A 144179-nucleotide genomic window follows, 5' to 3' on the forward strand; every position below is an offset into this window, starting at 1 on the left:
ATGCAGCAACCTATTAACTAACGACAAATATTTAAATAGAACTCCGATCTGTGACGGATTAATCATTAATTTTACTTTTGTCACATATTTTGCTTTTTTTTGGTGTACAAATGCAAAGAAAGGAAAAAGAGAATGTTACATATTTTGCTTTTGCTCTCTACAAGTTAATCTAGTATTTTTTTTAAACCAAACCTAATACCATTAAATAAAGAACGTGAATGTCTAAATTAAAGTACAAAATTATAAGTTTCTATCAAGTGTTCAAGTAGTTTTATCCGTTGTAAATTTGAGTTTCATTTGAAGTCTTGTTATTGGTCAATGGATTGTTGCATGCACAAGACAGAATTCAAACTCCCTACTACTTACTTAAGTAGATGAGTGAGCTGACTATTCGACCGACTCAAATTAATTAATAGTTTCATTTTTCATTTCTTAATATCGCCAAACGCCGCACGGTACCAATGAATGATCTGCAAAATATAATCATTAGAAAAATAATGTCACTCTTTGGGATACCTTTTCATAAAATAATAATGTTCCTGAGCTTCTTTTTATATATGTAACATATAAAATAAGCACATACTGCCATGGAACATGTCCAGCAAGCAACCAATCTCCTTGTTCATTCTGAAAGGTGAGTTTATAACTTGCTCCATCTTCCTCAAAATCTTGGTCTGCCCACATAACATGTGTAAAAAAACCGAATTAAAAAAAAAAGTAAATCCACTATATACACATCATATATAACAAACCCACAAAATAAATTAAGAAAAAACAAATGAGTTTAATATGTATGTATTTTGGGGACAAATATTTGTTCACTTATATTTAATCAGTAAATGAGATACTACTATTTAAATTTTAAAATAAAAATATTTAACTTTGACATCTACCAATTTACACTGTTTTCTATTTTTGATGTAACTTTTAAAATAAATTTAAACATATAATTTAGTGTATACAAATGTAGAGTTTTTTTTTTCAGTTTAAGTTAAAAACCAGAAAACAATATTAAGTTAGATGTCAGTAAAAAAAAAAAGTATTTTACATTATTAGTACTTAGATTATCACTTAATAATAAAGTATAGTAAAGTAAAGTGAAAAAAAAAATTAAAGTAGTAATAATAATTAGTAGTACTTAGCTTATGACTTACATTTAGCAAACATAGTAATCAAAGTGTGTGTAAGAGTCTGGTAAGAATTGTAAAGCATCAAATCAATCTTCCTTCCTACTGTTTACCCCTTCCATATTAACCTTAACATAAAAAGAGTTTGTCTCTTCTCTTCTATTTTGATTCTCATGATTTGTTGCTTGCATCATCCTATTATGGTTCCTTATTATTGTAGGATATTGATGATGATGATTTAGTTCTTTCTTCCTCCATGACTTAATTGGTGGCCACCCCACCAAATGATTTTCCTCCCCTTCATTCCTGCATGCACATATAAATAATGTTATTCCATTAGTTATTAATTTTCTTTTTAGACTTTAAGTAATTAGTTGATGTACAACTTAGTCATCCAATAAAAGAATATACTTCATCAGAACAGTTGAGTTCATCACAAAAGAGAGTATATAATTTAAATTCAAACAAAAGAGACTATGTAACAAATATAATTTAAATGAATACCCAATAACTACCAATGTATATTAATTGATTTAATTTTTTTATTAATGTTGAATAATGAAACAAAACTATATATCAACACCTTCAAATTAATTGATTTTTTTATTAATGTTGAATAATGAAACACAAGCAAATTTTGGAAGGGCTGCTAAATAAATAGACAATTATACGTGTATATAAAAAATTAATTATTAATCAATTATTATATAAAATATATATTAAAATATAAAATAAATACATATTAAAAATGTGTTATATGGTAATTAATTTAGTAGTTAAATGTAATATTTTTGTCAAACCGGAGGAGGTGAGGCTGGGAGAGTTGGATTAAAGTAGAGATATATAGAAGTTATTAAAGAGAAAGTTTCACGGATCAATATTTTTTAGTAAAATTTAGTCAGCATTTAATCATTAAAAAAAGAGTATATAATTTTATATTATTAGATATAATTTTATATTATTAATTAAAAATATTAATAATAACTAATTGATGATTATAAATAATAAAATGTACTGACGGTCTAGCACTACTAGTTATTAAAATTAAACAGGAAAGAAATTATTAAACCTTACTTGTTTGATAAGTGAATATTCCTTCTATGAATGTTTCCATTATTAGAGTCATCTTCTTCTTCCTCATTTGGGTGTCCACTCCATACTAGCAAAGGCAAAGTAGTCTTGTTCAAAGAACATTGTCCAAAGGCATAATCTTCAAAGCTACGCTTCTTTCTTACATGCTTTTTGTTACTTTCACTACTACTAAAACCAATTCCTCTACTCCACAATTCACAACACTCTATACTATCATGATGATTATGATGATCATCATGAATAGTTGGAAGATCCAAACCTAATTGAAGCTCCATGTGGAATATAAATAACAATAAGGAGATAAAACAAAAATCTAATTAATTGATTAGCATACACAATACAATAGAATGGAGAGAATCAAAGAGAGGGAAAGAGAGGTGGAAAAGTTTTGAAAGTTTGTTTGGTATGGCTGTATTGATCTATATATGTTATTAATTGGGGTTACATATATATAGATGGTGATGGTGGATGTGTGTGAATTGGGAGGGGAATGAAAATGACTAATGTCTTGTGGGAATAGAGATTGGTAGAGACAGCATGAAAGTTGGGTAGGGTAAAAGAGGAACAACATAATAAGCTAGTTGAGGAATCAAAAGGACCAAGGTGCCACAAACCCACTTTACCCGCTTTTGTCTAATTGGTCTCTCAATTCTCCTATCACCATGTCCCCATTATTTGTTAACTTATATGAAAGATTTTAATTAACTAAATATTCGCTTGAAAATATTTTTTATATAAAAATATTTTATTAAATAATAATTATTATTATTTAATTAATTGGTGTTTAATTTTCTTTTTATCCATATATATATATATATATATATATATATATTAACTCAACATCTTTAATAATATTAGAGATATAATCATTTACATACTTCTTTCTATCAGTTTAAACTTTTAAAAGAATAATATCATATCATGGTATTAAAATTTTTTTAATTGAAAAGATCATTGTTATACCCCAAAAAGAGAAAAAAAATAATATAAAACAAATAAGAAAAGAAAGAAAATTAAAAAAAAAAACTTATATAAAATTTAAAGCAAACTTAAAAAGAAAAATTTGTATGTTTGAGGGAACATATTAAAAATATAATCATTCATGTGTTTTTTTATCAGTTTAAATTTAAAAAAAAATATATTTATATTATTTTTAGACACAATAAAAAATTATTTTAAAACGGCTTAATAATAAAAGCGAGCTATTCTCACTAATTTTACACTGTATGCATCATATTAATTTTTATATAGGACAATTTACTTAAATAAAACAATTATTAGAACTTATATTTATGCAAATGCAATCATTTCAAATTAATCTCTACCACATTTTATGAAGACGCATCAGTTACACATAAATTTAAAATTTTTTACTACGGTTTATGAAGAATTAAATAATTCACATATAAAAGAAGGTTTTGGGTTACCTGCATAATATTCGTAGGTATTTTCTTCTTTTTCAATTTTTTTATTCTCTCTCAAACATTTTTTTATCTGTGAATTGTTTAATTTATGTACAAACTTAACTCTTCATAAACTGTGGTAAAAGATTTATAATTTATGTATAACTAATGCCTCTTTGTATATCGTGGTAGGAGTTCAACGGTTTATGTGTAAATATATTTATTCGTAAATCGTGATAGATTCCACAATTTATGTGTAAATGTGCAAACTGTTAAAAAGGTTTCGCAATTTATATAGAATCGAAATAGGACATACATATATTAGTTAGAAATAGTTGCATTTACATAAATATAAATTTTAATTATTTTATTTAAATAAATTGTGCTTTTATATGAATATGTCTAAAAATAATATATTAAATTTTTATGTATTATTCAAGAGAAAGTCTCAGATAATTAAGGATAAAATTTTAGTAATATATTAACATTGTATAAGTTAGACAAAATTGTTCCTACATAATTAAGATTGTATAATTTATTCTTTTTGTTTTTTGTGCCTAATGTGAAGTTTGATTGACATTTTTATTCTAGCTAATTTCTTGAGTTTATGATATATATACTTAGATTAATGTTCAAGGAAATGTCACATTCATTATCCCCATAATTTAATTTGGTGGAGGGAGATCATTCTGAAATGACATTGGAGATTGATTAGTTCACTACTAAAACTGTATTAATTGGAAAGGGAATCTAATCTCTTAGAAACCAATATTTTATTTCCATATGTAAAGATAAAGTAGTAGTAAACAGATAAATTAATATGTGTATATCCATAATAATTAACTATAATTATTATTATTATCAAACTGAATAACTATGTATACAATGTATATGACAAGATTGATGATAATCTACGTTTCCATTTTTAAATGGAATCCCTTTTTCTTGATTGACACTACTAGACGTTAAAACTTTAATTTGTGTGACGTGTCATCAACATGGTAGATTTTTTTATTTAAAAAAATAAATTAAATATTCACTCAAATAAATCAAAATACACAATTTTACTGTTTTAAACATTTTGTTATATTTTCGCTCGACACAACAAATAAAAACATAAGCTATAAAGACTATAGGGTCGCATATGATCTGATTCGATATGAAGATTCGTTCCGAATCTAAATATTTTATGACTAATTTGGTATAATTTTATATAGATAAAAATTTTAAAAATAGATTCAATCATTATTTAAAATCAAGTCTGAATCAATACGAATTCAATTTCATTCAATTTATGTGCATTTTAAAAAAATCGCTAGTAAATCTGACGCTGATATTTGATGCTAAATTCGATGGTATTTAACGTTTTTTTGTAGTGGAAGTAAAGTAGAAGAGAGAGAAGAATAGTAAAAGAAAATGTCTCACATTGATAACATTAATGGACTGAATGATGACAGATATATTGTCCGCCATCTAAATGAGTTAGTTAGTATTGTGTAATTTTTTTAAAATTTTGTATAGTTATGAAAATTAAATTTTTGTTATTTATTTTTGTTTAAATTAGTAAAAATATAAATTTGTTAACGTATGTTAATATTAATTTTTAGTTGTTAAAATGATAAAGATTAAAATTTAAAATTTATTTATTTATATAAGCGAATAGGTTTGTTTAATTTAATAGAAACATAAACTTGTTAATGTATGTTAGTATTAACTTTTAGTTGTTAATATGATGTAAATTGAAATTTAAAATTTATTTATTTTTTTAGATGGACAGATAAGTTTGTTTAAATTAGTAGAAATATAAACTTTTTAAGGTATGTTAGTATTAATTTTTAATAGATTCTGCTAGGTAAATAATAATTTTTGTGAAAAATGTGAATAATAAACTTTAAAATGAGCTCAATAAAGTAAAACTATAACTGAGGTTTAGTTTAGATGGTAAATTATGTGCTTTTTTTAATACGCTGCATCTGGGTTCGAACCTTGGTGTATGCTGCAAGTTGAAAAAGGAACCCTTTAGCATTTTCATTGTTTACCTATATTTTTTCATATTTAAAATATTAAAATTATGTATTTTGACTTATTTAAGTAAATAATTAAATTATTTTATTTAAATAATAAAAAACCCCACCATGGTAAGCTTGTGTATTAAACTTACACAGTTAATTAAGTTACTGGTTTAATTAATTATTATAATAATAGAGCTTCTAAAATAAAAATTTAATTAAATAATAGAAGACATTAAACTATAGTTGTTCATGCACCTGTTACTGTATTGTCCAATGTGTCGGTAGATGTCCGTGAAATGCATCATGATTTTTTTTGTTGAGAGAACTCGCATAATTAACTTCCATTATCCCATGAATCCACTCATGCACTTAGCAAGAAAATATTCTCTTCATTATTATTATTGTAGTGATGAAATTTAATGATACTCAAATTAATTCCTTCTTGCTAGCTAGCTAAAATGTCCCTATTATATATGAACTGTTCTACTTTAACATCAAGCAACAACTGATCGGATAGCGATGATTCTTTCTGTGTTTGCCGTGGTTTTAATTATTTATTCTACTGCTATATATATTGACGCTTGTTTGCATGAGAGAGCGAGAGGAAATAAGAATTAATTTATCATATTTAGTTAATAAAAATATTTTTATACTAAATTTTAAATTTAAATACTAAAATATAAAATAAATAATATTAAAAAATTAATATTTTTCGGTTATCATCAGTTAATTTTTTTAAATTATTTTATTTATTTAAATTTTGAATCTTAAATCATAAATTTAAACACTAAAATTAATTAATATTAATTAATTAAAATTAAAAATATTTCTCTATTTTTTTTTTAAAAATAAAATATTGACTAAAGAAAAAGTATTAACTGCTACGTTTCTCTATTATTAAAAATTCGATTAATTAATTTCCTTCGATTCTTAAAAATATGAAGGAAATTTTTTTTTTCAATGACTTTCTTTAAATATCATTTTTATTTGAAAAATCACCAAAAAAAAATTTTAATATTCGAATTTGAGGCATACCTCGCACTTGATTAATAAAATACAAAATATTGTCATTTTGACCAATACCCTTGATCCCTCTTTGTATATGTAATGTCCAATAATAATGCAACATGTTATAGGAAGATGTTCTGGTATTTCGTTGTATTTGAGCGGAATTTGATATTCCGTTAGTCTCCACCATTCAGATATAATATAAATAATGTAAATGGTTAAGATCTTAAAAGTTGTGCTTGAGTGAACATGATAAAAAAGACCTCATGGGGGTGCGAGACCTCATGTGTAGTTGAGAAGTTTTGATGCTCATGATTTGTCTCCACTAACCATGTACACTGATAGATAGGTGTGCAGAGATTAGTCTTCAGTCAAGTCGTGGTGCTACTTTCAACTGAGTTGGGAAGTTTTTAAGCTTGGTCTCCTCTGACCATTTTCAATTCGATTCTTTCTTTCTTTTCCTTGCAGCCATGTGACCTTCCTCTTCGGCTCTTCCTATACCTTTCACATATTTTTGTTAAAAAAATATTTGTATGTGTATAAGATGAATGGTAAAAAATTGTAAAAATAAATATTTTAAAATTAATATTTTTTTAAGAAATAACCACTACTAAAATCTTAATTTATATGTTTTTATTTAATATAAGAATAAGAATTTAATTACAAATTTTAAAATTATAAATTTTTTATTAAAAAATAAAAACTTATAAAAATTAATAAAATAATTAATAATTTACTTGCTTATGTGCTTTAAATCCATTTTTTTAAAGTTTTTTCTCTCTAATATCTAAATAGTTCTAGTTTTTCTAAAGTTAAATAATTTTAAATTTTCAATTTTAAACTAAGGCGCTATTTGATTAATATGATTCTATTTATTATTAGGTTTCTTTCATTTGAAATTTGAACTCCTCATTTTTTTCTTAATCTATTTTTGAAGTTGTTTATTATTTAAAATTAAAATTAAAATTTTGATAAGGGTAACAGATGTTACAATCAACTTAATAAATATTAATATAATGTGTCTGTTAATATATTTATTTATAATTAAATATTATATATAATAATAATTACTGGATTAATTAATATGATAAATATTTTATATTTTAATTGAAAATTTTAAATTCAAATTTTATAAACATTTTTTATAAATTATATATAATGAAACATCATTTTTAAAAAATAAAATTATATATAAAATATTTTTCCAATCTTGATTATATATAATAGATTAGTATGCTAACATGTTTATTAATTTATTTTTTAAAATTAATGATGCTATGTATAATACTAATAAATATCAAATTTATCAAAATATATTTTTTATTTTTTAATGGTGGATATCGGTACCAAAATTTTATTTTCATCGCCTTTGGTAATTGGTAATTGGTTATTCCCTCTCCTACCTCTTCTGTGTCTCCATCCCAATTTAAAGAATTAATTGGGGTTGAGTGCATAATGAAAATTGTTAGTGTTACTCGGTTAAGTTTGAGAGAAAAAATAAATATAAAAAACAGATATGAATATGTACTTGGAGGTGCATTTTATACACAAAGTCACAAACCATGGGTATGATGAATGCTGCAAAAATTCCGATATCTTACAGCTGAATTCTTCGCTGCTTCACTGTTAAGTTAGGAGTTTACAAATTATTGTTTACTTCAGCGAGTATTTACGTCAAAATACTCGTATAATAAGGGACATTTTCGTCATTTTATGACTCATTACACGACAAAAAAAGTCTAAACAACCTCATCGTACCATGAATATGATGTTCCATTTTTTGTCAGGAAACACCTGATCATTTTCCCATGTTATAATAACTGTATAAAGTTAAGCATTACATTCTCGACAAAGTCACCAACAAGAAATCGTATATTTAGGTATATGCCTGAAAATACTATATAGCGTACAAAAATAGCAATATATATATATATATATAGCGCTCTGGTCCGAAGGGTATTTTTACAAACCCTTGTGAATGCCACGTGATGATGGCAAAAGAAAATATTTATTATTCGATCCCTTAGCCAGTTAGCCCCCTGCCATGCATGCAATGGGAATACGGTTATTTTGCAAATTCAAATTGTAGGGACACCCTCTAATAAAGTTTGATGAGTCCAATTCTTTGCTTCCACAAATTTCTTTTGCATAGGTTTCGAATACGTTTTTCTTTTTATATATTTCTATATTTTGTTTTAGATTTTGGATTATTTTTTTAATTATTTTAGATATTTTTTTTAGTTTTTAAATGTTCTTTTTTAATATTTTTTGATGCGTTATTTTGTTAGGTTTTGAATTTTTTACAAATAATTTTAAATTTTTTTATTAGATTTTAAATATTTTTTATTATATTTTGAATATTTTTTTATTTGTTTTTGATATTTGTTTTACAATAATTTTAAATTTGTTTTTATTTAGTTGTAGATATATTTTAGATTTTAGATATTTTTTATTTAATTTAAATATTTTGTATTATAATTTGAATTCATATTCTTTTCAAAAAATAAAAAAGTTGTCCAACTTTGTTGTTATTATTATTATTTTTTCGTTAATGAACTTTTTTGTTACTAGTTGATTGCAGTTTATTACCTAACAGGATTATAAAAAATAATATTTCTTCCCAAACATTTAAAAAACACCCAAATATGATTACGTGTGTCTAATTTTATTCTCGGCGTAGTGACTTGTCTCTTTTAACATATCCATAAAGTTGTTGCATATATACATCTTCTCTCAACTTTCCATGCAAAATAGCATTTGTCCACATCTATCTGCTTTATAATCCAAGAGTGACAAATTTTTTTGTGCGACTACTTTAGTATTGAATATGTCTAATTCTTTTAAGATAAATTTATAATATTTTAAAATTATTTATTTTTATATTATTTAAATTAATATTAAACTTTGACTTTTTTTTAGTAAATTAGATATTAAAATTTAGACACTATAATCATGATCTCCAATAATTAGCAAGTGTCAAAGATAGAATGACCTGAATTATTGAGGTTGGATTTGAGATTTGGATTCTCTAAATTTTGAAATTTACTTTAGAGGACAAAATATGATCTATCACCATTTATTTCATAGGTGAGACAAAAAAAAAACATAAAAAAAAAATATTTAATGGTGAGAGATTTAACTTTATTTTCTAAAGTGAAAATCTAAAATTTAGAGGATCTAACTCTCAAGCTTTAAGCAATTAAGCCACAAGCCTTCTTGTACTTTTGCAAGAAACCGTGAGAATTATAATTTGCATGAAATACCCATTTACTTCCTATTACCTCTCTTCCTTATTGCAGAATCATCAATTTTCAAGTGTTATTCTTTATCAGTGTTTCATACCATACTCAACATCTATAGCCTCCTTCTACTTTGGATGACTCATAGCTTCCTTCACAGTTCTTCGTTCAAGCTTAGCCCTGAAATGCTTTAGTTTTCTTATGTCTGTCTTTGATTTGGTTATCATTGGATAAGAGTCTGAATTCTTCTAAACAATAGGAATAGAAGGTATTTCTACTACAGTTAAGGATGGTAAATGCGTCAAAATTTGTCGGATCAGCTTGTATAATTCGTAAAAAATGTTAGGTTGAATTAGAATTTGAGATCGTTATAATAAAAAAAATCCGACTAATTAGACAGATTTGTCCGACCACTTTTTGGATTTATAATGATAATTGAATTTGGACCATTATTTTTGTGCTTGTATTTAGAATGTTTGTTCGTTTTACTTCAAATTATAATATGGACAATGTTGATTGATTGAAAATTTGGATAATGTTTAATTATATATTTTAAACAATATTTTGTTTTAAACAATATTAATTTCATTATTTATTTTAAAAAATTTAGTTGATAATTATATTTATTAGATATTTAAAATTATATTTTTTATATTTTTAGAAATTATAAATTTATTAAAATATTTATAAAATTATATATTTTTTAATATTTAATAATTTAATAATAAAAAATTAGCAGGATAAATTGCTAATTTATCGTTAAATGAAACAAAATATATAGAACAGAACTAGACCTATCAAATAACTAATTTTTGATAGGACGGATGAGATGAGATGGACCTGTTCGCCTGCCACTCCTAATTGGAATAGCTTCTGATTTTGGAACTGAAGTGAGACATCTTGAAAAATAAAAAATTTATTTTTAAAGAAAAAATGTATTTTCTAAAAACACAAGTCAAACATATTCTTGAAATAAAAACTAACTATAGTTTTCCAAAATTGAAATAATTGCTTTTTATGAGTACTGATCCGTATCCACAAAATTAGACCGCCGTTATATTTTGGAAAGACTACGTCTAACAGAATAATAGGTTAAACTCTAAGACGTTTATATTCAGAATAAAAATCCATCACTAAATTCGGCTCTCAGAACTACTAGCGTACCCTTTCATCTTAAATAGCATTACACAGATAACTACAAGACATTTAAAACTCATTACGCACAATAATAAACATCGTTTAAAATATATTTTCTACACAGAAACTAACTTAAATATTGGAATCCTTTTTACAAGTATTCCTCATTGTTCGAAGGATGCTCGTATTGATGGCACTCTACTTGACAAAAAGAGTGGTGCAGGCACCCCTAAATCCGCCACCAACCCCTGACCCCTGGGCATAAACAAGTACGAAATTACAAATAAAATATGAAATGTCTAGTCCTATAAATTTATAATATGATACAGAATAATTTTTTTTTAATAGAAAATCTAAGAATCCCTTTTTATGTTAACAAATCTAAGAATTTATCAGACAAGGCATGGCTTGGTCCCCTTTCTGAAAGTTTGATGGAGGGCCCACTTGCAAGCAAGTGATGTGCATCAAAGCACTATGGTTTGTTACTTTGTTTGATCTCCCAAGGCTATGCTTTTTGCCTTTGGACGATAGGATAAGAAAACTGGCCCATTTATGTTCCAAGTGCTTCTTTAATTTAGTTTTAATTAATCTATCCTTATCAATAATCTTCTTTTTTTACCATATCTACTCGTATGTCGTTTGTGGAAGCCAAAAACATCTTGAGATAAGAATAATTTGTTTTTAATAAAAATTAAAAGTGTGTCTCCAATTAAACAAGTATCAACTTAATCGGGCTAAACTTCATTAAGATATAAAAAAATTGGTTTAATTAATAATCTATTATGCTCATTGATTTTATATTGCTATTTGGTTTTTATTTTATTTTTGTAAATTAAACAAACGAAAAATAATTTTTTATATAATAATCAAAATATGATAAAATTTTAAAATATACTTATTATTTTTTGAAATTGTATTTTGTATTAAAATTAATATAAAAAACTATTGTTTTATTAAAATAAAATTATAATCTTTTAAAACATACTCATCACTCTTTTAAAATTATATTTTGTATTAAACTTTACAAAAAAAATAATTATTTTGTCAAAGCACAAAAATTATAAATTTTTAAAATATTCTCATCACTCCTCTAAAATTATACTTTGAGACAAATTCTAAAAAAATGTCAAATTAAAATATCATAAATTTTAAAAATATACTAATTATTCTTCTAAAATTATATTTTGTATTAAATAAATTTCAAAAAATACCTATCATTCTCTTAAGATTATATATTGCTTAAAATTTACAGAAAACAATTTTTGTCAAAGTAAAAAGTTATACATTTCTAAGTTTTATAAGGGATTATTCAATGTGAGACTTCTATATTTACTCGTAAATAAATTATATCCACACGTTTTACCTTTTTTTTTCAATATTTAGAACTTTTATAAAAAAATAGTAACACAAAACTCATTTTGTTTATTTTTAAGTAATTGTTCGCATTTTAAACTTTCATCAAAATAATAATTTACTCTTTTATTGTATATTAACAAGGATATTTTATTGTTTAGTTTATGACTATTACTAAAATATATAAGAAGAAATACTTGACTTTACAGCTAATCTTCTATCTCTTTGATTTTTGTCTGTGTATTTTCTATATTCTTTATTTGTTATTTTTTTTTTATACTTGATACAATAAAAAATAAAAAGTTTATTATTTCATGCTCGCACGTCACTCATTTATCTCGTTCATATAATAATTGTACTGTAAAACTATTGTCTATATATTATCACTCATATTCTTTGACTATTCATTATCTCTCTTCTCTCGAGACATTATTTTCAAATGAAAATTGTTTTTGTTAGAAGAGGCGGCGACAAAAAATAATCTAGACCCTAAATCCTAAAATAGCCTCGAGAGAAAAGAAAGAAGGTGGCTACTCCAATGAAGATTTTATGATTGTCATCATATGAAGATATTTCATTTTGACCATTAGATGATAGATTGTAGGGTTTGATTTTATTTAAAGTAAAAGTGTTATCTTTATTTAAAGTGTTGCTAAACAAATAAGTTACACTTTTTAAACAAAGATCATCATAAAAAGATGTTTTTGGCATCTTCATAGGAGTAGTTGCCAAGAAAGAATGAATATCCAAAAAGTATGAATGGCAAAAAAGTATGAATAACAATATATAGATAATAGCCTTATAGTACAATAATCATTACATGAGAGAAAGATAGAAGAGTGATGCACGCGAGCATAAAATAACAAACTTTTACTTTTTTATTGTATCAAGTATAAGAAGATATGGCAAGGGAACCTGGTGTAAGCGAGGTGAGAAATGTTTATTTATGTATTTGAAGTAAATAATTTTGTCAAATCTTTTGGGATGTTACTTAACAAACTGTATATGTTCTCTTGAGATGTGTCAGGTTGGTTGGATTGCAGTAGCAGGGCAAGGATCAGCATGAGGCCAGGATCCTGCATCGGAGGGTTTCGATCGACCATTTACGGTTCGATGAGGTTAGTCGTAAAATACTTATGTTTTTATTTTCGATAATTAGATAGATATCATATGGTTTAGTTTGTTTGTTATCTGGATATTTTGTAAAATAATCTTCTTCCGAATCCTTCTCACCTTCCTCTGCCTCATGCTCTGGAATGGCGATATGAATGGGCGGTGGTGCGAGAGGTTGGTCGTCCTGCACATAGGTATCGTGTACGGAACCACCACTAGTCCACTACCACCATGATCCACTTCAGCGGATAGCTCCATTACCTGTTCTACCATGATTATCTCATGGATGTCAAATATCAGTCGCACATGCTCGTTCCCTTGAAGTTGGAATAGTCGAAACCGAAAACTCCGTTTCCCATGGATGCCAGCAACCTATACCCCACCCTTCCTATCTCCCTCGCTTCTGTACGACCCATCTTGATCAATATTCAATATCAAAGTCTTCAAATCTGACAACGTCTCCACGCATCGAGTGCGAAATAATATCTATCGGATTCTCACACTCAAATGTCACCCCGTTCTCGCCATTTCTCATATGACAATTGGGATAAACAAGCACAACTATGAATGCACTGCTATTGGCCATTAAGCTTTGTTTTTATGAAAAAAACGAGATAGAGAAAGAATATGAAATGTGCGTAGAGAATACCAAGGATTATACATCCTAGGAGCTAAATTTTTGTCTTTTTATATCTCGTTTACAGTGTAAACGACATGACAATGCATGTATCTCGTTTACACTGTAAACAAGATATGACAAGAAAATTTAAATCGATAAATACTCTTAAAATGATTTATTTTGATAAATATTACATTTATTTTATTTATTAAAATAAAAAATCCGGATCTATTGTTGTGTTTTCAAAATAAATAGCAAATTAGTGTCCATATATGAATGTGGGAACACAATAAGCCTAAGCTGGAACTGAAAGTTGTCAAGTTGTCCTCAAACATTGACTGAGGTAAAGTATGATTAAATTCTCCTTTTGCAAGTGTTATTATGAGCAAAGCATGATTAGTTTGGTTTAATTTCTCATAATAAGGCAGCACGACTTTATGTGTAAAGGGGACAAAGGAAAGACTATCTTTTATCTTTGTTTTACGTGATGTCCAACCAAATTGGTGCAAAATTTGGCATCATTAAATTAAATTTCTTACTTGGTATCATTGCTGGTGAAACTCTGTTTTCACTGCTTTTCCTAATCTGAATGGGAGGAAGGCATTGCTTTGAAAGGTGACAATTACAATGCTTCTAGTTTAAGTCACTAGACAGTCCAAATTCCATGTCCATATCAACGATAAACTTTCAAGACAGGAGCGGAATTAGACTAAATTTTAGAGAGAATTTTGTAATATAGAAAAATTAAATTAAATATTTTAAAGGAGCTAAATTAAAAATTTTATGTAAATAAAAAGGATTTATTCTATCTTATGAGTAAATAAATACAAGGATCAAGAGGTCGAAATTAACTCATCTAAAAGAATTATACAATAAAATAAAAAAAAATAAAGTCTCATAGTAGAAGAGTAAAATTGATAAAATCGAAAAAGGTGATTAGATTCGACGTAGAGAAAGAAAAAAATTTATTTAAAAAGTAGAAAAATAAAATTGAAAGTCTACAAGAATACACTTAGCCAAACTATATGAGAGAGCGAATTGAGAAGATGAATTGAGATTAGAGAAAAACGTGCTTAAATCTAAAACTTAAGTATATAGAAAGTAAAAAATAGTGAAACGGATAACTGAGTTGAAGAGAGGCATTTAAGAAAATAAAAATATTTTTTGTTGCGATAATTAATAAATGTTAAATAAAATAAATTTTGATTTTTTTTTATCTTTCTAATATTATCGTAAAAAAAATTATTTTTCACAAAACCATGGGTAGAAATACTTAACCTCCAAATAAAACAACGTTTTAAGCAAAGATGTTCATCTATAAATAGAAGATTTGAAAATAAAAAAAGGAAATTCCATTCTGCAACTCACACATGCATATGAAGAATTCGTAAGTCACATTGACAAGATTGAGAATGATTTGAATGCAGATACATGTAAACATTGGCAAGCCATTTTTTCTCTCTCTCTCTCTCTTTTTTAATTTTTTTAGATGATGTTCTTCATTTTATTTCTTGCTTTCTTTTTGTTATTTCTTTCTAATTTTCAAGCATTCAAATTTTGTGTCATCTTGAATTGCTTTAGATTTTTTTTTTTTTTTGCAAATTTGTTGTAGTAATGCATCCATTGTAAATTTTTCACATTAATAAAGAATTTATGAGATCATTTTTTTTACATCAATACAAAATTTCTAGCTAATTTTTTTGAAAAAAATCATATCTAATCCTTAATTGAAATTATGATACAAGTTTGGTTGACAATTCTTATAGAGTTAAAAACTAAAATCTAAGTAAAATAACAATAATAATACCTACTATTTTTAAGCTGAAATTATTATATTATTCTACAATGAGTTGTATTCTGACGCTAAAATTGCTGGTATGACGTATTCTAGTGTTATTATACATATTTTTTTAAATTATTTTAGGAAAATATCTCTTTTATAATTATATAAAAATCAGCATTTAATGAATATTATACTAATTGTTAATCATTCTAATTAAATAATTATATTAACAAAAATATTATTTATACACTAAAATTAGTTACTAAAACCAGTTATCAATGTATTTGTGTATAAATACATGTGTAATTTAATTTATTTTTGATATGTATTTATATTTTATTCTAGTAACTGATTTTAGTGGCTACTTTTAGTATACAAGTAATATAAATCTTATATTAATGGTCAATCATCAATCATTATAATATAATTGTGAATAATACATAATTAGCATTTATATGATATTTATATTAACGCCAAACACACTTATGTGTGGCACATTCTTATGTTATACATATTTTTCTTTTTTCAAATTATTTTAAAAAAGTATATTCTTTAGAATTATATAAAAATCAGTATTTAATAAATAATTATATTAATTATCAATTAATATAATATAATTATTAATTATACATAATTAATATTTATATGATATTTAGGTATAAAAAGGCATTTTTTATGACAATTTGCCCAAAATATTTGACCCATGTACAAAAACACTTAGAAAAAGGCAATGCCAAAAAGGCAAAGTAAAATAAATGATAGAATTAATTAAATTAGATTGATTTAATAGTTAATTTATTAATTTATTTAAGTAAGTATAGAATTTTGAATTTCACATTACACATACAATAATTTATTAACCAATAGAGAGTACAGCAAAAAAATAAATAAATGACAGAACTTATACCAAAATAAATAAATAAAAAGATTTAATGAAGGCCGTATAGACAGTTAGCGGCGCGCGTAAACGGTTACTACAGTCTACAGGAGAGAAAGTAGACACGTCAGCGTAACTGTCATCGCCGTCTTCATAACCTTCTCAGCTTTTTCTCCCCGGGTCATGAAAAAGCACTCTAACAAGTAACAACCTCTCTGCCCCACTCTCACTTGAATTGAACTGAACTCCATGACGTAACAAACTCTCTCCTCGCTCTCCCTCTCTCTCTCTCGCTCTCTCTCTCTCAACAATGGGAGATGATAGCAGGTTGATCATGGAGGAAGACAAAGATTTCCACTCTCTTAATAATCCTTCGTCATCACTAATACCGTCTCTGACGATGCACTTCTCTTCGCTGATGATCGACGTTGAAGACCGCAGCAGTATCGTTGCCACAAAAACCTTTTCCTATAACAAGCTTCCTTCTGAACCATTCACCCTCTCCATTCTCAAATTGGACGGATCTTGCTTCCGTAATTCGTTTCCCTTCAACTTCTTGCTTACATTTTTCTTAATTGTGTGTGTTTGTGTGTGTGTGTGTGTGTGTGTGAGAGAGAGAGAGAGAGAGAGAGAGAGAGAGAGAGAGGGAGAGAGGGAGAGGAGAGATGCATCTTTCTTATTTTCCTTTCTGTGATGAAGTATAAATAATGAAATGTTACTTTATCTTAGATAGTGTACTGGATCAAATGTTGAATTGACGTGAGATTTTGGTTGAATCAGATGTTGAAGTTGCGAAAACGGCAACTGTTGCGGAACTCAATCGTGCGGTGGAGGCGGTTTTTAGTCACACGCCTCAGAAATGGCCAGAGGAAATACCGTGGTGAGTTTGTTATGTTGTTGTTGTCATTGATGTAGATGAGTTTTAATAAAATAACTTACAATTTGCACGATGATATGTAATTTCACTAATTTGATTGGTTTTGAGGATATCTTTAGTCTCGTGTTACAATTTTTAAATCTGTTGATACTTGAGAGTTGATATATTATTCTGATGTGAAGTATTGTGTGATTTATGATGAATTCTGATTTGACGATGATCATGATACTGGAATATTGCTGGAACAACTCACTCTCTGATCTTCAATTATTCAATTAAACTAGATGTCAAGTGTAATTTCCAATATAATATCTTCTTCGAGCAGAAGGTGTAGTTAATTTACCAGATTGTCAGAATCTGTTAGCTGATTTATTATATTTCCATTGATTTTTGAATTGTAGGGCTCATGTTTGGGGGCAATTTTGCTTATGTTATGAAGGACGTAAGCTTGTCATTGAAACAACTTATCTTAGAGATTATGGCATTAAGGATGGTGACCAGGTTAGTGAATTTTAAGGCTTACAATTTGAGTGAGGGGAGCTGGAATGCTGGATTGATAGAAACATGAACGGTTAATTTATAATCTATGTTATTGAAAAGAAGTTTGATTAAAGTTATACGTTAATATCTCCATGATTTTATTTAATTCTGATACATTGTTATCCTGCTATTAATCCATTCATCTCAATGTCTGTTGTACTTACTCCATTCCTCTTGACTCCTGATATCTATATATTTTGGTCTGTACAGCTTCGTTTCATACGTCATGTACCTAATACTTGTTTACAAAGAAAGAGGCTAAAGAAAAGAGTTGTCAATTTGAAAATAAAAAGGAGGTACGAAAGTTTTCAATCTATGCAAAGCATGATTCAGGACCAACAGAACTCTGTTTGCCACATTACACCTGTTTATATAGTCTTGGTCTTCACATTTGCCTATGTAAAAGTCTTTGATGGACACAGGGCTAACAATTAATAGTGAGGCGCACTCACAAAGAAGTTGGTCTTAATTGGTTGGACTCAAATAGATAAATCTATCTAAAATAAAGTTAATGAATCTGCTTTTGAGTAGGCGTAGAGATGAGAATTGTTTAACTTGTCATTGTCTATAGAATATTAATTTATCTACTATCTTAATAAACTTTATAAATTGGAAGGTATAGGTCATCCTCCAAAGCGAATAGATATCAACAGAAACTAGGATGTGGAGGTGACGACGACATTGGTTTCGATGAAGAATATCTTGTTGGCAAGGAGAGATTAACGGGCTTTTTGGGAGGTTTGTTCTCATACAACCGGATGGCAGTTGCGGAAAGAGCAAGAACTGAAAGCAGGGTTTGCCCCTCATCCATTGCTGAAGGTATACTTGGCAGTTTTAGGAAGATTAGAAGGATGTTTAGCTTTTGTAGGAGGCAGCACTACTATCGTAGGCATACCTGATTAGTATAGTGTGTATAGAGAATGATTTTTACTCGCTTGTCTATGAACTACTACTAGTGTAAACATTTTCTTTGATTTTGTTTATGTGACAGTCAGTGGTTGAGAGATGAGACTTCGACGGAGAAATTACCTTGGCTTATTCTTGGCTCTGAATATCATATATGCTCATGTCATTATGCAACATCTTAGCATGATGAATTGTATTGCAGTGAATTTCAAGCTTCTGTGCATAGTGATGTATATGAATGGAGTTAGGGCTCTCAGCCTCTCAAAGAAAGAAACTGCATATATGGTACGCACATTTCTACTCTCCTTGGGTACAATATAGAGGAGTCTTACAATTAAGGAAGAAAATGGATTCATGATGAGATTTCTCGTATATTGCATGAGAAGAAGAAATTCATGCGATGTTTGGAGTTTGATTATTTTTTAGTAAATATTATTTTGCTTAATGATGGTTATCACAACATGTCCATGAGCGAATAAATAAAGCTTCCAAAATCAACTACCAGTATAAAATATATGTTGAAATATAAATATACATTGAAAATAAATTAAACTATATATGTAGTTATACACAAATATATTAGTAACTTATTTTAGTGGCTGATTTTGGTGTAAAAATAACATTTTTGTATTAGTTGTTAATTATAGATAATAAGTACTTACTAGTTAGTTGCTTCTGTTAGTCAGATAACACGTTTGTTAACCGCTAACAACTTTTAGCGCCTTTTCTATTGTATATACTGTCTATAATATTTCATTGATTGATTGATTATGTCATCTTTTTTCCCTGTATTACATTATTATACTGATACCAATGTTAAATGGATTGATCCATCATAAATCTTTTTCTTTCTTTGTAGCAGTAGTGCAACAGCAATCTATTTAATTTAACTATTTAAGCAGTCCACAGCCTACACACCTACATTCCAATTTTATTTTTCATCTCTTAAATGGGTTAACCCGAGCTAACGCTGAAATTAGTATCCACAAAGTCGTAAAATTGGTAATTAGTTGATTTTTATCGATACGAAAGAACTCGATCATCATCTGTGGTGAAAGATATCTAGACCCTAATACCCCAAAAAGGAAAGAGGAAAAAAAAAGAGAGGAGCTAAAACTGGTTGGATTTAAACCTCCCCAAGTCCCACTAACTTTTCATGTGTGCCGTGTGCAATTAGAATTGTATGCAATAATAATTTTCTATCCACAAAATCAAAAATGTAATTCAAGACCCTCAATCTATGATGAGATAATCCACAAGGGACTTCAGTTCTTACTCTCAAACTGAACAGATAAACCAATCTTTTTTTGACATATTATTACATATATAAATCTCTCACAGAAAAAAGTTACAATATTTTCAACTCTTTTCTCGTGAGTACATTGAATCAAAAGAGAAGGCTTAATCAAACAGTGGGAAGAACCTTCTTAACAATTTCTTGGCTAAGAGCAGTTATCTGAGAATCAAGAGATTTGATGGTTTCTTCCTTCTGCTGCTCCAAACTGGCCAGAGCCTCTTGAAGCTCAACCTCCACCTTCTTCCTCCCTTCTGCAATCTTCTGCTCCACCTCGGCTTGCGTCTCCTTCTTCATCTGATTCAACGCCGCCGATATCTCCGCCCTCGCTGCCTTCATCACGGCCACGGCCTGCTCCTCCAGTTGTTTCACCTCCTCTGACGTGTCCTTCACGCCGCTCAGCTTCTCCCTAATGGCGGCATCCCTCTCGTCCATGAATTTCCCCAGAGGAGTGAAGTACACCTTGTCTAGCGCCACCATGAGGAGCAAGAACTCAACCATGATGATTGGAAGGGTCAGGTTGAAGTCAAAGAGCGCCGCCTTCTCGATCTCCGCCGCGAGCGACGGAGGCGCGAGCGCTAGAGATGTGGCTGCCAGTACGGAGAGGGATTTTAGGGTTTGATTAGTGTTTGGGATTGGGATTTGGAGGGAGAGGTTCTTGAGGAGGGGTAATTGGACTCTTGGGAGAGTAATGTGATTGCTAATGGGGAGCTTTTGTGATGGTGCCGGGGAAGGGGAAGTGGTGGAGGTTCTGATCAAGGATCTTGAGGAAGCCATAATCATGTTTGCCATGGCGGAATTGAATTGAGTTTACAGTTGAAATGAATTGAATTGAAATTTTAGGAGTGGGAAGTGGTTGTGTGTGAGTGTGGACTGAGTGATGGAGAGGAGAGAAAAGGAGGATAGGGCAGAAGAGTGTACGTGGAATATTTGCCACACAAATTGATGAGGTTTGTGTGATTGTGGCTCTCCAATGGCTGATGATGGAAATCTGGATATTGGACACCGAGTCACTGACGTACTGGTTTGAAAGGTTTGTATAGTTTTGGTCTGTGCTTGGTACATAGTAACTTGGCCTAGTCTATCTATCTAGGCCCAAATATTCTTAATCCCATTGTATGTTCAAAACAAACATGTACAAAACCACAAAAACTGACTACCAGAAACCGATAGTCTATTTTTTTTTGTAATATACCTATAGTCTATTTAAACAAGAACAACCTAAAAGGAAAAATAAAAATCCTTCTCGGTGATTAGCCCATCAACCATTTATATGTGCCTTCTACGTTTTACACAATTGTGAACCGCGCTTCGCCACCTTTCACGTATTTTCGTTCGTTTGGTTTTGTTTTATCTCATACCATGAAAATTGGTAAAATATAAGTTTAGACCAAGTCAAGACCAAAAAACAAAAAATTCAGACCAAGTCCAAAAATAAAAAATTGAAATTTCCCCAAAAAAAAAAAAGTCAATTACACAAAAATAAAAAATACAAAAGAATAACCAAGTTGGGTTGGTCTAGTGGTTAGCTCACTAGTCCGCTTAAGCAAGTGTCGGGGGTTCGAATCCCGCCTTGTGCATACAGCAATCTATTGGCCAGCGACAAACCCTTAAATGGAGCTCAGTACCGCGGCGGATTAGTCCTTGGCCTGTTGGGCTGAGGGATACCGTAGAAAACCAAAAAAAAAAATACAAAAGAATAAAAGTACATTATTTTTTTAAATAACCTGATACAATTAAAATAAAAAAAGTTAATGGAGACTAATTAACATTTTACAATATTAATTTTTTTAAAAAAATTATAAATAAAATAATTAGAAGACAAATATAATTAATTCGTAATTTTTTACGGATTAATTTTATTAAAAAAATATTTTAAAAATAAATATAAAAAATATGTTATCTACCAGAGATTAATTTGATTAACTTATATTTTTTTCTAATTTTTATGAAGACTGATGGTTGCCTTTGTTGGCTCCTAGGTCAATAAGGGCTGCTGAATTATGTAGTTCTTTTTATTGATTATTGAATTGACAAAAAATATGGAAAAAGAAGCGTAAACGTGTTCTGAGTGACTTCTACTTATGCTGTCTAAGTGAGCAAGTAGCACAAAAGAGTTAGAGCTTGGAATTCAATGGATATTCTTAACTCAATGATTATCGTTGCTTACTTATTACTTGTTTCCTCTGTCACAGTTTCCTCTGCCAAAGTTTCCTCTGTCACAGTTTCCATGGCAGTCAATGATTCAATAGGTATGTCCAAGTCTATCAGTGATGATGGCAATGACAAAACCATAGTATCCAAAGATGGAGTATTTGAGCTTGGCTTCTTCAGCCCCGGCAGTTCAATGAAGCGTTACCTGGGGATTTGGTATAAGAAAAGTTCCATGTATACTGTTGTTTGGGTTGCCAACAGGGACAAACCCATCGATTTTGTCTCAGCTGGAATATTAACATTGGACATCACTGGGAATCTTATCCTTACCCAAAATGATTCTGTTGTTTGGAGCACAAACTCTCAAAGACAAGCACAGAATCCAGTGGCACAGCTCATGGACAGCGGCAATCTTGTGGTATGGAATGATGGGGGTCCAAACTCAGAAGACATTTTGTGGCAAAGCTTTGACTATCCGTCGGATACGATATTGCCGGGAATGAAGGTGGGATGGGACCTCAAACGAGGTCTCGAATGGCGAATAACATCTTGGAAGAGTCCAAATGATCCAGCTCCTGGAGATTTCTCATGGGGTTTAGTGCTCAACGAATATCCTGACTTTTATATGAAAGGACGAACAAGGCTCAACCGGTTTGGACCATGGAATGGCCTTTATTTCAGTGGCTTCCGAGATCAAAATCCAAGCTCTGTTTATGAATTCACATATGTCACTAGCTATGATGCCAAGTTTCCCTCCAATAAGGATGAGATTTACTACACGTATACTTTAAAGAATACTTCTATCTTGTCGAGAGTCCACCTAGACCAAACTGGTGGCTTTCATTTCTATATTTGGGCAGAAGAAGATCAGCAAAATTGGGAGCTCTATGAGATGTACTCATCCAGAGACCAGTGTGATAATTATGGCGTTTGCGGGTCAAACTCAAAATGCTTAATTGATGAATCACCAATGTGCCAATGTTTAGAAGGTTTCAGTCCCAAGTCACCACAAGAATGGGATATGAGGAATTGGACAAAAGGATGTGTCCGGACTAAACCCTTAACCTGCAATGACATTTCCATCAATGACATTTTTGTCAAATTTGTAGCCTTGAAGGTTCCAGATACTACACATACATGGTTGGATGAGAATATAGGTCTAGATGAATGCAGAGCAAGGTGCTTGAATAACTGCTCTTGTATGGCCTTTAGTAACTCTGATATAAGAGGATCAGGTAGTGGTTGTGTTTTATGGTTTGGTGATCTTATTGACATGAGACAGTTCAATACTAAACAAACTCGTGAGCAAGATCTATATATTCGTATGGCTAATGCTGAGTCTCAAAGTGAGAGCAAGATGAACATAAGAACTATAGTTGCTATAACTATTCCAACATTATGTGGGGTGCTTTTACTCTCTGTTTATGTTGTCTACAGAATCCGAAGGAACCTTGTTGGTAAATCATTCTCTCTCTTTCCCACCTACACCATGACATTAATTTCTATATTTTTCTAAAAAAGGCTACTTTTTTTTTCCCTTATAATATTACTTTTACACTTTCAGAGAAGTCAATGGTCAGAGATAACATTGAAAAACATGTAGAGGATCTCCCGTTGTTTGCTCTGCCGACAATTAGTATGGCCACTAGCAACTTCTGGATAGAGAATAAGATTGGACAAGGCGGTTTTGGACCTGTATATAAGGTATGTCAACATTTTAGTGTTATAACCATAGTATAATCCAGTAACGAGTACTAATGTTATGAGCAACATCTCATGTTTCTACTAAAATGAATGCGAGTGTTTAGGGAAAATTATCAGATGGGCGACAAATTGCTGTAAAGAGACTTTCAAGGAGCTCTGGACAAGGAGTGACCGAGTTCATAAATGAAGTAAAACTGATTGCTAAACTTCAGCATAGAAATCTTGTAAGGCTTCTTGGTTGTTGCATTCAAGGACAAGAGAAGCTACTAATTTATGAATACATGGCTAATGGTAGCTTAGACTCCTTTATTTTTGGTATGATATATCAAGACTATGGTTAGAATAACAATGCTTCATGAGTTCGACCATATAGTCAGTAGCTTATTAAACTTAATATTCAATTATCAATAGATCACACCAAAGGGAAATTGCTGAGTTGGCCTCATCGCTTCCACATTATACTTGGAATTGCTAGGGGGCTTCTATATCTTCATCAAGATTCCCGATTAAGGATAATTCATAGAGATCTCAAAGCAAGTAATGTTTTACTTGATGATAAGCTGAATTCAAAAATATCTGATTTTGGAATGGCTAAAGCTTTTGGAGGTGATCAAACAGAAGGAAACACAGATAGAGTAGTTGGAACTTAGTAAGTGTCTCAATTCGTAACATTATTTATTTTCTAATATACTGTGTGTGGGGATTAATTTTTACAATAATAATTTCTTACAGCGGATATATGGCACCGGAATATGCGGTGGATGGATTATTTTCTGTAAAATCCGACGTCTTTAGCTTTGGCATTTTATTGTTAGAGATTATATGTGGAAGCAAGAACAGAGCTCTTTCTTATGCAAATAACACATACAACCTCGTTGGTTATGTAAGGACTTAATATTGTCTTGTTTATCTATCTTAAATCAAGTTGAATGTTTGTTCACTTTCTGTTCTTCTTTCATGATTCAGGCATGGACACTTTGGAAGGAGGGCAATGCGTTGCAATTAATTGACTCCAACATTAAGGATTCATGCATTGACTCAGAAGTATTGCGTTGCATCCAAGTTAGTCTAGTTTGTATGCAACATTACCCAGAGGATAGGCCTACCATGACATCAGTGATTCGAATGTTGGATAGTGAGATGGAATTGGTTGATCCTAAAGAGCCTGGTTTCTTTCCAAGGAAGGTTTCCAATGAAGCCACAAATCAAAATGAAATAAGCTTAAACAATGAGATAAGTGTGACCTCTTTAGATGGACGTTGAAAACCATATACCATTCATTGAGTCAATGCATTTACTACACTGCTGCAGTGTTAGTTCATTCACTGCTACAACAGGATTGTGATCTGAGACTAAAAATAACTGTTACATACTTTGGCAATATATATAAATATATATATTTAGGGGAATCCCAATCGGATGATCTCTGTAATTCAGTTTCTAATGGTCTTTAAATGTTCTAATGTTCTATTATTATGCAGGGTGCAGGCTATCTTGGAATAGTATTTTTGTTTTATTTTACATGATAGTGATAACCAACTTACTCTCACGATATCACAAAATTTGCTAAGTGATAATATTTTTTTTTTATAGTTAAAAGTTTAAACCTCCCCATAAGCCAGCAACTTTGGGGAGAGGTGTAAGATACATGAAAAAACTAACAATAAGGTTCAAAGATAACAACTAATACATGATAGACTATCATAACAATAAAACTATCAAATCATGAAAAAAACCATGGATCAAAACAAACTACTACCGACGCTACGATCCTTTTCCACCTGTATATTAATCTCAAAAGGAATGTTACATAGTTAACAAATATTATTATTTTTAGTCGGCAATAATTTACATCTATATTTATTAGGGTTTTTCACAAAAAAAAAAAAATTACACCTATATTTACTAGGAAAAGTATAGGACAAATCACTTAATTAAGTCAAGGGAAGCAAAAAATTATAACTCTCACAGATTATATAATAACAAAAAAGAACATACAGATAAGGAAGTTCCAATTGTTGCAATCACATAAAATTTTCTCTCATTTTATTTATTTGAATAATTACACCTATATTTACTAGAAAAAGTATAGGGCAAATCACTTAATTAAGTCAAGGGAAGCAAAAAACTATAGCTCTCACAGATTACATAATAACAAAAAAGAACATACAGGAAGTTTCAATTGTTGCAATCACATAAAATTTTCTCTCATTTTATTTAATTGAGTACATTGCCCTATTTTATATATTGCTTTATTTGTGGTGATATGCAATTCTCTAACTGGATGATGAATGTGTTTATGCTGAATGGGCTTTTAGGGCTTGTTGGGAAAGCTTCAAAAATAATTTTTTTAAATTTTTGACTCATGAAAAGTAGTGGTAATATTAATGTATAGTGCAATTTTTAAAATTAAAACACAACTTTCTAAATAGCTATTTAGAAACTTATAGAGAAGTTAAAAAAATGATTTTTCGCATAATACTATTATTTTTTATCACATTTCTATACAATAAGTACTTTTAGAACTAAAAATCTAAATACAAAATAACTTATTTATAAGCTACTTTTAATATAGTCATTTATTGTTTAAACTGCTTTCTTAAAAGTAACTTAATTAAGCTGTTCATCCAAACTGGACTTTAATGTTCCTTAACAATAAAAGTTTAATTGTAGACTAAATACCCATTTTGATCCTTGAGATTCACACGATTGTCTATTTTGGTCCCTAAAATTTAAAATTACCTATATTAGTCCTCCAGATTTAAGTTTAGGCACCAATATAGTCTTTCGACTCTTTCCGCTAATGACTAGGCAAACGGAATGCTCAGATGACACCCATTCAATAACCATGGAAGTATACTCATAGGACTTCTCCTTATTGTTTTTTCCTATAAAAAAACGTAACAAATTTCACAATATTTCATAAAAGAAAAATTGAAGTAACAAAATATTTCTAACTAAAAACTTTATAAAAATATAAAATCATTTACAAATTTTAGAACATAGAAATTTATTTTCAGGTTTAATAAAATTTTAGGAACTTCAAGACTAAATCGATTAGTATTTTGTATCTCTAAAAATCTCTCATGAGTAATTTGTCTATTTACTCATGATGATTTGTGTAAATTAAAATTATAATTTATATTTATAAATATTTAATAAATTACAAATTACAAATCAAATAAATTATAATTTATACTTATAAATATTTAAAATACTAATAAATTTATCTATAAAAAAATAAATTTAATGTGATACTATTCTAATAATAATAAAATTATTCAAAATTTTTTAATTACTTTTCTTATCCTAACTCTAATATAAAAATGTACAAGTCTTAATTAAATGTCAAAAAACTATAAAAAAAGAGTTTAGAATAGACATTATAAGTTTTATAAGTTATCATCTAGAATAAACTAAATTGTGTAAAGGAAGTTATTACGAAAATAATAATAGGAGAAAGAACTGGAAGAATGAATTGTGTGAAGGGAGAAGAGGTAGACTCTACGAATAATGTAAAGAATAATGTAAAGGTGAAATAGGTCGTCGAACTAAACAATGAGAAGGTTGGGTTTTAATTGGATCAATAGATAATGAATCAAAGCCATAAGGAAGAGAAATATTATGGAGGTTAAGGTTAGTGATTGGGCTTCATATGATATGTGAGTTAAAATTTGTCGTGAAGGGGAAGGACATTTTATTGAAGGCAATATTTTTGGAAATTGAAAATTCTTTTTGCAGCAAAAAAATTATTTGATAAAAATAAATAAATAATGTATAGATAGATATTATCATTGATTTTGATAATAAATAAAAATATATATATATATATATATATATATATATATATATATATAATAAGAGCAATAACCAATTTTAAAATTCAATACAAAAGGATGGATATATATTAAGTATAATAAAATGAAAAAAAAATGATAACATATGAAGAATACATAAAGAGTACATAGAGTACAAAAGAAAAATTAAAAACTCGTATTTTACAATTTTTTTTGTTTTTATTTCACTATTCTTAACTTTTTTATTAATCAGTGTTTCGCTGCGATTATGTGTCTCTTCCTACTATTTATAAGTGAAGTTATTTAAGTGTCAAACAAATAAAATCTGTTATTTCAATTTAAATTTATGTAATTAATTAGACAATTAACTGTTGTTATCGTATGACTGTGGAGGAGATTTTGATAAGATGTCAAGTGATTCAAGTAATCAAGTTTTGGGATTTGGTAAGAATATTGTCCTCAGCAACGATCACTTCTGAATGATTCTTTTACAAAAGAAAAAAGAGGGACAAAGAGTTCTATTGAAAATTCCCTCCCAACGAAGAGGATGAGGAGTAAGACGAGAAAAAAAGATTAAGATCAAGAGAGATGGAAAGAGTTAAATCAAGACAAACAAAAAAATAGGAATAATTAATGTCTGATTCCTTCTTTCTAGTTTTAGCCAAGACGTATTAATAGTTTTTTTATTGATTCTGATTTTATATCGTTTTACTTCTAGATTGGTAAGTATATTATTTTATTTTTGAAGAGTATCTCCATTTTTTCTGATTATAACATTCTACTTAGAAAAACTAAGAATTTATAAATGTTCCATATATTGGACTTAAGATAGTGATTTTTCAGCTTTTAAGAAATTCATTGTGTATTTTTGGATTAACGTTTGTAAATAGAGATTTGTATAAAATTAATTTTATAAAATTAATTTTATTTAAGAGTAAATTAGTACCAATGTAATTTATATTTAGTAATTTTTATTAAAAATAAATTATAATAAATTAAATATTATTTGGAGTACATTATTTAAAATTATTTTTAGATTAAAAATTATAAAAAAATATAAATATTTAAATAAATTTTAATATTCTTTAAGTACTTCTAGTACTCTTTAGTATTTTAATAGTATTAATATAAACATAATATAAAACAAAAAAATATTCCATACAAAAAAATAGCAATAACAATAAAAAAAATTCATATAAAAAAATTTATAAAAAATAATAATATATATAAGAGAGTATTAAAAAAAAAATATTATAAAAAAACAACAAATATATGAATAGTGAAGGACATCATCATAAAAAATAATTTTAATCCAACTTAAAAAAATAAATATAAAAATTAGAATTTATAATTTTTGATAAACATAAATTTTAAAAAATAAAAAGAATTACTAAACATCAAAATAAAACATTCCATAAACTCAAATATATATATTATTTACGATACAAAATCAAGCACACCCTACAGGTTTGTTGTTTCGTGCACGTCCTTTTAAGTGAATTACACTGTGTTGCATCTATTGACTATTCTGATTCCACTGCAGCTCATATGGCCAAATTTGCGGCAGCAAAGATTGAGGTTAGGGGTGTTGATGATCCGATCCGATTTCGAAGGCTCGGTCTATTTTCGAATTTTTTAAGAACTAATTTAGTATAATTTTATTGGGTCTAGGGTTGGGTAAGAGTCTCAAAAATAAATTTATTATTATTTCAGGTCGGGTTCGAGTTATAGTTTGGGTCACCTAAATTCGATTTGGTGATCCGGTTATCATACACAATTAATATTTTGTGTTATTAGTAATGTATAATATCTATTTTATGTGGAATTTAAATATTGTAAACATTAATATTTTGTGTTATTAGTCATTATAAGACTATAAATTAATGTTTTATATTTAAAATGCATAAAACTTTAGACTAATGCATAATATTGTGTTATTTGTACTGATTTAAATATTTGGTGTTATTAGATAATATTAGTATTGATTGTGGTTATGCTTTAATTTTAGGAAAGGGTTGGTTCTTGTTATATTTTTTTAAGTGAATTTTATCATGTCAAATAATGGTTGGAGTTTTGAAAATTTGGATATTTTCACATGCTAGTTTATAAGAAAGTAATATTAACGGCCCGATTTCACCCCGGTATAATTGTGACTCAAAAATATGTAAATTTTATCGGGTTTAAGGTCGAATTCAGATCTAGCAAATAGATTCTATATATTTCGAGTCGAGTTTGAATTACATTAAATCCAGTTTCATCCTGTCCATCAACATCCCTAATTGAGGCTGCAAATACTGATTGACTCGTTTTTTGTTCTGTATCTCATTAAAAGTTTAATACCAAAGCTAATGATTGTCTATTTGCCTAAGTACGATACATAATCTTCTTTTATATGTATTATTTAGTATTAGTTTGTATTAATTTTTTGAGTAAAAAGGTTTTTTTTAATAAAATAATTTTAATCTCTATTTCGTTCGACACGCGTGTATATTATATCTAACCGTGTCTTAATAAAAAATAAAATTTTTTTTTGATATACTTAAACACACATAAATATCATCACGTGTCAGCATGTTCAGTCTTATTTTTAACATATATTCTTGAAATAAATTTAGATATAATATATTATTATTTATTAAAACAAAAAATATTTTAAATACTTAATATAATTAAAATAAGACATTAAAAATAATAAAAAAAATTTATATTTTAATATCAATAAAATATCAAAATATTAATTTATCTTTTAATTTATACTTTATATTTTATATGTATGCTTATCCCGTATCTTATAAGATTTTAATATTCGCCATGTCTCGTATCCTTGTCAATGTCCGTACATTATAGATATTTAAATTTTTTTTTAAAAAGTCTATCTAAATATATAATAATTTTGTCTAATAAAAATTTTTTTTTTAAAAGATAAAAAATAAGTATTTTTTCAAAAGTCAATTCAAATTGACTTCGTACTAATTTGAATTTCCTTTTTTGAATAACAAAAAAAAATTATTTTAAAGGGTAAAGTATTAAATTGGTTCTCTCTCCGTGTAGACATAATTCTGTTTTGGTCTTTAAGGTTTAAAGTGTCCTATTTAAATTTAAAAAAATTTCATTTAACTTCAATGTAATCTTACCATAAAATTAAAGTTAAATAATTAATGAAATGTCTTATATAAGAACAATACAAAAATAAGGTCGATAATATAAAAAACAAATACCAACTCTAAAAACATAAAATTAACCAAAAAATATTAATATATTTATTTATCATTCAACTTAGTTCTATAAAAAAAAAAAAAAACTCATTCATAAAAAATGCAGAACAAAAATAATTTTAACAGAAAGTGGGGACAGAAAAGCTTGCGTAGAAATTTCAGCAGGAACCGAAAGTCAAACAGTTGTGGCCAAATGTGTTCAATTTGGGAGTTGGAAGTTGGACTTTGTATCAAGTTTGGTGTATGCTTGGGTGTCTATAGAAAGTTGTCTAATTTATTAAAAAAAATAAATATTAATATTTAATTTAAAAAATATAAAAATAAATAATTTTTAAATATTTAAAACTTACCTTAAAAGGTAATTTCGGCAAATTTGGCACCACATTTATAGACATGGAGAATTGGCCATTAAGTTTATTTGGGTGTTTCATCATGTTGATATAGAGTTAAACTCCAAAATAGTCTTTGAGATTGACTTTTTACACTAAAATTGTTCTTGAAATTTCAATTGCACTAATTACGTTTCTAAAATTGAAAAAAATGTACTATATTAATCCCTAACCTATTTTTCATTAACGACGTGATGACATGGCATGATGACGTGGACTGTAAGTGACACGTGTCACTTCATGATTTGGCCACGTGTAATGATATGATGATGTAGTGACCAGTGACACGTGGCATGTTAACGTAGATGGTTGTGCCACGTGTCCGGTTGTGCCACGTGTCACAACAGTATCCGTCCACGTGTCATCCATTATGTTATCGTTGTATATGCACCAAATTAGTCCCTTACTTTGCATTAAGTGACTCATTTTAGTCCTTGAAATTGAATGTCGTGTACCAAACTAGTCCCTTCACCAATTTTTTCTCATTTTTTTCGATAAATTCAAAATTCTCAATATTTTTTAATGCATTAATTTCAATTCTATTTTTTCACATGTTCTTAAAATAAAAGTGTTTTTATAAAATATTTTTTCTCTTGCGAATACCCTAATCATCGACTTGGAGTTGACGTGAAGGCTTTTCAAACACCTTCACTACCATCTCTGACCTCTTTCAGTACTTTTATAAAATATTTTTTTCTTGCGGATATCTCTAATAGCCGCCGTCTTGGAGTTGACGTGAAGGCATTTCAAGCTTCCCTCATTATCATCTCCGATCTCTTTCGTCTAGACTGGAGAGGTCAAAGGTGGTAGTGAGGATGCTTGAAGTTCCTTCAATCTAGTTCATTTATACATAACGAAAACGTGTATTTCATAAAAAAAGAGTTTATTTTAATTATTAATTTCTTGTTAAAAACACATATTTTTTATGAAAAAATTGTGTCTAATCAATCATATAATTATTTTTTTATAATAACATACTTATATATTACAAAATTTATCAATATTAAATTATTAAAAAATTATATAATTAAAACTAAAATCTTAAAAATTTTTATAAAAGCACTTGTATTTAAACAATATATGAAAAAATAGAATTGAAATTAGTATATCCAAGATATTAAAATTTTAAATTTAAAAAAATGAGAAAAAATTGGTGAAGGGACTAGTTTGGTGCACGACATTCAATTTCAAGGACTAAAATGAGTCACTTAATGTAAAGTGAGGGACTAATTTGGTGCATATACAATGATGGCATAATAGATGACACGTGGATGAATACTGATGCGACACATGGCACAACCAGACACGTAGCCAAATAACATTGTGACACGTGGCACAACCATCTACGTCAGCATACCGCGTGTCACTGGTCACCACATCATCATATCATTACACGTGGCCAAACCATGAAGTGACACATGTCACTTACAGTCTACGTCATCATGTCATGTCATCATTTCGTTAATGAAAAATAGGTTAGGGACTAATATGGTGCATTTTTTTCAATCTCAGAAACGTAATTGGTGCAATTGAAATCTCAAAAACGATTTTAGTGCAAAATGCCAATCTCAGAGACCATTTCGAAGTTTAACTCTGTTGATACATTTAGCTACATTGTATATTATCTTTATTCGAATATCAAACTACCACAAAAGCTGTTGTTCCACGGATATTTTTTCTTTTACAATCGTTTTTGCTTACATACCTATCTTCTTCCTCTCTTGTAGCACTTAATGCCATATGATCTTCTAACACTAACCTAATTAGTAAATAAAAAAAATATGTGTTTGAATTTTTAGTTTTTAAAAATGATGAAGTATTTTAAAAACACCTATATATTCTTTTAAAAGATAATTAAGATTTTTTAAAATTAAAAAATTTAATATAATTTTTTATATTAATAAATATTTAAAATTTATTTATTCTATTATATTTATTATTTATTTATTAATAATATATTAAAATAAAATACAAGGTAGTCTCTAGATGTATTGTTAATTTCTTTATTTTCTATCATAATGTTATGTAGGATTTAGTAGCTCTAAATTCGTTTTTAAGCTTTTATTTTCCTTTCTTCAACTATAATAAAAAACAAAAAGAAATTATAAAAATCATCATGAAACCTTTCATTAAAATTATGAAACTGTTACAAAGAATAAAATTCAATGTAAATCAATGTAATAATTTCATCTTAATCTCCCATTAAATTTTTGAAATGTTACATCTTAAAATAATTCACTGTATAATTACTATATCCTACATTGATCTTAAGAAAACAAAATTTTTAACATGCCACTAAAATTATCAAATATTACAAGAAATTAAAATTAAATGTACAAATTCTTTTAAGATTTCACAAAAGTTAGAAAGTTAAAATAATCAATCTACTTTAAATATAATTAAAAATAACATAATTATATATTATATAATAAGATATTACAACGACAACTATAACGGTCATAAATAACAAAAAACAATATAAATGTATGTACATTTAAATACATATTTTTATTTTTATAATCTTATTGTGTTTTATTCTTCTTTTTTTTTTAAAAAAAATATGAAAGGAAGCTTTCAAATTCATTCTTAACTTCTTAGATTTCTAGCATGACGTCAGTTTGAGTGGCTCCAAATTTATTCTTAAATTCCTAAGCTTTTATCTTTTATCTTCTATTTTTGTATTATATAAAGAATTCTTATTATAGAATTCTTTTTAACCTTAACTTTTCATGTTCTCTTATACTTTATTTTTATGTAGGTTATATATTGCTTTTAATATTAATGTTAACTTTTTTTTAATAGGTATAAATTTGATTAAAATCTAATTTCTTTTCTTCTTCTTTCATATTCATCCCTCATTCTTATATTTACTATATAAATCAATATTCATTTCACACATTTTCTTTATCTTCTCACATAAACTCACACCTCTTTTTCTTCTTTCTTCTTTCTTCTTTCTTTTCATTTATACTAATTTTTTGCACAACTGAAATTTGGTTGATAAACATAGTTTTTATTTTTATTTTTTAAACTTACTAAACATATGTATTAGGTCATTGTGCGATTGTATTCATTAGCTTTTCTACTTCTTTGTGTAATGATATTTATAATAAGTTATATAATGTATTTGTCGCTTATATATTACTTAATTTTTTTCAACAATTTATATTTTCTTTAAATATTTTAATTATAATAATATTGTTAAAAATACATATTGTTATGATTCATGAAAATTAAAATTAAAAAATTGAATGTCCTTTTTAATTATTAAAATATTAATAATATTTATATTTATGTTTTATCTAATAGTTTTATTATTGTATTATAGTATTTAATAATATTATTAATAATATTAATATTAATAATAGCATTTTAATAGTATTCAATTAATAGAAATGAAGGTACAAGAAAGATGTCTAAAGAATGAAAGTTTTTAGATATATCACTCATGACTTGACTTCTAACTTTTATGAATACCAACTCAAAAATAAAGTAGCCAAATATAATCTATCTATTTATTAGTAATATATTAAAACAGAATCTAAAGTAGTCTCTACATATATGTTAATCTTCTAACTTTAATTTTACTATTATGCTAGTCAGTTTTAAGTGACTAATTAGTACATATTATTTAATTAAATTACTTTTTAATCCTTCTATTTTCTATTTGAAATACTTTTAAATTTTTTTACAAAAACTCGCAACCTCTTAATTGAGTATGGAGAGACTATGCCATTTGAGCTATTACTCATTGGCAACAAAAGACCCTGTTATTCTATATCATCCATTGCAATAACATAGAAAATTTATATTACCATAAAGAATAATATCTATATAATCAATCTAGTATGATCTTATAATTTCACACACTAATTGAGCTAATTCTACAAAAAAAAAATTATAATATAAAAAATATTTATATTAATGATCTAAATTCTAATATTGCATATTTTATTTAAAAAAATTATTTTATGAATTTTTTATTTATCTAATCTGTCTATCTATCTATCAATTTATTTATAATGTATAGAAAATAGATATTAAATAATAACACAATAAACACTTGAGATATTAGATAACTTCTAATATTTTCACATAAATATTTTAGTCCAAACATTTAAGTGGAGAAAAACAAAACAAGCATTACCAACAGGTAGTAACACAACAAAAAGGAAAACACCAAAAGAAAAAAAAAATTAACTAGAAAACTATAATACTGAGCAACTTTTTTTAAGTTACTACTTAATATATTTCAACCTTTAATAATTTTAAATATATTCATACATGATTAAATAAAAAATACACTATTATATTATCTATTACAATTATTCGATTAAATTCTTCATATGAATATATACTATTTTAAAAATATAATAAAAAAAACATTAAGTAAAAAACTAAAAATTATAATTCAAATTCTCCGCGCGAGTCAACATTTAGTATCTATTAAAGTCTTCTAAATTTTCAGAGTAATTTCACCATATACTACCATTGTACCCTATGCATATGAAATCTACTTCTATTTTGTAAAGTTTAGGAAACGAAACTGTTACAAATTTTGTAAACTCATTTTTTTAAAAAGGGTTTAATTACTTTGTTGGTTTCTATAATCTCGCAAAATTTTCAATTATACATCTATACTTTTTTTTTTTTTAATTGGGTCTCTGCACCAATTTTTTTTAATTAGATCCCTCTTGACAGTAATTAGTTTAATTGTGTAGAGATCCAATTAAAAAAAAAATTGATGCAGAAATCTAAATAATAGAAAAAAAAGTGTAGAGACCCAATTAAAAAAATTTAATGCAAGGACTTAATTTAAAAAAAAATATAAAGACTTAATTAAAAATTTGGCGGACCAGTAATAAACCTAAAAAATTGAAGAAAGAAAGATAAAGAACTTAAAAAATACAAACTTCATCAAACCCACGTTAGCAGGCAAAATTATGAAGGTTGATGGTTGGTTCCTAAGTCAACAAAGACTTTGAATTATGGAGTTCTTGTAGATTGGCAATTTGGCATTGGTCTACTAGATCATTCATTGTCAATTGAATGCCAGAATGTGGGACAGCTTAAACGTGTTTGATTTTGGGAAGTTGGAAAACTATCTTAAGGGACATACATAGATTGATGTCCAAAATAAACAGAGCTTGGAATTCAATGGGTGTTCTTCTTCCCATGGTTATGGCTGCTTATATACTTGTTTCCTCTGTCACAGCTTCTATGGCAGTTAATGATTCCATTGGTCTTTCCCAGTACATGAGTGATGGTGAGACCTTAGTGTCCAAAAATGGATTATTTGAGCTTGGATTCTTCAGACCCGGTAACTCGACCAAGTGTTACTTGGGGATCTGGTACAAGAAAATGGCCATGCATGCTGTTGTTTGGGTTGCTAACAGGGTTAACCCCATCAATGGTTTCTCACACTACAACAAACAAGGCTTTTCGCAACGGTCAAAAACTGTTGCCATAGATTGAAAAACCGTTCCCTAAACTTTAGGCAACGCTTTGGCAACGATTTTTTTACCTGTGGTATATGCGGCCGTTGCCAATGCTCAAAGGCAACGGTTTTTTACCTAAGGCAACGGTAACCAAAAAACCGTTGCCAAAGTTATTGGTATAGGCAACGGTTTTGAAACAAAATTTTAAACAACGGTTTCAAACCGTTACTCGAAATGCAACGGTTTTAAATCGTTCTTTTTCATGATACAACGGTTTAAAACCGTACATGAATAGGCAACGGTTTTAAACTGTGGTAGTTTTGTTATCCACAACAGCAACGGTTTTAAAGCATTACCGTTGGTACCGTTTTTTGGTAACGATTTTTGAACCGTTGCCATTTTATAGTTGTCTAAGACAACGGTTTAAAAACGTTACCATTGGTGTCATTTTTTGGCAACGGTTTTAACACTGTTGTCCTTTGTAACTTTTGACAACAGTTTTTTGTAATATATAATTTTTTATTTCCAATAGTAGTTTTCTCGTGAATCAAATTAATTTCATTTTTTTTTAATTATTTAGAGTCAATAAATAATCTAAACTATTTGAATAAAGTCACTAAAGAAAAATAATTGAACATTTTCCATCAAATTTGACTTATAAAAATTGTTGTAAGATCCACAATCACATTCAAAATACCACAATATATATACTATCATGACAACCTCGAACTATATCATCTAATGTTGCAAAAAATATAACAAAGAAGAGTTGAACTAGCTAAGTAACAAATAGATTTATCATCATGTCCGATCCACAAGTTCATGACTTTTACTCTGTAACATTTGCTCTTAAAAGTTTGACCTTAATGAAGTTCGATTTCCCCTTCAACATAGTTTTCCTGTAAAAAAAGAAAAAAAAAATCAAATATAAAACTACTAATAATGTCTACTAAAATTAGCATAATAAGGCCATCATCATCATTGCTCAACCAAAACAAGACATGAAATCAGCCATTAACAAGGATAAAACAGCACTCTACAATTTGAAACCGTTCATTCCAGGCATCAGCAGCAACCAAAAAGTTCAACCTAAATCCACTACAAATCAGATATAACTTCCTAACCACCTATAATCCACTAAGCATGCATAACTAAACTGACTAATTTAACAAAAACTGAACAAACTAATTAAACTAAGAAAATGTAAACAGGGAAATAAATTGAGAACCTGTAGAAGAAGCAGAAACAGAAAATGGCAAGAGGAGGGAGAATGGAGGCAGAGCAGTGTCGACCCAGAGGCGGCTACTGGTGGCGCACGGTGGAGGATGAGCGCAGAAACAGGGGAACAGTGGCGTTTTTGTTCTGTTTCCGAAGACAGGGGAGGGCAAAAATGGAAGAAGAAGAAAAGAGGAGAAAGGGAAAGAAGGAGGTGTTTTCTTCACTATTGTCTCTATACAAAGATACTGATTATATACCATCCCTCTTATTGATTTAATTTATAAGATATTTAATTGAAAAAAAAAAAGAACAAATTAAAGTAACCTATTGAGTTGAATTTGGTCATGAAACAAAACTAAAGTAACAAATTACCAAATTCAATTCACAAATTGGAATTCAATTAACACAAATTTTTAGAAATTTCGGCAACATTCTGGCAGTAAATAGGACATTTCTGAATTTAAACAAACAGCAAAATCAACCCATATGAACTCACTAGAATCAAATCAGCACTAATCAGCACTAAAATCAAACGGCAGCAAGCGAAAATGGCAATCAGCAGCAATATAAAAATTAGCATAATAAGGCCATCATCATCATTGCTCAATCAAAATAAGGCATGAAATCAGCCATTAACAAGGATAAAACAGTACTGTCAACTAAAATAAAAGACATGGACATATGTTTTAGACTAACTATAAATGATTTTTTCAATCAAGAGCTTATTGCATCTAAAGAATTTCTAGAAGTCAACCACTGCACACATATTCAAAAGAGAACATCTCAACTAATCATGAGACTAACAATTTGTATCTAACAAACTATGCAAAGAAGCTTAGGCAATCAATTAATCAGTAAATTTTCTTCACTATTATCTCTTTTTCTGGTTTTAAAGAGACAAACTAAAATAGCAACAAAGAATAAAAATACAAGTAATTCATAACCAGATTTTTTAACAAAAAATTCACTTTAAAAACCAGTTTTTAGAAAAATGGATAAGCAGTTAAGCACAATAGAAAGAAGGAAACTATTACTAAATCCCCCTTTTAAGCACTAAAAAAAAATAGAAAGAAAAATCCCTTTAGTCCTTTACTACATGTTATCATGCATATTGCCACATCCTTTTAAATCCCTATTTTCTTTTTCTAGGTAGAATAATACTATTGAAACCACACAAAAATATAATGTAAGGAAATCAATCAAGTTTAGTAACACAGAAATCTAGAACACAATGCACTAACAAAACGTGTTCATCTTCAAATAGATAGCATCATCATATGTTTCTTCTACTACACTCTATCCCCAAGAAAAAATCTAAAACAATTAGTACAATGATGAGTTTTGCTAACTAGAACTCAAATTAATGAACAATGCACAAACAGTTTTTGAACAATACAAATTTGAACAATGCACAAATGGCCAAATATAAATTTCCCTTTCTATCTAATTAGCCAAATAAAGCCTCAAAACAGTTTTTGAACAATGCACAAAATAGTCAATGCAATGAAATAATTAAAAAAATATCTTAACTCTTTTATTCAATATTTTTAGAACATTTTTTAGCTGAATCCATTAGTCAGGGTTAGTGTTAATCAACATAGTAATCAAGAAAGTGCTTGTCCTTGCTGGTGCCAGCACTGATAACCTTTTTTATTAAATGCAAAGTAAAAGGGATTATTAATTCTCACTAATGACATGGTTGACAAAATTCTTTGCTGTGTTTTGAATTAAATTGTTGATCTTTTGATTGAATGCATGCCACGTCATTGATATTATTTTCTTTATGTTAACACTTTAGACTTGTTGCCTAATCTATCATAATTGTTATTGTAGAACTAAACACTGTTTTAAAATTGTGCTTCTTGTTGTTGTTATTATTGTTATTTAGATAACCATTCTTCTAGAGGATTCATTGAAACATTCAGTTACTCTTTAGCATATGTTGGGTAATTTAGGCAGCACATACATATAATTAATTTTATTTCTTCTTGTGGTCTAAATAAAAATAAAGTGGAATTAGCCCCTGCTATATTTCTATCTAATCTTATAATCTTCATATACAGATACTGATATATTATAGTTTTAGATGGAAATAAATTTGCTACAGGGAATGCTAAATGTGGCAGAAGATTAGGCATTCATGATGAGTTTTGCTAACTTCATATCCCTAAGAAAAAATCAAAAACAATTGAAGGTCTTTTATATAAAATTTAGTTCTGATGAAGTTTCAGAACAGAACCCATGACCAAAATAAAAGTTTTGCTACCTTAAATAACAGACTAACCTAAGCCCCAGGTTCATTTCACAAGTACGCAGTCCAAATTCAAACCAGAACAGAAACTCAGTCAACATTCAACACTCATCTTGCTCATGTTCACAAACATCACCACTTTCCACAGCCAACAAAAATACCCAACAGCCAATCAATCCCTAACTAAGCAACAGAAATCAAAGAAGAAGACCACTTACCACAGATGACAACCCACAAACGGCCAATGCAGCGAAGCAGCAGCAGCAGCAAAGCACAATCCACAATCAGCCAAGACAGTGAAGCAGAAGCAGCGAGGTAGAAACAGAACAGGGGAGAAGCAAGGACGCCGTGGAGAAGCGGTGAAGCCTCGGAGAGGGGAGAAGCAGCGACGCCGCGGAGAGACTCAGCGACGCTGGGAAGAAGGAGGCAGCGATGCCGGGAAGAATGCAGCGATGATGATGGTGCGACGATGGTGAGTGGCGATTTGGGGCTTCTTGGTGACTTGCGAGATAAGAGACTACAACTAAGAGCAACACCAAAGACATTTTAGAAGCAGAATAAATGAAATTCTAAGATAAAGTTGTGCTGGAGGTACTTAAATTCAATGGAAGATGTAAAGCTCACTGCTCACCAAAGAATCAACAATCTGTTCCATTGTGTCATGGCAAAAGCATTTATCTACAATTTCAATCCTGAAGAAAATGAAACGTAGAAAAAAGGGCTATCTTAAACTGTGAATCAGAATATAAGAAACAAAGTTAGTAAAGAGAGCATCTAAACAGCTATAGGAATTTTTCATTTTCAGAGAACCAGTTTCCAAAACAAAATCAGAACAACATTAGACATGTATCTTCTCAACACACTCTTGCAGACTACAGCATACACATATCAACATGTTCTACCTTACTATCGTAAAATCAAGAAGAGGCACAACCAGTCACACATTTAATCTACAACCAAAATCCATTACATATGAAGCATTCAACTATTCGTAACAATCCAGTAAACTTTTCAGGCATTCAAAGTTTAAAATATTTAATTTAATAAAATATTCCCTACCTCGATGTCACAACTCGTGAAAATCACTAAACACAGCAGCTCCATCAGTGGTTCCAATACCAGCTCCCATGAGAGCAGCAGTGGTGATTCTGGGCAGCTCCAGTGCTGGTTCCCGGCGGCTGAGGAGTCTGGCAACTTGCAGAACCTAGAGGCGAGGCAGAACAGAGCCGTTTTCCTCAAATCCCAAGTAGCAGCTTCCCTGTTTCCTTTTCCATTCACGTTCCTCTCCATGGCCACGGTGAAACAACGGCGGCACGCAGCGGCTCTCCATCCTCCACGTGACCTTTTCTCCTTACAGACGCGACAACGAGGCTGGCACCATCAATCAACAACGACAAATGCTCCTTGCGACTTTATGGATGGCGATGGGATTGAACGGCGGCATAGCCAGGATGCAACGGCGGTGGCTCCCTTTCCCTGGCCCCTGGCTCATGCGTAGTTCTTTCTCTCCGCAACATGAAAGTGACGGAAATGGAAGCTTCTGTGACAAAAACGCAAGCGACGGCGACTGCAGCGGCTCAGTGACCCCTCGACGGCTCCTTCTCCTTTCTCGCACGATGATGGCGACCGCTCAACGGAGGCGACGACGCAGTGGCGTTGCGGGGTTGGCGCGGCTTCTCTTCACCGTCCCTCACTCTCCCTTTGCGGACTCTCTTTCTCCTTCGGGCTTGGCAACGACGGCGACGGCGGCACCTAACCCGCCGGCGTCGTCCTCTTCTCCTTCCTCCTCTCTTGTCTCTGTGTGTGTATGTGTTACGCTTATGAGTGGGGGTTGTGTGCTCAGTGAGGGGGGTGTTTAGGGTTTTGGAATTTGGAAATTAGGGTTTTTTATTTAATTTGGGAATTTAGAGTTAGGAATGAGAGATTTTATAAAAGGATATAGATAAAATACATATTTTGATAAAAATGGGTGGATAGAAATATAAAATAATAATTTTAAAATCTAATATACTATATTAAAATTATTTAAAAATATTATTTATTAATTTATTGCTGAATTCAAATAATTATTTTTAACAAAAAATATATATTTTTTATAACAAAATAATTATTTATAATAAAAATATATAATATTTATTATAAATTTATTTTAATTTTATTTTTTCAAAAATAATATTTGTTATATATTTGTTATATAATAATCAATAATAGATATATAATATTTATTTTAAAATTATTTTAATTATATTTCTTTATATTAATATTTATTATATATTTATAATAAAAATATATAATATTTATTATAAATTTATTTTAGCTTTATGTGTTCAAAATATAATATTTTTTATATATTTATAATAATATATAATATTTATAATAAATTTATTTTAATTTTATTTTTTTAAAATAATATTTGTTATTTATTTATAACAATAGTTTTTGAGTATTTTATAAACTTAGTATTTATAGAAAAAATAGTTTCAATTTATATAATTATTTGAAATTATTTTTATTATATTGTTTAATTTGTATAATTATTTAAATAATATTAGAAAATGGTTGTTTCATAAATAATTGTTGTAATGGTTGTAAAACCGTTCTTTAAAATAGTCAAAGAGAACGGTTTTATTTTGTTACTATAGCATAATGAAAAAATGAACTTCAACAACAACACTGTAAAAACTGTTGTCTAAGACCATCTAATGGAACGGTTTTAAAGTGTAGCATTTCGGCAACGGTTTTAATGCGTTTCTTTTGTACAATTCTTTAAACAACAATAAAAAACCGTTGCTTAAAGCCAAATCATGGTAACGGTTATAAAACCGTTCTTTAAAATAGTCAAAGAGAACGGTTTTAATTTGTTGCTAGAAATTGATGAAAAACCGAATTCAACAGTAACACTTTAAAAAACCGTTGTCTAAACCTATCTAAGAGAACGGTTTTAAGGCGTTGCAAAATTTGGCGTTGCTAAAGGCCATATTTGTTGTAGTGTCAGGAAAATTAACAATGGACAACACCGGAAATCTTATCCTTAAAAACAATGGCTCAGTTGTTTGGAGCACGGCCTCTCAAAGAGAACCACGGAATCCGGTAGCACAGCTCATGGACAGTGGCAATCTTGTGATATGGAATGGTGGAGGTGCAGAGTCAGATGACATTTTGTGGCAAAGCTTTGACTATCCAACTGATACATATTTGCCAGGCATGAAGATAGGAAGGGATCTTCGAAATGGTTCGGATTGGCGATTAACATCTTGGAAGAGTGTAGATGATCCTTCTCCAGGTAACTTCTCTTGGGGGTTAGCCCTCAGTGATTATCCTGAGTTTGCCATCATGAATGGAACCAAAAAGCTCTCTCGGATCGGACCTTGGAATGGCATGTATTTTAGTGGATTGCCAAATGTAAGTGTTGACCCTGTTATTGAATTCAATTATGTGGCCAACCAGAACGAGATATACTACACCTCTAGCTCCAAGAATGATTCTATCATCTCCAGAGTTGTAATAAACCAAACAAGTAAAGCGTATACTCGGTATGTCTGGGTGGAAAAGACTCAAACTTGGAGTGTTTTTGAGTCACTGCCTAGTGATGTCTGTGATAATTATGGCCATTGCGGAGCCTATGGGGGTTGCATGGCCACAGGAGCTCCAGTTTGCCTGTGTTTAAGAGGTTTCAGGCCCAAGTCACCAGAAGCTTGGAACTCATCAAACTGGGCTCAAGTATGTGTCCGCAATGAACCATTAAGCTGCACTAGCATTGGTGAAGGCACTGGCATCGCTGAAAGCACTGATGAATTTGTCAAATACACAGGCTTGAAACTACCAGATACTCAGCATACTAGGCTAGTTGAGAATGTTGATATACATAGCTGCAGTGCTTTGTGCTTGAATAATTGTTCTTGTATGGCTTATACTAATTCTGACATAAGTGGCGGAGGTAGTGGCTGCGTCATGTGGTTCGGCAATCTAATTGACATCAAACTGTTTGAATCTGGTGGGCAAGATCTATACATCCGAATGCCTGCTTCCAAGTTAGGTATGCAGCAAAAGTACATCTTTCTTTAAAGTTTCTTCAGTCATTCTAAAATATCTTTCAAGATTTGTGTTTCAAAAATGCTAATTGCAGACAAAAATCAGCCATTATGATGTATTTGAGTATAAATACATGTTTAGTTTAACTCATTTTTAATGTGTATTTTGTATTTAGTTCTATATTCTATACGGTAGCTGATTTTGGTGTACACTTAGTTAGTATAGTTGTTTTTGTTTGAACTGGGATTTAACTTAAACTTTTGTTTTTATGTTTGGCAAATATCAAGTTTCCAACCATGAAGAACTTCACTTGAGCAAGAATAAAGTGATAACTGCTAGCACCGTTGCTGCAATTTGTGGGACGTTCTTACTTTGTGTGTATGTTATATATAGATTTCGAAGGAACAGTAATGGTAACTACTTTCTTTTCATTCAAATCTCTGAAGGCATCACATTTCTATGTAAATCTTTTTTAAATTGGAAATACTTCTAATTCTCAAGACATACTTGCTATGATCTTTGCTTAACAATGCATTTGAGAAAAGTGGCACTCCAGTGATCTAGATTTTTACATAATATACTTTAGATTCAAGAAATATAGATCATATTTTAACATTTGCTATTTTCCTCTGTATCATGCATATGTCGCATTTAAATGACTTTACGCCTTTTCCCTTACTTGAATGTTCCAGAAAAATCAAAGATCCAAGAATATATGGAAGGCTATGTAAATGATGCGGATCTACCACTATTTGATCTACTGACTATTAATATTGCCACTGGCAAGTTTTCGTTCAATAATAAGATCGGACAAGGTGGTTTTGGACCTGTGTATAAGGTAATTCAATCTTTGAATACATACTAGCATGAATGTGTAGAGAACATTTAACATTGCAAAGAGAATCTTCTTTATGCAGGGAAAATTAGAACATGGACAAGAAATTGCTGTTAAGAGACTCTCACATAGCTCTAGGCAAGGAATGGCTGAATTCATAACTGAAGTAAAACTAATTGCAAAACTTCAGCATCGTAATCTAGTAAAACTTCTTGGTTGCTGCATTCAAGGAGAAGAAAAATTGCTAGTTTATGAGTACGTGGTTAATGGTAGCCTAGACACCTTCAATTTTGGTAAAGATTATCAAGAAAACTTAACTTAGTTCTATTATGCTTTCTTATTTTCCTTATAGCATAACTTGTGGAACTTGAATCTTCAATATAAATAACAGATTCGTTTTTCTTTAAAATAGATCAAGCAAAAAGTAACTTGTTGGATTGGCCTCGTCGCTTCCTCATAATATTTGGAGTTGCTAGGGGACTCTTGTATCTTCATCAAGATTCTAGACTGAGGATTATCCATCGGGATCTTAAAGCAAGTAACATTTTACTAGATGATAAATTAAATCCAAAAATATCAGATTTTGGAATGGCCAGAACTTTTGGAGGAGATCAAACGGAAGGAAACACAAATAGAGTTGTTGGAACTTAGTAAGTGTCTATCTGATTTCATGGAATCAATATTTATTTAGCTTTTCTCAACTTAATAGTGTCTTTTAATGCTTTCATGCAGTGGGTACATGGCTCCAGAGTATGCTATCGATGGGCTATATTCTATAAAATCCGACGTCTTTAGCTTTGGCATACTTATAATGGAGATTATATGTGGAACCAAAAATAGAGCTCTTTGCCATGCAAATCAGACCCTTAATCTCATTGGTTATGTAAGCACTAAGATAATTGCTATGTTTCTCAAATTTGCAATAAATGTTCTGAAGGTTTTCATGTTTATGATGTAGGCTTGGAGGGTATGGAAAGAGGAGAAGGCTTTAGAGTTGATAGATTCAAGCATAAAGGAGTCATGTGTAATCTCAGAAGCATTGCGATGCATCCATGTGAGTCTCTTGTGTGTACAACAATACCCTGAAGATAGGCCTACAATGGCCTCTGTGATTCTCATGTTAGGAAGTGAGATGGATTTAGTTGAGCCTAAAGAGCCTGGCTTCTTTCCCAAGAGGGTTTCTATCGAAGCGAATTCGCAGCCACATGAATGTGAAGTATCTACAAATGATGAATTAACCGTTACCTCATTAGATGGCCGGTGAATTCATCAACCTTGCTGTGCAAGTTACATGAAGGCATTTTTGTAAATTTGCAATTGAAGAACTAGTCTTTCAAAAACTGTTTTGGTGTTGTAGAGTTTATTAACTGAATATGCAAAGTTAATCATAGAATTTACTCAAAATGAAGAGAAAATGCATGATGCAGATGTCCATCTTATTCTGGCATAGGTTGAATTGATGATTATTACAGCTACATACAAGTTGCAATATGAAGGTTCTGCTATGATGCCGTCTCTGTTGGAATAGTACTTGCTTTTTAAATTTATTGTGGGATACTGAAAATCAACTTCTTCTTCTCTTGTAATGCCAATTTCTACGAGACATTGAAGCATTTGTTATAATACGAATTTTAATATTTTTAGAAATAATACACGTACCACTCTTGTGTATTAAAAAGTAATTAATTGTAAGTTTAGACAATTTTTCCCTCACTTTTAGCTTTCTCTCTTAATATTACTTAGCACAAATATTACGAAGGCTGCTTGTTGGTTCCTAAGTAAGAGTTTAGTAATACATAAATTGAAGATTGAAATATGGGACAAAGCAGTTTAAACTTGTTTTGACATTTGATTTATTCAAAGTTGGAAAACTTTGCCTTTCTGCTTCTGTCCAATTTCTATGCTGATTTATTTATTTTATTTTATTGTCATTAGAACAGACTATGCATGGAGTGGTCAAGCTAGATTTATACATAAATGATCTCACCGTAGATATGATACATGCAGGATAGAAGGCAGTTGCATCATTTGATCATGCAATTGACTTCAGGCTTTGTAGTTGTTGTAATATTGTTGAAAAGACAAATCATATTAGACATGTTTCTAATTAAGACTTTTTCCCCCCTTCCTAATCCTACCCGTTTACCCTGTTAAATTGGCAACATAGACTTGTGGTTTATGTGTCTATGCTTTGAGACAAAATTAGCTTCCTTGCATATCATAAGTATCCAAACAATGAAGTAACTCAAAAGCTGATATTCAATGGGCATTCCTTCTTTCACAGTGATGCTTGCATACATGCTTTATTCTTCTTCTCTTGCCATAGAACTTGATTCTGTTCATGTTTCCCAGTCCCTCAGTGATGGCATGACCTTAGTGTCACAAGGTGCAAAATTTGAACTTGGTTTCCTCAGCCCTGGTAATTCTTCACACAAGCGTTACTTGGGAATTTGGTACAAGAAAATTCCAATTCAGACAGTTGTTGGGGTTGCCAATAGGGCCAACCCCATCAATGATTTCTCAGGAATTAATGAATAGCACAGGCAATCTTTTACTCACCAAAAATGGCACCAAGACTACTTTTTGGAGCACAATCTCTCGAAAACAAGCAAAGAATCCAGTATTGGAGCTCTTGGAAAGTGGCAATCTTGTGTTAAGAAATGAAGAGGAATCAAATCCAAAGGCCTATTTGTGGCAGAGCTTTGATTATCCAACAGATACATTCTTGCCAACCATGAAGTTGGGAAGGGACCTCCGAAATGGACTCGATCGGCACATAACTTGTTGGAAGAGTCCAAATGATCCATCCCCTGGAGACATTTCTATTGGTTTAGTTCTAAATGATTATCCAGTCTATTACATGATGAATGGCACAAAAAAATTATTTAGGGCTGGACCTTGGAATGGCCTATACTTCAGTGGAGAACCAAATCTGTCCCATACATATATTTTTGAAGTCAGTTTTGTCATATGATGTGTGTGATAAATATGACCTTTGTGGAGCCTATGCTTATTGCAGTGTAGCAGAATCAAAGCATGTCTGCCAATGCTTTAAAGGGTTCAGTCCAAAGTCACCAGAAGAATGGAACTCAAACAACTCCTCACAAGGATGCATTCGTGACAAACCATTAAGCTGCAATGTCACAACTAGTGATGGGTTTGTCAAATATACTGGCTTGAAAGTGCCAGATACTCAGCATACTAAGGTGGATGAGAATATTACTTTAGATGAATGTAGAAATCTTTGTTTGAAGAACTGCTCTTGCATGGCTTATACCAATTCAGACATAAGAGGAGGAGGCAGTGGCTGCGCCATGTGGTTCGGCAATCTAATTGACATCAAAATGATTCAATCTGGTGGACAAGATCTATATATCCGAATGCCTGCTTTTGAGTCAGGTAAGGGACAAAACTTCATTTTGCTTTATAGCTTCTTCTTCCATTCTTCTTATTATTATATCTTTCATTTTTGTTTACATGTTTGATGAATTTCAACCATAAAGGACTTCAACAACGTCACAAGAAAAAAGTGGTAATTGCTAGCACCATTGCTGCATTTTGTGCAACACTTCTACTTTGTGTTTATGTTATATACAGAGTCCGAAGGAACAATATTGGTAACTTCTTTCTCTTCAATCTTATATTCCCATTATCTCTAAATGGCAGCATATTTCTATATGAGTTTTTAAATTGGAAATTTGTTGAAATACTGCTAATTAGCAAGAAATAGAGTATTCCGAAATTGCTTTTGTTTAGGAATATAATAACAATATCTGAATGAATTTTACATTTCTTTGCATTCCTAGAAAAATCAAAGATAGAAGAATATATGGAAGGGCATGTAAATGATACGGATCTACCATTGTTTGATCTACTAACAATTACTACTGCGACCGAAAAGTTCTCGTTGAATAACAAAATTGGGCAAGGTGGTTTTGGACCTGTTTATAAGGTAATTTAATCTTTGAATACTCACTAGCTTGAGCCTTGAACAAGTGGGGAACATTTAACATTGTAAAGATCATGATCTACTTATAAAATTGTAATTGGGCAGGGAAAATTAGCAGATGGTCTTGACAAGGAATGACTGAATTCATAACTGAAGTAAAGCTAATTGCGAAACTTCAGCACCGTAATCTAGTAAAACTTCTTGGTTGCTGCATTCAAGGAGAAGAAATTTTGTTAGTTTATGAATATGTGGTTAATGGTAGCCTGGACACCTTCATCTTTGGTATGTAATATCAGGAAAAACTAAGTTAGATATGTTGTGTTTTCATATTTTTATTACAGTATATATGTAAGCAGCTTATGAAACTTGATTATCTGATATGTTAATAACAGATTTGTTTTCTTGAAAAATAGATCAAACAAAAGGTAAGTTGTTGGATTGGCCTCAACGCTTGGGCATAATATTTGGAATTACTAGGGGACTCTTATATCTTCATCAGGATTCAAGATTGAGGATTATTCACAGAGATCTCAAAGCAAGTAACGTTTTACTCGATGACAAATTAAATCCAAAAATATCAGATTTTGGAACGGCCAGAACTTTTGGAGGAGATCAAACTGAAGGAAACACAAATAGAGTCGTTGGGACTTAGTGAGTGTCTCTTTCTAATTTTAGAACATCATGATCATATAAATATAAATATACTTTCTTTAATTCTTCCTTTCAGTGGATACATGGCACCAGACTATGCTATTGACGGGCTGTACTCTATAAAATCCGATGTCTTCAGTTTGGCATACTTATGATGGAAATTATATGTGGGACTAAAAATAGAGCTCTTTGTCATGCAAATGAAACTCTTAACCTCATTGGCTATGTAAGCTCTTTGATCATTATTTTCTTTCTCAAAGTTGAAGCAAATGTTATTAAGGTATTTCATGTTTATGATGTAGGGTTGGAGGCTATGGAAAGAGAAGAAGGCTTTAGAGTTGATAGATTCAAGCATAAAGGAGTCATGTGTAATCTCAGAAGCATTGCGATGCATCCATGTGAGTCTCTTGTGTGTACAACAATACCCTGAAGATAGGCCTACAATGGCCTCTGTGATTCTCATGTTAGGAAGTGAGATGGATTTAGTTGAGCCTAAAGAGCCTGGCTTCTTTCCCAAGAGGGTTTCTGTCGAAGCGAATTCGCAGCCACATCAATGTGAAGTATCTACAAATGATGACTTAACCATTACCTCATTAGATGGCCGGTGAATTCATGGACTTTGCTTTGCAACTTCTATGAAGGCATTTTTGTAAACTTGCAATAGTGTTCTAGGCTTTAGTAACAGAATATGCATTAACAAGTTAATCATAGAATTTTCTTAAAATGAAGAGAAAATGCATGATGCAGATGTCCATCTTATTCTGGCATATGTTGAATTGATGATTATTACAACTACACACAAGTTGCAATATGAAGGTTCTGCTATGATGCCGTCTCTGTTGGAATAGTACTTGCTTTTTAAATTTATTGTGGGATACTGAAAATCAACTTTTTCTTCTCTTGTAATGCCAATTTCCACAAAACATTGAAGCATTTGTCATAATACGAATTTTAATATTTTTAGAAATAATACACGTACCACTCTTGTGCATTAAAAAGTAATTAATTGTAAGTTTAGACAATTTTTCTCTCACTTTAGCTTTCTCTCAATATTACTTAGCACAAAGATTACCAAGGCTGCTGGTTGGTTCCTAAGTAAGAATCTAATAATATTACTTAGACAATTTTTCCTTCACTTTTAAACTTGTTTTGACTATTGATTTAGTCAAATTTGGAAAACTTTACCTTTCTGCTTCTGTTGATTTATTTTATTTTGTTATTATTTTTGTAATAGTATAGCTCTGCGTTGTTCTATTAAAATAACACGTTATTTAACTAAGAGTTTGATAACATAAGATGAGAAAACACCATATCGAACTAAAAATCTTAAAATAATAAATTAATGAATCTCTTATCTTATAAACTCGTCACTCTTCCTTGCTTTCTTCAATGTGAGACTAATTACATACACTCACACTTGCAACATTAGCAGATAGAAGATAAACTCGTGATTAGAGAAAGATCTAAACATACTATGCATGAAGTGGTCAAGCAAAATTTATATATAAATGATCTCACTGTAGATATGATACATGCAGGATAGAACGCAGTTGCATCATTTGATCATGCAGTTGACTTCAGGCTTTGTAGTTGTTGTAATCTTGTTGAAAAGACAATCATATTAGAAATGTTTCTAGTTAAGATTTTTTTTTCCCCTTCCTAATCCTACCCGTTTACCCTGTTAAATTGGCAACAGAGACTTGTGGTTTATGTGTCTATGCTTTGAGACAAATGTAGCTTCCTTGCATATCATGAGTATCCAAACAATGAAGTAACTCAAAAACTGATATTCAATGGGCATTCCTTCTTTCACAGTGATGCTTGCTTACATGCTTTCTTCTTCTCTTGCCATAGAACTTGATTCTCTTCATGTTTCCCAGTCCCTCAGTGATGGCATGACCTTAGTGTCACAAGGTGGAAAATTTGAACTTGGTTTCTTCAGCCCTGGTAATTCTTCACACAAGCGTTACTTGGGAATTTGGTACAAGAAAATTCCAATTCAGACAGTTGTTTGGGTTGCCAATAGGGCCAACCCCATCAATGGTTTCTTAGGAATTTTAACAATGAACATCACAGGCAATCTTTTACTCACAGAAAATGGCACTGAGACTACTTTTTGGAGCACAAGCACAATCTCTCAAAAACAAGCAAAGAATCCGGTATTGAAGCTCTTGGACAGTGGCAATCTTGTGTTAAGAAATGAAGGGGAATCAAATCCAAAGGCCTATTTGTGGCAAAGCTTTGATTATCCAACAGATACATTCTTGCCAACCATGAAGTTGGGAAGGGACCTCCGAAATGGTTTGGATTGGCGCATAACTTGTTGGAAGAGTCCAAATGATCCATCCCCTGGAGACTATTCTCTTGGTTTAGTTGTAAGGGATTATCCAGTCTATTACATGATGAATGGCACACAAAAAGTATATCGGTCTGGACCTTGGAATGGCCTTTACTTCAGTGGATTCCCAGATCTGTCCTTTACATATGTTTTTGAAGACAGTTTTGTCACAAACAAGGATGAGATATCCTATAGTTATAACACCAAGCTTGATTCTATCATTGCAAGAGCTTTAATAAGCCAAACAAGTCAATCTCTTACAAGTTATTTATGGGATGACAATCTTCAGAATTGGAAAGTTTCTGCATCAACACCAGGTGATGTGTGTGATAAATATGACCTTTGTGGAGCCTATGCTTATTGCAGTGTGGCAGAATCACAGCATGTCTGCCAATGCTTTAAAGGGTTCAGTCCAAAGTCACCAGAAGAATGGAACTCAAACAACTCCTCACAAGGATGCATTCGCGATGATCCATTAAGCTGCAATGTTACAAGCACTGATGTGTTTGTCAAATATACTGGCTTGAAAGTGCCAGATACTCAGCATACTAAGCTGCATGAGAATATTAATTTAGATGAATGCAGAAATCTGTGTTTGAAGAACTGCTCTTGTATGGCTTATGCCAATTCAGACATAAGAGGAGGAGGCAGTGGCTGCGCCATGTGGTTTGGCGATCTAATTGACATCAAACTGTTTCAAAACGGTGGACAAGATCTATACATCCGAATGCCTGCTTTTGAGTCAGGTAAGGGACAAAACTTCATTTTGCTTTATAGCTTCTTCTTCCATTCTTATTATTAATCTTTCATTTTTGTTTACATGTTTGATGAATTTCAACCATGAAGGACTTCAACATCGGTACAAGCAAAAAGTGATAATTGTTAGCACCATTGCTGCATCTTGTGCAACACTTCTACTTTGTGTTTATGTTATATACAGACTCCGAAGGAACAATATTGGTAACTACTTTCTTTTAGAACTAGAGTATTCCTAAATTCCTTTTATTTAGAAATATAATAACAGTATCTAATGAATTTTACATTTCTTTGCATTCCTAGAAAAATCAAATATAGAAGAGTATGTAAATGATACGGATCTACCATTATTTGATCTACTAACAATTACTACTGCCACGCACAAGTTCTCGTCGAATAACAAGATTGGACAAGGTGGTTTTGGACCTGTTTATAAGGTAATTCAATCTTTGAATACTTACTAGCTTGAGCCTTGAACAAGTAGAGAACATTTAACATTGTAAAGATCATGATCTACTTATAAAATTGTAATTGGGCAGGGAAAATTAGAAGATGGACTTGAAGTTGCTGTGAAGAGACTCTCAAATAGCTCTAGACAAGGAATGACTGAATTCATAACTGAAGTAAAGCTGATTGCAAAACTTCAACACCGTAATCTAGTAAAACTTCTTGGTTGTTGCATTCAAGGAGAAGAAATTTTGTTAGTTTATGAATACGTGGCTAATGGTAGCCTAGACACCTTCATCTTCGGTACGTAATGTCAAGAAAACACAGCTTATGAAACTTGAATATCTGATCATTTGATAACAGATTTGTTTTCTTTGAAAATAGATAAAACAAAAAGCAAGTTGTTGGATTGGTCTCAACGCTTGGGCATAATATTTGGAATTACTAGGGGACTCTTGTATCTTCATCAAGATTCAAGATTGAGAATTATTCATAGAGATCTTAAAGCAAGTAATGTTTTACTCGATGACAAATTAAACCCAAAAATATCAGATTTTGGAATGGCCAGGACTTTTGGAGGAGATCAAACTGAAGGAAACACAAATAGAGTTGTCGGGACTTAGTGAGTATCTCTTTCTAATTTCATAGCATTGTTTATTCATTTATTCTTTCTCATATTAATCATTGGTTTAATGCTTTCATACAGTGGATACATGGCTCCAGAATATGCTATTGACGGTTTGTATTCTATAAAATCCGATGTCTTTAGCTTTGGCATACTTATGATGGAAATTATATGTGGGACTAAAAACAGAGCTCTTTGTCATGCAAATGAAACTCTTAACCTCATTGGCTATGTAAGCTCTTTGATCATTATTTTCTTTCTCAAAGTTGCAGCAAATGTTTTTTTATGAATTTTCATGCTTATGATGTAGGCTTGGAGGCTATGGAAAGAGGACAAAGCTTTAGAGTTGATAGATTCAACTATAAAGGAGTCATGTGTAATGTCAGAAGTAATGCGATGCATCCATGTGAGTCTGTTGTGTGTACAACAATATCCTGAAGATAGGCCTACAATGGCTTCTGTGCTTCTCATGTTAGCAAGTGAGATGGATCTAGTTGAGCCTAAAGAGCCTGGCTTCTTTCCCAAGTGGGTGTCTATGGAAGCGAATTCGCAGGCAGATCAATGTGAACTATCTTATGATGAATTAACCGTTACTTCATTAGATGGCCGGTGAAATCAATGAGTCTGCTACACGTATCATAGCCTGGAATCTGGATCATATGGCTAAGATTCAAGACCACTCCATGATAGAGTATATCACTATGCCGTATATTATGAATTGATCTAATGGCAAATGTGACAAAAACTATATTGCATTCTTGTCTAAGACTTGGCTCATTATTTTTTATAGAATTATTAGAGAATGTATAAACAGCGGTGAAAACTGAGGTGAAGTCGACTTCATGTGAAGTTGATATCTCAAAACCGTTAGATGAAAATTTAGTCAAATCAGTCAAATCATCTAACGGTTCTCAGATATCGTGAAGTCGACTTCACCTCAGTTTTCACCATAAACAATTAGTTAGAATAAAAATGTAGGGATGAATATTTATATACATCTACAATCACAAATAAATAAGAAATAAGTAAGAAAACCTATAAAACACAGACACTTCGTTGAGTTGTCGTGTCCGCGTGTCGGATACATTTTGTTATATTTTGGCTACGACACTCAGTCCAACACGCGTGTTGATTGTGTCTAGTCTTATTCTTAACATATATTTTTGAAATAAATTTAGATATAGTATATATTATTATTTTAAATATTTGATATAATTAAGATATTAAAATATCATTACTTTATATTTATGCGTGTCCCCGCATCCGTGCATCATAGAAGAAGATATAAGATGAGAAAATACCACATCCAACTCAAAATCTTAAAATTTTAAGTTAATAAATCTATCTATTATTTTATAAATTCCTCACTCTTTTTTATTTTTTTCGATGTAAGACTAACTTTATATACTTCTCACGCTTGCAATATTAAAAAAAAAATAGCTATAAAGCTCAAAGCGATCTCAATTCAAAATTAAATGATATTGTTGAATAACATATACTTTAACTTTATTCAGTATATAGCATCTAAAATCATTTTGACTTTTTAGCTAATTCTTTTTTGTTACCAAATATTTTATATATTATATCTAAAACTTATTCATCAAGACATTACAACTTTATTTATTTCATGTAACCATGATTAAATGTATGATGTATCACAACATTTAGTGGTTAAATATATATCTCAATAAGAGACATATGTCCGGTTAAAGGTGAAATTTTGTAGTCTTGATGACAATCTGCTTCCATGAAGAGTTTCTTCCATTCTTCTTTGGTTCTTTCTTTTCCATTATAATATGCTGTCACCACTAAATCCAATTGAAGCTTTGCTTGGGTAATTTCAGTAGGCTCATCTTTTTTCTCATCATCTATCACAATATCTATGATAATTATTTTTCCTCTTTTATTATTACTTGAAGAAACAGCATCTTTGCATTTTTTCAATATCTTTATGCAATTATCATCATCCCAATCATGTAAAATCCACTGAAAACAAAAAACAAAACAATTTTAAAAATATATATATAATCCTTATCACCATTTATTCTTAGATTTGATGAAACATAATTGTATACCTTAAGTAAAACTGCATCAGCTTTAGGGATAGATTGGAACATGTCCCCACCAACATAAGTCAAATTGTTGGTTCCTTTAAGATTTTTCACAACCTGTGGAAGATCAAAAACTATGGATTTCAAATGTGGAAAAGTTTCAGAGATATACTTGGCTACCATTCCAGTTCCTCCAGCAACATCTACAATTGATTCCAACCCTTCAAAGACAACACCATGATCTCTCAATGCCAAGTTTATGATTTGAGAGTCACTAGCAGTTGCATCATTGAAGTATTTCATATGTGTAGGGTTTTTGTTGAGGAAGTCCCAAATACCTGTTAGGAAAATACAGAAAACAAGAAAACAAGTATTTAAATATTCGGTAATGTTTAGTAATCAAAAATTAATTAAAAATAACCGAAACTTATTTTATTTAACATTTATTAAATATTACTATATAATATGCACAAAATTAGTTGTTTCTTCTCTACAGAGATAATATTCTCCCTAGCTATATGAAACGAACACATATTCCATCTGATTTTAGATAAGTGTTAAATTATACTTATAAGGACTTAATTTTTAAAAAATATTAGAAACATGTTGGTTTTATACAAATTAACTTGACTGTATAAAATTATATTTATTTAAAAATTTAATTTTTAATATATAAACTAAAATTTTTGTGTCAATAATTGTTTTTTTTTTTATTGTCGTGTATAATATGAAAATTGTTTTACAATAGTAGTATAGTAAAACTAAATATTTTATTTAAAGTCAAAGAAAATTTTATAAATAAGCGTTTTTTTAATAAAGGTTACAAATACTTCATAGATGAATGAAGCAGAAAACACAGGCTAAAAAAAATTATAAACAAGAGATCACAAAATAAAAAACAAACAATAGAAAAGACATAACTAACCCCTACACTTCAACAAAATAAAGTTGGTCTTATATACAATTAGTGAAAATTATCAAAATTTAATATCTATAATTATATGTATATTATGTTTAATATTAGTATCAAGGGTGTAACTTAGTTAATTTACCTAGAGCGGTTAATAAGAGTTAATTAAAATTAGAAATATGTTATAACTAATTAATTAGGTGGTTAGATATTAATTAGTTCTCTTACTATATAACTAAACTAATTAATATCTAACCACCTAACTAATTAACCACTACTTTAGTTAGATTAACTAAGTTACATTATTGATAATTCAATTATATCAGTAGTAATTAAGAATGTAAAATAAAATAAATAATAATTAAAAATATTAAATAATATAATTTTAAATTATTTTAAACTGATTTTTTTATTATTTTTCACATATTTTTGTTTAGTAAAACTCAATTACTAAAAGAAAAAGAGTATACTACTACATTAAAAATAAACACTAATTTAATAAATCCGAACGTACAAAACATTATTGTAATACATACATACCTGTACCCAATGCCATGGCAAATGGTGTTTGATTCCCCTCATCATGAATCCATTTCCCAAGTTGTTGATATGAAGTTGAGATAGTTGGGTCAAGAATAAGGTCAACCATTGGAGCTAAACAATGATCACTACCTCTAACAAGGAGCTTTGATACATAAGTAAGAGCATATGCTTCCTTTTCTTCTTGGGTAATTCTTACTATGTCAAAGAATCCAATGTGTGCAAGATAACGCATTAAACGGTGCACACCACTAACCTTAGTTAATGGAACTTGTAACTTGGAAACCAACTCATGAAGAGTCATAGGTTGGCCATGGTTGTGGATTATGTTTGGTATGCTTAGATCCACACACCACTTAAGGCAAAGAGAGTCTAAGAATGCAAACATGTGTTTGTACAACTGAACTTGACCTTCAAAGATCTCATTTGATGAAGCCATGATCTTTAATTTTTTATGATTGCAAGTGAAACTAATTTTGTGTTTGTGATGATTAATTATTAGCATTTGAATCACCTTATATAGAGTTTGGCTTCTTACTAATTAATCAAATTATTTAAGAGAATCAGGTAAAATGAAAAACTCATTTTTAACGGTTGAAATTAAAGCACGTGGGAGGCTAATTAAGAATAAATTAATAATTAGTGTATAATCTAAGTTTATATGATACAACCTATGATGGTAGGTTTGATATGTAATATAATACTTCCATAACATCAACTTGTAGTAGAAACGAATGAATTATTTAGTCGTAGTCATTAGATAAAATAATTAACCAAATAAAATAATCTAAAAGTGATTTAATTTGGAAACGTTAAAAGATAAAACGTTTAATGTCACTTAAAACGTTCCAAATATGAGATTAACTACAGTATAAAGGTGAACACGCTTAGCTAGCTAGTAAACCCCTTTAAAATTTAAATCAATCACGTAACAATTATAATATAATAACAATTAACTTCGAAATATTTTATTCTAGGAATGGATTAGTCATCAAACCACTTATAATTAATCAATAGTAAATCAATAATCGAGGTGGGGCAAATTAACCTTTTTCCCAATTTCTCACATGATGAGAATCAAATTTAAATGAAAATTGGAAAATGAAAAACTATTGAGAACATGATTGCTTTATTTATTATTATTATTTTTTCATTCAACTGTTTACTATATTTACATGTGATAATAAAGAGGGGGTGAATAGTCTAAAAAATAAAAGCATAGTTATCAAATTTGGTTTGATTCGGTGGGTCAGACTAAAAATCTAATTATCTGATCAGCAATAATCTAATTTGGATCATCATTTGAATCGGTTAAACTTAATTTTACACAAACTAAGTTTTAATATAACAATAATAGAGGTGCAAGAAAAAGGTCGTGACAGATCTTTTAGAGAAGGAAGATCAAATTGAAACTCCTCAAATCGATCACAATATCATCGATCAGGGTCTATTTTAGTAAACAAATAATTAAAGATATATAAAGGCCACATCAAATTTAGATTAATTTTTGTGTTTAAAACAATTCTTTCAAATGATATATAAAGTAAATACTAAAATTAGTTTTCAATAAATTTTAGATTGAATATTTTTATTTCTAACAAATTTTGTTCTAAAAAATTTTGATAACTACTCTAATATGCTAAATTAAATTTTCTATCGTTTTTAATAAAATTTTCAATATTTATATTAAACAAATAACTTTTTAACAAATTTTATCATAACATAATTAAATTTTAATTAAAAAATATTATTATAAAATAAAATTGTTCCTATCCAAAATAACAGAAAGACCAATTCACCTAACAAAAATAATTCTAAAAAATTTGAAGAATAATAAAAATTTATTAAAGATAAAAAGTATTAAATTTAAAATTCTTTAAATGGACACTTGTCTGATTCCTCATTCACAAAATTGAAACCTGTCACTAATAATTAGATCCATATTATGACATAAACATGGGGAACCAATCTCATGTGTTGTATGGTTTAATTTGTATGTTAATCTGTCTCTATTATTCCTCCTTCACATGCATTGCAGAAACATTAATGATATTTGTTATGATACCTAAAATTTGGTGTTTAATTATTAAAAAATTAAATAATTAATATTTAATTTAAAAATATGAAAATTAATAAAATTTAAATATTTAAATCTAATTATAAAAAATAAATAAGACACCGAAAAAAAGATATATTAATATTCTCCAAAGACAAACGGAGACAAATAACAGTCTTAGAGCAAAACCACAAGGGAAAAGCACTATATCCTAACACATGATCCACATTATATCAACCCCCCAACAAGGCAGAACATAATCCTATTCAAACATTATCAACTACTAATTAAGTCACATACATCTATCTAAGAGTCAGAGCCTCTATTTTCTTTTTTTAGAAAATTTTAAGAGATAAGAACTAATTAAATTTGTTTATTTATTTTATTAAAGACAATTACATCTAACATTTAAAAAATTAAAGATTAACTAGTCCAAAGTTGTTAGCCCATTTCGCGTGTGTGTTTACCGTTTAGTCAATTATTTTCATGTATATACTTGATACGTGTAAATCATAATAAGGAAAAAAAAACGTTGATACGGGTGGAAATTAAATATATATATATATATATATATATATATTGACAAATAGAAAAAGTTTAAAGTTATCATTTAAGATAAAGATGTTAAAAATATTTTTTTAAAAAAATATTTTTTAATAATTAAAATTTAATATATATAGTCAATTAAATTGTGTTATTTTTATTAAAATTAGTTAGGACAAATCAGTTTAATAAAAAAATTAATAAATTAATTTTAAACCGATTTAAAATATTTTTTTATGAAAAATAGCTACGATATATATATATATATATATATATATATATATATATTCTAAATCCTAATCCTATAAGTAGAAAAAAAAGAATTAGAATTTAGGATTTTTAAAATTAATATATATAATAAAAATATTTTAGTTATTTTCTGTAATAGGGATATTGTAGTTATTTTTTATAAAAAATATTATTAATTTAGACCAGTTCAAAATCTAATTTATCATTTTTACGGTCAAATTAATTTATCTAGCCTAATTTTAACAAATATTAACATAATTTAATCGATTATACGTGTTAAATTTTAATTATTAAAAAATATTAGTGAAAAGTCATAATGTATTCTTGTAGATAATCTCACGTGTTATTAATCACTCACGTGTTAATTGCATGCAAACTTGTTCATGATATAATTTACTCCATCGCTTTCAAGCATACATGAAACATTCTAGTTATTAACTAGCTAGGTTGAACTCCATCCACATGATATCATATCTTGCATCTATAAATGAAGAAAGACATGCACTACACCAAAAACAACACATCAAACTAAACCCTAATAATCACATACACATACATATCTTAGCTTAAACCTAAAATTGTACTTCATCATCACTTGATCACTTCCAAGCCATGGAATCTTCTCTTATTAGCTCTCTACTATTTTGGTATCTCCTTCTCTTACTTGTTGGATTCATCACACCATTTCTCAAATTCCTCAAACACCAAATAACTTCAAAATGCAAACAAACTACATCACTCCCTCCGGGACCAAAACCATGGCCTATAATTGGTAACCTACCTGAAATGCTAGCAAACAAACCAACATCTACATGGATACATAGGATCATGAGTGACCTAAACACCGAAATCGCATGCATTCGGCTAGGTAACATTCATGTCATTCCGATTACTAGCCCTGAAATTGCTCGGGAATTATTGACAAAACAAGATTCAATTTTCGCGTCCAGGCCTACGAATTGGTCTAGTGAACATGTCTCGTTTGGGTACTTGAGTACAATAGTAGTGCCCTATGGAGAACAATGGAAGAAAATGAAGAGAGTCATGGCCAATGAATTGGTCTCTCCAAGAAGACTTCAATGGCTACAAGACAAGAGGGTGGAGGAAGCCGACAACATCGTTCGCTATGTTTACAATCAATGCAATAAGAATGGCGGCGGCCTTGTTGATGCGAGGATTGTTGCACGACATTATTCAGGGAACATCATTAGAAGGTGAGAATTAAAATAATATTTACTAATTAAAGTTAGATATTCATCATGCTTGGTCTTAAGACAATTATTTATTATTATTTGATTCCGCTTAAACCACATGTGTATAATGTACATGTCGATTATCTGATATGATTATATTTGACGAAGGACATACAGGAATAATATATTAGAAGATAAAAAAATTATTTTAAAAGTGAGACAAATATAGCAACAGAAAAATTTTTATCTGTTTTAGAAAAGAAGTTTGTTCATTTTTTTGTTAACCAAAATATTATAAAAATGCATATACATATAGAAATATAACTTTTTTTTGTAATATTTTATCTTAGTGTTTCTACATTTTATCCAAAAAAAATTAGAAAATTGAAATAAACATTAAGTGTTAATAATAAGAATTTAATTTAATTTTGATGCACTGTAAATGTAAAATAATTTTATACGTGTATTCAATTATATAATATTATATCAATAAAAATAATTATCTCTTTCATATTGATTGCATTTTCACATGAACAGCATGAATAATCATTTAAAAAAATGGATGCAATTGTATGACTGTGTAAAATATTTTACCGTGCATATCAATACATTAAAATTAAACTCTAATAATAATAAAGAATTTATAATATTTTGAGAATTTTTTTAACTTATTCTTCACACGCATTGAATTGTAATATTAATATTCCAACAGGTTGGTTTTCAATGCAAGGCACTTTGGTAAAGGAACAGAAGATGGAGGACCCGGATTTGAGGAGGTGGAACATATTGATGCAATTTTCATTGTTTTGAGATACCTCTTTGCATTCTCTGTCTCTGATTACGTTGCATGCTTGAGAGGGCTTGACTTGGATGGTCATAAGAAGAACTTGAAGAAGGCCACTAAGTTGATAATGAAGTATCATGATCCCTTAATTGAAGATAGGGTTCAGCAATGGAAGAATGGTAAAAGGACATGTGAAGAGGACTTGCTTGATGTTTTAATCTCATTGAAAGATGCAAATGACAGTCCACTTTTGACTCTTGATGAAATTAAGTCTCAAATTATGGTAACACTTTATACTCTATTTTTGTATATTGTATTATACCTTTAACTTTTCAGTGTATAAGTTATACATTTTTTAATGAACATTATTAAAGGTTGATATTCAAGTTAAGAGAATAAGTTATATATCAATTAAGGGTTTTAAAATTACATATTGAATGCAAGGATGAGTATATGAAGGTCATTTTTAATTCATAGATAAAACAAGAGTTCTGCTTTTTACTAAAAAAAAATAACTTTCATATACTTGTTAAAGAATTTTACATAAATAGTTAAATTAATTTTTAAATTAATTTTTTAAAAATTTATTTAAATATATAAATATATTTAAATTATTGTATAAAATTCTTTACATTTTGTCATTTTGGATCAAAATTAAGAGAAAAAAGTTTTAAGTTTTCAAACAATATACAATTAGTGAGAAAAAAATCATTAATTATTTTACTTTAAGATAGAAGATCATATTTTATCAAATAGTTTTAAAAAAATTGAGAAAATTTGTTTCTTGTTTAATCATATATCTTTTATAGAGTATTTAATAAACGGTTTTGTTAGGTAAACAATCATTTTTGTAAATAATGTGATGAATAAGTTTTAGAATTGATCCAATAAAATAAAAAAAATACTCCACTCGAAATTACTTCCTAAATCTTAACATTAGGATAATTATCTACACGAGCAATGCTAGGGGGCCAGCAATTTTTGTGATTGTTAGCCATCAACTAACCATCAATGATGATTTGATGGTATGAGATTGGTGTGAGATTTCATCCAATGGCTCACCTTTTTCTGCTGGTTACATGCTAGCCAAAATTCAACAAAACTGCTGGTCCCCTAGACTTTTTCTATCTACACACCTATAATATATTGAATATCCAGCCATTGTTAACTGTATATGAGTAAATTGAATCAAAAAAATAATCATTCAATTAAAAATAATGAACATAATCATCTGTATACCTATTGAATTAAACATAAAGTATATCAATTATTCACATTGTTTAGTATTCTCATTCTCTACCTATATTTTTCTTTTAATAAATGAAAATTTGCAGGATATGATGATTGCAACCGTGGACAATCCATCAAATGCATTTGAATGGGGACTCGCCGAGATGCTAAATCAGCCGGAGATGCTTGAAAAGGCGACGGAGGAATTAGATAGCGTGGTTGGCAAAAAAAGACAAGTACAAGAATCAGACATTCCAAAACTCAAGTACGTGAAAGCATGCGCAAGAGAAGTATTTCGCCTCCACCCTATTGATGACATCAACGCCACCCATGTTTCCATGGAAGACACATTTGTTGCCAACAACACCTACTTCATTCCAAAGGGTAGCCACATCGTTCTAAGACGGCAAGGAATCGGACAAAATCCAAGAATATGGAAAGACCCATTGAGGTTTCAACCCGAACGCCATTTAGAAAAAGATAATAATATTGATGGGTTTAAGAATTTGAGTTTAAATGAACCGAGTTTGAAGTTGATTACGTTTAGCACTGGAAGACGTGCATGTCCCGGGATCAATCTTGGTTCTACCATGACGATTATGTTATTTGCTAGGATGTTACATGGCTTCAATTGGAGTGTGCCACCCAATGAAACAACTATTGACTTCTCCGAAATAGAAGGAGGTACCATAAAAGCAAAGCCACTCGTGGCACTTGCAACGCCGCGGTTGCCAGCCGAGGCTTATGGAATTTCTTAAGCTATTATTTAATTTAAATATTGGATTGTTAATTGGTGAAAATTCATGTGCAGTTAATTTTATATAAAATTGATAAATAAAAATCGTTAGTTAATAATTTAGTTAAATCTATTAAATTATGGAAAAGTATGGGAATCCAATGGAATATTTTTATTATCTGTACTCGGATGGTTATTCTAAATATTATAGGTGATGTTCATTTTGTAACTCATATAGTTCATTGTATACATTGTATAAATAAGTCATTGGCTTCCTAACAAAACTCTTAAATTATTTAACGATTTTCAACTATCAACTTTACATAAAATTAACTAACTGTAGTTGAATTTTAATTAATTAAAGACAGTAATCATGTAAAACATATGTTAAACTAGCTTTGGGGAGTGAAATGATGTGTTGCCAAGACAGCAAACAAATTGCAGTTTCTAATTTTTAATTTCCAATAAAGGGATCCAATTTTTTATGTAATAGTAAATTCTTGAAATATTTTTATTTTTTTGTTGTAAAATAAATAAATAAATAAGATATAATAAATATAAAATAAAAAATATAAATAAAAAATTTTAATATTAATATTTATCAATATAATTATTTCATTATAATAATAGAAATAATTTATATATTTATTAATATTATATCTATTACAACTTAAGAATTCACATAAAGAAATAAAAAAGAAAGAGAATTTCATGTATTATTGTAGTATATATTGTTCTTCAAATTGCTTTACTATTTATAAGTGTGTGAAATTTACAATTTCAATTTCATTAACTTTGGTTTGTTTTGAGAACTTGAGTCATTCATAATTGAAAACAAAATCAACCACCTATATTAATAGACATCTATTTTGATCTTATCACAATACTCCATTTTGGATGTCTATTTAGGATTATGTCTCGTTAAAACCTTACTAAAGAAAAATCCAATATCCAATGGAAAAAAAATTTAGTAAAGGAAAAAGAGTATAAAATCCTTTGTGATGGGGACTACCTTATTAAAAACCTTGTAAAAAAAATTCAATGGAAAAAAACCTGATCAAAGAAAAAAAAGAACAGCATCCCCCTCTTGTCACCATTATTTAATATCTCGAAATCGGCGCATCTCAATCTAATGTACCAATCTTTTAAAGAATGATTTTGGAAATAATTTTGTAAATAAATCTGTCAGATTATCGCCTGAATGGATCTATTGGACATCAATTGTTTCTTGATTTTGAAGATCATGAGTGAAAAAGAATTTGAGAAAAATATGTTTTGTTCTATCACCTTTGATGTATTCACCCTTAAGTTGAGCAATGCATGCTGTATTATCTTCAAACAGGACAGTTGAAGCTATCTTATGATCAATTAGTCCACATGATGACAGAATATATTGGATCAAACTCTTGAGCCAAAAACACTCGCGACTAGCTTCATGTATTACTACTATTTCAGCATGATTAGAAGAGGTTGTTGCTCTCGTCTGTTTTGTGGACCTCCATGATATAACTGTATCACCATATGTGAATAGGTATCCTGTTTGAGATCTTTCTTTGTGCGGATCAGACAAGTATCCTGCATCTACATAGCTAACTAATTGTGACTTAATTTCATATGAATAAAACAATCCTATATCAACTGTTCCATGAAAATATTGAAAGATTTGTTTGATTCCATTTTAATGTATTTTGGTTGGAGAGAAACTATACATTACTAGTAAATTTACCGCAAATGATATGTCAGGTCGTGTATTATTAGCAAGATACATTAGTACTCCAATAATACAAAGATATGGTACTTCAAGACCAATGATATCTTCATTTTCTTGTTTAGAACAGAATTGATTCTTTTCCACATCAAAAGATTTTACGATAATTGGGGAATTTAATGGATGTAACTTATTCATATAAAATCTCTTCAAGATCTTTCTGTGTATGTTGTTTGATAAATAAAGATCTATTTTTTGTATATTCGATTTACAGGTTGAGACAAAATTTAATCTTTTCAAGATCTTTCATCTCAAACTCTTGTTTTAGAGATTTTATAATTTTTGGAATCTCTTCAGGAATTTCAATGATATTTAAATCATTACACAACAATTATAATGAATTCAGATACAAATTTTTTTATAAAAACACATTAGCAGATATTATCATTCTTAAATTTATTTTGGCCAAATACTCAATAAAATAATTATACTACATTTATCCAAATTGCTTTAAACCATATAAACATCTTTGTAATTACTGAGTATAACCTACAAATATTCTTTGGATGGTTCCTAGTTATCTACCCTTTAATCATTGCATTAGAAAAGTCATGAGCAACAAAAGTCAAGGTAGCAATAGGGACGTGCCACACATATGTGTTTACTTTTAAGTTGAAAGTTGGACTGAGAATTTAAAATAAATAAATAAATAAAATTCTTATTTAAGATTGAGACATTTAGCTTTGTTTCATATCATCAATATCCAAAGTCAAACAGTAAAGTACCTCAGAAGCTGTTATGCAATGGCCATTCTTTCTTTCATAGTGATTCTTGCTTACATACTTTCTTCTTCCCTTGCCATAGAACTTGATTATATTCATGTTTCCAAGTCCCTCAGTGATGGCATGACCTTAGTGTCTCAAGGTGGAACCTTTGAACTCGGTTTCTTCAGCCCTGGTAAATCACAGAACCGTTACTTGGGGATTTGGTACAAGAAAATCCCAGTTCAGACAGTTGTTTGGGTTGCCAATCGGGCTAACCCCATTAATGGTTCCTCGGGAATATTAACATTGAACAGCACAGGCAATCTTGTGCTCAAAGAAAATGAAACTATTATTTGGAACACAGCCTCTCAAAAACAAGCAAAGAATCCAGTGTTAGAGCTCTTGGACGGTGGAAATCTTGTGCTAAGAAATGATGGAGATTCAAATCCTAAGGCCTATCTGTGGCAAAGCTTCGACTATCCATGCGATACACAATTGCCGGGGATGAAGACGGGAAGGGACCTGCAAAATGGTTTTGATTGGCGAGTAACTTGTTGGAAGAGTCCAGATGATCCATCCCCTGGAGACCTTTCTTATGGTTTAGTACTAAGTGATTATCCTGAGTTTTCCATTATGAATGGAACGAAAAAGTTCTCTCGGATTGGACCTTGGAATGGCCTATACTTTGGGGGAGTCCCAAATATGAAGTATGAGTATATTTATGAACTCAGTTATGTCACCAACAAGGATGAGATATTCTACAGCTTTAGCACCAAGATTGATTCTCTCATCACAAGAGTTGTAATAAACCAAACAAGCGAACATGTTCTTACTCAATACCTCTGGGATGACAAAGTTCAGCATTGGAAACTTTTTGGATCACTTCCAGCTGATGTGTGTGATTATTATGGCTGCTGTGGAGCCTTTGGTTATTGCAGTGCAGCAGACACACATGTGTGCCAATGTTTGAAAGGGTTCAGTCCAAAGTCACCAAAAGCATGGAACTTATCCATCTGGACTCAAGGATGTGTCCGCAATGAACCACTAAGTTGCAATGTCACAAGCAGTGATGGTTTTCTCAAATATACCGGCTTCAAAGAACCTGATACTCAACACACCAGGTTGATTGAGAATATCACTTTAGAGGACTGTGAAGTTTTGTGCTTGAAGAATTGCTCTTGTATGGCTTATGCTAATTCTGACATAAGAGAAGGGGGCAGAGGATGTGTCATGTGGTTTGGTGATTTGATCGACCTAAAACTGCTTCAAGGCGGGGAACAAAGTATATATATCAGGATGCCTGCTTCTGAGCTAGGTATGGAATGAAGTTGCGTTTCTTGTTAATGCTTCACATTCTACAAAGCTCAAAATTACACTTTCATTTGGGATTTAACTGTGTTTTATGTGCCATGAATTTCAACCATGAAGAAATTTCAAGATCACATAAGAAAAAAGTGATCATTTCTGCTACCATTGCTGCAACTTGTGGGATGCTTCTACTTTGTTATGTCATATACAAAGTCCGACGGAACATTGCTGGTAACTACTTTCTTTTCTCTCACATTATCTCCAAAGGCCAACACTTTCTATATATGTATTCTATTGCTGAATTGAAACTTTGTTTAAATATAGCTAGTTCTCAGAAAACAATCCTGGTGTAAAGATGGCAATGAATTTGAGGTCAATCTAGAGCTTTAGCAGCTTGAGATTGAAGAGAGTGAAATCACTATATAGAATTTCCAACTACCTCTCTTGCATGTAATCCTCCTTGTCCTCCCCACAAACCCAGAAAACCAAAAAAAGCAGAAAAAAAAAAGAAAATGTTGCTGATTATCTTAAAACTTATAATTTTTAAGTTAATAATATTGCTGTATATCTTTTCTTTCTCTTGCTTCCCAGAAAAGTCAAAAGCAGAATACTTTGAAGGATATGTAAATGACACGGATCTACCAATGTTTGATCTACTAATGATTAGTAATGCCACTGATAACTTCTCGCTGAATAACAAGATTGGACAAGGTGGTTTTGGAACTGTATATAAGGTAATTCGGTCTATGAATAGTTGGTTGCAAACAAACAAGTAGAGGAATTTGACATTATTAACAACATCTACTTACATAAATGCGATAAATCAGGGGAAATTAGCAGATGGGCAAGAAATTGCTGTCAAGAGACTTTCACACAGTTCTGGCCAAGGAATGACAGAATTTCTAACTGAAGTAAAGCTTATTGCAAAGCTTCAGCATCGAAATTTAGTAAAACTTCTTGGTTGCTGCATTCGAGGACAAGAAAAGTTGTTAGTTTATGAATACATGGTTAATGGCAGCCTAGACAACTTCATTTTTGGTAAGTGATTCAAGAAAACTTAGATTAGGCCTAAATTTGGCATTTTCTCTCCCTCCCTCCCTCCCTCTCCCTTATTTTATTTCATTTTATTTTCTTACTATCTTTATAAGATAACTGCTTCACTATTCATTATTAAATAACAAATTTGTTTTCCTAAACATAGATAGAATGAAAAGCAAGTTGCTGGAGTGGCCTCAACGCTTCCTCATAATATTCGGAGTTGCTAGGGGACTTCTATATTTACACCAGGATTCAAGATTGAGAATTATCCACAGAGATCTCAAATTAAGTAACGTTTTACTTGATGATAAGTTAAATCCTAAAATATCAGACTTTGGAATTGCTAGAGCTTTTGGAGTTGATCAGACTCATGGAAACACAAATAGAGTTATTGGGACTTAGTGAGTATCTATGTAACTTTATAGTATCAAACCCCCTCCCCCCCCCCCCCCCCCCCCCCCCCCTTATTTTTGGTATGATATGCCATATGAATACACTTGTTTTCATGGTTTCATGCAGTGGATACATGGCACCAGAGTATGCCATCAATGGGCTGTTTTCAGTAAAATCTGACGTCTTCAGCTTTGGCATAATATTGATGGAGATTATAAGTGGGAACAGAAATAGAGCGCTTTGTCATGCAAATGAGACTCTTAATCTTGTTGGCTATGTAAGCAAGCACTCAAATAGTTGTTTTATTTAACAAAGATGTTGCAAATATTCTGAAGTGTTTTTTCATCTTATATGATCTAGGCTTGGATGCTTTGGAAAGAGGACAGATCTTTGGAGCTGATCGATCCAAACATAAAGGAGTCATGTGTGATCCCAGAAGTATTGCGGTGCATCCATGTTAGTCTGTTATGTGTGCAACAACACCCCGAAGATCGGCCTACAATGGCCTCAGTACTTGTCATGTTGGGAAGTAAGATGGATTTAGTTGAGCCTAAAGAGCCTGGCTTCTTTTCTTGCAAGCTCCCCACTGAAGTGAGTTCACACTCAGATCAACATAACATCATCACTTTAAATGATGAATTGACTGTTACCTCATTAGATGGTCGGTGAAATCACTTTGTTAGCTACACTGATTGCATGAGTGTATTGTTTTCTTACAATTTGGCTTTCATAGATTAGCTTATTTTTCTAGGTTCTGTTTTGGTGTTGTGTACTTTAATTGCAAATAACTTTTCAACTGAAGAGCACATTGCGCAGATGTCAATCTTGCTCTGCAATAGGATGACCATTTGGGCTACTTAGATATCAGGATTTCTATAATTCATCATGTTAGAATTTATGACACTAATTCAAGAATAAATATCAAAGAGTAAACGGTTAAAATCGTCTTTAAAAGATGATTTGTTCTCCAAAGTAGTCCCAAAAATTTTTTTAATAGAATTCATCTTTCAAAGATTAAGTTAGTCACATCAGTCATTTCATTATTTTCTATTATTTTTTTTGCTGATGGTATTAAAACTTACTGATATGACATGTTAAGTGATATCACACTGACTATATCACATATTTCATACTTCTTAATCCTAATTAACTACTAACATGATAAATTTATGCAATTAGATTTCTTAATTTGGGGTTGATTTGATATAATTTCATAAAGTTATTATATTAATAGACAATTAGGACGGTGAGGTATGTATGATGTGATATCACTTAACCTGTCATATCAACAAACTTTGACACCATGAACAATGAAAGAGACAAAAAAAACTAACATGACTAACTTCAAATTTTCGGTAGACGAATTTAATTAAAAAAATTGAGAACCAATTTGAAGATCTTTCATGAAAATACGAAATGTATAATCCGGGGTGTTTATTTATCAACAAAAAATATTATTTAATCATATAATATCAAACTAAAATAAATATAAAATCAATACGAGATATACCTAGATATTATATTAATCAATTATGCTAGATATACATTAAAATTAGTATTAGTATAAAATACATATTAGAATATAAAATAAATAATAAAAATGAGTTAAACAATATATGTATTTATATACAAATATATAATAACTGAATTTGGGTACACATAATATTTTTGTATATTCATATATAATATTTTAAATATATTTTAACATTTTCCTTCAAAATCATGTGGTAACTTGAATTTGTAACTTATTAAAAAAAAACGGAATAAGAAAACCAAAATAGTGTAAAACAAAATTATAAAAATTTTTGAATTATTGCGAGCTCATGATGCAGACAGAACTACAGGAATTTAGAGTGCGGACAAAACTACAAGGACTTGGGTGTAGAGAAAACTGCAGAAACTCGGAATGCATTTGGAGCAGCAAAACCTTAAGAAACGTGATGCAGAAGGAACTGCCAAAACTCGGACTGCAAACAAAACCGTAGGAGCTTAGAATGCATACATAAGGTTTATTGTTGTAATTGAAAACTAAGAAAGAAAAGTAAAAATATTTTTATAAAAGAATTTGGAGCGGAAAAAAAATTCAAAGAAGATACTATACTTCTAATACCATGTTAGAATTTACTAAAATAACTAAAGAATAAATATCAAATGCTATTTACATGAAATGTACAATGGTTTATTTATAGGACAAGAAAATTTTGTAGTTTACTTTTGATACTTCATAAAAAATTCTTAGCTCATTAACACATTTGAACATATGTTAGTTGGTATATTATTGAAACTATTAAATTATACAAAAATATTATGTATATATCAAAAAATTATCAAATTAGTCATTATGTGTTTGTATATAAATATATGTATTATTTAGTTTAATTTTAATATTATTTTATATTTTAATATGTATTCTATACACGTGGTTAATTTGTTGACTGATATATAATGAATTTTTTATTTTTAATATTGGAGTGGTAGTGATGTTTTTTTTAAATGTGGATTATTGAGGTGTTATACTCAAATGTGGAATCGTTTAATTAGAAAAGCAGAAATCAGACTGTCCGATTTATTAGAAGTACAGAAATTGGACCATCCGATTTCTAGAGGTACACAAATCGGACTGTCCAATTTGTGAGAGGTACATAAATCGGACCGTCCGATTTGTGTTAAAAAAATTAAAAAATTTCAGGTACAGAAATCGGACCCTCCGATTTGTACTTCCACAATTTTAAAAAACACCAAAAATTACAATGTTAAGGTATATCACCACTTCTACTCCCATACCAAAAAAAAAAATTAGCCATATATAACATAGTTGTAAATCATCAAAATACTTTTTGAGATATCATGATAACATAGTTTTCCACATATTTCATTTGTAAATGAGTAAGTAAAAAAATTGTTATTTTTAGTGTAAATGGGACATGCTATACCTTTTTTGTTTACTTTACACTATAAACAAATTATGTAATACAATATAAAAATGTAATTTGTTCCCAAAATACATATATTAGTTAAATAGTTAATATTTTATTTAAGCACATATTATTTATTTTTCTTTCCATAATGACTACTGAGTCCAACATCCAATTTCAAAGTAAACACATTTGGCGCATGTTACTGTTGCTATCTTGACTCTTTGTCCCTCATTACTTTTCTATGCTTTCTGATTACATCATATATAACTAGGAAAAAAAGAAATACCAAGTGCAAAACGAAAGCGAAATGCAAATATTGGTGGTGTTGTACGTTGCTAATATAAGTGAGAAAATTTAGAATTTAAGCAAGAGATGATCTAAGCCTTTTTAAGAGAGAAGGAAAAATCAATATCTAGAACACTACCTAGTGTATAATCTAGCAGTGAGGAATGAGTGAGGAATGAGGATTCTGAGGCCGAAAGTACAATTCAATATCAATTATATACAAATATTATGAAAGGGAATCATTATTTCTTATTCTAAAATTCATGATAAAATTATTAGATGTTTTGTGAAACTACATATAGAGAAGGGAAAATACTCTAAACAACAATAGAGTAAAAAACACATGTTTGTAGCTGTAACGATTATCATATTGTGCAACAGGATAAACAGTTGTTTCAAATATTCAGTTACTAAAACTAGTCCAGCAATGGAAAATGTCTAACCATGAGTTCATGTGATATGTGCAGCAGACTCATTGATTTCACCGGCCATCTAATGAGGTAACGGTTAATTCATCATTTGTAGATACTTCACATTGATGTGGCTGCGAATTCGCTTCGATAGAAACCCTCTTGGGAAAGAAGCCAGGTTCTTTAGGCTCAACTAAATCCATCTCACTTGCTAACATGAGAATCACAGAAGCCATTGTAGGCCTATCTTCAGGGTATTGTTGTACACACAAGAGACTCACATGGATGCATCGCAATGCTTCTGAGATTACACATGACTCCTTTATGCTTGAATCTATCAACTCTAAAGCCTTCTCCTCTTTCCATACCCTCCAAGCCTACATCACAAACATGAAAACCTTCAGAAAATTTATTGCACATTTGAGAAATATAACAATTATCTTAGTGCTTACATAACCAATGAGATTGAGAGTCTGATTTGCATGGCAAAGAGCTCTATTTTTGGTCCCACATATAATCTCCATCATAAGTATGCCAAAGCTAAAGACATCCGATTTTATAGAATACAATCCATCGATAGCATACTCTGGTGCCATGTATCCACTGTATGAAAGCATTAAAACAATGATTAAGTTGAGAAAAGATAAATAAATAAAATGTTATGAAATTAGAAAGAGATACTCACTAAGTCCCAACAACTCTATTTGTGTTTCCTTCAGTTTGATCTCCTCCAAAAGTCCTGGCCATTCCAAAATCTGATATTTTTGGGTTTAATTTGTCATCAAGTAAAACGTTACTTGCTTTGAGATCTCTATGGATAATCCTCAATCTTGAATCTTGATGAAGATATAAGAGTCCCCTAGTAAGTCCAAATATTATGCCCAAGCATTGAGGCCAATCCAACAACTTACTTTTTGTTTGATCTATATTTCAAAAAAACAAATCTGTTAATAAAATATCAAATACTGAAGTTTCATAAACTGCTTACTATGCTGTAGTGAAAACTAGAAAACAGAATATATCTAATTTAATTTTTCTTGATATTACATACCAAAGATGAAGGTGTCCAGGCTACCATTAACCACATATTCATAAACTAACAAAATTTCTTCTCCTTGAATGCAGCAACCAAGAAGTTTTACTAGATTACGGTGTTGAAGTTTTGCAATCAGCTTTACTTCAGTTATGAATTCAGTCATTCCTTGTCTAGAGCTATTTGAGAGTCTTTTCACAGCAATTTCAAGTCCATCTGTTAATCTTCCCTGCCCAATTACATTTTTATAAGTAGATCATGATATTTACAATGTTAAATGTTCTCTACTTGTTCAAGGCTCAAGCTAGTAAGTATTCAAAGATTGTGATGAGTTTGGAAAACTCTAAACTAAATTGATGATGATCAAACATTATTAACAGCAAAGTTATTAAGCTAATCTTGATTAATGTGTTAATTAAAATAATTTTGTTGTGCAAGTTTAATATTGGGCCGAAAAATGAATTTCTGGCTTAAGCCCAATAACCAGCCTTGTTGCATACTAAGTGGCTGAAATTTTATATTGATGGGCCAAGCTCAATGTTGATTACAACCAAGTCCATGGTTAATTTTTTATGAGAGCTTCCTATGCTTGATCCAAATCCATCAGGAAAGCAAATGTTATTAAGTGGGCCAGATTTAATATTTGATGCAACTAAGCCCAATTATATGCAATGTTAATTCCTCATGCATTACCCGAAAACAATAAAGAGGGAAGCAAAATTGCTTTCAACGGATTCAAGGATTCAAACATTAGATGGATTCCAAAATTCATTTAATTGCCATATATTGCATGGGAACTATGAGAGAGAAAATGAAGTGACATGATTGATGTGCTCAAAGCTACACGCCACTCTAAGGGAAGAGAAAGCACTTTTCCGCTTGATTTGATCAACTCACTTAATCACTTTCTTTCCAAAGTTATATTCTCTCTCATCTCTTTCTTCTTCTTCTTTCTTCGGTCCTTGTCCAGGAAACAATGGAAGAAATGTTCTTTAACCAAGAAAAGGAAGAAGCTACATGTATCAAGACCATCAAGCTAATGATGGCAAGAAAACATACTAAAATAAAAATGAGCTGTAGCTAAGATACTTACCAAATGTGGTTAGATTTGGTGAGGTTATCTTGAGCTTTTCATGCTCAAAAATGGACATTGAAGATTCGGCCAAGAGGAGAGATTCTTGAAGCATGGCTTGTCTTTGATTCTGCTCAACCACCACAGGGAGTAGCTAGAGTGGCGAAGTGATGGTTGAAGGCAGAGATTGAAGCAGATGAAGTCATCATCATCATGAATCATCAAGGGCCAGAAATCCATCTTGGAGAGGAAGCCAAGGATGGAGAGCCCGGATTGATGAAGGGTGATGATCAAGAAAGGACTAGAGGTAATTGCATGTTGGTTTTTGCATGGTTATCTCTTCTCTCTCTATGTGGCCGAACCGGTTCTGTGATTGTTGAAGGAGGAAGAAGTTGGTTCGGTTTTGGCTTCAAGTGTGGAGGCTTTCCTCTTCTTTAAAAAGGGGGAACAACCACTGTTTGAAGCAAGGAGAAAATTTGAGAATGCAAGGCACAGAGTTCTCAGAGCTACCTGAGCTAACAGTTTTTTCTTCTCCTTCAATGTTCTCTGTTTTGTAATTTTTCTGTTTAATTTTGTCATGTCTTAAGTCTCATGGAAAAAAGGCAAACAAGTGAGGTTTGTATGAAAAAGCCATAGAGCGGAAAAAGGCAGAGAGTGCAAAATTAAAAGAAAAAGTCATAGATGTCTTAGAGGTCCTTTGTTCATCTATGTTGTGTATCATGATTTTGTGGGAATCCCCTTGTAAGTTGGGTTAGCACTTTACAAGTTGTAATCAAATTGATTATAGTGAAATTCCATCATGTTTGTGATGGAGACTGGATGTAGGCTGCACTGCACTTAGCAGCCGAACCAGGATATATCTGGGTGCAATCTTCTTCTCTTTCTACTCCATTTCTGTTTTCTACTACATAGGAGCAAAAACCAGAATTATCTCGTGCCAAGTGACGAGACAAAACAAAAATTCTCGTGGGAAGGGACGAGACAAAACAAAGTTGCTCGTGTCCAGTGACGAGCAAAAACAGAAAAGTCTTCTCTGAAGGTCAGCAAGTGTTATCAAGCGAAAAGGGGGCTAAGATTCAACCCCCTTCTCTTAGCCACTGAAACCATCAGATTGAATTACCTTATAAACAGGTTCAAAACCACCTTGTCCAATCTTGTTATTCAACGAGAACTTTTGGGTGGCAGTAGTAATTGTTAGTAGATCAAACAGTGGTAGATCTGCATCATTTACGTACGCTTCCATATATCCTTCTATCTTTGATTTTTCTAGGAACGCAAAGAAATGTAAAATCCATTCAGATATTGTTATTATATTTCTAAACAAAAGGAATTTCGGAATACTGTAGTTCTTGATAATTAGCAGTATTTCAACAAATTTCCAATTTAAAAACTTATATAGAAATTTGCTGCCATTTAGAGATAATAGGAATATAGGATTGAAAAGAAAGTAGTTACCAATATTGTTCCTTCGGAGTCTGTATATAACATAAACACAAAGTAGAAGTGTTGCACAAGATGCAGCAATGGTGCTAGCAATGATCACTTTTTGCTTGTGCGGATGTTGAAGTCCTTCATGGTTGAAATTCATCAAATATGTAAACAAAAATGAAAGATATAATAATAAGAAGAATGGAAGAAGAAGCTATAAAGCAAAATGAAGTTTTGTTCCTTACCTGACTCAAAAGCAGGCATTCGGATGTATAGATCTTGTCCACCATTTTGAAACAGTTTCATGTCAATTAGATCGCCGAACCACATGGCGCAGCCACTGCCTCCTCCTCTTATGTCTGAATTGGTATAAGCCATGCAAGAGCAGTTCTTCAAACAAAGATTTCTACATTCATCTAAAGTAATATTCTCATGCAGCTTAGTATGCTGAGTATCCGGCACTTTCAAGCCAGTATATTTGACAAACACATCACTAGTTGTGACATTGCAGCTTAATGGTTTGTCGCGAATGCATCCTTGTGAGGAGTTGTTTGAGTTCCATTCTTCTGGTGACTTTGGACTGAACCCTTTAAAGCATTGACAGACATGCTGTGATTGTGCCACACTGCAATAAGCATAGGCTCCACAAAGGTCATATTTATCACACACGTCACCAGGGGATGATCCAAAATATTTCCAATTCTGAAGATTGTCATCCCATAAATAACTTGTAAGAGATTGACTTGTTTGGCTTATTAAAGCTCTTGCAATGATAGAATCAAGCTTGGTGTTATAACTATAGGATATCTCATCCTTGTTTGTGACAAAACTGTCTTCAAAAACATATGTAAAGGACAGATCTGGGAATCCACTGAAGTAAAGGCCATTCCAAGGTCCAGACCGATATACTTTTTGTGTGCCATTCATCATGTAATAGACTGGATAATCCCTTACAACTAAACCAAGAGAATAGTCTCCAGGGGATGGATCATTTGGACTCTTCCAACAAGTTATGCGCCAATCCAAACCATTTCGGAGGTCCCTTCCCAACTTCATGGTTGGCAAGAATGTATCTGTTGGATAATCAAAGCTTTGCCACAAATAGGCCTTTGGATTTGATTCCCCTTCATTTCTTAACACAAGATTGCCACTGTCCAAGAGCTTCAATACCGGATTCTTTGCTTGTTTTTGAGAGATTGTGCTTGTGCTCCAAAAAGTAGTCTCAGTGCCATTTTCTGAGAGTAGAAGATTGCCTGTGCTGTTAATTGTTAAAATTCCTAAGGAACCATTGATGGGGTTGGCCCTATTGGCAACCCAAACAACTGTCTGAATGGGAATTTTCTTGTACCAAATTCCCAAGTAACGCTCGTGAGAAGAATTACCAGGGCTGAAGAAACCAAGTTCAAATTTTGCACCTTGTGACACTAAGGTCATGCCATCACTAAGGGACTGGGAAACATGAATAGAGTCAAGTTCTATGGCAAGAGAAGAAGAATAAAGCATGTATGCAAGCATCACTGTGAAAGAAGGAATGCCCATTGAATATCAGCTTTTGAGTTACTTCATTGTTTGGATACTTATGATATGCAAGGAAGCTAATTTTGTCTCAAAGCATAAACATATAGTAAGTCAAGATGATTTGAGACATGGAAATGGACACATTGACCACACATGTCTCTCTTTGTCAATTTAACTCGGTAAACGGATAGGATTAGGAAAGAGAAAAAGTGTTAATTAGGAACATGTCTATTATAACTGTCATTTGAACAAGATTAAAAAATAACAACAAAGCCTAATGGGAGGTTGGGTACATGGATCAAACAAAACAATTGCCTCCTGTTATATATCATGTTTATCACAAGATTATTTGCACATAAATCTCACTTGACCACTTTATGTAGATCTTTTCAGGTCTTACTTTGTCCTTATTCACTAGTCTACCCTCTTTCCTAATCACTTTTCTCTTTATGTGTCCAATCTGTCTAAACCGTCTAGCCGCCATGTATGACAGAAAAATATAGTGAATTTACATGAAACATCAATGACCAGAGAGTTGCCACTCAATTTTGATATTGTTACTCCCTTCTCATATTTTCTCTTTAAATAATGCACGATTATTCATATTAAACTATTCTTTCACATTAGCCCATGAGAATAATAAAGAAATCTCGCGGCTCACAAATTTAGCCCAAAAATAGATAAATTCAGTTATAATTTTAGTCTTTATTATTTTATTTTTATCTTATTTTTATTTATTTTTATCTTATATTTATTTACTTTTATCTTTTATAGGCCAATGCTCTATATATATTTAATTTTACATTCATATTTTACAATTCAATTCAATCAATCAACATACAATAAAAGTTCATTTTTTTTATTCTTTCACAATTTTATCAATTCATCAATGAGATAAATATAAATATTAAAGCACATTTAAGTGAACAAACTCTAGTTATAGTGTGTTATTTTAATAAAACAATTAAAAGGATTTTGGATTTTTTTTAATAAAAAAATTAGATCTTGTGCAGTTGATGTCTATAGTCTATACTCTTTACAAAAAGATAATATCGAAATTAGAAGCAACAATACAGCATGAGAAACTAGATGCAGATCCATACTCTTAGAAAAATAAAATAAAATAAATCAGCATGAAATTCCACGGAAGCAGAAAAGCAGAATTTTCCAACTTGAAAAGTCAAAACACGTCCTTTTTTTTTTGGTGTCTTAAGGTCAAAACACATTTAAACCAATTTGTTCCCTATTTAAGTCTTCAATTTAGGTATTAGGGTAAGTTTGGATTAACTTTTTAAAAAAATATATTTATTTATTTTTATTTTTTTTAAATCTCTTTTTAATACTTAAGCGACAACTTGAGTTAAATTAGGATACTATATTGTCTTTTTAATATTATGACTAAGACCTGCGCAATAGATAGAGTTAAATTAATTATATTACATAATATAGATTTAGAATATTATATTGTTCAGGAATAGATTAGATAATATGTCAGTCAATCTTATTGAAAGCTAATTTGTAAAAAATATTTAAATAATTCTAATAAAACTAAGTGATCCTAATATATTCTGACATTAGCAAGTCATTCTAACATGCATTGATGATATTGTGCAGAACTACTCCATCTGATGCTGTCAAGGAAAGCATTACTTTTTTACTTGTGATTCTGTCTGCAATATATTTGGTATTATTGTTGTAATGGTGTGAGTTCATGTATAATATATGTATATATAATTATTATTCTAGTGGAGTAAAACCAAGCTAACAATGAGTGGTGGTTCTTTCTGAATGACACTTCTTTTCTTTCTTGGTACGTACTCTAATTTGTTACACTCTGCTACTTAATTATATGAGTGGTAACTTCCAATGTTGTAGGGTGTTGATGATGAACATAATGTTCTGCTTGAGATGAAGGGATGGAATAGCATGCAATTATCCTTTCATGTTATAATTATAAATGTGAGCATCTCATATTGTTAGTGTATTTAAATAGAATGAGTTATTTGAGCCTTGAAATAATAGTAAGATTATTGTCCTGTGACGAGTACGTTATTTGAGCCTTGATATTGAATTTTTCTTTGCTCTTAAAGGTTTGTTTGAGATCATACAAGTGTTATTAATTTTGTCCCTAACTCATGTCTTGCTTAAATTCTGAATTTTGTCACTTATATTAGCAACTTACAAGAATAACACCAATTTTGCATTGTTCTTCTTTTTTTTTGCACTTCCTTTTTTTATTTCTTTCCTAGTTATCTATAATGAAATGACAGAGCATCAAAGTAATCAGGAACAAAGAGTCAAGCTAGCAACAGGAACGTGCGGCCAAATGTGTTTACTTTTAAATTGGATGTTGGATTGAGTATGGAAATAAAAAAAAAAAAAAAAAGTTGGATTGAGAATTAAAACAAATAAATAAATAAACAATATGTGTTTAAATTCATGGCAAATTAAACAAAAAAACATCATATTTTGGAATGGTCAGAATTCTTGGAGGAAATCAAACCAAAGAAATACAAACAGAGTCATTGATACTCGTTGATAATAAATAATTGATTTTTATTCCAACAAAAATTGCATAAAAAAATTTTGTTTGCTTCTTTCAATTTCTAAAGGGACAAAAATACAAATGTGTTTGTTATAGATGCAATTCAACACTTAGGTATTTCACACACTTACAAAAAGTTGATAAAGTACTTGTTAGTTATTATTAAATTGTTAAAAAAATATTTTTTTAATAATTTTTTAGTATATATAAAAAATTTAAAAGCTAAAGTTCATATATTTTTTAAAAATATCTTTTCACTTAAAAAAAAGACGTTTTTAACATAATAAATAAACAAAAAATATTTTTATACTATTATACTCAAATGTAATTGTTAAACAAAAAAAATATTTTTATATAAAATATCTAAATATAAAATTATTTTTATTTATCTAAAAAATCTTATAAAAAACTATTTTAAAAAAAAAATCCTTTCCAAAAAATTCAAACAAATCCAAAACCAAGAATTGCACTCCATAAAACTTAGGAAAATAATATTTATATTATTGTTTTATTCATCTCACATGTACATTTTTTTTAATGATATAAAAGATATTTTTTTTGGGGCAAATCACAATAATAAGTCAGGGGAGCAAAATATTACACGAATCAGCCAAACAGAAAACTGCTTCATGAATCAACTAAACTACGTTTCTATGTAATTCGAAACAGGTTAATTCGAACTATATTTCTACATAATTCGAATAAGTTGAATTCGAATTATACACAAACACATGCACACACTAATTCGAATCTACATTATTCGAATTACACTTTGCATAATTTGAATTACACGTTTGCACGAATCCCCAAGTAGTTCGAATCTGGTTGATTCAAATTACTCACATTTTGCCTCTAGTAGTAATTCGAATGGGGTTGATTCGAATTACATTGGATTCGGCTATATAAGGAGTTCGAACCCACCTCATTCGAATCACTTTTCCATTCTCATATCCCACCAAATCCCAGAGAAAACAACACAGATTTGCTGAGACAAAGGCTCGAGCAGGATATCTAGCTGATGGGGGAGATCCGAAAAGACTGGAATTGCTCATATAGCTGGGGTCATCAACGATGAGGTTAGTAGTTTCATTTTTTTAGTTTTTTCTGGTTTATTTTAGTGGTTTTGGCATGTGGTTTATGTGAGTGGTTTTGCAAGTGGTTTATTTTAGTGATTTTGGTTGTGGTTTTGTTTGCGGTTTTGGTGGTGATTTATGTTAGTGGTTTACGTTATCGGTATTGGAAGTGGTTTAGTTAGTGGTTTATGTTAGTGGTTTAGAGTTGCGGTTTTTGCAAGTGGTTTATGCTAGTGGTTTTGCATGCGGTTTTTGTTAGTGGTTTTGCATGTGGTTTATGCTAGTGGTTTATAGCAATGGTTTTGCATGTGGTCTTTGTTAGTGGTTTTACATGTGGTTTATGTTAGCGGTTTATGTTAGTGGTTTATGTTAGCGGTTTATGCATGCAATTTTGCAAGTGGTTTTACATGTGGTTTTTGTTAGTGGTTTATGTTACTTTTTTTCTGTTACTGCTCTCTACTAGTGGTTTATGTTGTTAATGGTTTGCGTTAGTAGTTTTATAATTAGTTGTAATTATGCGGTCCATCTTATGCGCAGCCCCAGCAATGCATATCGAGCATGCGGCGGCAGCAGGGCATGGTACTCAACGATAGGTACGTTCCGTACTTGCAGATGGCAGGATTATACCATCTTGCGAGACTGAACGATAGATGGTTCAGATTGGATGAGCCCCTCGTCAGTGCGTTCGTCGAGTGGTGACGACCGGAGATGCACACGTTCCACATGGCGTTCGGCGAGTGCACGATCACACTACAGGACGTGGCATACCAGTTGGGGTTGTCCATCGACGGACGCTACGTCAGTGGTTGCCTGACGGATTTCCACCTATACATCCAGGGTGGCCGTCAAGCCTGGGAGTGGTTACAGGAGTTGCTTGGTGTGTTACCTCCTGCGAACCAAATTCAGAAGTTCGCAATGAACTGCACTTGGTTCCAGGAGACTTTTGGAGAGTGCCCCGCGGGAGCCAACGAGGAGACAGTGAGGCGCTATGCTCGTGCTTATATCATGATGCTGTTGGGCACTCAACTGTTTACCGACAAGTCCGGCAACCGTATTCACATCAGATGGCTACCTTATGTGGCTAGGCTTGAGGAGATGGGTGACTACAGCTGGGGGTCGGCAGCACTAGCGTGGTTGTACCGGTGCATGTGCCGAGTGGCCAACAGACATGTGGTGAAGTTAGCAGGCCCGTTACAGTTACTTCAGTCTTGGATCTTTTGGCGCTTTCTTGGGTTTAGACCTGCTGGGTACGATACGTTCAGCTGGTCCTTGGCCTCGAGGTACTGTTGTCGGACTTTTCTATTTTGAGTTAAATTATTTAATTCCATGTCCGCTTAGAATGTTAAACTATTTTGTCATACTTTCCTTTCGTGATAACACCGATGTGAGTTGCAGGTGGTCAAGTCACAATTCTTCTGATAGCGAGAAGGGACCTCTAGTGCAGATGTGGAGGCTGAGGATAGACCTGTTACAGGCCAAGGATGTGAGTATACTAACCGCTTAGATTTAGTTAGTTAACCTTTTATACTTCGAATCACGGGTTGCCTAAACAGTGTTGATATGTTTTTGCAGTTTATCTGGATGCCGTATAGCTCTCCCGACGTACTTCAGGTTGTGCATCCGGAGGTGTTGGAGCCTCATCATACGGCATTATGGCGGTGTGTGACGGCATTGATATATTTTGATGTCATAGAGTGGCATCAGATTGATAGGGTGTTACCTCAGTTCGGCGGAGTATAGCCCTGCCCCCAGCCCGCCCTGAACATCGACTTCCTGATGTTGAAGGACGGTAGAGGCGGTGGTCGTTGGTTCCCCTACAGTTTGCAGTTCTGGCATCTTCATTGGGAGAGCCGTGCAGATCACGTTCTCCGGTTTGATGTTATTGCAGACCCGGGTCGTCCTTCACACGACTTCTTGGACCGGTGGCGTCAGCATGGGAAGAGGTTCTTGTCACCAGAGATGTACCTGGGTGATCCGAGAGCTGTGCCTATTCCTGTTGAGGCGATGTAGAGGGGTGCCAGACGAGTTCCTGAGATGAACCGCGTTGATGATGTTCCGGATAGGCGTCGGGTTGAGAGGAGAGCCCGTGTCGGGACACGACGGAGCCAGCGTGAGTGGAGGTGGCTCGACCAGGTCATGGAGGAGGGTGACGCGGCGGGTAGGGGTAGAGGTAGACGACGAGAACGTGGAAACATGACCTGCAAGTCCTTATCACTCCCGATCATAAAACAATCATACTTCACGATTTCTTGCAGGACCGAGATTGGAATGCAACAGAAAAACTTCTTAACCCGTTTCACACCTACCAGACCAAATTTCTGTAGAACAGAATTAAGAAGGTCATCATAGCTCGTCGTAGGCCTCATAAAAATACTGAGAGGATCCTTATTAGTGAACTTCACACCAGATTGTGTTTTCCTCTTAATCGATCCTCTTAGGTGAACCAAAACTACAAAACTCTCTTCACTAACCTTTGGTTCTTTATAATTCGAACTAGCCTAATTCGAACCATACATTGTATAATTCGAATCAACCTGTTTCGAATTATTTGGCAATGGCATGGCGAGTTAGGGAGTGATTCGAATCACCCTGATTCGAATTAGTGTGTGCATCTGTTTGTGTATAATTCGAATCCAGTTGCTTCAAATTATGTACAAGTTGAGTTCGAATTTAACTGATTCGAACTACATATAAACTTGCATTTGTTGATTCATAAACCACATTTCGATTTGGCCGATTCCTATAAAATTTTGCTCACCTGATTTATTTTTGTGATTTGCCCTTTTTTTTATTTTTTACGAATGATTTTTATAGTAAACATTTAAATTAATTTTCAAAAATTTTAGATCTAATTATTTTATAAAATATTCATATTAAAAATTTTATTAAATCTATAATCTATGTCTAATAAAAATAATTCTTATAACAGAGAAAGGTCATTAACCTGCCTCATACATAGAGAGGTGTAAGGTGGCTGAAAAATATATGAAATGGAGTGTTGGATTTGGAAAATCAATTCATGAAAACCTGAAAATTTTACATAAAATAAAAAATTTGATTTGGAGAGCACTTGGTGAGAAATTGTCAGCACTGAATCTCTTTCACAAAAGATTTCCAGCCACCTCACCTCTCTGTTCTAGTTGCAAATTGTCTCCAACGATGTCAACGAGCCAGAGAAGTTTGGAGACTCCTTCGTTTGGAACTCTTTGCAATCATAAGCTGAAACCTGTGGAAAGCTAGGAATGAAGAAATATTTGAAGGGATAAAGAGGAGTGTGCAAGAGATTCTTAGCAACAACTCCAAGGAGAGCGTCACCGAAGCAGCGTATAAAGCCCTAATTCCTCTCTTGAGGTTTCACTTGTTCCCGCGACGAAGACGAACGGTAACAAGGGTTCTCTGTTTAACACAATGACGGTTAGGATTCGGTTTGCGAGGTTTGAGTGCACCAACCGCCCCTTCTAAAGAGGCAAGTCAGTAGTAACTTTCCCTTATGTAAAGTTCTCTATTGCATCAATTAGGGGAAATTAGTTATAATTCAAGGGACCATGTATAAAATGTGTGTATCTTGAATAGTGAATGAATTATTGAAGCACTAAGTTTTATTTATATTTTGCTTTCTTCTTTCCTGAAATTTTATGTGTTGGTTAACATTCTCGGTATTATTATTTGTAAGGATTAAATTTTTCTAAGAGTATGTTGGGTTGGAGGTAGAATAGGGGGTGATATTTTTTATGGTTAAGTTTGATATGTAAATTTGGGCATCTGAGTTCATGCAATATTGATTTTCAGCAAACATACCCTAAGAATGAAAGGAGAGTATTTGTTGTTGTTGCACAACTACCATCCAACCAAATATATCTCCATCACATTACCCTTATCTTCTGAAGGTATTGCCTTTCTGATGGAGCTCAACCTTCGGAAGCAGTAGAGCGTCTTCTACTGCGAGCAGGGTTGCTTCCTCCGCCACCAATATTGAAATTCCTGTTAATTCTTTTTTTAATGGAACTTCTGCATTTTGGAAGTTGCTTGGACAATAGCACTAGCAGCTCATTTGCATATTTATTCTCTATTTTATCATGGATACAATTTTGGTGTTGCTGTCTACCATAGTTGATTTGTATGTTTGTGAATCTTGATTGGTGGCTTATCTTCTTGGGCCCTAAATGCTTTAAAATTTAGAAATGTGATGTATTTGTTGTCTCTTACTTTCAGCGACACATATGTTCCACAATTAGGTGGTGTATGGAATTTATCACTTGTGATCTGACATTGCATCCAATGGTGGAAGATGTATATCAGGTTGGTTCCCTAGTTATCTACCCTTTAATCAGTGCATTAGAAAAGTCATGAGCAACAAAAGTCAAGCTAGCAAGTAGCAATAGGGACGTGTGGCCATATGTGTTTACTTTTAAGTTGAAAGTTGGACTGAGAATTTAAAATAAATAAATAAATAAAATTTCTATTTAAGATTGACACATTTAGCTTTGTTACATATCATCAATATCCAAAGTCAAACAATTAAGTACCTCAGAAGCTGTTATGCAATGGCCATTCTTTCTTTCATAGTGATTCTTGCTTACATACTTTCTCCTTCTTCTCTTGCCACAGAACTTGATTCTATACATGTTTCCCAGTCCCTCAGTGATGGCATGACCTTAGTGTCACAAGGTGGAAAATTTGAACTTGGTTTCTTCAGCCCTGGTAATTCGCACAAGCGTTACTTGGGAATTTGGTACAAGAAAATTCCAGTTCACACAGTTGTTTGGGTTGCTAATAGGGCCAACCCCATCAATGATTTCTCAGGAACTTTAACAGTGAAGAGCACGGGCAATCTTTCACTCACAGAAAATGGTACTGAAACTACTTTTTGGAGCACAATCTCTCGAAAACAAGCAAAGAATCCGGTATTGGAGCTCTTGGACAGTGGCAATCTTGTGTTAAGAAATGAAGGGGAATCAAATCCAAAGGCCTATTTGTGGCAAAGCTTTGATTATCCTTCAGATACATACTTGCCATCGATGAAGTTAGGAAGGGACCTCCAAAACGGTTTTGATTGGTGCGTAACTTCTTGGAAGAGTCGAAATGATCCATCCCCTGTAGGCTTTTCTCTTGGTTTAGTTCTCAATGATTATCCTGAGTTTTCCATTATGAATGGCACAAAAAACTTATATCGGGCTGGACCTTGGAATGGCCTTTACTTAAGTGGCTACCCGGATCTATCCTATACATATATCTTTGAAACCACTTATGTCAAAAACAAGGATGAGATATCCTACAGCTCTAACACCAAGATTGATTCTATCCTTGCAAGAGCTGTAATAAACCAAACAAGTCAATCTATTACACAGTATATATGGGATGACAATCTTCAGAATTGGAAAAGTTTTGGATCAAAGCCAGTTGATGTGTGTGATAAATATGACCTTTGTGGAGCCTTTAGTTATTGCAGTGTAACAGAACCACAGCATGTCTGCCAATGCTTCAAAGGGTTCAGTCCAAAGTCACCAGAAGCATGGAACTCAAACAACTCCTCACAAGGATGCATTCGCGACAAACCATTAAGCTGCAATAATGTCACAAGCACTGATGGTTTTGTCAAATACACAGGCTTGAAAGTCCCGGATACTCAGCATACTAAGCTGCATGAGAATATTAATTTAGATGAATGCAGAAATATGTGTTTGAAGAACTGCTCTTGCATGGCTTATGCCAATTCAGACATAAGAGGAGGAGGCAGTGGCTGCGTCATGTGGTTTGGTAATCTAATTGACATCAAAATGTTTCAATCTGGTGGACAGGATCTGTACATCCGAATGCCTGCTTTGGAATCAGGTAAGGGACAAAAGTGCATCTTGCTTTATAGATTCTTCCATTCTTCTTATTATTCTTTCATTTTTGTTTACATGTTTGATGAATTTCAACCATGAAGGACTTCAACATCGGAACAAGAAAAAAGTGATAATTACTAGCATCATTGGTGCAATTTGTGCAACAGTTCTACTTTGTGTTTATGTTATATACAGAGTCCAAAGGAACAATATTGGTAACTACTTTCTTTTCGCCCACATTATCTCTAAAAGGCAACTCTTTCTATATATGTATTCTATTACTTAATTGAAATTTTGTTTAAATATAGCCAGTTCTTTTGAAACAATCTTGGTGTAATGATAGCATTGAATTTGAGGTCAATCTAGAGATTTAGTAGCTTGAGATCCATCTAGATTTTCTTGTGCATTTATCTTCTTAACAGCTCCAATGCTCCATGTCCTCCCCTCAATCCCAGAAACCCAAAAAGGCAGAGAAAAGAAAAAGCAAATGTTGCTTATTATCATTATCTTTAAAGTTTAAACTTATAATTTTTAAGTTAATAATACTGCTGAATATCTTTCCTATTTCTTGCTTCTCAGAATGGTCAAAAGCAGAATTGTTTGAAGGATATGTAAATGACACGGATCTACCCATGTTTGATCTACTAATGGTTACTACTGCCACTGACAACTTCTCCTTGAATAACAAGATTGGACAAGGTGGTTTTGGAACTGTATATAAGGTAATTCGGTCTATGAATAGTTGGTTTCAAACAAACAAGTAGAGGAATTTGACATTATTAACAACATCTACTTACATAAATGTGATGAATCAGGGGAAATTAGCAGATGGGCAAGAAATTGCTGTCAAGAGACTTTCACACAGTTCTGGCCAAGGAATGACGGAATTTCTAACTGAAGTAAAACTTATTGCAAAGCTTCAGCATCGAAATTTAGTAAAACTTCTTGGTTGCTGCACTGGAGGACAAGAAAAGTTGTTAGTTTATGAATACATGGTTAATGGCAGCCTAGACAACTTCATTTTTGGTGTGTGATTCAAGAAAGCTTAGATCAGACCTAAATTTGGCTAAGATTACCACTCGAATATTCATTATTAATTAACAAATTTGTTTTTCTAAACATAGATAGAATGAAAAGCAAGTTGCTGGAGTGGCCTCAACGCTTCCTCATAATATTTGGAGTTGCTAGGGGACTTCTATATTTACATCATGATTCAAGATTGAGAATTATCCACAGAGATCTCAAATTAAGTAACGTTTTACTTGATGATAAGCTAAATCCTAAAATATCAGATTTTGGAATTGCTAGAGCTTTTGGAGTTGATCAGACTCATGGAAACACAAATAGAGTTATTGGGACTTAGTGAGTATCTATGTAACTTTATAGTATCAAACCCCCTCCCCCCCCCCCCCCCTTATTTTTGGTATGATATGCCATATGAATACACTTGTTTTCATGGTTTCATGCAGTGGATACATGGCACCAGAGTATGCTATCAATGGGTTGTTTTCAGTAAAATCCGACGTCTTCAGCTTTGGCGTAATATTGATGGAGATTATAAGTGGGAACAGAAACAGAGCGCTTTGTCATGCAAATGAGACTCTTAATCTTGTTGGCTATGTAAGCAAGCAATCAAATAGTTGTTATATTTAACAAAGATGTTCCAAATATTCTGAAGCTTTTTTCATCTTAAATGATCTAGGCTTGGATGCTTTGGAAAGAGGACAGGCCTTTGGAGCTGATCGATCCAAACATAAAGGAGTCATGTGTGATCCCAGAAGTATTGCGGTGCATCCATGTTAGTCTGTTATGTGTGCAACAACACCCCGAAGATCGGCCTACAATGGCCTCAGTACTTGTCATGTTGGGAAGTAAGATGGACTTAGTTGAGCCTAAAGAGCCTGGCTTCTTTTCCTGCAGGCTCCCCACTGAAGTGAGTTCACACTCAGATCAACATAACATCATCACTTTAAATGATGAATTAACTATTACCTCATTAGATGGTCGCTGAAATCACTTTGTTAGCTACACTGATTGCATGATTAGCTTATTTTTCAAGTCCTGTTGTGGTGTTGTGCACTTTACTAACTAAATATGCAAATGAAATTTAATTGCAAATAACTTTTCAACTGAAGAGCACATTGTGCAGATGTCAATCTTGCTCTGCAATATGATGACTATTTGGGCTACTTAGATATCAGGGTTTCTATAACTTATCAGTGTTATAAGAATTCAAGAATGAATATCAGGTGCTGATATCATAAAATATACATTGAAGGGTGCTTATTTATAGGCAAAAAACATAACCAAATTATAATTACAAAATCAATATAATATCAAACTAAATAAATATAACATCAATATTAATATATTTATTTAGATATTATATTAATATATAATATTTTAAATATATTCTAATATCTTTTCTCAAATTTATGCGACAACTTCAATTTGTAACTTAAGAAAACGGAATAAAAAAAATTAAAATAATACCTAAATAAAATTATTAAAAATTTAGAACTATTACGAGTTCTGTAAACTTAGGATCAGAGTACTGACGAAATTACAAGAATTTCGGTGCAGACAAAACTGCAGGAACTCAGGTGCATTCGGAGCTGTAGAAACTTGAGGTGCAGATGAAACTATGAAAACTTGGATGCATTTATAACTGCGAAAACTCAGAATGCAAAAAAAATTGCAAAAACTTGGAGTGGAGACAAAATGTGTATGGTTAGAATTAAAAACTAAGAAAGAAAAGTAAAAATATTCTCATAAAAGAGTTTGGAGGAGCCAAATAACTTGGAGAGTTCAAGTAGGATATTGTAGCTCTAATACTATGTTAGAAGTCGTGATCATAACTCAAGAATAAATATCAAAGGTTGTGTACATGGAATGTACAACGACTGTGTTTATTTATTGGCGAGAAAAATTTCTTAGCTTCCTTTTAATACTTAAAGAAGATTTCTTAGTTCATTAACACATTTAAGCAAATGTTAGTTGGTACATTATTGAAATTATTAAATTATATAAAAATATTATGTACATACTAAAAATCAACCACAAAATTAATTACTATATATTTATACATAACTACATATATTGTTTAGCTCATTTTCAATATATATTTTGTAATTTGTATTTTGTATTTTAACATATATTTTATATAGACGATTTATTTGGTGGTGCTTTTTTTTATGTATACGTAGTATAATTATAAATTATTAACAAAAAATTTTCTGATATATCATGATAACATGATTTTTAACGTATGGCGTTTGCAAATGAGATATGCATATACCTTTTTTATTTACATAGTAAATAAAAGGTATAATATAGCATAAAATGTAATTGCTTTTCAAGATACATATTTTAGTAAATATGTGATGATTTATTTTATGGTAGAAATTCGTATGTAGTCTTTATGTGAAATTAATAATTAAGAACTATTAGACAATAATTTAGATAAACATATTAAATTATCTAATAGTTTTTAAGTATCAACTACACAGAAAGATAATTACACGTGAATTTTCACTTTATCTTATTTATTTAAAAGAATCACTTTTAAAAATGATGTCTTTTGTTTAATTTGCCATAAATTTAAACACATTATTTATTTATTTTTTAATTATCAATCGATTTTTTTTTTGTTCAGACTCATGCAATTGATTTTTATAGAAAGTTAATGGTTGAAAAATCTTAAATTATTTAATAAGTTTGACTAAATTATTTTTTAACTATCAAACTTCAAACATTTGACTAATTTTTTATATTTTTCTTTCCATAATCAGTCCAACATCCAATTTAAAAGTAGACGCATTTGACCGCACGTTCCTGTTGCTAGCTTGACTCTTTGTTCCTAATTACTTTTCTATGCTCTGTGATTCCATCATAGATAACTAGGGGGAAAAAATAGGGAATCATTATTTTTTATTCTAAAATTCATGATAAAATTATTAGATGTTTTGTAAAATTACAAGTAGAGAAGGGGGATTACTCAAACCAACAACAGGGTCTTATCTAACAGAGCTGCATAAAAAACAGGATATGTTTGTAGCTGTAACGATTATCATATTGTGGAACAAAATAAACATTTGCTTTACATATTCAGTTATCAAAAACTAGTCCGGTAATGGAAAATGGCCAATCCAACAACTTACTTTTTGTTTGATCTATTTTTCATGAAAACAAATCTGTCATTAAAACACAATATATCTACTCTATATTTTCTTGATATTACATACCAAAGAGACCAAAACCACCTTGCCCAATTTTGTTATTCAACCAGAACTTTTCGGTCGCAGTAGTAATTGTTAGTAGATCAAACAGTGGTAGATGCGTATCATTTACATACCCTTCCATATATTCTTCTATCTTTGATTTTTCTTGGAATGAAAGAAATGTAAAATTCATTCAGATATTATTATTATATTTCTAAACAAAAGGAATTTCGGAATACTCTATTACTTGCTAATTAGCAGTATTTCAACAAATTTCCAATTTAAAAACTCATACAGAAATATGCTGCCATTTAGAGATAATGGGAATATAAGATTGAAGAAAAGCAGTTACCAATACTGTTCCTTCGGACTCTGTATGTAACATAAACACAAAGTAGAAGTGTTGCACAAATGGCAGCAATGGTGCTAGCAATTATCACGTTTTTCTTTTGCCTGTGCTATTCCAAGGAATTTCCATTGAATATCAGCTTTTGAGATACTTGGTTGTTTCGATTTTGCTTCTGATGTTATGCATGGAAGCTAAATGTGTCATAAAGCATAGCCATATAAAATTCAGCATAGAAATTCGACAGAAAAGGAAAAGCAGAATTTTCCCAACTTTGAAAAGTGAAAACACGTTTTTTTTCTTTATTATTCTTATATTAAGTCTATTACTTTTTCCTTTTTATTATTCTTCATCATAAAATCGATGATTACTCTTAATTTTTTATATTCTCTAACATTTTATCTTTATGTAGATATTATTCTATTGTTTTTAATATTAATTTAATATTATTTTTTTAATAAATATAAATTTATCTAAAATCTAATTCCTTTTTTTTTATACTCGTCCGTCAGCATTTTTTCTTATATTTACTATATAAATTAATATTCACTTTACATATTTTTTTTATCTTCGAGACTAGTCTCATACCTTTTTTTTCTTTTTCTCTCTCCACTACTCTTGTTATTTTTTTTCACAACTAGAGAATTTGATTAATGACTATATTTTTTTTATTTTTATTAATTTGTTAAACGAATATACTAGATATTTTGTGATTGTATTCATTAGTTTTTTTATTTTTTTAATTATATTCATTAGTTATATAATTTTTTGTCGTTTATATATCACTTGTTTTTACAATTTATATTTAATTTTTTTAATATCATTTGATTGTAGTAATATTATTAAAAATATATGGTGTCATCATTCTTAAAAAATAAAATAAAAAAATTAAATATTATTTTTTAATTATCAAAATATTCATAATATTCATACATGTATTTTATCTAATAAATTTATTATTGTATTACAAAAGATGATGAAGACGGTACTGCGACAAAGAACACGACAATGGTGTGGATAACTCAGAAGATGGTGATGTGCTTCCGGCGGATAATTCAGTAATTGTTGAAAAAGACAAGAATGGTGTGGGTGAGTTGAGCTAGAGTTAGTGAGGGTAACTGAGTAACTATCTTATTTTATTTAAATTAGTGACTGATTAGTTTATAATAATATTTTTTAGTTGGTCGCTAAAATCCGTCACTATCTTAATAATTAGCAACTAATTTAGAGACCATAGTCTTAGCGACCGACTAAACAATTTTCACCATATTTCTCTATCAGTTGCAAAATCGGTCGCTAAATTAAAAATTGCGTCCAATTTTGTGACCAATAGTCCTAAAGACGTTACTTCTTTGTTTTGGTTGCTAATTCAGTCGCTAAATTAAAAAATAGCGACCGATTTTAGCAGCCAACCTTATTCTTGTTGTATAAAAATTTATCGGTTGTTATTAGTGGCCAATTTTGTTAGTCGCTAAAATCGATTGCTATCTTAACCATTGACAACTGATTTAGCGACCATTGCCTTAGCGAGCAAATAATTTTCCACCCTATTTTTCTATTGGTTGCAAAATTGGTCGCTAAATTAAAAAATAGCGACCGATTTTGTAACTAAAAATTCTCTTGTTTTGGTTGCTAATTCAGTCGCTAGCAATCAAATTAATGACCGATAAATTTATTATACAACCAGAATAAATTTGGTCGCTAAATCGATCGCTAAATTACAAAATAGAAATTTATATATGATTCAATATTATTATTCAACAAAAAGGATATACCAAGAAAAAGTATACAGTTTTAATATAGATAATAATTGTATTTATCCATTACTTTATAATTCAACAGTGTAATGATATGTATTAAATTTAATTAATTAAATAGTTTAAAATTTTATTTAGTGATATATTAAAATTGATTTAATTTTTATAACGATTGATGATAAATGACAATTTAAAAATATAAAAATTAATTCAAAATTTAATAATTATAAAATCAATAAGTTATACATAAATTAGACTATAAATAATAAAAATATTCAATTAAAATTTATTCACTTGACTTCATATAATTATTTTTTATTTTTTAAATAGTTATTTTTGTTTATTATTTTTTTATTCTTTTAAGTTATACTTAAAATTATTGTACAATGATAAAACTATTACTTAAAATATAAGTATGACTATTATTAATGTTTTAATAATTAAAAATGACATTCAATTTTTTAATTTTATCTTTCATGGTAACATATATTTTCAATAATATTATTACAACTTAAATAATATTAAAAAATATAAATTATTAAAAAAAAGTGATATATAAACAACAAAATCTCTATATAACTATTAAATACAACTACACAAAAAAAAAAAAAAAAACTAATGAATATAATGATGCAATTACTTATTAGTACACATGTTTAGCAAATTAAAAAAATAAAAATAAAAAATATAGTCATTAATCAAATTTTAATTATGCAAAAAATTAGCAACATTGGAGATTAGAGGGAGATGGAGAAAAAGGTATAAGGTTATGTAAGAGAAGATAAAAAAGTGTATGAAAAAAATGTTGATTTATATAATAAATATAAGAATGAGTGATGATTATAAAAGGAGAGAAGGGATTAGATTTTAATTAAATTTATACCTATTAAAAAGAATTAACATTAACATTAAAAATAATAGTATAACCTACATAAAAATAAAGAGTAAGAGAATATGAAAAATTGAGGTTAAACATGGATTTATAATGAAGAATGGGAAGCAATAAATTTGATATGAGAGAATGAAATAAAATTTGTAATTCAATTATAACTATTAAAGAAAAATAATATTAAAAAATTTGTTATGATATTATATAAAAATAGATTATTATGAAAAGATAAAAATACAATAAAAATAATTTTATGATATAATGTAAAGATAGAAGATTATGTCATTTAGAGAAAAAAAAGTCTTATATACATGATAACATAGAGTAAAATCAAATATTTAAGGATGATTATGAAACTATCTTGAGTTTTCTTTATAATAGATTATAAATAAATAGTTATTAAATAAAGAATTTTTTATCTAAATAAAAAATCTCCTAACTAATGTAGTAGTCTTTTGAGAGAGAGAGAGAGAGAGAGAGAGAGAGAGAGAGAGAGAGAGAGAGAGAGAGAGAGAGAGAGAGAGAGAGAGAGAGAGAGAGAGAGAGAGAGAGAGAGAGAGAGAGAGAAGTAAAACTTAACAAGCATGCATTTTTACGATTCCAGTGTTTGAGACTTTAATTTGATGACATGATATCATAAGGTGCATTTAATTAGTTTTCTTTCGATTTCAAGGGGAAAAAAGTTCAGCATTTACAAATTTTAATTGATTTTTCGCAATTTCTTCTTATAAAATAATATTGCAAACAAAGAACCTTTAAATGGTATTGCAAAAACATCGATCAATATTTTGTTTAATTTTGGCCGTTCACAAAACTTTTTGACCCCATGTTTTAGAAGAACCAAAGGACGTTTTTATAGAGAAAAATTCTCGAATAAAATGAATTAAAATACTATTAGATAAAAGTTTGGTTTAATAAAATTTGTTGAAGAGATGATTGTGCTCTTCACGAAACACAAACAGCTCTTTTCATGTTTAGTAAATAAAAATAATTTATTCAGAACTCTTGAAAATTAAAAACATTTTTAAAATTAGTTAATACTACTACAATAATATCTTAATTTGACACAATAAAAATAACAATCCATAATATCAGTAAATTTCAATACTAATATAAAAACAAATAACTTTAATCACAACACACTAACATTGAAATAGATAAAATAAATTAATAAGTTTTTAGTAAAATTTATATTTTTATTAATAACATGGTAAATAATAAAAAATATAACTAATTCAAAAAATAGAAAATACAAAATTTAAATTAAATTAGATATTTGTACAATTATTTAATTCAAACTTTTATTATATAATTAGTATTTGTCATATATGATATTAGAAAACACAACGACAATTAATGAATATTAAATAAGATAAGTTGTAACTATTTTTTGTCTCCTTAACATTACCGAAAAATAAATAAATAAGTACTACTAGTTCACTATATATATATATATATATATATATATATATATATATATATATAAACAAATAAGAAAAGTTTAGGGCTAACAACTTTATTAAATTTTGATAAGCATAGAACCAGCAATGAAAAGGGAGCCATTGGATAAAATCTCACACCAATCTCACACCATTAAAATCATCATTGATGGCTATTTGATAACTACAAATCACAAAAATTGGTGTTCCCCTAGCACTCTTCAAAAAAATAATATTGAAAATCTTACCTCATATTTGTAACTATTTTTAATTTTTAAATAAAAAGGTTAAGTTTTTATTTTTGATATTTTGAAAATAATATATTTAGAAAATTTATTTATTTTAAATATTAAAAAATAATTAAAAAATGAATAAAAAATCTCCACCATGGTTCTACTTCTACACTTCTACTATATATATATATATATATATATATATATATATATATATATATATATATATATATATATATATATATATATATATATATCCACGACCACTAGCCCTCTTAAAACAATAATCCAACACTTAACCCTCACCTTGACTAGCATGCCTTTTGGAATCATCATAAAACAAAACAAATAAAGATGAAAAGAATATTAAAAATTTTGGTGATGCTAATAAACTTTTTGAGTATAACTCCATTGGGTTTATTGGCACAAAATCTTCCAGAAGACTATCTTGAAATTCATAACGAAGCACGTGCAAGTGTTGGAGTTGGTGAGTTAAAGTGGGAGATAAACCTAGAAGCAGATGCTCGCAATTTCGTGTATAAACACATAGGAGATTGCTTGAAGGCAGGACCCGGGGCGCATTTTAGCGTGGGCCAGAACAATGCACGCAAATTGGGATCCCTAAACTTCACTGGAGCTGATGCTGTGAGAACGTGGGTGGCACAGAAGAAACATTACGCCTACAGATCCAACTGTTGTGTTAGTGGTGAATGTCGTGCCTATAAACAGGTTGTTTGGAAGACCACTACTCATGTAGGTTGTGCTAGAATCATATGTCACAATGATGTAGGCGTTATTATTACTTGTGTTTATGAGCCTCCGGGGAACATTCCAGCCATTCGTCCCTATTAATTTCTTTATTTGTTAATTATTAATTATCAGATTAAACTCTACTATGATATTTATTGTTACTAAATAATAATGAGTTACAAGTCTTCCACTAGCTAATTCAATTTGCCTGTAGTGTGAGTTCGCGCTTCAACTATGGTTTTTTGGTTCTTGCCTTAAAAGTTACTTACAAGTTGAAAATTGTTTCGCAAGTAATATTATAAAGAATTTCGCCAGAAATTATTTTTTAAATGGTAAGAATCATGGTGTAATGTTAGGTTATATGTGGGGGTTATAGATGTTGAGCAGCTTTATAGTGGGGTAAACTTTGTTGTCCTGTAACACAATTTTTAAAGAGTTATTTAAATATGACAAAAGTAACTTTTGTTTCTCAAGTCTATAAGATAGTATTTGTTTTGAAGTATTGAGACAGAGACTGAAAAACTGAGATTCAGTATCATGTTTGTTGGCTCAGAGACTGGTACTAAAATTTTTGTCTCTGTCTCCAGAATTTCAGTATTTCAGTACCTCTAAAAAGTAGGGACATAGGGGACTGAAATTTTTAGAGATGAAGACTGAAACTTTAATAACATTTTAATTTGTATAGAACGTCTGTGATTCAAATTTATAAATAACATAATCAAATTTATAAGTAACATAATTGATTTTTTTGAAAATAGTGTAATTTCAAATTGTCGCAATGACTGATTTTTTAAAATTGTATTTCATTCCGATTGTGAATTTTTCGTCTTCAGACCGACGACATCTATAAAAAAATAAATTTTCACTTTTCAATCCGTCAAAACAAAACTAAGGAAACATATTACTCACTCTTCACGTACCTAAATTCTCGCATATTCGAGAACTCTGGTATATGCATGTCGTCAAGATCTAAGTTATGCATTAAAGGTAGAATGTCCATCGGTTGACTGACTGCGGATGGAACCACTAAAGTTTCCACGATTGCCTCACCTCCACGATCGTCGTCCTCGTCCTCGTTACTGACTTTGTACGTAGCTTCAAACTTTTCATCGCTATTATTGTTCATTCTTTGGTATGCTTCAGCTTTGTCATCTTGTACATCTAGGTCATGTTGAATCTTATCTGCAGCTATGTTCAAACTCAACATACAACTCAATCCTTGGGTGTTGCACATGAGTTTGCTGATGAATATGAAACATCCGCTGAATACTTGTTTCATCAATAATTGGCATAGTCGTCTCAAACGGTATCAGGCCGCCAAATATGACAACCGAACTCCTGTAGAGAATATTGCTCACCTTCATTCTTTAAAATATTACTTTCTATGCTCTAACAGAGTCCAACTATAGTTCCGATACATTATAATGCACGAAACCACAAACGAAAATATATTCTCAGATGTAAAGCTCACCCACTCATATGTATTTTGTATAATCCTACCATTGTGGTAAACTACTATATTTGTAGTATCCTCCATCACACCAACAGTACAGTAACATACTTTTTTATAATGAAATAAAATAGTAACAAATTTGAAATTTTATAGACAGAGAACCCACCTTACAGGTTATGTGTTATAATGCCATCCAACTAGCATTTGACACGTGTACAACAAGTAGAGTGCGTATTACTTGCATGCCTGACACGTATTCAATACGCAAAGTGCGTGTTACTTAGTGGTCACCATGTAAAAACAACACACATGGTGCTTGTTGTTTCTAATTTAGATACGTGTTTGTCACGCTGCATGCGTGCTAAGTCCGTCATGCTGCATGCGTGCTAAGGCAGTACATAATCTATATGTTGCACTTGCTATATCTGTAATGTCCACTGACCGGTATATACACTAAAAAAAAATTATTTCTAACAAAAACTCACATGTTTTATCCCTATTAAAATTTTTTAGCCCTTTGTATAGTAATAAACAATTAAATTTATTCTTATCTTTATACATGATATTTTTAAATTTTAAGATTATTGCGTATCATTCTGGACTTCCTCATTAGACAATCCAGGCCACCTTTTATGAATATATAAAAGAAAAAGGGACATTGATTTTCACTTAATCATTGGACTGTTGCAATAATTAACAGAATTGTTATTGCATTCCTCGTATATTCAAGTGCATCAAATGACAACTTTCATATAAATAATAAAAAAAATAAGTGCCACTAGTTCACTATATAAAGAAACAATATTGAACATCTTATTCTTTTCTCATATTTGTAATTATTTTTAATTTTTAAATAAAAAGTTTAAGTGTTTATTTTTTATATTTTGAAAATAATATATTTAAAAATTTTATTTTTTTAAATATTAAAAAATAATTAAAAAAATAAAAAAAAATATCCACCATTGTTCTACTATATATATCCACGAGCACTAGCCCTCATAAAACAATAATCCAACACTTAACTACCCTTCAACAATATAAAACAAAAGAAAGATGAAAAGAATAACAAAAATTTTGGTGATGCTAATAAGCTTTTTGAGTATAACTCCGTTGGGTTTACTGGCACAAAATCATCCAAACGACTATCTTGAAATTCATAATAAAGCACGTGCAAGTGTTGGAGTTGATGTGAAGATGGAGTGGGACAAGGTCCTAGAAATAGAAGCTCAAGATTTCTTGTTTGAACACAAAGGAGATTGCTTGAAGGCAGGACCCGGGGCGCATTTTAGCGTGGGTCAGAACAATGCACGCAAATTGGGATCCCTTAACTTCAGTGGAGTGGACGCTGTGAGAACGTGGGTGGCACAGAAGAAACATTACAACTACAAAACCAACTCTTGTGTTGGTGGTGACTGTCGTGCCTATAAACAGGTTGTTTGGAAGACCACTACTCATGTAGGTTGTGGTAGAGTCATATGTCACAATGATGCAGGCATTCTTATTACTTGTGTTTATGATCCTCCCGGGAACATTCCAGCCATTCATCCCTATTAATTTCTTTATTTATTAATTATTAATTATCAGATTAAACTCTACTATGATATTTATTGTTACTAAATAACAAGTCTTCTACTAGCTAATTCAATTTGCCTGCAATTAATGAGTTCGCGCTTCAACTATGGTTTTTTGGTTCTTGCCTTAAAGTTACGTACAAGTTCAAAATAATTGTTTCGCAAGTAATATGGCGGAGGGTGTGACGGATGAAGGAGATGGTTGGGGCCGAGCGGCGGCGAGACAGACCGCGTCTGAAGTGAAGTCTCACGAGATGAACACCGTAGCGGTAGCAAGTCGTGCTCGATGTGTTTCTCTAATCGGGTGTTTCCGAAATGCCGCCGCGATACGCAGGGGAAGGGGCGGATAGTCTTGGACGACAACATCAATCCTGCTCAGCCCATATTCAGATCCTGCTGAGTAGGTTAAATATCGGGCTAACTTCCAAAATATTTATGGTAATCAGTTAATGATTTTAGTATTTTTTGAAGGGAAAGTACGAGGAGCCAATAGAATATTTGTACAATGTGTACAATGAATATTTAGGGAATATTAGAGATATAACCATTAGTGTTAGAATTCAATCTTTGGTGAACCCCAAAATTAGTTTAATCTTTTGAAAAGATGTTTATTATCCCTGATACTAAACATTGAAATGCTAATAGTAGTTAATTTTTATTTTAAGCAATAGCATAGAAAATATAATTGGTTTTTTTATTAATTGTAACTCTCGTTTACAATTTTAATTAGGTTTTAAACTTTTCCATAACTTTGAAGATAAGGTTGTTTTAAAAGGAAGGGTAATGATAAAATTAGTATTGAATTTATAGTTTAATTAAAAAATTATACTATAAATAAGAATAAAATCTACTAATATAGGTATGCATAATATAAGTGAAAGAAATTTTATTTTTTTGAAAGATGTTCTCATAAAAACGTTTAAAATGTCTTTTTATAAAGACACTTATGTGTCGATTATTATTAAATGTATTAATAAATCAGTTATTTTTTAATTTCTTATTAAATCAGAATAAAACTTATTTTTTTATAACAATAATAATAAACTCAATTATTATCAGATTCGGTCGAACCAATTAATTTACAAAACTCACTGGACCATGATTTTTTTTGAAACAAAAATCAATAATATATTTATCTTTTTATCAAAAAATTTAAACATGATTCGATTCAAATTGTGTAAATTGATCAGATCAAATCGGATCTAATAATTATAATGCGGATAATTGAATTTATTATTGTTGCTATAATAAACTAATTTTGTTCTAATTTATTAAAAAATAAATTATTAACCGATTTAATAAATATATCCAATAATATCTAAAATAATATTTTTAGTATCTTTATCAAAATGGTCTCTTTTCCTTTTTTTGGCCCTACTCCTAAAAATTTCTATCCTATCATGTAGTATACGACAGTCATAAATAATAGAGTTGAAATATGATGAATTGCTTAGCTTTGTGGAGTTTATTTCCTCTATCAGCTCTTGACAATTTGATTCTGCCACTAAATGTAAAGAGTTGAAGGACAGCATTTATTAATTTAATTGACTTTGCGCAATCCCATCTTATAAAATAATATTGCAAAGAAACCCTTAAAAATTATTGCAAAAACATCACTATTATATTTTGTGATGGTCGTTCTTCGTCACACATCTTTTTGACCCCAAGTTTTGGAAAAACCAAAGGACATCTTTTATAGCACAATTTTATCATTTACTTAATTTCTTTTTGTTTAAAAGACAACGATTGAACCAAAAATAATTTAACCAATTAAACCAACAATTCTTTTATAAAAAAACAAAATAAAATAATTAATAACAAAAATATCCTTAATCAATATTAATTATTTGATTTGATTTAATTTTTAAAATACTAATGGCTTTACTAGTTGGTCTAATTATTTTCATTTTAATAATTTCAGTTAAACAAAAATAAAAATCAACCTTCACTGATATAATAAAAAAAATGGTACCACATATCATGTTCTGAATTTCATCATAAGAGCATCCACCACCATTTTAAATATAAAAAAATAATAATATTTAAGAGATAATTAAAAATTAATTTAAAATACTTTATCTTATTTTATATTTTTTTATTGTTGTTTACAATATTTTAAATTTATTAATTACGGTTGGAATAATTAAATAATATTAAATATTATCAGTAAATAATTATAAATGTCACTTGTACATACATAAAATTATAAATATTAAATTAAATAAGATATTTTTTATTATTGTCATGCTACTAACATTACAAATAAATAAAAAGGATCGGAGCATTGTTCTTACGTAATTATTCGGCCTCCAATAATTAATAGACTTATTATACTGCATTCTTGTTCAAGTGCATCAAAGGACAACTTTCATGTAAATAAAAATAAATAAATAAATACCACTAGTTACTATATAGAAAAATATTGAGAATCTTAATTAACTCATTTTTTAATTCTTAAAAGATTTTAATTTTTAATTTTTTGATATTTTTAGAAAAAATATATTTAAAATTATACTTATTTAAATATTAAAAAAATTAGGAGAATTAATTAAAATTCTCTATTACTATTCTATTTTATATATTCTTTGGACATCATGTGCTCAAGAAAAGCAAAATCCATGTGTCATGTAGTATTTTACTTGGGATGAAAATTCTAAAATATGTTTGCTAAAATTTATCTATTAATGTTTGTCTAATTTTGATTCTATTTAATGTTATCTAGGAAGACTTGTAAAATTAAAGAGCATCTAGACTATGTTCAAAATATAAGCTTTGATATGCGTGCTTTTCAAGTGATTGGATTCTTATCTTATATAAGAGAATTTATGCAATCTGTTACTACTAATGGACCATTAAGAACCAAATATTTATATTTGTTTAGTATCTAGACAATGACGGAGCTTGAAAGAAAATTTTAGGAGGTCAGATAGAAGATAATTGTTAAGATATTTTTGATATAGACCCATTTAAGATAAGTTTATCTAACCTCATCTCTCTAATTTGGGTGATATTGCCAAATTTGAAGTCGTTTTCTAGAGTCTCGTTCCAAATAATTAATGCCAAACTCATCAATGCAACTCTTTGAATTTTTGAAGGTTGTATTTCACATTTTTTGTGATTCATTAAAGTAGAAGAACTATCTATAGGTGTTGATATTGTAAAAGTTATATGTTCTCCTTCTTGAATATTAGCCTTCTTTTTAAAAATACATCAATTCTTTGATTTTTCATAATTATTTTGTATAAAAATTTGAATATATATCTTATAAAATATGTAGAAAAAAATTAGAAGGACAAATATTAAAATTTATAATATTATTGAATTTTTTTATCAATTTATACAAATACAATAATATCAATACTTATTGAATATTCTAATATTTTTTATCATATCAAAAATTAAATTAAACAAACAATAAAATATAAAATAATATTAAATTATATAAATAAAAAATACCTAATTTTTTATATTTGAACTCAAAGGTAGAAGGAGTGTTGATTATTGAATAGAGAACTGCGAAATACGAATACACTCAGTTCAGTCCAAATCCAACAAGGTTTGAATATTTAAAACTAAAAACTATTGTGCAATAAAAGTAAAAAATGAAAATTGAACTTTGGTATTTTAAGTAATAGTAAAATATTTGAGCCAACTGAATTATTTTTTATTTTATGAAAAAATAGTACTAATTTTTTTAACAGAAGTAGTTTGGGGGGGGGGGTCATGGCCCTCTTTATCTTAACTAAGCTCCGCCCCTGCACTTAGATATATGAATTATGTTATAGATACAATACTTGTATTGTGTATGGTAGTATTTACTTTTTATAGATACATGAATTACGAATCAAATGAACAATGAATTAGATCTATAATTGTATAGAAATTTTGATGTAGAAAGTTTTATTCAAAAGGAAATTTTTGATATTATAGTGTTTATATACATAAAAGTTGTTATTTATAATAGAAATAATTTTTACAATAATTAATAAAAAAAATTTGATGTTGGAAAAATTATGACGACTTAAAACAGTCACTAAATATAAGAAAAAGTAGTCACAAAATTTAATAACTTGATGACGGTTTTAAACCATTGCTAAATATATTATGACGATTTAAAAAAGTCACTAAATATAAAAAAAATAGTCACAGAAACTAGTAATTTAGTGATAATTTCATATTGTCGCTAAAAATATTGTAACAGTTTAAAATAATTAAAAATAACAGAAAAGATCGTCACAGAATTTAATAATTTAACGACGATTTCAAACCGTCGCGAAATCTAGCACAAAAAACACTAGACAAGTGTTACAAATTAGTGATAATTTTATAATTTAAAAATTGTCACAAACAATTTAGCGATACTCTTTACCAACGGTGGTTCAAATCGTCATTATGTCAGTTGACGATGTTCAAATTTGTGATGCTTCTTTTGACCGTCACTAAAAATATTTAGTGACGATAAAAACTGTCGCCAAACAGTAAAAAAACCATTGCAAAAATATTGTTTTGTTATAGTGTATATTGCTCGTTTTTATTAAGATAACATTATATAATCTATTTATCGCTACGATGATATTATACTATTTGTAAGCATATCGATTAAATAATATAAACACTAATAAAAAACAAAAAGTGTACACAAAGAATTAATAATATGGATTATGTAAATTGTCAAAAGAAACATTTTTCACATAATCTAAATAAAGAATACTAATTGAGGTTTAAAGTTGGTAGAAAAGAGAAGGCAGTCTTCCTCCAATTTCAATCTAAAATATGCTCATATTCACTGATTAAATAAATAATTATCGAAAAAAAATAATCTGTTAATCCTTTTTTTTAACTATCCCTTTTAATTTGTACAAAAAAAAGACGAATAAAAAAAAATGACTCCGTCGTTCTCTCTCTTTTTCTGAAGAGATTTTTTTTTAATAAATTAAAAAAAACGATGAGGGTTATAAAAATAATTCCAATATATATATATATATATATATATATATATATATATATATATATATATATATATTCAATATGGAAAAAAAAACCAGTAACAGAGTGGTTAAGTGTATCTCATTATTTGCAGAAGAAGCCGATTATGAATCTCCCTTTATATTTTTTACCGGGTTTTTAACTTTGATATATATTAAAAACAAATCTCATTAGTAAAACAAAATATTTGATAGCCAATGAGTTGGGGACGGATCCAAGTATAGAGGTGTGGATCAAGCGCCTTCACTATAATTTAAAATTTTTTTAGTAGTATATCATAATAATATTTATTTGTTCTTATTAATTTATTATATTTGACTCCACAATAATTTTTTATTCGATTTTTGGTATTTAATCGTCAATTTAAAAAATTTATATTAGATATTCGTTAGAATGATCAATTCTCACATTTAAATAAAATTAGTGTTCTTTTTTAAAAATCAACTCAAAGAAATATTATTTATCTTCTTTTCAAATTAGCTTTAATTTTTGCGTAGGAACTGTATTAATTGAAAGAACTTTTTTAACTATGAATATCAATAAGAGTCGGCTTCTAATTGTGTTGGGAAGTGAATTTCTAAATAATTGTTTAGTAATATATATGGAAAGAGAAAAATTTTGATGGTAGTGTTAAGAGAAAAATTACTTAATTTTTTAAAAATATAAAACCTAAAACAATAAAATTTTAAATTATATATTATTATTTAAATGACTATTTTAATGTTTTAATTTGTATATTAGATATTTTAAAGGCTAATCATATTTTACAATAATAAAATATAATCATAACAATAATTATGCTATATATACATAAAAAATAATTATTTATTAAAATATAAAATACACAATAAAAATAAGTTAAATAATATATGTCTTTATAAACAGATATATAGTAATTAATAGATAATTTAATATTTAATTTTTTTATACACATATTATTTTTATTATAAAAATTATTACTATGTTATATAAATTTTATTTCCACCACTAAAATTTTTTTTGGATTCGTCACTGCAATGAGTTATAGTTTAAATAGCATAGTTTTTTTATACTCAATTAAAAAATTGCGGATTCAAGTCTCCTATTTTTGTTAAAAAAAATTGATAAAGGATGTTACTCCTTTTGAACGTCCAAGGTTCAAACTCTAGAAGATGCCAACTTTTATTAAAATCCCAAATTTCAATCGAGTTTTGGGGCGACACAGGATAGAATGGGTACGGACTAGTATATACCTTGGATAATAATTGGGTAATGCATGGGTTCGACCCTGTTTTATTGTCATCCCTACGTGTTAAATGAAAAATTGACCCAATAAATATATGATGAATACGGTACTAATTGAATTTTGAATAATAAAATTTTTTATCTATCTGTCATTGTTTTAAAAATTATTTATTAAATTGTCATTGCTTTAAAACAGTTACCATTGCATTCTTTTATTTTTTATATTAAATTATTATTTTTATTTGTAAAAATTTAAAGTTAATAAATTTTTTTTATGTTTATTTTGTGACTACATTATGTTATATGTAGACTTCTTGTGGTTTATTGTTGTTTTTAATGTATTTGATGTTTATCAATATTATTAGTAAAGTAGTAGGTGTTGTTTAGGGGAATGTTTTAGTTGTTTTGGATTGGTTGTGTATTGCTGGCTTGCTGCTACTCAGTACTCACATCCCTTGTTGGGAATAGTGAGCTTTGTAAGTATTATAAAAAAAAATAATGGATATAAAAGAAGATGCTTATGAAGTTATTATGGTGTTTATATATAATTATATAATTTATTAAAAAAAATAAAAATTAATATTTAATTTAAAAATAAATAATAAATAATTTTTGAATATTTAATATTTATTTAAAAGATAAATTCAACAAATTCAACACCAAACTCAAAAATATCAAAGAATTTGTCATGAAAAAAAAGTAAGTTTTTAGCTTTTTTAGTGTTTGCGGCTTTGATGACACGGTATTATAAGATGTGTTAATTTTTTTTTTTTAATTTTAACTTTTAAAGAAGAAAAAAAAAAGACATCATATATTATATTCCTTCTGATAAAATAATATTGCAAAAAGAACTTTTGAAAAGTATTGCAAAAACATTAATATTTTGTTTTGGCCGTTCACAAACCTTTTTTACTCCAAGTTTTGGAAGAACCAAAAGGACATTTTTTATGGAGGAAAAATTCTCAAATAAAATGGAGGCCAAATGCTGGTAGATAAAGTATTATGGTCAAACAATGAGAATATAGCATATGCAACAATTTTATCGGTTTTTATGTTAAAAAGAAAATGATTGAAACAAAAAACCAACAAATTTTTTAAAAGAAAACAAAATAAAATAATTAATCACAAAAATATCCTTAATCAGTATTAACTATTTGATTAGATTTTATTTTATTTTTCAAAAGATCAATTGATTAATTGGTCCAGTTATTTATATTCTAACTATTTTCGGCTCAACAAAAAAGTTAAAAAAATAATAATATCACTCCCAAATTGATAACATACTTTTTTTAATTATACCTTTTTTTTATCTTCTTCCAAAACTATCCCTAATCTTTATTTGTCATATATATAAACATACATTTTCATATTTTTTTGTTATATCCACGAGGATTGTAGATAGTTTTGGAAGACAAAAAAAAATATAATTAAGAGAGAGCATCATTATTAATTTGGGAGTGTATTATTATTTTTCTAAAAATTAATTATTATTAATAAAAAAATATTATATACATACAAAAAATCAATATATCTCAATTATTATGTATTTATATATAAATTTATATAATATTTAAATTATTTTTATTGTGTATTTTGAATTTTAATATATATTTTATATATAATTAATTTAATAATTAATTTTGTGTATAGTTAACATGATTGAAAAATAATTAGACCGCATATCATGTTATGGACTTCATGTTCATCTTCAGAGCATCCACCTTTTATGAATATAAAAAAAAAGGAACATTGATTTTACTTAATCATTCGGCTGCTCCAATAATTAACAGACTTTGTTACTTCATTCTTGATGTAATCAAGTGCATCAAATGACAAATAGCATATGAGCGAGCAAGTACAGGGAGTTAATGGAATATTTGTATAATATGTACAATAAGGTTTAAAGATGTTTAATTTAATATTAGAGATATAATCATTAATATTACCTTTTTTATCAGCTTAAATTTTTGGAATGAGTGGTTTCATGACATGAGATGTTTATTATCCCCGATATTTAGATGGTTATTTTGAATAGTATGGGTGACGTTCATTTTATTCATATTGGATCAAAGATTTAATCCATTATACACATTGTACACTTAGACCATTAACTTTCTACCAGTACTCATACTATATATATATATATCACTCCATATAGAAAGATAATGAGAATCTTAACTCATGTTTTTTATTATTTTTAATTTAAATTTTTTATATTTTCAAAACAATATGCATTTAAAATTTTATTTATTTAAATATTGAAAAAATAACAAATCCAACCTAATTTTTTGGTTCGCGAACATTTAAGTTTATGAGAATTTAAAAATATAGTTAAGTCCCTGATCTCTTCAAAATTTGGACGCATTGATCCCTGAGTCTAATTTGTCCAATTTTAAAATTTCTCTCAGGTGTGTATCTGTATCAACTAAGTTAGTACAACGAGAGTTACATTTGATTTTTCTGTTGGGTCTGACAGACTCAATGAATATGAGGGATCGATATGTCCAAATTTTTTAAAAAGATTAAGAATTTAAATATCTACGAATCAAAAAATCAAACACCTATTTATCTTTTTATCTTAAATATTAAAAAGATAATTAAAACTCACCATCATTATTTTACTATATATATATATATATATATATATATATATATATATATATATATATATATATATATATATATATATATATATATATATATATATCCAAAACTACGAGGCTTGTTAAAACAATAATCCAACACAACACTTACCTCAACCTTTTGCAAATAAACAACATAAAACAAAACAAAGATGAAAAGACTACTAAAAATTTTGGTGGTGTTATTAAAGTTTTTAAGTGTAGCTCCGTTGAGTTTATTAGCACAAAATCTTCCACGAGACTATCTTGAAATTCACAACCATGCACGTGCAAGTGTTGGGGTTGGGCCATTGAAGTGGGAGCCAATGCTAGAAATGGAAGCTTACGAGTTCTTGCATCAACACATAGTAGTTTTTTGCTCGAAGACAGTGCCTGTGGCGCGTTATGTTAGCATGGGTCACAACATTGCACGCGAATTGGGATCCAAAAACTTCAGTGGAATCGATGCTGTGAGGACGTGGGTGGCACAGAAGAAAAATTATAACCACACATCCAACTCTTGTGTTGGTGGTGAATGTCGTGGTTATACTCAGGTTGTTTGGAAGACCACTACTCATGTTGGCTGTGCTAGAGTCATGTGCCACAACAATAATGCAGGAATAGTTGTTAGTTGTGTGTATTTTCCTCCGGGCAACATTCCAGCTTTACGACCCTATTAATTAGTTCATGGTGAAAAATTTACTTGATATTTAATGGTCTAAATTAACAACTTTACATAAAAATAATTTTACCTGAGTTTGCACCTTAGTTTATTTATTAAATAAAGTAAACCACCAATGGCGCTGATAATCAAGTATTAAACCTACTTTGTAACAAGGAAAAGTATAGGTAGAATAACAATAACAATCAAGTATTCCAATTATGATCAAATTTCAATTAGTATCAATTTATCTAGCTATTCTAGACCTACATTAGAATTAACAACAACGACTTATATACAAGTTTTAATTAGCATCGAATCCCTATTACTTTAGTGTTATTCTATACAAATTCGAATAAGCATCAGTTTGTCTATTCTAAAATTACATTAAAATAACAACAATCAAGTATAAAAAAATTAATATAGAATAACTAAGAAGCATTGACTGCATTTGATTTGTTATTTTTATTTTTTAGGATTATTGCTATTCACGTTAAACTTGAATAAATATATCTTATAATTTTATTTAATTGAACGAACCTAAAAAATAAATTATATACTAAAACGTCATAAGATAACACTGAAATTACATAAATAAACATATTTGTATTATATTACACTTTTATTTAATTAATTAAATGGATGTAGGTTTATATTTATTGAATTAAATTCTTACAAAAAATAAATAAGATAAATTTTAACTTTTTTATCTCTCTAATATTATTATTTTAAATTATTATCTCTCTAGTATTACTAGAATATTATCCTCTCATCTCTTTTATGTGATTTTATTTTAATTTTCTATTTATAATTTATAGAGTTTCTCCTCTCTATAACTTTTGGTTTAGATGGTCGGATTATTCTCAAATTTGTTTCTATTATTTATTCTCTTTATCTTTTTATGTTATAGCTAGTATCCGTTCCTCAATTCAAGAACCATTATTTTTGTTTTTAACGAATGAATGAAAAGTTGATAACGCACCAAAAGGAATAAGCAATATGTGAAGAGGAATGCTAGGGGCAACAGAATTTATGATATGTAAGGATCAATTAATCATTATTAATATTTTTAATGATATGAGATAATATTTAATAATGTAAAATTATTCAATATTTCGGAGACAACAAAAGTCAAAAATTATTTTATTTAACATCTATTAATTATTACAACAATTAATAAATATTAAATAAGATAAGTTATGACTATTTTTGATTAATTTTCTTTAGTTATCAAATATTTTCGTATTTTTTTTAGATAATTAAGTACTGCCAAATTTTAAATAAAAATGTTGATCCGTAAACTTTCTCACATGTGAATTATCATCTCTTCCTTCAAGACCTGTTCAAAGTCATAGACCTTTCTATCATTGTGTTTGTAAAGTTTTTTTTTTCCCTTTTATTTAGATCTATCTTATAGTATTGAAGGCTAAAGCAAAAAGTATTCTTTAACTTTGAATGTTTAACCAATTTTTAAATTTAGGCAAGTTAATGCCGGCGAGTAGTGATATTGTGGAGTTGGCAGGAAAAAAACTAAAAAAAATGAAATTTCAGAAAAGAAAAAAATAATTAATCTTAGGTACTAATATGTTGAGTCCTTCTCTCTCTCCTCCTCCACTTTCTCTCTTTATATATATATATATATATATATATATATATATATATATATATTATGTAAAATATATATTAAAATTAACTATCAATATCAAATATAGATTAAAATACATATAAAATATAAATTAAAAATAAATTAAATAATATATATATATATATATATTATATAAATATATAATGATTGATTTTAATAGTATATACATAATGTTTTTGGTATGGTATATACATATATAAAATTATGTAACCATTTACAAGCCTTTTTGACTCCTCAAGTTCTAAAGGAGCCAAGGCACATTGAGCTGCTTAAACAATTAACACCCTTTTAATGACCTTCTAGATCCTCTAACAAACTAATAAATATGTACATATTGAAGTTCATCAAATGACAACTGGCAAATAAATTGGCAATCAATTGTCATATATATCCAATTAATCCTCATTAAAACAATAATCCAACACAAAAGAGACCCACCTTTATTTTTGAAATCATCCTAGTCTCCTAGAACAAAATAAAGAAAAAAGAAATGAAAAGGTTACTAAATATTTTAGCGTTGTTTGTAAGTTTTGCGAGTATAATTCCATTGTGTTGTTCAATAGAAAGACTAAGCTCTCCAGAGTTCTATCTTAAATATCACGACGCTATACGTGAACATGTTGGGTCTCCAGCGCTGAAGTGGGACCCAGAACTAGAAAAACATGCTCGCAATTTCGTAAACGCACACAGCGTGGACTGCTTAGCAAGAAAACCTTCAATTAGCAGCGGTATAGGTTGGAACATTGCACGTAACTGGGGCAATGACACCTTTGTAGGAGGACATGCTGTGGTGAAATGGGCCCTTCAGCATGAAAATTACGATCATGTAACTAACTCGTGTGTTGGTGGTGAATGCCATGCCTATACTCAACTTGTTTGGAAGCAATCTACTCGTTTAGGCTGTGCTCGAGTCACGTGCCACAATCATTCAGGCACTCTCGTTAGATGTAACTATGAACCTCCCGGTAATATTCCAGGTCAACGCCCCTATTAATCAATTACTTAATTGGTTATTTTTCCCTCATGGATCATAATTTCTACACGAAGATAATTTTGACCGATTCGTTGCGAGCTCTATTTAAGGGTTTGTTGTTAGTCAATAGATTGCTCCATACACAAGATGAGATTCAAAATCCCAACACTTAAACAAATAATTGAACTGATCACTCAACTAATCTAAATTCATTAATGGAAAAGTCTAGGGACAGCAACTTTTGTATTTTCTAGCCAGCACTTAATTATTAAAACAAAAATGATAGATGTCCCATCATTAGATACCATTAGATGTAATCTCACACCATTAAAAACACTATTAATAACCAACTAATGGTTATAAAACACCAAAATTACTGGCTCCTAACATTTCTCATTAATTATTACGAAGATAATTAAATAACAAAATAAAAAGATAAAATTATGTAATATGAGTTTACATTTTTGACTAAAAATATATCAAATTTAGTTCGAGCTGAAATCTCATATAGATTATGAACTTAGAGCATATTTTGTTAGGTTCGAATTTGTTATTTTTATTTGATATAATTTTTATATTGAATTCGAATCATACTTTAATTGAATCTGGCTTAATTCAAAGTCATGTTATATAACTAATATGTATACATATTATAATAAAATAAGTAATAAAATATTATATTTTTATATTTAGTTAATATTTTTATATTATATGATGGCATCATTTTTATTTTATTATAATTTATTCTAGTAAAAATATTATTTAATCTTTAAAGATAGATTTCATTAATTTATTATATAATTTTTTATAAATTATATATTAATTACATAATAAATAAATTTAGTTTAATTTGATTTATTTCGAATTAATTAAAAATCAAATTTAAATCTTTAAAATAAATAGGGTAAACTATTAAAAGTCAAGTTTAAATTTAATTAAATTCGATCACGTCTGTGCGTATAAGTCCTACTTTCGAGTTTGAGAGTTTTTTATTTAAATAAAAAAATATTTACCAAAATAAAACAGATTATAAAAATTTAGAAATTTAGTGGTATTTTCGCAAATAACAACTGTGTTAATGAAATTTACAAGATTTTTGGAATCCGTGACTGCGAGAATCAGGCAGAAATAAGGGTATAAATATATGAAATTTATGTCTCAGTAATTTAGCATGTAAAAATTATACGGAGTTATTTAAATAAAAATGTCTAAAATATTTTTAATAATTAAAATTTAATATATATAATTAATTAAATTATATTATTTTTATTAAAATTAGATTAGATAAATTAATTTGAGTAAAAAATAGTAAATCAAATCTTAAATTGATCTAAATTAATATTATTTTTTTATAAAAAATAATTATAATATTTCTATTATAAAAAATGACTAAAATATTTTTATTATATATATTAATTTGAGAATTTTAAATTCTAGTTATTTTCTTTTTTGTTATTATAGGGTTAAGATTTAGAATTTTCAAAATACATATATAAGAGTATTTTAGTTATTTTTTATAATAAGAAAATTGTAATTATTTTTTATAAAAAATATTAATTTAGATCAATTTAAAATTTAATTTATTAGTTTTTCGATTAAACTGATTTATCCAGTCTAATTTTCATAAAAATAACACAGTTTAATCGATTATATGTATTGAACTTTAATTATTAAAAAATATTTTTAAAAAAAGACATTTTTAACATCTTTAACAAATTTTCTTTTTATACACAATGAAAAAAACTATTAAAAAAACTATTGTGAACCTCAAGACACCTGCAACTCCTTTTTTCTTTAATACACTGTATGATCCATTCCGTAAGAGTGCAGATTTCATTCATGGGTACCCATTTAGCATGCGAATTGGGGTTGATTGTGCTTTGTCGTGTGGACTATGGCTGAATCTGGCAGACCTTGATGCACCAACACAAGCTCTTAAGCCAAAAGAGAGGAACTAGCGATATGTAGGAACTAGTGATATGTGGATGCTGTTCTGCGGTGAGATCTATGATACCGGTGAGTGGTATCAACATTGCCTTCAACCGTGAAGCAATTGGCTCGGCATTAGTCCCGGCTTTGAAGGAGGTGGTTGAGGAAGGAAGAGGAGAAGGTTGAGGGAGAAGGTGGACTTTGTATTGACGCAGTTGTTTTGGATGCGCTTGTTGAGAGCGTCGCGGAGGGTATGGAAGTCGCCGGCGCTTCCAGTAGCATTGGTGAGAGAAAGAGGTGTGTGTATGATTGTTGGAGGTGGGTAGGTTAATGTGAGAAAGAAGAGGAAGGCTTTTATAGGTTTTAATTAGGTTTACTTAATTAATTTTAAATTTTTTAAATTTTAAATTTAAAAAATTTAAAATTAATTATTAATATAAATTAATGTAGTTTTGTTTAGTTTTTGGCTGATAACCTTTTGGTTCTATATACTTTTCCTTAATTATAACATTGATTATAGCGACGTATATCGTATAACACTTTAAATCGAACATATTACGTGTGAGGTGAGTTTTTATTCTTATCCAATAAATATGATATACATAAAAAACTTTGAAAAATAAATATATTTTATATTATTTAAATTATAAAAAAACATTTTCTTGTATTTTTATTATTTCTTTATTTTTTAAAAAAATCTTAAATATTAAAGCTCCTTTAAAAAAAAAGCAGAAAAATACAAAGACAAATCAAATCCAAGTAGTTTTGTGGGTAGAGTAATAGAGTTGGTCCATTGTAAAGTGTGATACTGTAGTGGCAGAGATGCAAATTCTGCAATAAAAGTGATGCTAAGGCAAACAGAAAGTAGTGCAGTAATATTGTAATGATTTATGTATTTCATTGATTTGTGAAGTATGTAGTTAAGCCTATTTATATCTAAGAGCTAGCTACATGACTTAAACCTCAAGAAAGCACACTAACAATATAACATAATTGTGTAACTAATCTTAAAGATTGAAAATCTTGATTCTCTTTAGTAACTAACTTAATCATATTCTGATCTATCTAATTCAGTGATATTCAACAGCACTTAACTCAATATCTCACCGTATACTTGGCGCCACTAAGATCTTCAAAGCACTATCTTAAATATCACAACATTATACGTGAACATATTTCGTCTCCACCACTGAAGTGGGATCGACAACTATGAAAAAATGCTAGAACTTTCTTGGACAAACACAAAATGGGCAAGTCCGGAGCGGAGTTAGAGATTTAAATTGGACGGGCCAATATGAAAATTATATGTTAAGAAGGAAAAAAGAAATAAAATTATAGGGAGAAGTTAAGTTGTAAAATAATGAATTTTCTATAACCAAAGAATAATTATATGTTAAGTTGTAAAAATTTTCATTCTCTTGATAAGCAAGTGACATACATCTCTTTATTATTTATTCTTCTTATCACTTATCATTTTGCTGTATGCTTGAGGTCGTTAATGTTCTTTTCAAAATTAATTGCAGTTTCTCCAAAATAAAATCCCCAACATTTCTCAATCACATTATTATCCATTAAAATACAATAATTTTTTGCAAAAATTATAGAAGTTAAATTTAAAATTTTTAACAACTTTTACTATACAACTTATATTTTATATATAGACTATTAAAAAATAAAATATAAAATATAAACAAAAATTTAAAAATAAATTTTTAAAAATAATTATTAACTCGTCATATTAAAATCAATAAATAAGCATACATATGAATATTAAATAAAAATATTAAAACAATTAAAATCATGACCTATTAATACACATATGAGATAATTTGAAAAATACAATAAGATGTACAATTTAAAATTTGATAATATTAATTATAAAAATTTATTAATTATAGACATCACATGTATAAAATTATGAATAGGGATGAATATTATGAGTACAAAATTATGGATGCTATTAATATGAAATTATAGATGTTATGTATATGAACTTATGGATGTTATGGGTAAATTTATCAATTAAAAAAATTAATTTAAGAAGTTGACATTTTTTTAAATTCAATTATGATAAAATTTTAAAACATCTGTGTTAACTTTATAGTTACTTATGCAATAATTAAAAAATAATATGTGTATGAATGTAATATCTAATAAATATGAATTTAATTTTTAGATGTTAGTTGTATGTAATTATGAATATTATGTATATGAACGTATGAATGTTATGTGTATAAACTTAGTTAGTACAATATAATTATAAATGCATATAAAAATACAAAAAAAATTAAATCAGTTTATTACCATACCTCATCAAAGCTAGTGTGGTTTTCATATTCTCAAAAATTGGTTGACTGACAACAATCTCGTCGGGTGAGTCTATCTGTTGTTCAAATTCTTCAGTACCTTCTACTATAGGTACCGTATTAAGGTCGAATTCAAATGCCATATTATTTGCAATGATAAAGATGACTTCTTATAAAATTTTTTGGCTTATACACTATGTGCTTACAATGGTATTATTCTTGTGATTTTTTAATGAACATAATTGAATTAACGGAAGGTATATATTAAAGTAGTTTTCATATTTCATATCTCTATTAAGTCATGATATAAGAGAATAGGAAATGAATAATAATAAAGAATGGTAATGATAATAATAATAAAGAACGAAAGCTTTTAGGATAAGAATCAATTATAATTATTGAATGTAATTGATATTATCATATCTCCATTAGGCTAAGGAGCAGAACAAGAATCAATTACAATTATTGAATGTAATTGATATTATCATTACCGTTATTTATTATTATTATTAATTTTTATTATATTCTTAAATATAAAAACCAAATTATAAAAGAAAATATTAAGTATTGATTAAAAGAATGTCTAATAATAAAAGATATGATATTATAATTAATATCATTAATAAATGAAATTGATAAAAATATGATAATAGAATGATAAAAGAATGGGATAAAAAATAAAACAGTTATTAAGTGATGTAAATGAAGTACATTATGAAAAGTTTTAGCTAATTATGACTGAAAAATTTTGTTACCAAACTTTTTCCATAAAAATTATGGTAAATTTTATCCAATTTTTTTAAAAAAATATGTAACTTACTCTCTATAATATGTTAATTTCTAATTGAATATTATTCTAATCGAATAACAAACTATACTTATAATTTAAGTTACTTTAATTTAATTAGAATTAATAACTTAACCATAATGATAGAACTATTTTGTAATTAAATTATTATTTAAAATAAATAATTATATAATTTCTTAAAATATTAATAACTAAAGCCTATTTTTTCCAAATCATTCTTCTTCAAATACAGAAGAAAAAATTGAAAAACTTCAATCCTCAAATTAAGTACTCTAACTCTCTTTGTAATAACTTTCACTCATTTTCAATTCTTCATCATTGTCGCGTCTTCCAAGTATCACCGCTTCATTGGATGTCCCGTTCTCTCTGCCTGTCGTGCCGTCACTGTCTTTCAAAGCATGATTGCCGCCGTCGACACAAGCAGCGCTGCTGGCCTCACAATCTCCTTTCCTTTCACTCTATTTCTACTACTTCTTAATCACATACACCAAATATCAACACTGCATGCACAATACAACAGTTGAAAACAACAAATTTTGATACAATTAAATTTTAAAACTGTTCCACCGGACGTGCCAATTTGTTTTGTCAATTTTTAACAAATCGATGGTGGTTCGATTCTAATGGTTTGGGAGCGAAACATACTTCTCTTTTGCGGGTACCAGTTTTATTTGCATCAAAATTTATGCCTTTGATACTGACGAAGAAGAAAGAACCAAACTTTACAAAAATTCGAAATGAACAATAAAACTTAAATGACTTTGAATAAAAAGGAAAACAAATTACAGAAAGGAAAAGTGTTTGAAAAAATAAATGGCAAATTAAAAGGTAAAGACTGAAAAGGATAAAAGTTGCTGAATTTAAAGGAAAGGAAAAGACATTACAAGGAAGATAAATTGCATTAAAGGAAAGTTGCAAGGAATTTAAATGAAAAGTAAAGATATGGAAGGAACCCTTCAAAGAAAAAGACTCTTGATTGACTCAGAAAGTCGCTGGGGATGTGAGTGAGTGTGAGTGTTTTCTCTGAAAAGATTCCAACCCTTGTTCCTTCGATCTTTCACGTATTTGTAGAAGTCTTCGACCAATCAAATTCAGATATAACTTCCACATTCGTCAATCCTTGAATAACTGTTCTCGCTCTCCTGAGTACCGTCTGTAACTACTAACTATCTTCACTTATTAACTTTTTCACTTCTTCAATTGCTTCACTCTTTCTTGATGAGTCCTAGTTGATCAAAATCCTCTTCTTCATCGATTGACCATCCTCGATGAATCTTATGTAATTAATCTTCACTTCTTTTTTCAACTAACAAATTGCTTTAGAAATTAAAACTTTTGCCTTCGATTCGATTTTCTGTCTATCATCTTTGACATCAGTAACCTCTTTTTTGATATAGCTGATCTCCGTCGAATCTGTCTCTTTGATTTCTACATTTGTATCAATTGATTAATAGAGAAAACCTAATAGAATACTTAATTGATTCCAATTCAAAGTTAATTGTAACATATATTTAGAGGTTGATCGAAATATATTTTGACACTTGACAATAATCAAAATCTATTATTGTCGAACATTGGCTTGTATCATAACATGGCAAGTATCATAACATTGTGCGTATATGAAGATCTAAATACTATACCGAAATAGATGATGTGTGCAAATGGGTGGCACAAAAACAAAACTACGACTATAAATCCAACTGCGAAGAATGTGCTATAATATCAATTGTTGGAAAAAATTTATAAAGATTTAGTTGACGTTCATTTGGTTGATTTAAGAATTTTTTATGTTTAACTCAATATAAATGAATCAGATGTATTTTTAGTCTTGGATGTTCTAATATTTTGGATAATTTTTAGTAAAATTTTAAATGTTGATTTCCTAAGTAGACTCTAATAGTAAAATATTTTGAAAAGGAAAAATTCTACACCAGTTCTCCCTTCTTAAAAGCATAATATTTTGATTTAGTAATTTTTAAGCCTTTTTAACAGAAATAGATCCTCTTCATTTTTTTTTGTTATTGGAGAGAATAAAGTGTAATCTTCCACCTTTAATTCTACAAGTGGAAATAGAAATAAATGAGAGAGAAAATACAATAAAAAATGAAATCTTCCACTGGATACCATCTAATTTTCTTTTTCCACTGAAGAGGATCCACTCCCCCTTTTTAACCCCCTAGGTATGAAAGGGTCAAGGGACATTGGCTTTATTTAATCATTCAGTTGCTTCAATAATTAACATATTTGTTTTTTTTTATCCACGGTATTCCCCAACTCGACAGGTCAAAAACTATTTCGTCGCAGATCTGAGCTCCATTTAAGGATTTGTCGCTAGCGAGTTGCTACATCTATAAAGCGAGAATTGAACTCCCGACACTTACTTAAACGGACGAGTGAGTTGACAACTCGACCAATACAAATTGGTAATTAACATACTTGTTAGTTGTTATTGCCTTTTAGTTCCTCTAATAAATCAATACACACATATCCATAATATATATTCAAGTCCATCAAATAACAACTAGCATATAAAAAATATACTCCCAATTGTCGTGTGTATATATATATATATATATATATATATATATATATATATATATATATATATCCCGATCCCCATCAAAACAATAATCCAAGTCACCTTTATTTTTGAAATCATTGTAGAACAAAAAAAAAACAAAAAAATGAAACAGTTATTAAATATTTTAGCGGTGTTAGTAATAAGTTTTGTGAGTATAGTTCCATTATTGTGTTCATTAGAACAAGTACCACTAAGCTCTCCTTAAATATCACAACGAAATACGTGAAGAAGTTTGGTCTCTTCCGCTGAAGTGGGACACGCAACTAGAAACACATGCACATAATTTCTTGAACACACGTTAAGGACTGCTCGAGAAGTAAACCTTCAACTACAAGCGGTATTGGTTGGAACATTGCACGTAAATTGGGAAATACAACCTTTTTTGGAACACAGGCTGTGGGGATGTGGGTCAAGCAGAAATTCAAATACGACCGTGGAACCAACAAATGTGTTGGTGGTGACTGTCGTAGCTATACTCAAATTATTTGGAAGCATTCTAAGCGTTTGGGTTGTGCTAGAATCAAGTGCGACAATAATATAGGGACCCTTGTTAGATGTAACTATGATCCTCCCGGTAATATTCCGGGTAAACGCCCAGTTTGAACTTAATACATACTTTACGTATGTTCGTGATATGAAAAAATTAATTATTATTTAAAAATTATTTTATATTTTTAAATATTTAATTTAATTTGATATATTTTAATTTTATTTATTTAGTTATTAAATTGAATTTTATATTTATAAGTTTAGAATTTTTTTATTTTAATTTAATAAGAGATTATAAATATCTTATTAATTATTGTATAGTAATTATAATATAGAGAGATTAAAGAAGTGTTTAAATACTTTTTGATTTTATGATAAAATCATGGTATAAATAAGTAAAGTTGAGTAAGTTTTTCTCTTGTTATATTAGAAAATTAGGTAAAAAATTAAGTGAGTCACTTCAATCTAATTTTCGAACTATGAGGTGGACAAGTTAGATTGAAGAATCTCTTTCTTTTTGTATCAAGAAATCGGATAAAAAATTAAATAATTTTCTTTATATTTAATTTCAGTTTATTCCTTTCAATTTCAATGTGTACAGTTCCACTACACATCCAAGTTTTACCAACCAAGTTCAACCAAGTAGGTTTAAACCTAACAAAAACCATTTTCATTAGTGAGAGTGTGTAGATACGCTCCAACTTCTAGCGGCATCGCATGCTTCTTCTTCTTCGCATTCTTTCTTCTTTTTCGCACTCCTTTTTCTTCTTTGCATTCCTTTTTCTTCTCTACATACACATTTTTCTTTTCTTTTTCTCTTCATTTTTCTGGTGATTTTTTGCAGCATTCTGTATATCTTTTTCTTCTCTACGTACATGTTTTTTCTTTTCTTTTCCTCATCATCTTTTTGGTGATTTTCTCTACATATCTTTTTTTTCTTTGTTTGATTTTTTTCTTCTCTTTTTCTTGTTTTTATTCTTATCAATAGGATAAAATAAGAAGAATTATGAGAATGTGAGACAAGAAAAAAAGAAGATGATGATAACGAAAAAGAGGATGAGATGTTTTGAATTATGCAAAATTTATTAGAAAATAACACCAAATTTTTTAACAATAATACCAAAAATTTTTAATTTTGACACCGAAAATTAACTACAAAACACATCTTCTTTAATGCGATATTTTTTTTGCTTCTTATGATGATGATGTGGAAGAATTTTGAATTTTTATTCTTACTTTTTTAGGAATATTGCTTCTCATATTAGACTTGATAAACATGCATTATTACAATTTTATTTAATTGAATAAATCTAAAAAGTAAATTACATACTAAAAGATCACAAGATAACACCGAAATTACATGAATGAATATGTTTATACTATATTACACTCTTATTTAGTTGAATGGATGTAGGTTCACATTTATTGGATTGAATTCTTGCCAAAAATAAAATACACCGAAATTTTTTAATTTTGACACCGTAATTTCTTAATTTTAATACCGATATTTTTTAATTTTGACATCGAAATATTGCTACAAAAACACTAAAATTTCTTAATTTTGATATCAAAATTTTACTGCGAACACAAAAATGTGATCTTAATGTCTTTTTATACTTCTTATACTTCAATAAGAATTTCTTTTCTTCTTCTACTTATTGACTAAAGATAATAAAAAAGAATATTTTAATTTGGTGTTCTAATCTTGCTAAGTAATCATGATGATCAAGATAATAAAGAATAAAAAAAATATAATAAATATGTAATTATAAATGTTACACACATAAAATTATAAATATTAAGTTAAATAAAATTATTTTAAATTTAAAAATATTTAATAACAAAAAAATTAGTTAAAAACAGTTAAAATTTATTTTATTTATTATTTAAAAAAATAATTAATAAATACTAAATAAAATAAATTTTGATTTTTTTGTCTCTTTAATATTATTATTTTAAATTATTATCTCTCTAGTATTATCCGAATATTATCACTTCATATGTCTTATGTGATTTTTTTAATTTTCTATTTATAATTTATAGAAATTGAAACCATCATCCTCTCGATAACTTTTGGTTTAGATGGTCGGATTATTCTCAAAAATTTTTCCTATTATTTATTCTTTTTATCTTTTTATGTGATAGCTAGTATCCTTTCCTCAATTCAAGAACCATTATTTTTGTTTTTAATGAACGAATGATAACGCACCAAAAAGAATAAGCAATACGTGAATTATCATCTCTTCCTTCAAGACCTGCTCAAAGTCATAGACCTTTCTTTCATTGTGTTTGTAAAGTTTTTTCTCCCCTTTAATTTAGATCTATCTTATAGTATTGAAGGCTAAAAGCAAACATTCCTTAACTTTGAATGTTTAACCAATTTTTAAATTTTTGGCAAGTTAATGCCGGCGAGTAGTGATATTGTGGAGTTGGCAGGAAAAAAATTCAAAAAAAATAAAATAAAAAAATTGATCTTAGATACTAAAATGTTGAGTCCTTAATTAAACTCAAATAGTAAATAAAATTCTACATCAATTCTCTCTTTTTCTCTCTCTCTCTTATATATGCAAGATATATATCAAAATCAGCAATTACTACAAAATATATATTAAAACACATATAAAATATAAATTAAAAATAAATTAAATGATATATATATATATAATTGATTTTAATAGTATATACATAATATTTTTGGTATATACATATATAAAATTATGTAAGCGTTCACAAGGCTTTTTGACCCCTCAAGTTCTAAACGAGCCAAGGCACATTGAGCTGCTTCAACAATTAAAACTTTTTTCCTTCTAGATCCTCTAACAAAGTAATAAATATGTACATATTGAAGTCCATCAAATGACAACTGGCATTTATTAAATTGCCAATTGTCATATATATCCCAATTAATCCTCATTAAAACAATAATAATCCAACAAAAAAGACTCATCTTTATTTTCGAAATCATCCTGGAACAAGAAAAAGAAAAAAGAAATGAATATTTTAGCGTTGTTTGTAAGTTTTGTGAGTATAGTTCCATTGTGTTGTTCATTAGAAAGACTAAGCTCTCCAAAGCACTATCTTAAAAATCACAACGTTATACGTGAACATGTTGGGTCTCCAGCGCTGAAGTGGGACCGACAACTAGAAAAACATGCTCGCAATTTCGTGAACGCACACAGTATGGACTGCTTAGCAAGAAAACCTTCAATTAGCAGCGGCATAGGTTGGAACATTGCACGTAATTGGGGCAATGACACTTTTGTAGGAGCACATGCTGTGGTGAAATGGGCCCTTCAGGAAGGAAACTACGACCATGTAACTAACTCATGTGTTGGTGGTGAATGCCATGCCTATACTCAACTTGTTTGGAAGCGATCTACTCATTTAGGCTGCGCTGGAGTCACGTGCCACAATTTTTCAGGCATTCTCATTAGATGTAACTATGAACCTCCCGGTAATATTCCAGGTCAACGCCCCTATTAATCAATTACTTAATTAGTTATATATATTCCAGATCATCATTTCTGTTACGAAGATAATTAAATAACATAGAATAAAAAGGTAAAATTATCTATTAATATGACTTTGCATTTTCGACTAAAGATGTTTAAAATTTAGTTCCACCTGAAGTTTCAAATATGCATTTTGTTGGGTTCGAATTTATTATTTTTATTTGATATAATTTTTATATTAAATTCGAATCATATTTTAAGTGCATCTGACCTAATTCAAAATCATGTTATATAACTAATATGTATATATATTATCATAAAATTAATAATAAAATATTATACTTTTATATTATATGATGACATCAGTTTTACTATATAATTTATTTTAGTAAAAATATTATTTAATTTTTAAAAATAGTTTTATTAATTTTTTATATAATTCTTTACAAAATTATATACATCAATTACATAATAAATAAACCTGATTTAATTCGATTTAATCTAAGACCGAATTCAAATCTTTAAATAAATACGGTAAACTATTAAAAGTTAAGTCTAAATTTAATTAAGACTGAGTTTAGTAAAGTTTTTCGAAGAGAGGTGTTTGTGTTTTTTAAAATCTCAAATTTTTTATTTTGTGTTCGGTAAATTAAAAATATCATGTGTTTGTATTTGCAGTTTTTAAAAGATCGAAATTCTTTTGAAAGTATCTAAAATAGAACTTTTTAAAGTTGGCTTGTACTTTTCAAAATTTAAATGTCTAATATAACCTTATATGTTAACTAATTTTTAAATTTAATGCTTACATTTATACCTATTATAGTATTTTTTAATTTTAAAAGTTATTTTACTAAATGCAATTGATATTGTTTGTGTTTATTAAAAACTATTTTTTTATTTAATTTACTAAATATAAATACTATAACTTTTAAAAAAAATTATCTTTTAAAAATTAACTTTTATAAGTTATTTTTAAAAAATAAAAAAATTACCAAATTAAGCCTTGTAAAAATTATATTATGTATTGCAATATATATTAGTAACAACTAACAACTAGCAAGTAGCGTTTTTTTCAAAAAATAAATAAAAGAGTATAAATATATGAATAATTAAATATGTAATAAAGTTGTAATTAATATGAATCCGACTAAAACAAAAATAATAAGCTAGTCCATTTATAGATTAAAATAGTCCAAACAAAATAATAAGCTAGTCCATTTATAGATTAAAATAGTCCAATTTTCTTTTTATACACAGTGAAAAAAATCTTAGAAATGAATTAAGGGAGAACTAGACAAAGAAAAAATTAAGTTTAAGGCCAACCCCCATGGTACTCAAGTCTCTGCATTCAATTTAGTCCTGACTTCTGTCTGAAACGGAAGCGGAGCAGGCGTGAGGCAGCAAAACCAGGCGCGAGAGACGGAGAGGTGGTGCAGTAAGAGAGGTCAAATGAGAAGAGTTTTTTTTTTTATTTTTGAAATATGAGAGTGTTCTGAATGAAGTTTTATATCTTAAAAAAGAGAATATTTATTTTTTTTAATAGAATATTCTGTTATTTTAAATATTTTTGTCACGATAAAATTTAAATTAAAAAAATTAACGTATAGGAACTTAATTGAAAAGAAAAAGAAGTATAAGGACCTAATTAAAAATTTAGTGAAATTATAGAGATTTGCAGAATAATTAAACCTTAAAAATACTAAAATCTTAAAGTATGTAATTAAATATTAACTTTTATATAATATAATTATTAATTTAACATATATATTATAAACTATATTTTGTTAATTTTTTTATTATATTATGTTATATTTTAATTAATTTTATGTTTAATTTAGCCTTTCTATTATAAAATTTTTTATTCTGCACTACCGAAGGTTGACATAGTATTGATTTTCTAACATTTCTCATCAATCTAATTAAAATGTTTGTATTTAGTAACCCAACAAATTATAACTCAAATAGCATAATTTATCTATTATAATTATTTTTTTTCTACAAAATCTTAAATATTAAAGCTCCTTTAAAAAAGAAAACTGAAAAATATAAATACAAATCAAACCCAAGTTTTGTGCCAGTGTAATAGAAAGTTGGTCCATTGTAAAGTGTGAGACTGTAGCACTTGTGAATTAAGTTGCAGAGATGCAAATTCTGCAATAAAAGTGATGCTAAGGCAAACAAAATAGAACAGAATACTGTGATGCTTTATGTATTTCATTGATTTGTGAAGTATGTAGTTAAGGCTATTTATACCTAAGAGCTACATGACTTAAACGGTGAATTTTAGCCCGCGCCTGTCCAAATAAGGCTAATGGAACGCCTCGAATAATCTGACACACTTTAACCTGGGTTTTCAGGTTTATCATAAAATTGCGTTTGACCTCTAAAAGATTCAGATTTTGAAAAAGGCACAACATAGTATTTCTAAAGATGACCCATAAAATTTAATAAATAGTTGGACTCTACCCCATACATAAGGCAGCCCGAATTGTTTTATTGAACTTATCATGTGGGCCGGCCCAATTCGTAATTTAGCAAGAATGTTTGTTAAATCTTTTTTTTAATTGATCACCATACAAAAAACAAAAAAGGGAACTCCTTGAATGAGGAAAAGTGAAAAAAAAAAACAAGTGAAAAATGAAAAATAAAAATGTTTAACGGATGGTAATTTTTAAGAAAATTTTATCCGAAAAGAGCTGTAGTTATGCATTCAGTCTGGAATGCCGGTGACAGCCATGGAAACATAGACAAGCGAACCTACACTTTGAAGCATAAACATTATGAAGACTTTCAACACATCTGTATTCTTTAAGATCGACTGTTGATGGTAAGTACATTTTGTTTGTGTTCCCCATTTTTTGCTATTTTAAAAGAATGAAGAATAAAGTAGTCGTTTAATGTTTTTGTTGTATATGTCTATATGATTTTGTAGTTGAGGCATGTTCTATTGGAGATCAATTAGAACAAGTAAGTAATATGCTATGCAACAATAAATAGGAGAACTGTTTGAAGCATGAAAAAACCCTAAGATTCTTTGGCTTTGAAATGCAATTCTCATTTTGCAAGGAGAACTGTTTGAAAGGTTAGTATCCCATTTCCTTATAAAAAAAATTAAAAATATTTTTTTGAGCTAATAATTATAAATTATTGTGAAGAAGTTGTTTTTGTCTAATAATTAAAAATATTTTTTATTTGTACAAATTAAATCATTTTACCTATGACTTGTTATGAATTGTTATTAGATATTAGTAATTTTTGTTTTGGTAATTAGTTTACGTTTGAGTTAAAAATGAAAATTAAAAAGAAAAGTATGAGCTACACAAAGGTAAGTAGTTCATTAGCTAATGGTGATGATCGATAGCTAATGGTAAGCAGTTGTTCTGTTTGAATTTTTTAATGGAGTTGTATAGTATACATTATATGGAGTTCTAAATTATACATTGAAATAAATCATTGTGGTTGGAGTACATGCAAGAGTACATTTATTTCATTGTTTTATGTGATGTGTGATGCGTTGCAGGTGTCGTTATTAGAGAAAGAATTGGACAGGTATTATAACAATTCGATGTATGCACCATTCCAAGAAGAAGGGGTCGTCGAGGAGAATGCAGCGAGCGATGGAGATGACTTCGAGGGGGTTGGGGGACATTCGGTTGAGTCAGGTGCAGAAGGCATCGACGATGATGTATACGGTGATGGCTTTTATGACAGCTGGGAAGAAAGGGGAATTGATAGGCTGACTGATCTGGGTTGTATGAATTTGAAAGAAATTAGGGCCGATCATATTAAAATGTTACATTTTGCAGACCGGGAAGTTGCTTTTGCTTTCTATAACCTATATGCAAAGATGAACGGGTTTGCCGCAAGAAGGTACCGGTCGCGGCGGAACATGAACAACGAGGTTACACAACAGTCCTTTGTTTGCTTTAGGCAGGGATTTAGAAAGCACAATGATTGTGAAGAACGTAAAAGGGAACCAAAGCCAGAGACCAGATGTGGTTGTGAGGCTGAGATGCGTGTACATGTACACAGGGAAAGTGGAAGATGGATCATAATCTATTTTCAGGAAGTTCATAATCACAAGATGCTTGAGGACACACTAACTTTTATGCTTCCCGGACACAGGATGATGAACGCGGCAGCTATTAATCAGATGAATATGATGCTTAAGGTCGGCATTAGGACTCCACAAATTTATGCATCATTTGTGCAAACCGCAGGAGGCCACGAAAATGTTCCGTTTTTGAAAAGAGATATGTACAACCAAATAGACAAACAAAGGAAGCTCATTGGTGGGGATGCAAAATCGTGTCTTAAGTTGTTAGAATCAATGGCAGAGCGGAACCCAGGAATGTTTGTAAGATACTTGGCAGATAAAGATGGGCGATTGGTTCACCTGTTTTGGTCAGACAATTGCAGTCAGCTAGATTTCCATCTTTTTGGGGATGTGTTAGCATTTGATGCAACATATCGTAAGAATAAGTACATGTGCCCGCTTGTGGTTTTTTCCGGTGTAAACCATCATAATCAAACAATTGTATTTGCTGCAGCACTAGTTGCAAACGAGACGGAAGAAACATACACTTGGTTACTTCAGCAGTTTCTTGAAGCAATGAAAGGGAAGGCACCTGGATGTGTTATAACTGATGGTCACGGTGCAATGAAGAAGGCCATTGAAGCTGTATTTCCAGGTGCTTATCATCGACTCTGTGCTTGGCATTTAATTAGGAATGCTACTTCAAATATTAGCAATCCAGTGTTTACATCTGAATTCAAAAAATGCATGCTATTTGACTATGAGGTATCTGAGTTTGAGGAAAGATGGCAGAAGGTTGTATCGGAACTTGGTCTCGAGACTAATCAGTGGGTGTGTGATCTTTATGCCAAGAGAGCAATGTGGGCCACTGCATATATCCGCGGACATTTTTTCGGTGGCTTCCGAACGACCTCAAGGTGTGAAGGTTTACATTCTATGCTTGGCAAGTTTGTACACTCTAGACATAACTTGAAGGACTTTGTTGAGCAGTTCTTTCGGTGCATATCTCAGATGAGGTCTCGGGAAGCACACACTGATTTGCAATCTATTGTTGGGGATTTGGTAATGCAGACACCATTGCATGCTCTTGAGAAATCGGCTGCAAATTCACTTACATGGGAAATTTTTCTATTGTTCAGGCCAATGCTTTCACGAGCTTGCACATTGAAGGTTCGCTCCTGCACATACACACCTATGTGTAAGATTTATACACTTTCACGATCCAGAGATGCACAGCGAGAGTGGCAAGTCTCACATTATCCTAATGGAACTTTCTTTAAGTGTTCATGCATGAGGATGGAGTCATTGGGTATTCCATGTGATCACATTGTGGCGGTCCTTGTTCATATGGATGCCACAGAGATACCCTCAACTTTGGTTCTGGGCAGGTGGTCAAAGGATGCCAGGTCCAAAGTTAGGGCATTCATGGAAAAAGGACCATTTTGTTGGGATTCAATGGTCAATTGTCGTAATTGGATGTTGAATGACTTGTGTAGGGAGCTGTGTGTGGTAGCGTCCAACGATGCTGATCAGTTTGTGCAAGTCACCCAGAAAATTAGGAATGAGATCTCCCGTGTTAAGGGTTCAGTCAAAGAGGTTGGCGAAAGAGCGAATGTGGTCGGATCCTCCACTCTGGAGGAATGTGTTAGGGATCCGAATATTGCCCGACAACGTACTAGGCGCAGAAAAGGTTTACTAAACCATCCATCAGTCAAGGGTGTCAAGAGGTGTGGCATTTGTAGGAAGGTTGGACATAATAGACTTTCATGCCATCAAAGGCAAACTAGGCGTGAGTCTGAGTCTTTGGCAGCAAGATGTAGCCCAAGCGGTGAGATGTACGACGATGATGACGTATACTATGAAGACATATCCCAGGTTAGTCTCATATGACTCTTGAGTCACCGATTTGAACAATCAATTATACACCAAATTGAATAATTATGACATTTTGTGTGTTTGCTTGTACCAATCTTACAGCATGAAGATGGAGATTATTATATCCCGGCACACATGACTGATGGTAATGTTTATGCTGATGAGGATGAATTGGCAGAGCAATGTGCAACGGTTGAACATGAGTATGATATTTCATTATCGGAACCTTAGATAATTACAATGTTGGGTAGTTGAATTTGTATTGTTGAGTACTTATTGGTAGCTTTTTACCTCCAGGTAAAGACATTAGCTTCCTTTATTGTTTGTGAGTAGAAAATGTAAGATGTTCTTGCTTATTGCTGTTCTACATTTTCTCAATTGAAGGGAATGATATTTGCTTGCACACAAGAGTGTATCTTCTCAATTGGTGTTCAACTTTATTCTTTCATTTGATCCAGAAAATGTTACTGTAGTTATTGGAATTTTTCTCCCAGATTTCCAACAAATTAATGGTATGATAGTTGAGGGATAATGTCTTTGTTAACCTATGTTTAATTATTGGAATCCTAATTCAATGATTCTGAATGAAAGTTGTTTACATATTATGATAGAATATAGAAATGTAGAGATACAAACATAGAGAAATAAGGGTATATTATTGTTGAGTAATTATGGATAACTTGTTAAGCCGAAGTAAAGACATTAGCTTCCTTTATTATTTTGATTACAACCGTTCTTAAGTTGTGATGTCCAAGCAAATCATTCATAGAACACAATTAAAAATGTTTTGGTTCAAATTAGTTTAATTTGTCTTGTCCGACTAAATGCCATTTACTAGTAAGATCCAGATACATAAAAGACTACATATAAGTTCATAAGTTCAAAAGATACATGACAATTAAAAGGAAGATGTTTAAATAGTAGGCACATGCCGGATTGCAACATAAATTCCACATTCACAACAAAAGGTGTACAGCGAAGAGTAGTCTCTCTTTATCTCAAACTTTCGCACCAATACTTGGGATCCAAGATGTCACTTCATTGAAGGGCGCCATGACCAAACCCAATGCGGTGTGCATCCTAACAAGATTTTCATCGAGCTGCAACAATTTTCCACAAGTCAAGCTAATGGCATTTGTCATAGATAGAACATTCAAGAACATATTTGATTACTTACCTGGGGCATAAGGTTACGCTGAAAGGCGTTGGCCATTGCCATCCAATTCAAAACCGAAATCGCTGAAGTCTCCCTATGCGGTGGAATTGGCATATTAACATTACACACTAAATTTATATGCATATTAACTTTAACAAAAGTGGTGTTGGTTGACTAAATACTCAGTAGCATACACCAGAAGCATTAAGTTTAACAAAAGTATAATATGCATATAAATAGAGCTTAGAATTAGTAAAAATTAATGATGAATAATATCTCAACTTGATTATAAGTTGCTCTAAAAAGTATGGTATTTGATTAGATTGACTCTAGTGAAAGCATTCTTAAAGTTTCTCATTAAACTTTAAAGCTTAATGTGCCAACAATGATGTATACAGCTAATGAACCACCTGGAATTGGCATATTAACATTACACACTGAATTGCCATCCATAAGGGTACTTTACAATTTGGATAAGGACAATTGAAAGGCATAATGGATTCCACCTTACCTTGATTGGGCTGTTGGAAGACCATCTGCTTCTCTTATGCGGAAGTATGTCACTCCTTTGTACTTCTTGGAGAATTGCAGCGGGTATTTTGGTTTACCAATGACTGCTGATAAACTGTCTCCCTGAATCCATGCGGAATTGATTTTTTTAAGTTAAAGGCAACTTTATCCATCACAAATTTGAGTTACTGTATTAGACTAACCAATTTTCTTATGGTGGCTTTGCGTCGAAGTGCTTTTTCATCATCCATCGAAGCATCTAGGTGATAAAGCACCTCATCTTTGAATGCTACGACAGCTAGGAACCAGTGTCCCTCATCCTCTTTGACAGGGATATAAGCCTACGAAAGAAGTACGTAATTAATCATTGTGGAATAAATTATGAACATGTTACAGGTTGTATTTGTGAGTACATAGTTAAGATTCATAGAAGGCCTCATCCAAGTCGGCATGTAAGTTTCGGTTATTTGTTGCACATCTATGTCATTGATGACATCATTCTGCAAGTAAAAATGGTCGTAGTTAGGCCAACGAAATCAAACAGGCTATGGTATAACAATTGAAGGTCCTTACCGAAAATGATGGTGGAAGACACCAAATAACTGGTCCATCTTGTCGTTGAAACAATTTTGTCAGCCTCATAGCAAACATTTCAAAGGTCTTATCATGCGGAAGCTCACCTGGTTTCAAGGTCATCAGCTCCGCTCTTGTCATCATTAAATCCCCGTATTTCACCAGTACCTCCCTGTTTTCAGAAAAATATTATGGTCACCATCCGTGTGGGATAATGTTTCCATCATTGAACATGAAAAAAAACAATTATCAAAGCTTAGTGACACTTACTCTTGGTTCCCTTGTGGGTTGAATACATATGTTGCAATGCTTATTTGGCGTTCTGACAGTGAGGGCTCAGTAGGACTTGGCGACATAGTTGGATTCATCTCGATTATATTGTTATTAACAACATTGTGGTTGGTGGTTGTATTCATTACGCTGCCAAATAGCTTCAATGTACTGCCTCTGTTACCCTTTTGTCCATTTGCACTCGATCCGCCTCTTTTGGATGGAACGCGATGCAAAGTTTCTTGTTCTCGAATAGGTATATTGGTTTTTGAGTTGCCTATCTTCCCCCGTTGTATAGGATATACCGCCGAGCTCGAACTTCCCCCTTTATATATCATGGTTGGACGGCCCATCAACGGCAGTTGGGAATTCTGTGACCCGGCACCGATTGAAGAGCCCGCGTTCAATATCGAAGTTGCAGGAATCGAGTTCATCTGGATGCATTGTTTCTTGTTGGCGGCAGGGACATTGCCTTGTGGCAACGGAGAACAAGGGAATGCGATTGCAGTGGCAGACTTCCCCTAAAACGGTTGTTATGATATGGGTTAAACAGGTCAATTTAATTAAACAACTTTGATCTAATCCAACCCAAGAAAACGTTAGCCTATTGGGGCTTATTTGCTTACCAATCCAATGCTGGATTAATTGTAAAGTATACATTTTTCATGGATCAAAATAAATCACAAAAGTTTATTTTCATAGTCTTGCTTATTTTATTTTGATATACCTCGGTAAATCCCTAACATGCATGGTTATACTCTGAACAACAGGCCCAAGCTTCCACAAATCTTAACTTATCTAAAAAAATCCATTAATATAGAATTATACTTAAACTCAATTCATAATAATATCAACGCCAATGAAGAGGCGTGAAATAAAATATAATAAATTTATTAATAATTTAAATTAAATTAATTAAACTAAACCAAATTTTTTTCAATAAAAATTAATTTTTATTTTTTAAATTAAAAATAACCTATAAAATTTGAGAAATTTTTAAGTATTTTCATAATATAAAATAATATTTATTATTTTAAATCAAATATAACATACAAAATAACATATTTTAGTACTCTTTTTAAGTATTCTTTTCAATCTTATAAATTTTGTAGTGCTCTTATTATTATTTTATTTAGTATTATTTTAGATCATAGAATTTTATTATTTTGTTTTTTTAATAAAGTAATAATTCATATTATAACAAATTTATGACACAAAATTTCATAAAAATTTTAAAAAAAATAAATTATGAAAGTACGATACTGTACTAAAAATGAACTTATGCAATAGGAGAATGTAAGGAAGCACCTAAATACCTTCGTTGATGACTTGCGAAGCAAAAATGTTATTAATTATATTTATTATTTTAAATCAAATATAATATATAAAATAACATATTTTAATACTCTTTTTAAGCATTTTTTTTAATCTTATAAATTTTGTAATACTCTTATTATTATTTTATTTAGTATTATTTTAGATCGTAGAATTTTATTATTTTGATTTTTTTAATAAAGTAATAATTCATATTATAACAAATTTACGACACAAAATTTCATAAAAATTTAAAAAAATTAAAATATGAAAGCACGATACTATACTAAAAATGAACTTATGCAATAGGAGCATGTGAGGAAGCACCCAAATACCTTCGTTGATGACTTGCGAAGCAAAAATACGTTATTCTCTAAACCTTTGGTTTTTTTTACTCTGGAGTTCTCACCTACTAGATCGCCGTCATCGTCATCAGGAATGGAAATCGGAATGGGAATGTCGGCGTTCAAACCGTCAACCATTCTTGACATTTTCCCAATCCTTCTTGGGGTTGTAGTAACAAAATCTCCGTCTAGTATATCTTTTTTTGTAAATGGAATATCTTGTTGGCTCTCGCCCATGTCTTTCTCGGAACATGTTTCGGGCATGTTCGACTCCATCCGAACAAGTACTTTGCACAGTGAGTCAAGGCATTGTTCAATCCGTCCTCCACGAACATCACTTTGTTCGAGCCTCGCTGCCAAAGCATCAACGGAGGTCGCCAAACCATTGATGGCAGCAACAAGCTCCGAGTGTGCGCATAGATCAGTTTGCATGGGTGCCAACAACTACAAGAGACCAAAAAAACACAAAAACAACATTATTTGAAAGTATTCTTAATGGCATTTCAACGAGGAACACTATTTGAAAGTCGTTCCTAGCTTACATTTTCTGAACTTCGCGTAAGAGTCCCGCCAACTAGCATTCCTGTGTGGTCGACGTTCATGAGAGAGTGGGTCTCCTCTGCGACGGATGCATCTACAACCATTTTCTCTATTGCTTCAGAAGACTGCGACGTTGGTGTCTTCGTTCTAGCCGGAGAAGTTTTATCCATGTGTTTGAATGAGAATGTCAGACAAGGCCAATAAATACGTGTTTTAATATACTAAACGAATATAATATTAAATTATAAAAATATTAAAAAATTAAAACAGGTCTTCGAAGAGGTAACAAAAAAACAAAAAAAATCCATCATTAGTGTCTCGGTGATGAAGCATCAGGGAGCACAGGCCAAATTTTTTCTATTTACAGTTAAAGATTGCGCCTAACGCTGATGTATATCAGAGATTGATACGTTTAATAAAAAATATAAACAGGTAATAGAGAAATTTTTTAATTATGTCAGCTTTATTATCCAAGATGAAAGTTCATAGTATCAGGCATCATTTTTAGCCTTGACACAGAATGTGTCCAGAATCTCCATTCAATGACCTTGACAATTAAGCACATAGTCGAGGTCTATATTGCCGCACTAAATGTGTATAAGAGTTATGTAAAACATAAAATATTGGCTATCTTTACAATGGTGTTTGTGTCATTCGTGTAACTATGGGCATTATTTTTTCCTTAAAACGTTTAAGAAATAGTATGTGACTGAATGATTAAATGAATGATTTAATGAGTTGGCTGGATAAAAAATATTTGCTTTGATAGAGACATTACTTTAACATTACAAATCCATAACAAAATAATCGCACTTCCTAATACAAACCAACCAAGACTTCAGTATATAGACCATAAACTTTTAATATCTAGGACACTAATGCTATCTTATGATCATGTTTCAGATCGTAAGAAGCTTATTCCTGCAATAGCTTACATACTATTATGGAAGTGGAATCTAGCCTTCAAATAACACTACTAATTTATGAATTTCAAGGGTCTTGTTGGGACTGCATTTTGCTCAAACTCCCTCACCCCTAAGCCACCTAGCAGCCCGCACCCTTAGTAGGCTTCCCATCACATTGAATGTGCACCCCGCAAGAGAGATAGCCGTCCTTCCGCGGATTGTGGAGTCCTCCAGCTGGAAAGGAGAAAATAATAATAATCGGTATAGTGATACCAAATTAATATGAATTACTAGTTTTATGATGGAAACTTACTACTCCACTTATCTCCAAGGGGTTGAACCTCCCTTCAAGATCCATCCACGAGATCACCCAAGCACCTGAACTATCACTACACACCCAAATTGTATAGCTTTATCAATAGTAATATACAATTTATGATTTTTCAAGTTATCATACACAGTCATGACATAGAGTACACATTTTAGTAATTTGGCCCACTAGGTGTGCTTAACATTTTCCACACTTTTCTTTACTTTTTTCTCTATGACTCTGTTTAGTTGTTTAGTTTTCTTTTATTCTATTTAGTAACCATAATTTTCTTGTGTTCTCTAGTTTAAAAATTAAAATATGTCGTACAAACTACAAGATGTGGCATATAAAAGGAGAACCTCGTATTGCAGTTCGGGATTCCCTGTCCTCGCCGCACCGGCCAAGTTCCAAAATTCGATGGGATATAAATTCCACAGGGTCCAAAACACTTACTTTTGGTCACTTCATGCAGATTTACTAGCTGAAATATCAAAAATGCCACAATACATTTCAACCCTCGACACCAGTGAGTTATTGGGAAAGGCAGAAAATCACGATTCTTACAAGTGTGCGCATAACTTTTTCCCTGTCATGCACCATGTTTGGATCTGGATACGAATCAAGATGATACACGCATTTGTCACTAAAGTCCACTACCATGCAGTACCAATGCATGAAGATGTCTTCAATGGGTATAAATATCTGCTAAGCCATTTTAGTTCATCATAGTTGCGTAAAAAAAATTGTTGTCTATGAACGAATTAAGCAACAAAAAAAACTCATTCACTTACACGACTAACAAATTTGCTTGGCTTGATCCAGAATGGCACATACTTCTCCGCTAACTCCTCTCCGCTCAAACCAAGCGTAACATCTTCCTGCACCATATAATTCATTTAGCACGCATTTGGATGATGATTTGGATAGAAAAAGTCATTGTTAACAGTACTCACAGCAAAACTTGGAGGCAAGCACCAGAAGGTTGTATTTTTTACATGTTGAATTGAGCATGCATTACGCATGGCAACCATCTCCACAACACTCCCATGTATAGGGCGGCCAGGAATGAGACTATAGATGTCCCGCCTTGTCAATCCATACTCACGAATCCGCACAAGTGTCTCACTGATTCAAACAACAATGAAAAACTGAACAAAATCATGCATAAGGATCAAAAACTATACAAATGACACACTCATCGCAAATTACTTACTCCAATGGATGGCCATCCGAGAAGAGGTAATTGAACAGCAATGTGTCTGCCCGATTGAAATCCATGTCAAAGGTTGCCTTGAATTTTGGCTTCAATGGCTTCTGCATCACAGTTTGATGTTGTCAGCAAAATGGAATGCCAAAAAAATAAGAAATTCAGTAAAACAAACAATCATGGAAACTAACGCGTGGGTTATTTGCAGCAGTGGCTCGTGCGCTGACCCTTGATCGTTTTACATTGCCAGTTGAAGCTGTCCGGGGAGTATGAAAAAGCCTCCGCGCCTTAACGATCGGAACTGTCACAGGTTCATCCTCTTCAGTGTCTGCAGCGACAATGTTGGGAGCAACGCGCCGGCCATCGTCACCTTCGATCCGCTCCGCCGACACGTTGCCTTCCAAGTGAGTGTCAAGGATGTAGTCGCAGATATCCTGTCCCTGCTACGATGAAAAAAGAACAAACGGCTCCTCAACTCCGACATTGGATCCCACCATTCCTTCAACCATGGCATCCCTAATATAATTCAAAATAATGTTAGCGGCCATTACTCACTTAACAAAAATAACAATCTTTCTATGTATACGTAAAAAATGAATCTCATGCCAATAACTTACCCATTCATCACTAGGTTTGAATTGCTAGACTCATGCATGATCGCAGTCAATCAATTTTTGTCTATGAACAGATAATTTTTGCAATGGTCACGGACAACAGCATGCTAATATATACAGGTTCTCAAGGTTTCATTCCCTCCAAAAACTTTCCCTCCTTTCGACCTAACCCAAAAAATTTATATTTTTTAATTTCATATACTCTGTAATATGCGACAAAGTAAGGCCGACCAAACAGTTTAATAGTCCATTGGAAAAATACCCCACCCTTCAGCAAAAAAACAAAAGCCTTTGGCTTGTTGCAGTGATCTAGGAACATCTTCTGAACCAGTACTGAACCACTTCTCAGACCCTAACCTCTGACTTGGTATATTATCAATGCAGCAGCTTTCCCATTTTTTATTTTAACTCAAATGCAGGTGACATTAACTTCAATAAACTCTCTAGCACTAGCACTAATGTCATGAATTTATCACACCACCTAACACTTCCATAAACTCTCCTTTTAAGGGACACACTAGAACTCTAACACATACACACCATCCAAATTGCTACCCAAGCTTCCATCTAAGATGGTTATTCGAAACAACAAAACTTATGTTGTGTTTCGAGGTAGAGTCCCAGGAATTTATCGCGCTTGGCCTCATTGCCACCAACAAGTAGATGGCTTCAGCGGTAACCTCTACCAATCCTATACCAACTTTGAAGAAGCAAGGATGGCATGGGAACATTTCCTCAGTCAAAACGTTGCAAAAGAAAATTTAAGGGATCATGGACATAACCATGAAAATGACATGATTGTCATCCATGGAGATGAAGATCATCAATTTCAGAACCAGCATGCATTGGACCCTGCTGAAAATGAGCCAAATCTTGTAATAATGCAAGATCTAAATCAATGTCGACCCCTTCCTCATCAACTACGTCTTGTGGATACCACAACAACACCACACCAAAGACCAAACAGGATAATCCCGAATGTCCTCATTATCATCGCCATCTCCTTTTTGGTAATTTTCTTTGCCACTTTCATGGGTTTAAGTCCTTAACAACAATATCATTATGTTTCTTCAACTAGTTTATCCATTAATTTCAAGACTTCAACTAATTTAAGTGTATGCAACTTTAGTGTCGTCATTGTACTTTTACCTTATTAGTCTATTTAAGTGGCATTGTTCTTTTTTGCCTTTCAGTCTATTTATGTACTCAAAGACACTGCAAGTTATTATTTTAATATATCTATCCCCGTACTTTTTATTAATATCATATAATATTATAATATATTTTAATTATTTAACATATTATTATTATTTTTTGATCTGTATGGATCACAGCTAACTAAGCTAAAACATGGGCATTTGATTGTGTAACTTGTTTGCATGAAAATATATTTTGAACCTAAATCTCCTATCCTGCTTGGCTTGAATGTATAGCTTCGTGGTGCACTTTAAAAAAGTCATAATATTAATTAATCTACAAAATCAATAATAGTATAAACACAAATATAAAAACAATGTTAAAGATAAATAAATAATATTTACTTATTAACTAAAATATTCTGTAAAATTAAATCTATATCCTAATGTTTGAATTTCTAATCCTATTCTTAAATCATATATAAAATAATAAATTAAGATATATAAAATAACTAAAGTCTTTAACTCTAATACTAAACAGGTACAATTCTACACGTGATAATATTCTTTACCGTTAACATATTTTGCGAAGACACTATAACATAATTTAATTGTTTAATTTTTTGGCTTCATTTGGCACAGACAAAACATAAATGCACACTCATCCCTATCACAGTGTTCTACTGAAAGTATATCAAAAAATCGCTGAGCATTATGATTCTCTATAACAATGACAACTCCATATCGCTACCCTACACTAAAAAAATTAAATACAACACGACAAAACTGACTCTGTGTACTTATGTGTGTCGTCATGGCTACACGACAGTCCAACCGAAGGTAAGACAGACAGGCCATAGCTCCACTTTAAAAGAACCAACCAAATATACCGATAACTAACCATCTCAAAAATAAACAATAATAACACATGCTAATGAAGGATGAAAAAAAAGATTAACTAAATTTCATTGTTACCAGCATCAACAAACACATTTCTATAGTACTAGCAACAACAACATCGAGAAAGCAGCTTCACATCCTCGCACTCACATTGACATGTTAAATGAATTTAATTTACCAACCTACTTAATGACCCATAATCCAGAGAAATAACTAAAGCAACAGTTCACAAAACCAAATTCTTCTTTAACACATACATCAAACATATAATAACTTCATACTCACTATAACTAAATTCAGATAAACCCAAACTAGATTCAAGGGGACTGGCCTTCGATACGAGCGTTCACAACAGCCTCATAACTGGCCAAAAGCTTCTCATAAGCATCCTCCAGCTGGCCCACCTTAGCACGGAGTGCTGTATTACTGTCTCGAAGAAGCTTCACTCTTGAGTAGTAATAATCTTTAATTTCCTTGCCGGTAATTTCCAGGACTTGGCCAAGCATCTCTTGCGCCGCATCTTCACGAGCCGCCTTTTCTACCATAGAAAACCGACCCTTAGCACTGAGTTCAACTTCGTACGGCTCGCCTGGAACCACCACAGTAAATCCGAAAAACGGACCTTTGTCTCCGACATACCTTTCCTGCTTGAAGAAACACGGCCCAGAAATATCAGATTCGTGGCACACCTTCACCAGCCAGTCTTCTATACTATTCACTATGGCGAATTCACCATTAAGCTCTTCTTCAGGGATCACTGGAAGCCCTGCATCAGCAATCATTTCCACTAATTATTTTTTCTACGGATTAAATAACCCAAATATATACCATATACAATAACTCATGAACAAAACATTATAAGAATAACTTTGATTAAGCATATTCATTGAAAATCAAACTTACAGGATACCACAGGTCGAGGCCAACTGCTCTGAGATGGCATACTTCCTTTCCGAACACCACTTCCTTCGCCGCTAGAACCAATCATTTCCAACCTTGCAGCTGTCTCAGTGGCAATACATCGCAATCTTGCGTTGAATGCCAATACAGCTTGTTGGTAGCTATTAAACCCATGAAATTCAGGAAACAGATAGTTATAAACTTGCTCTCTCGTGTCTTCCCAACTGGTATACACACCCGTTCGCGTCCCCTTTGTCACTGCGAAAAATAAGTACCTTTGCATGCTATCCTCCATCTTTCAAAATCACTACCTCAATGGAGCCAGGCCACCAAACTCTCTAGTGTGTCGAACAAACCTTCTATTTCAAGACAAGAGATCAATGACTTCTCAATTGTATATTGTCTCTTATATTAACATCAGTGGTATAATTATATATTCTATAGGGACAACTAACGTATTTTGTGAGGACAATTCTTAATAAGATAATAGGTATCTTATTTATTTGAGTTAAATAAATTAATTGATCCGAAATTAATGCATATATATAATAAACTAGATTTTAGACAAACAAAATGATGAAGTGCTGTATAAACTAGAATAAATTAATTAGTGCCGTATATTTTTAAGTCAATTTTTCGGGTTAATTTTATTGAACTTTTTTTTAAAAATTGGATATTTTTTAATTAAATAATTTTAATTCAAATAATTAAAATATCATAATATTAAAAAAACTTAAGTATAACATAAATGAGCTGAAATGGGATTTCTAAATTTTTTTATCATATATTTTTTATTTCTTAAAAAATATCTTTTGTTATTGAAAATTTTTAAAGATGAGTACAAAAATAAGAGAGTGAATATTACTACTTTCAATTTAAAAAAGAATAAGTATAGTTAACTAATAATATTTTTAAATAATGTGTAAACAATGTGAATTAATAGAGTTAAAAGAGTAAATTTAATTAGTAGCATTAAATTAGGGTGTAGTGTATTTTTATTTGATTGGTGGTTGTTTATGTTGTTCAAGATAGTCATTGTTTACCTAACACTCCCCTTTAAAAAATAATACTCTTAATTAAGTGAAATTATTAATTATGAATTTTTTGTCAAGTGTTATTAATTAATTAAGAAATGACAATATTATTAATTAATAGTACTCTTAATATAATGTTCCTTTGTAGCAATATTTTTTTTAAGAAAACAGTACTCTTAATATATATTCGTATTTTTTTAATACTGGCCCAGAAAGCCCAAAAATTTAACAACAAAAAATAAAATGTAAAAATAATTGTCAATGTGTCAATTTTTTCTTTTCTATTCCACACCCACACCTAACCAATAATTCATTCAATACTATAAACAATAATTTCCATTTCATAAACATTTATCAATTACTAACTATTACCTTAAATTCTATAAATTAACTTCATAACTTGTAACTATTCTTTTTTTCGAAACTAACCATTTATAGGCACACTTATTTCTTGAGTTTTGATTGATTTAAATTAAGTTAGTATTTTTTTTTCAAAGTCAACGTTTTTTTCGGACAAGTCCAAAATCAATATATATATACAGCCATAAAAAAATATACTATCACCATTTTATAATTATACACAAAAATTAATATCATATCTTTACAAATTTAAAAATAAATGTAGCCCAATTACTTGTTGTCTATTCACGGCCCAAACCACACAAAAGCAAATATTGAACAGTGACCTCCCATCAACATATATTTTAAGTTTTCACCTAAAACACAATGGATAGATTTGTAAATATTATAAACCGGTTCTACCTTTATGCAAGTCAGAAACAACACGTCTTTAACTATCAACATCAAATAAGTATACACGTGGCAAATACTCAAAACTCCAACACAACAAAAACCTATGGGCATCGTGAGCGCCTGAACTGGGCAGGCGCATGCTAAAACTCACCGACTTAAACCTCAACAAAGCACACTGAAGTGAGATCGACAATTACAAAAAAAATTCTAGAACTTTCTTGGACAAACACAAAATGGGCTGTGCAGGAAGCCCGGAGCAGAGCTAGAGCTTTAAATTGGACGGGACCAATATGAAAATTATATGTTGAGAAGGAAAAAAGAAATAAAATTAGGAATGGTTTTTAAGTTATCCAATATTCGAGAGAATAACTAGTTTGAGTACAAAATAATTATTATTCTTTAATTCTTCCCGTCAAATTCCATAATTTTGGAAGATACGAAAAAGAAAAGAAAAGAAGATATGGATGATTCTGTTAAAAAAGGAAAAAGAAAGAAGAAAAGTCCACAGTTTCTAACGTGGACTTCCCCAGTGATTCACATTATATGACCAACTCATTATTATATTTCATATACAAACACACACTTTAATCGTCACAAATCTAACATATAAAAGAGCTTCTTAGTTGAGCATTATCTTGTGAGCACTAATAATGCTTCTTAATACTTGAACAACTTCCGCACATCAATGAAAATTGCATTTGCTTTTAAAACTATATTCCACAAATTTTGACAGATACTATGCTCAGTTAAAAATAATTATTTTTCAACGTTAGAAATTTTATAGAGTTAATATTCAATTTAGTCCCTGAAATTGTATATAAATTTTAATTTAGTTCTTGAAATTTTAATTTTTTTATTTAGTCTTCAAATTTTATAAATATAATTCACATTAGTTTTTCAGACAATTTCAATTTTCATCATACAAATGTTTAGAACACTAACATTGTCATATTGGACTCCTTAAAATTATGTCTTTTTTTTTGTTTTAGCATTTAAATAGTCTAAAAATAATGTGGTATCACTTGCTTTGCTTTGAGAAAAAATATTTTAAAATATCATTTATGATATTTTTTAGTTATTTAAACGCCCAAACTAAGATGTCGATATTTTAAGGAGTCTAACATGGCATTTAGTCATTCACATCATCATTCTATTAATATTTATGTGCCAAAAATTATTTTAGGAATTAACGTGAGTTATGTTCATAAAGTTTAAAAACTAAATTAAGATAGATTTACGTATAAATTTAAAAACCAAATTAAATATTATCTCAAACAACAACAACCTTCAACTCCCATTGTGTGTGTCTGCTTTTTTTTTTTTTAATTTCAAATTTTTTTTTAATTAATTTAATAACTATTTTAATTTCTTTTTTTTTTGCAATTATCAAAAGGAATAATTTTGTCCAAAAATCAATTTTTCTTAAAGGAATGACTATTTTTAAAATTTTGTGTAACGTTAGGAATTTTTGTTTACAATAAAAAATATTAAAGATTATTTTGGTTTTCAAATTAAATTTTGAAAATTAAAACAATATTATATCCTACTAAAAATCTATATGAAATATAATTTATTCCATGTCTATAATTTTTTATGAACAAATATCTGGTATGATTTTTAATGGAAAAAAAATACAAATCTCTCTGATTAAAAAAAACACTAAGATACATCCAATTT

The 144179-nt window shown here is 30.2% G+C and overlaps 16 protein-coding genes, 1 long non-coding RNA gene and 1 pseudogene across 23 annotated transcripts; 13 read left to right on the top strand and 5 right to left on the bottom strand.

Annotated features, from left to right (window-relative positions):
* Positions 1-274: 274 nt before the first annotated feature.
* On the bottom strand, positions 275-2640 carry LOC112708475 (auxin-responsive protein IAA29-like; annotated as a pseudogene).
* A 14304-nt stretch (positions 2641-16944) lies between these two features.
* LOC112707905 (uncharacterized) lies at positions 16945-21387 on the top strand. Of its 4 annotated transcripts, none has more exons than XM_025759937.3 (6): positions 16945-17296; positions 17544-17643; positions 18042-18141; positions 18391-18476; positions 18797-18999; positions 19172-21387. In XM_025759937.3, exons 1-6 carry the CDS (start codon positions 17074-17076, stop codon positions 19180-19182), a joined length of 723 nt encoding a protein of 240 aa, XP_025615722.1. In that variant the 5' UTR covers positions 16945-17073; the 3' UTR covers positions 19183-21387. The 4 variants fall into 4 exon arrangements, with proteins under 4 accessions (XP_025615722.1, XP_072057872.1, XP_029144479.2 ...); XM_072201771.1 differs by having other exon boundaries at positions 19289-19598; XM_029288646.2 differs by having other exon boundaries at positions 18803-18999; positions 19289-19598.
* On the bottom strand, positions 20328-21172 carry LOC112707907 (ATP synthase subunit b', chloroplastic). The gene has a single exon (XM_025759938.2). The coding sequence runs from the start codon at positions 21170-21172 to the stop codon at positions 20492-20494; it is 681 nt and encodes a 226-aa protein (XP_025615723.1). The 3' UTR covers positions 20328-20491.
* A 1127-nt stretch (positions 21388-22514) lies between the features above and the next one.
* Positions 22515-25682, top strand: LOC112707908 (G-type lectin S-receptor-like serine/threonine-protein kinase At4g27290). Its single transcript, XM_025759939.3, has 6 exons — positions 22515-23991; positions 24099-24238; positions 24343-24553; positions 24650-24887; positions 24971-25121; positions 25205-25682. The coding sequence occupies exons 1-6, from the start codon at positions 22515-22517 to the stop codon at positions 25499-25501; spliced, it is 2514 nt and encodes an 837-aa protein (XP_025615724.1). The 3' UTR covers positions 25502-25682.
* A 12022-nt stretch (positions 25683-37704) lies between these two features.
* On the bottom strand, positions 37705-42499 carry LOC114924333 (uncharacterized). The gene is made up of 4 exons (XM_072201539.1): positions 41606-42499; positions 41178-41238; positions 40765-41069; positions 37705-37976 (listed from the first exon to the last, which is right to left on the bottom strand). The coding sequence occupies exons 2-4, from the start codon at positions 41207-41209 to the stop codon at positions 37963-37965; spliced, it is 351 nt and encodes a 116-aa protein (XP_072057640.1). The 5' UTR covers positions 41210-41238; positions 41606-42499; the 3' UTR covers positions 37705-37962.
* Positions 42500-48316: 5817 nt separating this feature from the next.
* Positions 48317-49500, top strand: LOC140174755 (G-type lectin S-receptor-like serine/threonine-protein kinase SD1-1). Its single transcript, XM_072200266.1, has 4 exons — positions 48317-48812; positions 48917-49030; positions 49220-49365; positions 49468-49500. Exons 1-4 carry the CDS (start codon positions 48317-48319, stop codon positions 49498-49500), a joined length of 789 nt encoding a protein of 262 aa, XP_072056367.1.
* LOC114924084 (G-type lectin S-receptor-like serine/threonine-protein kinase SD1-1) lies at positions 49497-50621 on the top strand. The gene is made up of 4 exons (XM_029288771.1): positions 49497-49644; positions 49776-50013; positions 50090-50156; positions 50316-50621. Exons 1-4 carry the CDS (start codon positions 49497-49499, stop codon positions 50619-50621), a joined length of 759 nt encoding a protein of 252 aa, XP_029144604.1.
* A 1028-nt stretch (positions 50622-51649) lies between these two features.
* Positions 51650-54952, top strand: LOC112705447 (G-type lectin S-receptor-like serine/threonine-protein kinase At4g27290). Its single transcript, XM_029288772.2, has 7 exons — positions 51650-53097; positions 53198-53311; positions 53411-53544; positions 53647-53857; positions 53939-54176; positions 54261-54411; positions 54490-54952. Exons 1-7 carry the CDS (start codon positions 51807-51809, stop codon positions 54790-54792), a joined length of 2442 nt encoding a protein of 813 aa, XP_029144605.1. The 5' UTR covers positions 51650-51806; the 3' UTR covers positions 54793-54952.
* Positions 54953-55622: 670 nt separating this feature from the next.
* Positions 55623-58231, bottom strand: LOC112707909 (isoflavone-7-O-methyltransferase 6). Its single transcript, XM_025759941.2, has 3 exons — positions 57681-58231; positions 56255-56568; positions 55623-56165 (listed from the first exon to the last, which is right to left on the bottom strand). Exons 1-3 carry the CDS (start codon positions 58183-58185, stop codon positions 55851-55853), a joined length of 1134 nt encoding a protein of 377 aa, XP_025615726.1. The 5' UTR covers positions 58186-58231; the 3' UTR covers positions 55623-55850.
* Positions 58232-61016: 2785 nt separating this feature from the next.
* On the top strand, positions 61017-64622 carry LOC112707910 (isoleucine N-monooxygenase 2). Its single transcript, XM_025759942.2, has 3 exons — positions 61017-61742; positions 62434-62788; positions 63840-64622. The coding sequence occupies exons 1-3, from the start codon at positions 61141-61143 to the stop codon at positions 64491-64493; spliced, it is 1611 nt and encodes a 536-aa protein (XP_025615727.1). The 5' UTR covers positions 61017-61140; the 3' UTR covers positions 64494-64622.
* Positions 64623-66915: 2293 nt separating this feature from the next.
* On the top strand, positions 66916-70538 carry LOC112707912 (G-type lectin S-receptor-like serine/threonine-protein kinase At4g27290). Its single transcript, XM_025759946.3, has 7 exons — positions 66916-68258; positions 68372-68482; positions 68843-68985; positions 69079-69289; positions 69453-69690; positions 69809-69959; positions 70043-70538. Exons 1-7 carry the CDS (start codon positions 66983-66985, stop codon positions 70349-70351), a joined length of 2439 nt encoding a protein of 812 aa, XP_025615731.1. The 5' UTR covers positions 66916-66982; the 3' UTR covers positions 70352-70538.
* Positions 70539-73115: 2577 nt separating this feature from the next.
* On the bottom strand, positions 73116-78616 carry LOC112707913 (G-type lectin S-receptor-like serine/threonine-protein kinase At4g27290). Its single transcript, XM_072201540.1, has 7 exons — positions 77074-78616; positions 76856-76969; positions 76521-76666; positions 74347-74557; positions 73981-74218; positions 73748-73898; positions 73116-73672 (listed from the first exon to the last, which is right to left on the bottom strand). The coding sequence occupies exons 1-7, from the start codon at positions 78365-78367 to the stop codon at positions 73367-73369; spliced, it is 2460 nt and encodes an 819-aa protein (XP_072057641.1). The 5' UTR covers positions 78368-78616; the 3' UTR covers positions 73116-73366.
* Positions 78617-82687: 4071 nt separating this feature from the next.
* LOC140174756 (protein MAIN-LIKE 1-like) lies at positions 82688-83704 on the top strand. The gene is made up of 3 exons (XM_072200267.1): positions 82688-83244; positions 83360-83447; positions 83537-83704. The coding sequence occupies exons 1-3, from the start codon at positions 82688-82690 to the stop codon at positions 83702-83704; spliced, it is 813 nt and encodes a 270-aa protein (XP_072056368.1).
* Positions 83705-84893: 1189 nt separating this feature from the next.
* LOC112707911 (G-type lectin S-receptor-like serine/threonine-protein kinase At4g27290) lies at positions 84894-89926 on the top strand. 2 transcript variants are annotated; one of them, XM_025759944.3, is made up of 9 exons: positions 84894-85430; positions 86177-86263; positions 86573-87796; positions 87894-88007; positions 88372-88514; positions 88608-88818; positions 88917-89154; positions 89262-89412; positions 89495-89926. In XM_025759944.3, exons 3-9 carry the CDS (start codon positions 86614-86616, stop codon positions 89801-89803), a joined length of 2349 nt encoding a protein of 782 aa, XP_025615729.1. In that variant the 5' UTR covers positions 84894-85430; positions 86177-86263; positions 86573-86613; the 3' UTR covers positions 89804-89926. The 2 variants fall into 2 exon arrangements, with proteins under 2 accessions (XP_025615729.1, XP_029144482.2); XM_029288649.2 differs by lacking the exons at positions 84894-85430; positions 86177-86263 and having other exon boundaries at positions 86463-87796.
* A 7131-nt stretch (positions 89927-97057) lies between these two features.
* On the top strand, positions 97058-97528 carry LOC112705448 (pathogenesis-related protein PRB1-3). The gene has a single exon (XM_025756277.1). The coding sequence runs from the start codon at positions 97058-97060 to the stop codon at positions 97526-97528; it is 471 nt and encodes a 156-aa protein (XP_025612062.1).
* A 2545-nt stretch (positions 97529-100073) lies between these two features.
* LOC112705449 (pathogenesis-related protein PRMS) lies at positions 100074-100433 on the top strand. The gene has a single exon (XM_025756278.1). The coding sequence runs from the start codon at positions 100074-100076 to the stop codon at positions 100431-100433; it is 360 nt and encodes a 119-aa protein (XP_025612063.1).
* Positions 100434-123514: 23081 nt separating this feature from the next.
* On the top strand, positions 123515-125687 carry LOC140174625 (uncharacterized). The gene is made up of 2 exons (XR_011864363.1): positions 123515-124127; positions 125383-125687. It is a non-coding gene; the product is annotated as an uncharacterized lncRNA (long non-coding RNA).
* A 352-nt stretch (positions 125688-126039) lies between these two features.
* Positions 126040-130444, top strand: LOC112707914 (protein FAR1-RELATED SEQUENCE 5-like). 3 transcript variants are annotated; one of them, XM_025759949.3, is made up of 4 exons: positions 126040-126952; positions 127058-127207; positions 127646-130036; positions 130139-130444. In XM_025759949.3, the coding sequence occupies exons 3-4, from the start codon at positions 127691-127693 to the stop codon at positions 130265-130267; spliced, it is 2475 nt and encodes an 824-aa protein (XP_025615734.1). In that variant the 5' UTR covers positions 126040-126952; positions 127058-127207; positions 127646-127690; the 3' UTR covers positions 130268-130444. The 3 variants fall into 3 exon arrangements, with proteins under 3 accessions (XP_025615734.1, XP_072057642.1, XP_025615733.1); XM_072201541.1 differs by having other exon boundaries at positions 127058-130036; XM_025759948.3 differs by having other exon boundaries at positions 126040-130036.
* Positions 130445-144179: the final 13735 nt, after the last annotated feature.

Source organism: Arachis hypogaea, chromosome 8, assembly GCF_003086295.3.
Source record: "Arachis hypogaea cultivar Tifrunner chromosome 8, arahy.Tifrunner.gnm2.J5K5, whole genome shotgun sequence".
In the NCBI taxonomy this organism is placed as follows: domain Eukaryota; kingdom Viridiplantae; phylum Streptophyta; class Magnoliopsida; order Fabales; family Fabaceae; genus Arachis; species Arachis hypogaea.

What these genes read in the sequence shown, in the direction of transcription:
- LOC112707914 (XM_025759948.3), top strand. Translation starts at nt 127,628, where the DNA reads ATGTGTGATGCGTTGCAGGTGTCGTTATTAGAGAAAGAATTGGACAGG. An exon ending in ACTATGAAGACATATCCCAG is followed by an intron (nt 130,037 to 130,138) that starts GTTAGTCTCATA and finishes CCAATCTTACAG; the next exon opens with CATGAAGATGGAGATTATTA.
- LOC112707912 (XM_025759946.3), top strand. Translation starts at nt 66,983, where the DNA reads ATGGCCATTCTTTCTTTCATAGTGATTCTTGCTTACATACTTTCTTCT. An exon ending in GATGCCTGCTTCTGAGCTAG is followed by an intron (nt 68,259 to 68,371) that starts GTATGGAATGAA and finishes TCAACCATGAAG; the next exon opens with AAATTTCAAGATCACATAAG. An exon ending in CCTAGACAACTTCATTTTTG is followed by an intron (nt 69,290 to 69,452) that starts GTAAGTGATTCA and finishes TCCTAAACATAG; the next exon opens with ATAGAATGAAAAGCAAGTTG.
- LOC140174755 (XM_072200266.1), top strand. Translation starts at nt 48,317, where the DNA reads ATGGCCTATACTTCAGTGGAGAACCAAATCTGTCCCATACATATATTT. An exon ending in AATGCCTGCTTTTGAGTCAG is followed by an intron (nt 48,813 to 48,916) that starts GTAAGGGACAAA and finishes TCAACCATAAAG; the next exon opens with GACTTCAACAACGTCACAAG. An exon ending in GTTTTGGACCTGTTTATAAG is followed by an intron (nt 49,366 to 49,467) that starts GTAATTTAATCT and finishes GTAATTGGGCAG; the next exon opens with GGAAAATTAGCAGATGGTCT.
- LOC114924333 (XM_072201539.1), bottom strand. Translation starts at nt 41,209, where the DNA reads ATGACACAATGGAACAGATTGTTGATTCTTTG. An exon ending in AACAGATTGTTGATTCTTTG is followed by an intron (nt 41,070 to 41,177) that starts GTGAGCAGTGAG and finishes TGTTGCTCTTAG; the next exon opens with TTGTAGTCTCTTATCTCGCA.
- LOC112707910 (XM_025759942.2), top strand. Translation starts at nt 61,141, where the DNA reads ATGGAATCTTCTCTTATTAGCTCTCTACTATTTTGGTATCTCCTTCTC. An exon ending in TCAGGGAACATCATTAGAAG is followed by an intron (nt 61,743 to 62,433) that starts GTGAGAATTAAA and finishes ATATTCCAACAG; the next exon opens with GTTGGTTTTCAATGCAAGGC. An exon ending in AAATTAAGTCTCAAATTATG is followed by an intron (nt 62,789 to 63,839) that starts GTAACACTTTAT and finishes GAAAATTTGCAG; the next exon opens with GATATGATGATTGCAACCGT.
- LOC112705448 (XM_025756277.1), top strand. Translation starts at nt 97,058, where the DNA reads ATGCTAATAAACTTTTTGAGTATAACTCCATTGGGTTTATTGGCACAA.
- LOC112707913 (XM_072201540.1), bottom strand. Translation starts at nt 78,367, where the DNA reads ATGGGCATTCCTTCTTTCACAGTGATGCTTGCATACATGCTTTATTCT. An exon ending in ACTCCGAAGGAACAATATTG is followed by an intron (nt 76,667 to 76,855) that starts GTAACTACTTTC and finishes TTGCGTTCCTAG; the next exon opens with AAAAATCAAAGATAGAAGGA. An exon ending in CCTGGACACCTTCATCTTTG is followed by an intron (nt 74,219 to 74,346) that starts GTATGTAATATC and finishes TTTGAAATATAG; the next exon opens with ATCAAACAAAAAGTAAGTTG.
- LOC112705449 (XM_025756278.1), top strand. Translation starts at nt 100,074, where the DNA reads ATGGAGTGGGACAAGGTCCTAGAAATAGAAGCTCAAGATTTCTTGTTT.
- LOC112707907 (XM_025759938.2), bottom strand. Translation starts at nt 21,172, where the DNA reads ATGGCAAACATGATTATGGCTTCCTCAAGATCCTTGATCAGAACCTCC.
- LOC112705447 (XM_029288772.2), top strand. Translation starts at nt 51,807, where the DNA reads ATGGGCATTCCTTCTTTCACAGTGATGCTTGCTTACATGCTTTCTTCT. An exon ending in AATGCCTGCTTTTGAGTCAG is followed by an intron (nt 53,098 to 53,197) that starts GTAAGGGACAAA and finishes TCAACCATGAAG; the next exon opens with GACTTCAACATCGGTACAAG. An exon ending in CCTAGACACCTTCATCTTCG is followed by an intron (nt 53,858 to 53,938) that starts GTACGTAATGTC and finishes CTTTGAAAATAG; the next exon opens with ATAAAACAAAAAGCAAGTTG.
- LOC112707909 (XM_025759941.2), bottom strand. Translation starts at nt 58,185, where the DNA reads ATGCTAATAATTAATCATCACAAACACAAAATTAGTTTCACTTGCAAT. An exon ending in TGCCATGGCATTGGGTACAG is followed by an intron (nt 56,569 to 57,680) that starts GTATGTATGTAT and finishes TTTTCCTAACAG; the next exon opens with GTATTTGGGACTTCCTCAAC. An exon ending in CTGATGCAGTTTTACTTAAG is followed by an intron (nt 56,166 to 56,254) that starts GTATACAATTAT and finishes TTTTGTTTTCAG; the next exon opens with TGGATTTTACATGATTGGGA.
- LOC112707911 (XM_029288649.2), top strand. Translation starts at nt 86,509, where the DNA reads ATGGCCATTCTTTCTTTCATAGTGATTCTTGCTTACATACTTTCTCCT. An exon ending in AATGCCTGCTTTGGAATCAG is followed by an intron (nt 87,797 to 87,893) that starts GTAAGGGACAAA and finishes TCAACCATGAAG; the next exon opens with GACTTCAACATCGGAACAAG. An exon ending in CTCTTAATCTTGTTGGCTAT is followed by an intron (nt 89,413 to 89,494) that starts GTAAGCAAGCAA and finishes TAAATGATCTAG; the next exon opens with GCTTGGATGCTTTGGAAAGA.
- LOC112707905 (XM_072201771.1), top strand. Translation starts at nt 17,074, where the DNA reads ATGGGAGATGATAGCAGGTTGATCATGGAGGAAGACAAAGATTTCCAC. An exon ending in AATTTGAAAATAAAAAGGAG is followed by an intron (nt 18,477 to 18,796) that starts GTACGAAAGTTT and finishes ATAAATTGGAAG; the next exon opens with GTATAGGTCATCCTCCAAAG. An exon ending in CCCCTCATCCATTGCTGAAG is followed by an intron (nt 19,000 to 19,288) that starts GTATACTTGGCA and finishes ATTGTATTGCAG; the next exon opens with TGAATTTCAAGCTTCTGTGC.
- LOC114924084 (XM_029288771.1), top strand. Translation starts at nt 49,497, where the DNA reads ATGACTGAATTCATAACTGAAGTAAAGCTAATTGCGAAACTTCAGCAC. An exon ending in CCTGGACACCTTCATCTTTG is followed by an intron (nt 49,645 to 49,775) that starts GTATGTAATATC and finishes CTTGAAAAATAG; the next exon opens with ATCAAACAAAAGGTAAGTTG. An exon ending in AATCCGATGTCTTCAGTTTG is followed by an intron (nt 50,157 to 50,315) that starts GCATACTTATGA and finishes TTTATGATGTAG; the next exon opens with GGTTGGAGGCTATGGAAAGA.
- LOC140174756 (XM_072200267.1), top strand. Translation starts at nt 82,688, where the DNA reads ATGGCGTTCGGCGAGTGCACGATCACACTACAGGACGTGGCATACCAG. An exon ending in AGCTGGTCCTTGGCCTCGAG is followed by an intron (nt 83,245 to 83,359) that starts GTACTGTTGTCG and finishes TGTGAGTTGCAG; the next exon opens with GTGGTCAAGTCACAATTCTT. An exon ending in ACCTGTTACAGGCCAAGGAT is followed by an intron (nt 83,448 to 83,536) that starts GTGAGTATACTA and finishes ATGTTTTTGCAG; the next exon opens with TTTATCTGGATGCCGTATAG.
- LOC112707908 (XM_025759939.3), top strand. Translation starts at nt 22,515, where the DNA reads ATGGATATTCTTAACTCAATGATTATCGTTGCTTACTTATTACTTGTT. An exon ending in AATCCGAAGGAACCTTGTTG is followed by an intron (nt 23,992 to 24,098) that starts GTAAATCATTCT and finishes TTACACTTTCAG; the next exon opens with AGAAGTCAATGGTCAGAGAT. An exon ending in CATACAACCTCGTTGGTTAT is followed by an intron (nt 25,122 to 25,204) that starts GTAAGGACTTAA and finishes TTCATGATTCAG; the next exon opens with GCATGGACACTTTGGAAGGA.